This window comes from Panthera tigris, chromosome D1 (assembly GCF_018350195.1).
Source record: "Panthera tigris isolate Pti1 chromosome D1, P.tigris_Pti1_mat1.1, whole genome shotgun sequence".
Classification (NCBI taxonomy): Eukaryota; Metazoa; Chordata; class Mammalia; order Carnivora; family Felidae; genus Panthera; species Panthera tigris.
Genome location: NC_056669.1, coordinates 65,527,585 through 65,630,473, shown reverse-complemented (window position 1 = coordinate 65,630,473; position 102,889 = coordinate 65,527,585). Strand labels below are relative to the sequence as shown.

General features: G+C 37.5%; 1 protein-coding gene and 1 non-coding gene across 2 annotated transcripts; both read right to left on the bottom strand.

The window, feature by feature from the left end:
* Positions 1-7,625: 7,625 nt before the first annotated feature.
* On the bottom strand, positions 7,626-53,897 carry IPO7 (importin 7). Its single transcript, XM_007083200.3, has 25 exons — positions 53,661-53,897; positions 43,255-43,336; positions 39,479-39,632; positions 37,853-38,011; positions 33,917-34,073; positions 32,320-32,409; positions 29,489-29,583; positions 29,021-29,105; positions 26,451-26,585; positions 25,689-25,788; positions 24,150-24,226; positions 23,879-23,995; positions 21,559-21,648; positions 20,979-21,144; positions 20,665-20,825; positions 18,749-18,877; positions 17,012-17,078; positions 16,807-16,932; positions 16,281-16,378; positions 14,478-14,573; positions 13,597-13,817; positions 13,301-13,506; positions 11,935-12,141; positions 10,512-10,628; positions 7,626-9,642 (listed from the first exon to the last, which is right to left on the bottom strand). Exons 1-25 carry the CDS (start codon positions 53,742-53,744, stop codon positions 9,545-9,547), a joined length of 3,117 nt encoding a protein of 1,038 aa, XP_007083262.1. The 5' UTR covers positions 53,745-53,897; the 3' UTR covers positions 7,626-9,544.
* On the bottom strand, positions 21,227-21,410 carry LOC122231603. The gene has a single exon (XR_006208860.1). It is a non-coding gene; the product is annotated as a small nucleolar RNA SNORA23 (small nucleolar RNA).
* Positions 53,898-102,889: the final 48,992 nt, after the last annotated feature.

The window sequence follows — 102,889 nt, the reverse complement described above, 5'->3', positions numbered from 1 at the left end:
GCCTAGCGACTGCCGAGTGTCGCCCCGTTGGGAGGGAGGTTGTGGGGAGGGCTAGTACAGAATAAGACGCCTGACCGCTCCCTGGGGGCTCTCGGTGCCAGTTGAGGCCTTTGGTTTCGGGCGACGGCTTTGTTTTCCAAGAGCTGCTGTGTGCCGGTCCCTGGCTGCTAGGCCTGCCTGCGCTTCTCAAGTCGCCGGGGCATCATCATTCGGTGGGAGAGTGGGCCTCCTGCCCTTGCCGAAACTGCGAGGGAGCTCGGCAACGAACGGGGCGGTAGTCCTAGACTCTGCTGGGAGACCCTTCGGATGCTTTTGCGCTTTCATGTTGTTTACGTTAAAAATCTTAAGTCTGTATTGGTGTCGCTACCCTCGTTTTTTACTTTCCCTTTTGTATGTGTTGCTAATTAAAGGAAAGTTGAAAGGGTGGGAAAAACATTGACTTGGGCTCCCCCAAACCGTTAAGAATGAATACAAATTAGTTGTGAAGTTTAGGTCATAGTTTTTTGTAGCTCTCAACCCAGACTTTTTCTAAACTATTGGAAATACTAGTGTTTTCAGGAGTATTCAGTGTTTATTTGCTTTGACAAAGCTGTGTAAAGATGAGATGGTGTGAAGACTCAAGATGTGTTAAACCGAGCATTATAGGTGTAGAATGAGGGGGTTACTAAGAGAATAAAGTGGCTGATGGATTTAACACTTTTGTGACCTGCTTAGAAAAACTGGAGAGAGCTGTATGGTGTTTCATTTAGTGTCTTGGATTTCAAATGGTGATTATGGCTAAAGGATTAAAGCAAAAGGATGTTAGAGTGTTAGAGGTAGCTAGCCTGTGGAGTCTAGTTTGAGACATTAACGTTACATTCTTTTTGGCGGGGTGTGGAGGCCGACTCACCGGCCCGCCGGGTTACCTAACCAAGGCACAGTTGCATAATCGGTGCCCAAACTCCATTAGAAGGTAAATAGGACTTTGAATTTATTTTGGATACGTATTGCTTAGGAATTTAAAGTAGTTACTATTTTTTACGCCCTTGTAAAGATGAAAAATGTGACACAAAACTAGATTAGGTTACTTGAAGCTGGAGGAATAGGCTTACAAAACAAATTTGTGCCCAATGGATACATTCCCTTTGTCACAGAGATGGAGAGTTTGGATGAAAAACAAGATGTTTTAATTAATCTTTCAGTACCTTCCGGATGTTATACTTGTATAAACAGAAGTGTCATTAAAAGAATCTGTACTTTTATGCAGTTTAGCCAGTTATACTACTGAGTCCCTTGCCTTCAGTCTACTCATTAAAACACAGTATAATACAGAATCTCAAAAATAATTTAAAAATCACCCTGTAGTTAGTTGTAGATTGCAATTATAGGATATCTTTATATCCCCAGAACCTTCTGAGTGGTTGAAAAATTGGTGGTGGTGGATAGGGTGCTATAATTCTAACCTGATTGAGAGAAAAAACCTTAATTCTGATTTTGTCACAGGTAATGATACTTGGTGTTAATAGTATTTACCAGTGACTGTAGAACAGAGTTGAAGTACATGTGGTATTGAACGCCATTCATAATGTTCAGATTTTCCCCAATCACCTGTCTTCTATCTTACTACATCTCAAATTAATGGCTTAAAAATATTTCACTTCCACTCAGTGCTATTTCAAGCTCTTAGATAAAGCTGGACCATTTCCCCAATTTCCTAAATAGGCTTGACGTTTCCAGCCTCCTTTAAAAACTTCCCATCATGTTTTTTAAAACATTCCTTTCAGTACTCAAAACTTTCTGGAGAACTGGTTGATTTTCTCATATCAAGCCCCATGTTGGACTGCACCCTGGGTGTGAAGCATGCTTAAAAAAAGAAAGAAAACGGGCGCCTGGGGGCTCAAGTCAGTCAAGAGTCGACTTCGGCCCAGGTCATGGCCTTGCGGTTCCTGGGATCGAGCCCCAGGTCAGACCCTATGCAGACAGCTGGGAGCCTAGAGCCTGCTTCGGGTTCTTTGTCTCCCTCTCTCTATGCCCCTCCCCTCCTCTGGCTCTGTGTCTTTCTCAAAAATAAACATTTTTTTTTTTAAATTAAAAAGAACAAAGAAATGATTTCTGGGAGAAATTGTTATAGCTCACTTTACTAAATTCTGTAATAAATTTGAATTTTTTTATCATGAATTTGTAGATTTTATTTTCAACACTAACAAATTTAAAACCAAACTAGTTTCTTGCTCTCCTCTGGGAGTTGTGGCTGTAGATGTGTCCTAGTCTCAGAATTTGTTAACTCATTGGTAAGGTAAAACCACTTATTTCACAGTGTAATTAGGAGGATATATGTAGAAGTATAGATATGATACAACTGGTAATGTTTTGTTAGTGGCTAATTGCACAATTTCCCTTATTTTAAGCTCATCTCTAATGCCAATATGAATGCATTTTTTTTTTCTTTTTACCAACTCTATTGTTGGATCAATTTGTCAACCTTTTTTGAAAAGATCACCCAATTAATGAGCTTCAGGGTTTACCAATTGTTAATGTGTGTTGTTTACTTTAGTGACAAACTAAAGGGAAAATAACACCCTCAGTTTACAAAATATAAATCTTCTGAAGCCCCTTAAGATTCCAAGTGTCCTTCTGAAACTATCTCCATGACATTCTATCATTTTGGCTTCTAATTATATTTACCTAAATCTGAAGTACAACATTACAGAAAAAAAGAAAACCAATTAATATACATAGTAGATAGTGAGCAGTCGAAGAATGCAACCAGTGGTTTTAACATGATTTTATTTTTCTGGGAAAACATTCTCTTGAGACAAGGTGGGATTTTTTTTAAGTGAAGTTCATGTCTCCAAATAAGCAGTATGATTGATACACCATTTTACAGAAAAACACTAAGTGCTGTAACTTTTTTGAGAAAAAAAGTTTGGCTCAGTCTTAAATTCTTAATACTATATATTACATCAGAAGATAAAACAGAGCTACACCATTTATGGAAAACTACAGGTAGTAGGGCTGCTGTTAGGGTGATGAGATTTAAAATATGAACGGGGCACTTGGCTGGCTCAGTTGGTGGAATGTGTGACTCTTGATCTTGGAATCCTGGATTTGAGCTCTATCTTAGGCCTACAGTTACTTAATAAAAATTAAAAAATAAAGAATGAACTAGTAACAAAGTATGAGAGTACAATCCCTAAGATTGACTCCAATCTCTAGACTATTTACAACTGAATAACCGTGAGTAAAACTGTTTTTACTTTAGGAACATTTCATGCTTTTTAGAGAACTTTACCCAAATTTGATTTAAGAAAACTGAAAATTGAGGGGCGCCTGGGTGGCTAAGTCAGTTAAGCATCAGATTCGATTTCAGTTCAGGTCAGGATCGCACAGTTGGTGAATCCAGTCCCGCACTGACAACATGGAGCCAGCTTGGGATTCTCTCTCCCTGCTCCCGCCACCCCCCCACCTCTGCCCTGATCACTCTAAAAGTAAATAAACTTAAAAAATAATATATTTTGAAAAAAAAAAAAATGGAAATAGGGGTATTCATATAAAACTCACCATTTTGAACTATACTTGAGTAGTTTTTAGCATATTCACAAGACATGCAACCTAAAATATTTTCATCAGGGTACCTGGCTGGCTCAGTTGGACTCTTGATCTCAGGGTCGTGAGTGTGAGCCCCACATGGGTATAGAGTTACTTAAATAAATAAAACCTAAAGAAAAAATAAAACATTGTCATCTTCAACAGAAGAAAACCTTCATCATCCATTAGCAGTCTTCATTACCTTTCCCACTCCCACAACCACTAATTTGTCTCTGGATTTGACAATTCTAGACATTTCATATAAATGGAACATTTTGACTTGACTTCTTTCACTGTTTCAAGGCTCATCCACATTGTAGCATGTTAACAGTACTTACTTTTTACTGTTAATATCCGACTGGTGTGACTATACATTTTGTTTATCCATCAATTAATGGTTATTTGGGTTTTCACCTTTTGGCTATAATGCTATGAACAATCATGTCCATGTTTTTGTGCAAACGTGTTTCATTTCTTGTGGGTATGTACATCTAGGAGCATTTCTGTGTCCCACTATTTTCAGTCTTCTGAGGAACTGCCAAACTTTTCTACAACAGGTAAGCATTCTCAGCAATTTGAGTGTGCCAGTTTCTCTACATCCTCTTCAAACTTGTAATTGTTCACCTTCTCGATGATAGACATGCTAATCGGTGTGAAATATCTCCTTGTGATTTCCCTAGTGGCCAGTGACATTCAGCATCTTTTCCTGATACAGGTCATTTCTTTGAAGAATTTTTTTTTTTTTTTTTTAAATAAGCTCTGTGCCTAACATGGGGCTTGAACTCCTGAGCCCAAGATCAAGAATCGCATCTTCTACCAACTGAGTCAGCCAGGCAACCCAGGATTCCCATTTTTTCAATTGGGGTTTTTTTGTTGTTGAGTTGTAAAGATCTTCTGGGTTGTCTTTTCACTTTGAAGCAGTTTAAAATTTTGATGAAGTTCAAGTCACCTATTTTAACCTTTTGTTGCTTGTGCTTTGGTGTTAGATCCAAGAAACCGTTGCCTAATTCAAAGTCACAAAGATTAATGCATTTTTTCCTAAAAGTTTAAAAGTTTGAGTGAGGTCTTATATGTAAATCTTTTAACCACATTTATGTACGGTGTGAGGGTACATACCCAGCTGTCTCAGAATCACTTGAAAAGATTATTTTCATATTGAATGGTCTTGGCACCCTTGTCAAAAATCAGTTGACCATAAACTTAGTTTTATTTCTGTATTCTCAACTTTATTCCATCAGTCAGCATAAAATGTCTATTCTTACACCAGTACCACTGTCATGATTGAGTCCCTTGCATTTCCATACAATTTTACAATTATTTTGTCAATTCCTGTAAAAAAAAAAAAAAGTAGCTGGGATTTTTTAGGGATTACACAGAATCTGTAGATCTTGGGAGTGTTGCCATCATGATACTTTCAACTCATGAATATGGGATGTCTTTCCACTTAGGTCTTTTTCCAACAGCGTTTATAGACTTTATGTTCAGCTTTGCTAAATTTTTGATGCTATTATAAATGCAATTTTATTTTCATTGCTATTGTATAGGAATATAAGGGTTTTTTTTGAATATTAATCTTGTGTCTTGCAACTGTGATTAAGCCCTTAGCTCTTTTCTATATGTGGATTCCTATAAGCTTTCTATAAGATCATGTCATCTGCAAAGTTTCACTTCTTCCATTCCAATCTGAAAGGCTTTTATTTCTTCTTCTTGCCGAATTGCCCTGGCTACACAATCTCAGGTAAAATGTTGAACAGAATTGGCAACAGGTTACTTGCTTGTCTGGTTCTCGATTGTAGTTTTTATCCTTTCATCATTAGGTCCTTTAATTAGCTTTTTAAAAAAGGTTTTTGAGGGGCACCTAGGTGGCTCAGTAGCTTAAGCATCTGACTTCGGCTCAGTCATGATCTCATGGTTCATGAATTCAAGCCCCACATTGGGCTCTGTGCTGACCGCTCAGAGACTGAAGCCTGCTTTGGATTCTGTGTCTCCCTCTCTCTGCTCCTCCCCTGCTTGCACCCTCTCTCTAAAAAAAAAAAAATAAAGAAAGAAAAATAAAGAAAAAAAAGTTTTGGTAATGCCCTTTTTTCAGGTTGAGGAGTTCCCTTGTATTTCTAGCTTTAGTTCATTAAACGATTTTTTTAATCTTTTATTTTTAAATGTTTATTTATTTTTGAGAGAGCAAGCATAAGTAGGGGAAGGACAGAGAGAGAGGCACAGAATCTGAAGCAGGCTCCAGGCTCTGAACTGTCAACTCAAACTCAGAGCCCAATGCAGGGCTTGAACAACCATGAAACATGAGATTATGACCTGAGCAGAAGTTGGATACTTAACCAATTGAGCCACCCAGGTGCCCCAAAAAACTCTTAAAGAGCACCTGGATAGTGGCTCACTTGATTGTCTGATTCTTGATTTTGACTCAGGTCATGATCTTACAATTAAGAGACTGAGCCCCATGTTGGACTCTGCACTGTGGTGGAGACTACTTAAGATTCTCTCTCCCTCTCCCTCTGCCCTGCTTGCGTGCGCACATGCTCTCTCCCTCTCCCTCTGCCCTGCTTGCGTGCCCTGCTTGCGTGCGCACATGCTCTCTCCCTCTCCCTCTGCCCTGCTTGCGTGCGCACATGCACTCCCTCTCAAAAAGAAAAAAAAAATCTTTTAAGACTCAGATAGGAAGCATTTAAATATAGGATTCAAATATTGAGTGTAACTGACAAATTTCAATCTATACACAAAAGCAAAATCTAGACGTATATATGATCACCTATGCTTTAAAAAAACCGAGAATGGGAGGATTACTTCACAAAGAAGTTACTTAAAAGATACTTTCCCCTTACATACTGATAAAATCCCGGATTTCTAGCTGGGTATCTAGTTTCCCTTTGTAAGAACCACATGCACCAAAGTGCAATTCCAAGAGTGGCCAACCTCATCAAGGGTAAAATCTAGATTTAGGCATGCTAATAAAGATTCACAGATAATCTTCACCAGAACTTAAAAGTATACAGAACAAAACTGACATTTTTATAATGGATAGGTTTTAATGTAATTTTAGGTCATTCATTTTACAAACATTTATGGAATGCCTACTATGCTTAAGGCATTGTGTTAGATCTTCCCAAAGATGTGGTTTAGTCCTATTAATACAGTTCTTAATGACCTTTTCTTCATGCTTGCTTCAGGGCCTACATCTGGGGCTGAATAAAGGCATATAGTCATAGGGTTGTGGTCTGGCCACCCCTGCTCTACACTCTGGTCTTTTCCAGAGGTGAGCACAGCAATCACTATCTTGATAAAGTGTGTAGCTTAGTAATCACCATTTATACCTGGAGAGAAACAGATTAACTTTTTTAAACAATGATAAATGAATACATTTTTTAAAAATAGATGGTTTAAGTTTACCCAAAAGTGAAGTTTCTATGCTTTCGTTGAAAGCCGTTAAACAAAACAAAAATTGAAACCTAAACCAAATCATAATTAACTTCTAGAAATTAAAAAGTTTAAGTTATAGGTTAGCGAAACTGTGGAAAAGGCTGTATGTTGAATAAATAGTATCTACATGCAACCAATTACAAGTCTGTAAATACTCTTGAAGTTATCCAAAGTTCTACAACCTTGTCCAGAAGCACTGACAAATACCAAGGTGCATAATCTGTAAAAAAAAAAAAAAAACAAAAAAAAACCACCTATAATTTGATGTTAAATTTAAGGAAATACTGTGAATAACTGAGATATATATATTTGATACATTAGAAACTAACGCTGGAGTACTAGTTAATATTCATGTAATTTAATTTTAAAGTCTTTACTTTCAATTAAAATCTGTAAATGGAGATTAGATTGTATGACAGAGGAGACAATAAAAATTCTCAAAGACATAACAATACGTTTTCTTGGAATAAAAGCTCAGCAAATGAGAATTTTCATACTGTGCATGGGAATAACTAAAACCTTTATTAGATATGGTTTTCCAATAACAATGTGAAAATTGGAATTATCAATTCAAAGAGCATTGAAGTCTGAAATTTAAAAAAGTAGACTAGATATTAAGGGATAAAAGGTAAAGGAAGACGAAAATGTTTAATACTATTCAATATATCCCCTCTGTACACAATGTTGCATATATACAACTACTCCATTTTAATTTTATTGATTTTTATATAATAGTGAAATCCCCTTAAGCAACCTAGGGTATACAGATGGTGTCCAACTTGGGGGAAAAAAGTAGAAACACACTTGATTAACAGTTTTCACCCACACATTTTAGACAGACAATTTTTTTCTTTTTTGCCAAGATTTTCATAGTAAATTCATAAATATAGGAAATACTTTCACTCCTTCAGTGTTAAAATAGAAAACCACACAGTGCCAACAGTAGTGGCTTAATTATTGGCATACAAGAAAAGCACAACACCAATGGGTTTTCTTCATTACGCATTTTAAATATCAATATGTGCATTTGTTTCATTTTTACAATTATAAATTTCCTAGTCTGTTATAGACAACAGCATTTAATAGTTTTGAATCCATTGAGATGTTGCTTTCAATTTGAAATATTGTGTGTATACACGTATATAAAAAAATAACCCAATGTATGACTCATCTGACAGATGTTCAAGATCAATAAAGGCTTATTTTTGAACATGCAGTTAGGAGAGAGGGAAGCAAGCCAACCTCTCCATTGTCTTTGTTGCTGGCTTGTTTTTGCAGTGGTATCAATAGTGGTTTTTGGAGGGAACCGTGTGCCTTCAGCCTATCTATCTAAGATCAGATACCACAATCAACAAGAGGGGTAGGAGAGATAAGGAGAGGAGGATATGGACAGGTATTAAATGTTAAATTTTAGAAGTGTGCATTTTGCACTGTTTCCAGATACAGGATAAAAACAGGCCAATAAGGAAAAAGTTTTATAATTAGGAAAAAACTGCCATCAAATCAAGACATAATAGCCGAATTAAGTTCTTTTAATAGATTGCATATATAGATGTTTAACCATACTCTTTTATCAACTCTTTAAGAGTAGAACTTTACCAATTTACATGCTTCAAATATCACCTTTCTTATTTGATACAGTAAGGTCTTGTATCCAAGTATCCACTTGTACACTGAGAGCTTTAAGAAAAAACAGGACACAGAGGGAGTTGCCATTTTTTAGCAGCAATGAAATATCACTAACCCCTTTTAACATACCGAATTCAAGTCACTATCAGAGGTGAGTGCACCACAAAGTCACCAGGTACAAAATTGCTAGTTCATTTTTAAATTAATAACTTGAAATTACCCCTGCCCCCCACCCCATTACATCCCTTCTTTTTATAAACAGCAAACATTTTGCTATTTTATACATAGGCTAGCAGGCTTGTTTCAATATGAAAGTGCTAATTCATTTACAGATTTGTTTTAATCAGTTATGTAGTGCTACAATAAATGTTCAATAATCTACATAGGAACAATCTTTGATGAATGAAAATGATGAAGATTGAATAAGGCTATCGATTACCTTATCTTATTTACATATAAAGAATAGATACCCAATGGTGAGGAAGAGACAGAAATCGGACAAATACTCATAGGTATAAAAATTACATCTACCTTTGAGCTTATACTGTAAATGAGACATTTTAAATAGTCCTGTAGCCCATGCCTATTTTTTCCTCAGAAAAAGAAAAGCTGCCTTCATGACATCCCCTCGTTTCAGATTTCCACAGTGTCACTTGAACTTTCAGTCAGAATCTTACTTTCTTCAAAAAATAAAGAAAATACAGCCCCCAAATTACCTCCCTCTCCCTCCCCCCTGCTGAAATCCCTCTGGTTTCTTTTTCAGTGCCAAGTTGCATGATCAGGTCCCACCTCCTGGGTTTTTTTGTCCATCTATTGATCAATTAGTTTAGAGTAGATAACATGAACCAGTTCTGGAACCGCTACTAGGAGGAACACAAGCTCTTCACTACAATCACACAGCAGGAAACAAAGTGATAATTCAATTCATCCCTGGTGCCGGGCCTCCAAAATTGAAAGAACTTGGCACAACTGGAGCACTGAATTTGTATCCTCCATGCTTCTCAATCATTTTGGATTCTAAAAAAACAAGTACGTGGAAGTTTAATAGAGTATTTGATCTTCTTACTACTTTGAAGAAGAGAAGAAATTGACAGACATTAACAAAACCTTATTAACCCACTAGTATTAGCTAGGAAGTTCCAAAGTTGTCCTCTTCCCCCTTCTCTTACATAGAAATAAAAGAGGGGTACATTATATGGAGAAGATAAACTCTACTGTTGTATGCTATAGACATTAGCCAACTTTCACTTTCTGATGTTAAAAAAAATTTTTTAATAAACCTTTTTGAGTCAAATACTAAATCAGGATTTAGTCTTCAAAGGGAGTAACAGCCAATGAATCTAGTGTTGGCAAATCCAAATATAAAATACCTTAATAAGAAGCTATGCTTTCTCTATAAGGAGGATACTTCTTTTTATATTAAACTAGTTTGACTAATGGTATTAAAACCTACAGAAAATTGTTAGGCTATATATTATCTAAAATGTCCTTTTCTAAAATGCATACTGAAATGTTTAAAGATGCTAAGATGTGATGATGTCTGGGATTTCCTTTAATATATTTCTAAGAAAATGCATAGTTGTCATAACCTAAAAACTTGTTTACACTTTTAATAGAACTTTCTACTATCAAGCCATCACCGTAAGCTTAAGCAACTTTATCAAAGCTATTGTATACTGAAAGTAGTCTCCGATTACACTTAAAATCAGTGCACTATGGGTAAAAACAATTCATTTCTTTATTCCTTCACATTTCCTTCCTTCAGAATTCCTATCACCTGCAACAATTGTAGCTTTTATATAATTTTAAATCATTTAATATAAAGATTTTAAAGCTCTATCAAGTCATTAATTGCATTAAAGAGGGGTTGTGGTCAATTGACATACCATGGGCTGCTCTTCTTTGATCAGCCAGAGTTGCTATATCCTGTAACTGTTTTCTTTGCTCTTCATTAAGACCATGAGTCAAAGCCTGATACCACACAGGATTACGATTTTGTATAGCTATCAAAAAGAAAACAAGGGGAAAAAGGGATATTATGAGAGACCTGGTAGTTCCTTTCTATTCTGTTCCTTCTACTTTACCTCCAATACTGACATTCTGATCTACTTTATATTTTCCCAATAATAAGTGAAGTTACTTTATTTGTGATAGGGAGGAAAAATTCTGGTTTGGCTTATGCCTCAAAAAAATCTAATCATTCTCATAATTTATATCTCTAAGCAAATAAAGAATCAGAACTGAAACCAGGTCTTATATAATTAAGTAATAGAGTAGGGAAACTTTACAAGTACCTCAACCATTTAAAAGATTCAGAGTTAGGGGTGCCTGGGGGCTCAGTCAGCTGAGTGTCTGACTTCAGCTCAGGTCATGATCTCACAGTTTGTGGGTTTGAGCACTACATTGGGCTCTGTGCTATCAGCTCAGAGCTTGGAGCCTGCTTCAGATTCTGTGTCTACTTCTCTCTCTGCTCTTCCCCTACTCATGCTCTGTCTCTCTCAAAAATAAATGAACATTAAAAAATAATAATAATAAAATAAAAGATTCAGAGTTAAAAGCAACTTGAAAATGATCAACTTGAAAAGCTATTGTGTTTCTGTAACCTTGTATCAAAAATGCTTTGTCATGGGATTGGAAGAGTAATGCCTTGGTTATCAGAAAATTTATTCTACATCAAAGTTCTCATATAGAACTGACAGTCAACATAGTCGTTAACTGTGGAGAAAAGGGTGTTTCAAATATAGTGCCAATTTGAATTTCTTAAGCTGGATGGAACACTGATGTTTTATTTTGTTGAAGTCCAAGTAAAAGATGGTAAAGCCACATACAATGTGCTACAGGAAAAAAGAAAAGGGATTCTAAGACCACTAATGTTAAAAATGGTCAAATTCTCCAAAGTTCATTATGGTTTTGGCCAGGAAAAAAAAGATACACAAATACACAAACACACAACAAACAGATGTAAGAGTGGATACCTCTGGAAAATGCTGAAAGGCTAGGAATCAGAAGTGGGAAAGAGGAACTGTCATTGTATAAACTTTGAACTACACCATTTTCTTATAATGTGCATGTTTCAGCGTGACAATCTAAATAAAAGTAAAATAATAAAATGAGGCAATACTCTGAAACTCTATGGTAACAGGAGAAGTGACTTTGTATACTTTAGCTACCAATCCCTAAATCATATTCTAGTTTGGGTTTGATATACCTAAATCCCTTCTTTAAGTGAAAGACACAAACAAGAACAGATGGATTCAGGAAAATGGATCATATAGACCTAGCTGAGTTACATATAACAAGTTGACTTACTTTGAAATATAGCTTTAAATATCTGATACTCATCAACAGGGTTATCTTCATCATCAATGATTGTGGAATAGCCTTCCAGCGCAGTCTCCTCAGCATCATCCTCTTCCCAGTCTTCATCATCTCCATCTTCCCCTGCTTGCTTAGCCAAAATCTCCAAATATTCTTGCCCATCTTCATCAATATCATCTTCATCACTCCCCAGTTCCTCTACCACAGAGTCATAAATAGGTGCGTTTGTTAACAGTATTCTGTTACTCAACAAAGTGACAGTGACCACAGTCAATAAATTACAAATCACAATTGAATAAATTCAAGTTTCAGGAAGTAGCGTTTAAATACTCAGCAACAGGGGCACTTGGTTAGGTGTCCAACTGTTGATTTTGGCTCATGATCTCATGGTTTGTGAGACCAAGCCCTGTGTCAGGCTCTGTGCTGACAGTGCAGAACCTGCTTGAGATTCTCTCTCTCTGCCCTTTCCCTGCTCACATGCACGCTCTCTCAAAATAATGAAACAAATTATATATATATGTATATATATAAAATCAGCAATAGAATAAAAAATTTCTTTTAAATTTTATTTATTTATTTTTAATGTTTATTTATTTTTGAGACAGAGCATGAATGGGAGAGGGACAGAGAGAGAGGGAGACACAGAATCGGAAGCAGGCTCCAGGCTCTGAGCTGTCAGCAGAGCCCGACGTGGGGCTCAAACTCACGGACCGTGAGATCATGACCTGAGCCGAAGTCGGACGCTTAACCGACTGAGCCACCCAGGCGCCCCTAGAATAAAAAGTTTCTCATAGAAATCCCAAGAAACCCAACCACAATTCTTAATACTAGAGGTCTGAAAAAGGATTACATAATATGAGATTCAGCACTTATTGTTCTCTGGAACTTATGGTATATACCAAACCAAATGCCAATAAAAAAATTACAGTTTATGTTATATCCATAGAGTAGCTTTTGGGAGTTTGTTTTTGTTTTTTTTTTTAAACCATTACCCAACTTTCTATCAATTTATACTCTTATAGTCTAGTGTTCTACAGATGAAATGTATTAGCCAACATCTAATTGACTTAATTTTATAGCGTAGGTATACTTAGGTGTTAGCGCTAACAGACGATAGATGTTTGCCCACACTAAAAACCATAAATGCCTAGAACTGCTTTACATGTTGGAGATCTATCCAAAGTTCCTGCCTTCATACACCTTACTCTATTTGGAAGATAAGGCAGTCTTTCTATGAATGAATGAACATGAAAGCATTAGGCTATGATCCATATTTCTTTAGGAGACGGGCTAAAAAACAAGTCCAATGATATTTCGAAGTTGGTAAGTCTGGCTTCCTCCACCACAAATTCCTTACCGGTTTCATCATCATCTTCAGCTTCATCATCATCATCACTGTCATTTTCGTGTTCTGCATGGCAAGCATATGCTCTTTTTAATCCATTAAATAAAAGGATAAAAGCTGGCAAAATCTGTCCAGAAACCTGATTTAAAACTTGTGGTATTTGTTCCATATCAATAAGAGCACACAGGCCCAGAACACACATCTTTCTGTCGTGAAGCCTAAAAAATAAATAAAATATTTTCTTTTTTTTTAATAAGCAGAGTTTCTCACCAAGTTAAATAAACAAAGATCCAATGTATGTCACTTACCCCAAGAAACAATCAACATCATTAAGCCACTGTGTAATAAAATGATTTGTAACTGGTTCAACATTATTAGGGAAACGAAGATTTTCTAAGGTGTTCAGAAGGAGATGTGGATTATAATACAAAGCTGCAATGGCAACTTGCAGGCACATTGTCCGAAGTTCACTTGTCTTCACCTCTCTTGTCAGTCTCTCTAAAGCTGCTTCCACAAATAAGGGAATGCACTATAAAGAGCAAAATATTCCAAAACTGTTAATAGTAATCTAACCATCCTACCCATATTAACTTGTTGCCTCAACCAACTTCTTTTTATCCCCATTGGATGACCCAATAGTTTGTATTGTTGAGGGATTCACTGAGAAATCTAACTTTAGAGAAGACAAATCTTCACTGAGCCTCACCACAATAGCCAGGTGGATTCACAATATTCTTACTAATAACCTTATTGTAGTAATCACTCCACAATATATATGTATCAATTCATCATATTACACACCTTAAACTTATATGACATTATATTTGAATTATATCAATAGAGCTGGAAAAAAAACTCCTACTGAAACTGACCATGGAAATTTAACAACTAAATCTTTCTTACTGCGAAGTAATAATGTGGCAAACAATACTCCCACAGCATACTATAAAAAAAAAAATCTCACTCTGCATGATAACAAGTAGCCATAAAACTTGTCATATTTTCAGACATACTAAACATACGATCATTATATATTAACTTTAAGCCAACAATTAAAAAAATGTTATCTATAGTGTCATAATAAATAACATATAAAATATACAAAAAATACCCCAAAAGAAAAAAACTGGAGGGAAAGATTCTCTCTCTGAAGCCTCAAATAGGAAACATTAATCATTGCCTCACTGACCTGGTCAATGCCACGCCCTTTGCACTGTAGAATGATGACCTCTAACAATTTTGCTGCATGACACTCTGCATCTTCTCCTGCAACTCCTGTAAGAACCTGATCAATACAGAATATAAAACTGCAATGAGTCATCATGAAACCTTTAAATCAAGGAATTTCTCTGTCCCCTGTCTAGTCTCTGGAGTTTTTCTTAAGATATTCTAATTCATATATATGATTGCAATATTTATTACACAGACTATAATCTAAAACAACAGTGAGGATTTGGGAATTACTGGTTGGTCTTATTTTAGCACTCTTACCTCCTGGTCTAATCAAATCACTTCCCCTATAGTGTCATTCTGGATTATTGCATGTTGAAAACTACTATCTTCTCATACAACCCTGGTAGCTAAAGCACCATACCTTTCTTAAGGATATCTGGCTCTTATGTAAAGTGAAAATAAAAAAAGAAAGAAATAATAAATTTTAAGAAGCTAACATTGCTAGGAAAGCCTCTCACAAAATAAAAAATAGTGTCATTGAAGTGAGAGAGAAGAAAAGGCAGCCTGTTGATGGCAAATGCTGTGCCCAGACAAGAAATTTTTGGACTTGTGCTAGTTAGCGTTAGAGGACTCGAAGTGTTAAGGATAACTTCTGGAAAAGGCAAATAAATGGTATGGATATCAATATTCCCAGAGTAGTAACATAAACTGTGTAACTGGCAATAAATAATAATATACCAGATAATGATTTTGTGATGAAATGTTCAAAAAGAAAAGGATCAACGAGACGAGCCCATCTAAAAAATGCCATAGAACAAAATCATTTTTTTAAATGCTTGGTATTAAACACCCTGCTGCCTCTCAACACTGATAGAACTGCAAATGCTACTCAATTATATTGACTGATACTGAAGGACCCCAATTCAAAGATTTTATTCCCTACCTTCTGTTTAAGAAAAACATTATATAAAACTAACTAACTAACTGGGGTGCCTGGGTGGCTCAGTCCATTAAATGTCCAACTTCTGATTTTGGCTCAGGCCGTGATCTCACCGTTTGTGGGTTCAAGCCCTGAATCGGGTTCTGTGCTTGGGATTCTCTCTCTCTCTCTCTCTCTCTCTCTCTCTGCTCCTCCCCAACTCATGCTCTCTCTCTCTCAAAAATTAATAAACATAAAAAAAAAGTTACATTCACCATACACTTACTTGTGATTTTCCAAGAAATGGCACAGTACTATTTGACTTTCATTTTAAATAAATCCTTGACTTTTGCTTTGGATTCTGTGTCTCCCTCTCTCTCTGCCCTTCCCCTGCCCACACTGTCTCTCTCTCTCTCACTCAAAAATAAACAAACATTATAAAAAAAAAAATCCTTGGCTTTTACAATCTTGCTATTTACTAAATAACTTCCGTATAGTCTCCATAAACCTGTAACCTCCAAGAATTTTCTTTATAATAAACACTTCTAACTATTCCTGATCGTTTCAAGTATCTCACAAATCAGTTGATTCTTTCCTTCTTTTGAATCAAAGCCTAGCAAAGAACTAGGCTAAGGTAAGTAAGTTCCAGGCACTCTAAAATTCAAAAAAATTTGTAACTCCACTTAAATGTCAGGGCAGACAGAAGACAAACACTTGTCAAAGCCATTACTGTGGCATCTAGAACCCAGTCTTTTTTAATTTATAGCTTTTAAAGCCCTTATTCTGTCAGACTCATATATTTGCCATAATGTATCATGTACCTTCATTCTTCACAATTTCATACTTTTTGTAGTACCAGCCTGATGAAATATATCCTTACATTTACTAAAAATGACCTACCTTTTTACACATACTATATATCATTTCAAGATACTTGGTATCCGACAGAAGTGTGTCTGTATCAACTGTTATGTAATTATGAAGCAGAGGCATCATATCTGTATTAATAAAAAGCATAAAAACATTAAAAATGAATTAAACCAAAAAATTAATAAAATTTAAATATCTTTACTAATATAAATGCTTTGTTTCTGAAAAAATCTCCTTAGAAAAAGAAAGCAAATATGAGACTGTCTGGTCCCTTATAGTTGGTCTGTATTATACAAAGATGATTATTACACAAAAAAGACTAATAGGGGGCAGGAAGGTGAGAATATGTGTTAAAGAAAACAAACCTAAAAGGATAACTAAATCAAATATAAAATGGGTATCAATGTTATTGTCCTTGAGCATTAACTGCTATTGATAACATCTAAACAATGGAGCACTTATAATATTCAAAAGCATATGTTTAAGTTATATACTAAAAATGAATCAAATTGGGGGAAATCCTCAGTATTTCTACTGAGTTACTGACTTGACTTACCTGTAAAGTAATCAAACCCATCTTGCTGAAAAACCTCAAACACCAAAGGTAGTAGCTGCCACATTTGTGGAGATACTTGTTGACAAGTCAAACTATGTGCTAAAGAGAAGATCTCCTCATAGAATTCTAAAAGAGAGTATGGAGTCATTAGGACAACGCTTGCTGATGTAAAAAAGCAGCAAATTTTAAACACAGAGGTATATACCTAAGACATGCTGTTGTAAAACAGTTCCAATGACCTGTAAGCAGATGCCCTCAAGCTGCTGGGTTATCTGAAAGAGGAGAAAACAAATTGTATGTAACTGTCCCACACCACTGAATAAATTATTAAATAACATAAATGTAATTCACTGCTTATTGAAATATATAGTATTTTAAGAAATCATTTTAAATCTTTGCTTTGAAGTGACTCATAAAATTGTGGGTCAATAAGGAATTTAAATTTAATGAAATACCATTATGATGAAACAAACAAAAGCAATAATGTGTAGTTTACCTAAAAAGGAAAACATAATATCCTAGGAAAATGTAAATAATTATGAAAATAAAGGAGCCACATCATTTTGCAAATAGATTACAGACCTTTTTGTGTTTATATATAGATTATCACAGTCCAGACATCACTGTCAGTGGCTTACAGCAAAATTATCTGAAAGAAGGCATTATTTCTACCACTCCAATGCTTAAGTCACCTCTATTTATGTAATTACAGTAGATATAGTGAACCATGCCCCAAGCCATTTAAGAAAGACTGAAAATACAAATTGCTCTTTAATTGTCATTATGGTCCTCAATCAGATCCCAAATCCCTGGAAGGCATCAGAATGTTTAAAAAGTGGGGAGACGAGACAATAAAATTTACTAATTGGGTATAGAACCAGGACATCCATTTCAAATACATATACTTACAACATTTTCAACTCTTCAAATATATAGTGAAAACTGATTTGTTAACCATAAGGCAGCTACAGAATTCCTCATGGCTTCTACCTATTTCCAATTACAATATAGAATATATATAGCTTACAAAAAATTTCATATTGCAAAAGGCAATTCACAGATAACCTGAAAACATGATTTATGCATATAAATATCTGCACTGGAATTCTAAACACTAAATTCAGGACACTGGTTATTTCTAAGGGAAAGAAGTAGGGAAATAAGATTGGGAAGTGGTACCCCAAGGGCCTCAATTACATCTATCTGAAACTGCTTTTCTTATTAGAAATAAGGTTTAAAGGATATCCTACGAAATTTTAAAATCTAATATACTTAGGTGGTGGTTAAAGGGTATTATTGGTTTTGTTTTTCTCTTTCTTTATCCTTTATGTTTTAAATTATTTCATTTTTATTTTTTTTTTAATGGTTATTTAATTTGAGGGGCATGCCTGGGTGGCTCAGACAGTTAAATATTCGACTCTTGATTTCGGTTCAGGTCATGATCTCACAGTTCATGGGTTTGATGCCCACATTGGGCTCTGCACTGACAGTGCGGAGCCTTTTTGGGATCTTCTCTCTACCTCCCCCATTTGCTCTCTCAAAAATAAATAAATAAACTTTAAAAATATATGAAGTTTATTTGAGAGAGTACGCATGTGAGCAGGGCAGGGACAAAGAGTCAAGAGTCAGGAGCTGGGACGCTTAACTGACTGAGCCACTCAGGTGCCCCAAATTATTTCATTAGAAAAAAATTCATGATTACAATTCTCTTTCTAAAAGACAACTATAAAAGAAGAAAACTAGAAAGATGATGGTAATGGTAGCACAACAATGTGTGCTTAAAACCACTGAACTATATACTTAAAAATGGCTAAGATGGTAAATTTTATGTTATGTGTAGTATATCATAATTAAGAAACAAAAGCAGTAGTACAGTTGAAGAATGGCTCTAAATTCCCTAAAACCTGAATCAAAACCTTGTAACACTGGATCATTTTCTTACCTCTTTATGATCTTCAACTACACTAAGAAGTGTGTCAATGGTATTCAGGATTCCCATTGCAGTAACTGCTTTGTCATCACTTCCTTCTTCATCTGGCCCAGTCTGAATTACCTGATTAAATGTCATTGCCTAGGTTCAAAAGAAAATAACTTAGGCTTACCATTAAAGCAGTATAAACACATTTTGGTCTAAAACTTCATTTTTAAAATGTTCTCACTGGGACAGAAAAACCAATCAATATCACCAAACTGGTTAATAATAATTAAGAGCCTGGCTCTACAATCAAACAATATGGCTCTGCGATTTAGTAGGTGACCTTAAAGTTACTTGACCCGTTAGTCCTAACATCTCATTTGAGAAATTTATGATAGAGAACTGTGAGGATTAAAAGAGGCAAGGCATAGAAAGTGCTTAATATTATGAGTATTTTTATTAATTTTACTGGCTAACATTCAACAATGCCCAGATATAGGTATATTAATCAAAGTTTTTTGTTATAAAATTCAATCATTTTCAAAGAAACTTCTGAGAAGTAAAGGGTGGAGTCATAGCTAATAATGCACAGGGTGCCTACGGGACACAGTCTGTTGAATGTCTGACTTTTCTTTTTATTAATGTTTATTTACTTTTGAAAGAGAGAGAGAGAGAGAGCATGCGCGCACCATGCACATGTGCATGGGAGGGGCAGAGAGAGAGGGAGACAGAATCCCAAGCAGGCTCCATGTTGTCAGCACAGAGCCTGACCCAGGGCTTGAACCCACGAACCATGAGATTATGACCTGAGCTGAAATCAAGAGTTGGACACCTAATCAACTGAGCCACCCAGGCACCCCGAGTGTCTGACTCTTGATTTCTTTTCGGCTGTGTCATGAGTCCAGGGTAGTGGGATTGAGTCCACGCTCAACGTGTAGCCTGCTTGGCATTGTCTCTCTCCCTCTGCCCCTCTCCCCCACTCACACTCTCAATCTCCAAAATATTTTTAAAAGGGGGGAGGGGTGTGCCTGGGTAGTTCAGTTAGTTGAGTGTCCAACTCTTGGTTTTGGCTCAGGTCATGTCACAGCTCTGTGGGTTCAAGCTCCATGGTATTCAAGTACTGCACTGCCAGTGCAGAGCCTGCTGGAGATTCTCTCTCTCCCTCTCTCTAACTCATGCTATCTCTCTCTCAAAATACATGCACTTGAAAAAAAAAAAAAAAAAAAGAAAGGGGGCGCCTGGGTGGCTCAGTCGGTTAAGCGTCCGACTTCAGCTCAGGTCACGATCTCACAGTCCGTGAGTTCGAGCCCCGCGTCGGGCTCTGGGCTGATGGCTCAGAGCCTGGAGCCTGCTTCCGATTCTGTGTCTCCCTCTCTCTCTGCCCCACCCCCATTCAAGCTCTGTCTCTTTCTGTCTCAAAAATAAATAAACGTTAAAAAAAAGAAGAAAGAAAGAAAAATACCCCCCCCCCGCCCCCCACCCCAGTGTGTTTTAGAGGTGTACACTTGAAGGGTGAATCCCAGATCTACCGTTCTAGCTTTGGCAAGTTACTTAACCTTTTCATAGTTCACACTTCCTCTCAGTTAGGAATATTCCTGGGGCGCCTGGGTGGATCAGTTGGTTAAGAACAGATTCTTGATCTCAGCTCAGGTCATGATCTCATGGTTCATGGGTTCGAGCCCCACGTCGGGTTCTGCACTGACACCGCAGAGCCTGCTTGGGATTCTCTCTCCTTCTCTCTCTGTCCCTACCCTGCTTGCAGTCTCTTTCTCTCTCACAATAAACTTAAAAAAAAAAAAAAGGAATATTCTTCACATAGGACTGTGAAAGTACTAAATGAGCCTAAATATACGTCAGAGGCTTAGAACACTACCTGATACACAGTACACTCTGAAAATATTTGTTGTAAGTAATGAATAAGTGATTGGTTCAAAAAAACATACCAAATGCTGTGTCATTTCTACTGCAATAGGAGTAACTTCTTCACTATACTCGCAGATCATTTTCTGAATTACGTTGGTAAGATCATCATTTTCTGTTTCTCTTATAATATGAAGAAGAGCCTGCATTACAGGTCTGATGAATGGCGTGATGTATTCTTTAGCTGTGAGAAAAAAAAATTGGAAACAAAACTCCTTAAAACCTTATATATATCAAAGAATAAACATAGGCACCTTCACAAGGTATCAAGTTCCTAAGATGCCTTGTACAATTATGTATAAAAACACTATATTATTTTTGAGATAAAATCCTTTACCCTTTTCTTGATTGCTGATCAACACTTGAAGTGCAATGGCAGCTTCCACTTTCACAGGCATTTCCCTATCATCTATCAGACATCTTCGAGTCAGCTCTAAGGCCGTTTGCAGATTCTGGTCACTTTTGAACTTCACTTCACAAAAGTAGTGAAGGACCCAGCAAGCCTTTTTAAAAAAAATGCAATGAGTTACTATAGATATCCTATATTAAATTGCCACAAGCTACAGTACCTCTATTCCCAAAGTTTTGTGTGTGGGAATCTGGAGGCTGGCCAGTGGTAGAGATGTCCAAAGAGACAACACTAGACCAGTACTATGATCCCAACTTACTCTTTGGCTGCATGATGTTTGTGTGGATAGCAAGATCTGAATGCAAAACACAGGCAGACACTGCTATCAGACACAGATGAAAACTATGCACACATTATATCAGCCATTTAAATACTTACATGAAACAGGAGTCTAACATGAAATATGGCTTTTAAGGTGAGCATTAAAAAGTTTCCACATAAAAGTCCACATAAGCAGTTATTCATTACAAGACAAAAATGTATAAATTAATACAGTTTTAACACATACCCTCGCTCTCATATAGCCTAGTTCACTGCTGAAGAGAGGGAATACGTGATTCTGCAACATGTATTCCATCTGATCTTTGTAGATCTTTTTCTGTCAATATAAACAACAATTATTTTTGAAAGAATTCCAAATGTAATCATCTTAAATACCAAATAAATACACTAATGTTAAAAATCACTACTGATGTCAAACCATACACTTATTCTGATTCTTTGTACCTCAGTATCAATATCTAATTTTCTCATTCTCAAACGTAACCATCAAAAAACACAGAATACCTTTTCTTTCATCCTTTTACCTCATTTGCTTAGAAAACAATTACACCAAATCTTAACAGTAATTATGTTTGAAGGATGGAAGTGTGGTTAATTTTATTCCTTACCTTATAATAACTATCACAATGAAAAAAACCTCTCTGGAAAAGTTCTAAAGGAATATAACATACACTGAGAAAAGACCTTGCTTTCAAGGTAATCTGGATATCTAAAAAGGCTCTCATTAGTCTCAAAGTAGGGTCTTTTCTAAGTGGTAACAAGCTTTTAAGAGTTCCTGGAATTGCATATTACATCACATTAAAAACTAATAAACACTTCAAGAACTGAAGACTAAGACATGGGAACTAAATGCAATGTGGGATCCTGGACTGGTCATGGACCAGAAAAAAGGACATTAGAGGGAATTCTTGCAAAACATGAAAGGGGTCTGTAAGATTAGTGAATAGTATCCCAGCAACATTAATTTCCTGGTTGTGAGAATTGTGGATGGCTATCTAAGATGGTAGGTAACATTAGGGGAAGAGTAATGAGAACTATTTTTGCAATTTTTCTGTGAGTCTAAAATTACCTAAAAATAAAAAGAAAAATCTGAACTTGCCAAGATCACTCACTCAAGATTCCCAGCCTTCCATACAACAAATAACCATTGTCTTTAATTTATAAACTAACAGAAGGATGGATAGACAGATATAGAAAAGCTGAAAAATACACAAAATATACCTACAAATGGTGACATGGAACAAGGTTCCTGGGAGTTGGATGATTCTGTGACTAAATATTTACTTGAAATTTGTTATCATTTATTAGCTTTTAAGCAAAAACAAATTTCAAATTTATGAAGCCAGACACAATGTGTACAATTAAGCTGAGGTTCTTAAACATAAATCTAACCCAGGGTCATTATTTACTAGAAAATTTATGTCACAAAAAGCATGATGTTCCTAAGTTGCAAATGGATACATTCATGTTTATAAATTTCCTTAAAAGATAAGTTTTTCAAAGAGAAAACCCCACTATTTTACAATTACCTTGCAATATGAAAATAACTCCTACAAAAAGAAGTATCTTCAGCATAAGCAGCAAAAGAAAATATTAACTGGACATAATTTCAAAATCATATTAAAACTTGTACTTCAAAGGGCATCAAGTAAAATGATAACCCACAAAATGGCAGAAATACCTGCAAATCATTATAAAAACCATCTAGTATTTAGAATATACAAAGAACTCTTAATAATTCAACAATGAAAAGACAATCCAGTTAAAAGTAGGTAAAGAATTTGAAAATATCTCCAAAGAAGATAAACAATAGCCAATAAGTACATCAAAAATGATTCTCAATGTTGTTAGTCATCAGGGAAATGGAAATCAAAACCACAATGAAATATCATTTGACACCAACTAGGATGGCTATAATAAAAAGGATTGCTAAGAATCAGTGAGGACATAGAAACTGGAACCCTCATACACGGCTGATAAAAATATAAAATGATACACCACTTCAGAAAACAGTCTGGCACTTTCTCAAAACATGACAGCAATTTGAATCCTAGGTATGTATTACCCAAGAGAAGTAAAAATATTACATGCACACAAAAACGTGTATATAAATGATCACAGCTTCAAATGGAAACAATACAAATGTCCATCCATCGATGAATGGATAAATACAATGTGGTATATCAATACAATAGAACATTATTTGGCAACAAAAAGGAATGAAGTACTGACACGGGCCACAATATGAACTTTGAAAATATTGTGCTAACTGAAAAAGCCCTACTCCTAATGGAGCACATTCCCTTTACATGAAACGTCCAAAATAGGTAAACCTGTACAGAAGACAAAAAGTAGATTAGGGGTAGCCTAGGGCTGAAAGCTCTGGAAAAAAATGGAATGTGACTGCTAACACTTTTGGGGATGATGGTTATACAACTCTGTGAATAAAACCCACTGAATTATACACTCTAATGGGTGAGCATTATGGTATGTGAATTGTATCTCAATAAAACTGTTAATAAATCACTTGCACACAAAAGAAATACCTTGAGAAGTATTTCAGCTAAAGATCCAATCATATGCAGGGCTCCATCTTTTTTTCGAGGATCAGCATTCGGTTCTGTAAGAATCTGATAGCAAAATCCCATTGTCTTTTGCAGTACCTAGATTAAAAAAGAAAAGTAATACTTAAGTGATTTCCAAACAATCCTTAACAAAAACAAAAAGACAAAATGACTTACATGGCTAACATTAAAAGCTGAGCACACACCTGAACAAATTTTAAATATTAAAGCAAAAGTTACCTAAACAACCTACCTCTTTCCTCTTGCTACAAGCTGTGAACAAAAGTGTTTGGGCAGCGGTAGTAGGAGAAATGAAGTCTTCAAACACATCTAAAGAATAAATTTAAAATTAATACGAAACCCAGTAATTTCAATTTCTTCAACAAACATTTTCACAAAATTTACAAATGATGCTCTGTAAAAAAGACCTTAAAAGTTGTCAGATGGGTATTCTGATAAGTTTATTCTAAATGCTAACTTTTAAGTCCCTTGAAGTTTGCTACAACAGTACCTTTGCAGAAATAAGCACTGCCTTTCAAATCGCTCTCATTTTGTATCTCCTTTATCTCCAAGATGAGGGTGGCGAACTATGGCCCTGGACCAAATCCAGGCCATCAACTGTCTTTCTACCGCCCATAAGATAAGAATTGTTTTTCATATTCTTAAATGGTTGAAAATCAATAAAAATAAGATTTTGTGATATAAGTAAATAAAAAAGTTGTCTAAATCTACATGCAAGGTATGAAAATGAACCCAGATTCCTACATAATTTTGCAACAGCTTAATTTCATGTCTTTTCTGTACAAATTAAAATGTTAATCCATCAATTTCTCCTAGTGATTATTTTCTTTAATACAAAACACTACAAATGTGAGAATTTCCACAATATGGTCACAAAAGAATAATCTGCAAATACAAAAGATTTTGGTAGGAAGAACTAATACTCAACATGAGCCAAATTACAATTCCTTAGTTCCATGCAGAGACTCCATGTGATACAGCTTCCAATATGCATCTTCTCAATTCCCACACATATGATGACTGACATGAGATCCAAAAGTATAGTTTAGACACTTAGTATTAAGGTGTAATCTTGAATTTGCAACAATTCTGGCATATGCCAGAAACACATCCACAAACTGTAACTCAGTAACACTACTATATTTGTGTCTGTTAAAAATGCAGATCATAGGGGTGCCTGGGTGGCTCAAGTGGTTAGTTGTCTGACTTTGCTTCAGGTCATGATCTCAGTTCTCACAGTTTGTGAATTTGAGCCCGGCGTCGGGCTCTGTGCTGACAGCGCAGAGCCTGGAGCCTGCTTTGGATTCTGTCTCCCTCTCTCTCTGTCCCTTCCCTGCTCATGCTGTCTCTTTCCTCTCTCTCAAAAATAAACAAACATGAAAAAAAAAGGGGGGGGGGGCGCTTGGGTGGCTCAGTCAGTTGGGTGGCCAACTTCGGCTCAGGTCATGATCTCATGGTTCATGGGTTCAAGCCCTGCTTGGGCTCTGTGCTGACAGCTCGGAGCCTGGAGCCTGTTTCAGAATCTGTGACTTCCCCTCTCTCTCTGTCCCCTTCCCAGCTCACGCTCTGTCTCTCATAAAATAAATAAAGGTTAAAATAAATAAATAAATAAATAAAGACAATCATGCCATAACTAATGAATAGACCCCAAAAAGTGGGGGTCTATAAAGATTTTTCAGTACCATACCAAAGGTGAGGCCTTAAAACTCCCCTAGGTTTATTATACAAACTTAGTTACTGACATTTTATTTCTAAGAAAGTGAAAATTTACCAAACTTCATGCGTATATATTCATAAGGATCTTCTTGCCAAAGTTCCTCATCAGCATCTGTATAGCACATCAAGGGAAAAATAACATCTTGGATAATGCCCTGCGATTTAAAAGTTAAGAAAAGTAACCTTAAGTCAGTCTTCAAATTTAAACCTGGAATTTTAAGTGCTAAAGCAAAACCAACCCTATAATATGTATTTTAAGCTTAATATCAAACTTTAGTAATGATTCTCAGATCAACTATTACCCTTTGTGAAACAAGTAATTATAAAATAAGACTTATGTGTATATAGGTAGCAATTAATATTCTGAGAAAAATACAATATGAAATTTTAGTCCATCAAATCCTATCGTTGTAATAAAGCAAATACATTACTCATAGAAATAGTATATAAGCTAATTATCCCCAAAACTAATCTGGTGAAGCAGTCCTTTGCTTACTCCAAATTATATAATTAAAATGTTATAATCTTAAGCCAACCAAAAGAATTTAAAGGCAAGTTAAAAAAAAAAAAAAAAAAAGAATTTAAGGGCAAGCTTTAAAATAATAGTTTTAAATTAAAATTTAAAAAAATTCTGAATATTAAAAAAGTACCTTTTAAAAGTTTATGTCAAGGTATGGTCTCATTCCTACTATACTCTCAAAACAATTAAAAGAACTAGACTAACATAAGTCAACAAAATATGCATTTTTCAACATTTATGATAATTGTTATTTCCATTATATTTTCCAGAAAAACATTTCAGATAGAAAATTATTACTTGTATATGAGGCTTCAGATTCTTCCAGGTGAGGGCATGTGAAACTCCTTGGTTAATATAATTTAATGTCTGCTGTAAAACTCGAGGAGCCATATATTGCTTCTCCTTGTACTGATATAATACCTTTAATAAAACCTTTGAAAAAAATTTTTGAGCAAAAACCAAAAGTTAAATACAAATTTTAACCACTTCTAAGCCAGCCAAAACACCTGACACACATATCTTAATACCCAAATCATCATTATAAAATAACCATATTTTTAAAAAGAATTTTTAAAATTATATATTAGAGAACCATATTTAATCCCAAGGTATTCCTATAAACAAACTGAAATAGTACTATTTCAAAGGGCTAGTTTCTAATTAAGTATAGTAAGAGAAAATCATAGGTTACTTACTGAACATATCACAATCTTTTGTGACAGCCCAATATTATTAGTTACCTCCCTGAAAAACCTTGCCCAAACCATGTCTGCCATGAGTTCTAATTCTAATTGATATTGTCAAGATTTGGCCCACAGACCTCTCACAGGTCTATGAGGTCAAAACTATTTTCATAACAATGCTAAGACTTTATTTGCCCTTTTTACTGTGTGACATCTACATCGATGGTACAAAAGCAATGGTGGCAAAACTTCTGGTGCCTAACATGAATAAAGCAGTGGCAGGCACCAAAGTGTACAAGCAGCTGTCATACTCTTTATGGCCATATTAAACGCAGAACAACCTCTCCTTAAGAACACTCTTAATGAATCAGAAATATAAATATTATTAAATGAGGAGTATATGTGTAGCACTTTTGCTACATACCAAAGTACAGGGGTTGGAAGAAAACATGAAATAAGTAATAGCTTTTCCCATCAAACACCACCATATACTTGAAAGAAAACCTGACAAATTGTGGTTATTTAGACTTGTGTATCTTTCCTCAAAAATGAACAGAAAGTGCCTTTTCCCTTCAAGGAAAATAACCAAAAATACATTCCTGGTGCTAAAATCTAAGCTTTCAAACAAAAATTAGAATTCTCAAAATCTTACACCTAAACACTTAGATCTACTTAGTCAGCTTTCCAATATTTAAAGATATTTCTAATAACATCAGTGGTGACATTAGTTACTGTAATTTTTTATTTTTCTTTAATGTTTATTTATTTATTTTGAGAGAAACCGTGTCAGTGGGGGAGGGGCAGAATGAGGGGGAGAGAGAGCCCAAGCAGGCTCTGAGCTGTCAGTGCAGAGCCGGACAAGGGGCTCAATCTCAGGAACCGTGAGATCGTGACCTGAGCGAAAATCAAGAGTCAGACGCCTAAGCAACTGGGCCATCCAGGAGTCCCTGTAATTGCTTTTTAATATGAATAATGCAATGTATTAACATTTGGAAAATATTCATTAACTCAATTTTCCAAATGACCGTATGTTACAAAATCATGTATGGATAAAAGATCCATTTAGAGTGCAATATAGGGGTGGGAGAGAGAGGAGGGTGGGTGATGGGTATTGAAGAGGGCATCTTTTGGGATGAGCACTGGGTGTTCTATGGAAACCAATTTGACAATTTCATATATTAAAAAATAAAGTGCAATATAGATCAACAGGTGTTAATGTAACAGAATATAAAATATTTGTTCTTACAAACTCTATACTGCAATTAACCTTTAAGAAACTACCACTTGGGACACCTGGCTGGCTCAGTCTATAGAACATGTAACTCTTGATCTTGGACTCGTGAGTTCAAGCCCCAGGTTGGGTGTAGAGTTTACTTAAAAAGAGAGAGAGAGAGAGAGAGAGAGAGAGAGAGAGAGAGAAAGAGAGAAACTACCACTATCAAATTTTGATGTGGTTATCAAAGAATTTCCACAACTATGTGAAAGTCTATTAAAACATTCTTTCCAGGGTGCCTGGGTGGCTCAGTTGGTTAAACGTCTGACTCTGACTTCAGCTCAGGTCGTGATCTCACGGTTTTTAAGTTCAAGCCCTGCACTGACAGTGCTGAGCCTGTTTAGGATTCATTCTCTCTCTCTCTCTCCCCTGTTCATACTCTCTCTCAAAAATAAATACATAAACTTTAAAAAAAAAAAAAAAAAAAAAAGCCTTTCCTTTTCCAACTTATCTCTGAGTCCATGCACAGTTATTTATGTCCACCAAAACAAAAGACTGATTACATAGGTAGATGAGTATATAGCTGTCTTTTCTTAAGCCAGACATTAAAAATATTAGTAAAAATGTTTAACAATGCCATTTCTTTTTGCTAAAAACTTTTCATTTGGGGAACAGTTATTAAAAAAAAAAAAACATGTATTGTGTGTTAATATATAAGAAGTTTATTATTTTTAAATGAATTAACTCTTAAATTTTAATTTCTAATATGATAAATACCACTAGGTATAACTCACATAAATAGACGTTTGTTGAGGTTCTCAAAAAGTTAAAGAGAATAATAAACACCTAAGACCAAAAATGACAACTGCTACAGAGTTCATGCAGCTTTGGATACCAATGAACTATGAAAAGCAAGACAGAAATTAACCTAATAATGCCATGTTTCAACTTAGAAAAATTCTTAGACTTACCTGCTGGACACCAACTGCAAATGCCTTCAGAAATACTTCAGCAAATTCATTATACTCCTTGGAAACATTGCCAGGGCTTCCATATCTAAAAAAACATTATTAAAACACCCACTGTTTCTTTCTTTTTTTTTTTTTTGAATGTTTGAGAGGGAGGGAGAGAGAGCATGTGCGCATGCAGGGGTAGGCGGAAAAAGGGAGAGAGAATCCCAAGCAGGTTCCCTGCTGTCAGCATGGAGCCCAAAGCAGGGCTTGATCCCACCAACTGTGAGCGGTGAGATAGAGATCCCATCAACTGTGATCAGGGCTTGATCCCACCAACTGAGCTGAAATCAAGAATCAGATGCTAAACTGACTGAGCCACCCAGGTGCCCCCACACTGTTTCTCTATATTGCTTTATATATCAACACTTATAAAACCAAGTGCTTGAAAAAATAAACTTAAATCATCATATACTGAGAGAAACTTACCTTTCAAAAAGCCTTGCTAAGATATGTAAAGCCCACTTCTTACATTTCCACCATGGTAACTCAGGTCTATCATCTTCTTCAACTTGAAGTGTTTCCTTTAAAGAGATATTTATTTAAAAATAAATAAATAACGAGATAGTTTTTTTTTTAAATGAGTCTTTTTTTTTTTTCTGGTTTATTTATTTATTTTGAGAGAATGAGAGAGCGGCAGAGAGAGAAATGGAGAAAGGGAGAATCGCAAGCAGGTTGCATGATGTCAGAACGGGCCTGGGGTGGGGCTCTAACTCACAAACCATAATATCATGACTTGAACTGAAATCAAGAGTCGGACACTTAACTGACTGAGCCACCCATGTGCCCCTCAATTTTCAGTTTTCTTAAGTCAAATTTGGGTAAAGTTCTCTAAAAGGTAACATGAAATGTTTCTATAGTAAGAACAGTGTTACTCATGGTTATTCAGTTGTAAATAGTCTAGAGATTGGAGGTAGTCTTAGAGACTGTATTTACTCAAGAAAAATGAAAATTTGTGATTATACGATTTCTGTAAGAACATTCATAGCAGCTTCATTTGTACTACTAAAATCCTGAAACCACCAGATGTCCATCAACTTGGGAATGAATACATAATTGTAGTATATCTACAAAACAAAATATTACTTGGTAATAAAAAAGAACAAACTACTACAATACAACATGAATATATAAGAAACAAACTATTACCACACAACATGAATACATACCATAAATACATTATGCAAAAGAAGGTAAATACAAATAATTACTTTTATTAAGTTCTAGAACAGGCAAAACTAATCTATGGTGCCATAAATAAGAATGGTAATGGTAGGAATGACTAAAGCTAACTACCAGCAAATATTTTAGGCAATTACATGGATACATATAACTGCTAACTCACTGGGATATTTATTTATAGTATGTGCATATTTATAAATTACACCCAAAAAGTACAGAGTATATAAATGAAAATTTTAAAATTATATTTTGTGGGGCTCCTGGGTGGCTCAGTGGGTTGAGCAACTGACTCTTGGATTTCAGCTTAGGTCTTGATCCCAGGGTTGTGGGATCAAGCACCATGTCGGACTCCACGCTCAGTGTGGAGCCTGCTTAAGATTCATTCTCTTTCTCTCTCCCCCTCTCATGCTTTCTAAAATCAAAATGAAAAATTAAATAAAAAAATAAAAATTATAGGGGTGCCTGGGTGGCTCAAGGGGTTAAGCATCTAACTCATTTAGGCTCAGATTATGATCTCATGGTTTGTGAGACTGAGCCCTGCTTCAGGCTCTGCACTGATAGCGTGAAGCCTGCTTGGGATTCTCTCTCTCTCCCTCAATCTCTCTGCCCATGCTCTCTCAAAATAAATAAACAAAATTATATGTTGTACCTATTAAATGTGTACAGTTTCCTGCAGAGTGGGAGAAATGTCCTATTTATTTCTTCTACACGTTTTTTTTTTCTTTAAGATAAAAATTTAAGCGATAAACCACAGAACACGAGGTTGGTCTCACTTATGCCACTAATAAAATTATTTTAGATAAATTACATAACCCTTCTAGGTCTCTACTTAAAATAAATCCAGAGGGGCGCCTGGGTGGCTCAGTCGGTTAAGTGTGCTACTTCGGCTCAGGTCACGATCTCACAGTTGAGTTCGAGCCCCGCATCGGGCTCAGTGCTGACAGCTCAGAGCCTAGAGTCTGCTTCGGATTCTGTGTCTCCCTCTCTCTCTGCCCCTCTTCCATTCATGCGTGCGCGCTCTCTCTCTCTCTCTCTCTCTCAAAAATAAACATTAAAAAAAATTTTTTTAAATAAATTCAGAGGGAGTTTTTGAGGATTAAATAAGGTATGTAAGAACACTTAAAACATTTTATGTATTTGGGATCTATGAATTCCCCTACCTCTCTAGAGAACTAGATTATAAAGAAATACAGCTGTTATTTTTAAAATTGTGATTAAATTAAAAACACAGCTGGACAATTCTTTCTGTACTAAAAATCACTGAATCGTATACTTTGAAAAGGTGAATTTTACGGCATGTGGGCTTTATAAAGTTGTTATTTAAAAAAACAAGTAATGTAACTAACTACAAAGTTTTACTAATTTGCCAAATTCTTCCCCTGGTTCATAAGTGTCTGATAAATTAGTAGGTTAAAATCTAACAATGAGTGTCTTTTAAAATTATACATAGTTAACATATAACATTGTATTAACTTAACATGTGTAACACAATGATTTGATATATGCATATATTGTGAAATGATTACCATCGTAAATTTAAGAAGGTAGTCAAAAAATATAAACTGTCAATTATAAGATAAAGAAGTCCTAGATATGTAATGTTCAGCATACTGACTATAGTTAACAATACTGTACTGTATACTTGAAGGTTGCTAAGAGAGTAGATCTTTAAAATTCTTAAAAGAAAAGAATTTTGTAACTATGTGAGGTGATGAAGAGCGTGCAACTCTTGATCTTAAAGTCGTGAGTCTGACCCCCACCTCTGGGTGTAGAATTTAGTTAAATAAAATAAAACCTAAATAAGATTTTTAATATTAATAAATAAAAACTGAAAAGAAACAGAAGAATAAAGATAAAGAGATATATATACGTACCTAAATAATAATATATGAAATAACCCTTTATAATTTTTTACTTAGTATATGCACATATGTAAACAAAGTGGTCTCTCCATCTAGAATAATTTGTATTATGAATTTATATAAACTCTTAAAAAATTTACAGGAAAGATCAGTTAAAATTTTCAAAAGATACTTAAGTATTTTAGTAATGTTAAGAACACAAGGAGACTTACTTACATTAGGTACATCTCTGTTCACTACAGTCTTTAAAATTTCTATCCATTCTGTCAGGTTCTGTTGGTTTATCAGTTCCAGTGGTAGTGTATACTGAATGAAAATCAAGAATCAATTATTTAAAAATCCTTACAAAAGAAAATCTCACTTCCTTTAATTCTTCACAAAACCTACAAAAAGTATTTCATTTAATCCATAATTCCTGTTTTTAGTACCCAACCAAATTTCTCATTTGGCTGATCTGGTCAGTTATCTACAGTGGAGAGTTGTGGCAATGACAGTAGGCATCCTTGTCATCCAAATTACTGGGAGTATGTTTTATTTTCACCACAGGAGTGACATTATGGACTTCTAGTGAATGTCTTTTATCAAGTGAAGAAAATCTCTATTCCAGGACTCTTAAGAGTTGTTTTAAGTAGGAATGCTTATTAAGTTTGATCAAATGCTTTATCTGATATTCTTAAACATGATTACAGGTCTTTTTTTTTTTTCATGTAATATGAGTTAATCACAAAAACTGATCTGTTGATCCACTCTGTTCCTTGGATAAATCCTCTTAATGGGCTCATAAAATCAATATCCTATTTAGAATTTTAGGATATCTATCTATTTTCACAAGTGAGACAGGGCTATATTCTGATACCAGGGTATGCTGGTGTCAAAAAAATTAGTTGGGGAGGTAACTATTTTGTCCTATGCCCTAGAACAATTTATAAAAATAACAATCTAAAAAAGTTATAATCTTACCAACTAGAAAACAAACGAAAACAGTATAGATAGTATATATCCGAATCACTTCAAGTGCCCTTTGCTTAAGACTGGGAGATAAGAGATTGTCTAAATCTATTAAATCTACAGATTTAGCAAAGAAATGCAAAATCCAACCAAACAATAGAGTCGGTTACAATCTTTGGGGAAGTACAGTTCTATTTAAATTATATTTTAAAAGTTAAGCAAGGGCATGGATTGAACCAAAGGTCCTAGTAGATGAGATGAATCCTTCTTTGGCTACATGGCACAAAAAGAACCAGACTTTTAATACTGATCAAAAATGGTTTCATATAAATAATTACATCCCACTGAGAATATACATACAATCACTTTCTTAGTGGATATCTTTTATCGCAGACTTAGAATATGTAAAAATGATGAAGCCCATTAAGTAAATCAAAAGTACTAGCATTTTTGTGTTAAGCTTAGGAATAGGTTTTGTAATTACTTGGACAATCTAGGTACATTTGGCATATCAGGTTCATGCTAGATATAAACTGTAATTTCAGTAATTGATTTTCAAACTTTGTGAATGCTTAAGGTGAAAGGCATAAAAAATTTTTACTGATTTTGTAAATAGTGTTAGATGGTTTAAGGGAGCTTAAGATTGACCAGTTATAATTTAAGATCTATTAGAGTTGTTTGTGTATTTAGGGAAGTGTGCTTGGTAAGACTTTTAATGTACTTATAATTTTGGCGATTTATATTTGACTAGCAAAAGATCTACTTGATCCAGATTTTCACATGAAATTAAGACATGGAAATTCTTTATCTTTTAATGTAGCAAAGACAGACTTATTACATATAAAAACGGTTTTATAAAAATTACCTGAACAAGAGCATAGAAGATCTTGAAAATTTGTTTCTGGATAAGGACAGACTGATCAGACTGATCAGAAAGAAGCTGGATAAAACGGTCCTTTAGAACTGGCAGAAAATGCTGCATTGCTGCTACCAGTGGACTCCGTTCCTCTGGTTTCTTGTACCTTTGGGTAGGAATACAAACTAATTCTGTAAGAATTTATTTAACAATTTTATTTATATGTATGAGTTACAAAATTAAACTGCTTGTTTGTTCACATAAATATATAAACAAATACTTCCTAAGCAACTTTAGATTCCTAGAAAGAAAAAGAAAAACCAACTACGGAACCAAATCACAAGCAAAAGCAACTTAAGAAAACCCTGAAATAATAATAAAATATTTAAAATTTTCTGAACATTCATTATGAAGCCGATAATCTTCAAAGCTCCATTAGCATCCTTACTTCCATGGTTTGAGGAAACTGGGGCACAAAGAAGTATCCTTCCCTGTATACTCATCGAGGTATAAACCTCATCAGTCAAGATCAAAGGTCTGTCCTCTTAACCATGTCACTATGCAATCTCTATTTGTGAATACTGATACAAATGAGGAGCTACAATGACTTGACTTTTAAATATTAGCAGCTGACATAAAATCAATTGTATATTACCATCCTTGTTATTTACATACCAAGACCATTAAGGCAGAAATGGCATCTATAAAGCAGAAAATATTCTACTTCTAAAAGTACTATAAACAGGAAGGTCTTTTGTAACCTATCTGGCAACAAAACCTGACCTCAACAGGCTATTTATGACCTTCACTTATCCCATCTAGAGTGGATATTCACACATTTCATAGCAGATATAATAATGTGTTTGAAAAAAACAAGAATGTGTTTGACTACTGAGTGATGGTTCAATTTCAAAAGGAGTGTTTAACATGTATTATGTGAACCTTGCTACCTTTCTAAAATCCAAAAAATCTTGAATTTGGAATCACATTTGTTCAAGGATGTGGGTAAAGAATTGCTGACCTAAGTGAGAAATTTCCGCATAGAGATTTCTCGGCATTTTAACAGTATTATTTAAAAAGGTCTGTTGGTGGGGCGCCTGGGTGGCTCAGTCGGTTAAGCATCTGACTTCGGCTCAGGTCATGATCTCACGGTCTGTGAGTTCGAGCCCCACGTCGGGCTCTGTGCTGACAGCTCAGAGCCTGGAGCCTGTTTCAGATTCTGTGTCTCCCTCTCTCTCTGCCCCTCCCCTGTTCACGCTCTGTCTCTCTCTGTCTCAAAAATAAATAAACGTTAAAAAAAAAAAAAATTAAAAAAATAAAAAGGTCTGTTGGTTTTTTAAAAAATTAAACTATACTTCAACTTAAAAAAATTGTCAAATATGCTTCAATGAAAAAAATTTTAAATAACTTAATGGATTAGAAATATAGGAAAGACACCCCAGCTTCATTAAGGAATAGGAAGAAAAGCTCTGCAAAATACAGACTAGTTGTTAAGTCATTATTCTAAAAGACACAATTTATCTTTTCAGATTAATCTAACCCACTTTAAATTGGTGTTCCCTACCAGACTCCAGTTTTATCTACTGGTAGCCTTCCTGAAGGAAGAAAATGTATTTAGGAATTGAATAGTTGAGCACATTTTTAAAAGGTAAAGGTAAAAAAGCCAGATTCTTTTTCCCTACTGGATGAAATTAGAACCAAAGTAAATTGCTCACAATAAAAAAACACCAAGACAAATGTTCTCACTAATAACAACAGAGACTATTAAACAATAAACTGACATTATTTTAAGTACTATTTTAATGTGCTAAGAAATTACATGTAGCATACATTTTAAAACATTATCTGCACAGTTGAGTCAAAAAAACCACAAGTTTATGAAAGGAAGCCATTTGCACTCTCCAATCTGATTATATAAACTACAGTAATTATAGAAAATATTTCCTTTAAAAAAAATATTTCCTTTTAACAATAAAGGTAGAACTATATTAGGTGCTTCTCTCCACTTATCCAACCCAGATGATCACTCACATTAAAAGGGTTTGACTACCCATTTCATATTACACATTCTTCTTTCCTACCTCCCTCTCTATATCAAGGAGAGGACTAGAAGTTAGATGGTATTAGTTGCTAATCTAAACTAACTGGTATGTGAAAATAATTATGATAGGAAACAAATCACTACCCCGTAAGACCTGAAAAGTTCCTGAAAGCATGAAAATATGACACTAATAAAAGCGGACTACCACAAGGCTACAATGTGACAATCTGGTGAGCCAGGCTCACCAGAAATCCTAAGTACTAGTCCATCACTTTTCTCTTAAAAAACAAACAAAAAAAATCTTCAATGGTATATCAGCATCTAAAAGAATCACATCCAAATTCTCCATCATGGCATTCAAAACTCTCTTTAACATGGTCCCAATTACCAGACCAAAATTATCCCCCACCTCTCAACAGAAATTATCCATACCATTTAGTGGTCTCCTCACTACCCACTAAAGACAGTATCTCATTTCCACCTCTGTACCTTTCTTTGTTCATACTACTCCGTATGGTGTGACATGCTTTCCTCTTCAAATGCTCCTTCTGTGCTCCTTCAACTGACAAGCATTTCCTGAGGATCTATGCTCCTGAAGACCACCACAACTTCCAATTTCTCCATGAATTTTCTTACAACTGCTTCAGTCCACACAGATCCCTTGTGAACACCTTGTGCTCCACAATCAACACTGGCGGAAAATGAACTAGAATTCCAATACTGTAGCAGCCTCCTATGTCTCCCATTAAAAAAAAATCCCTGTCACACTCTCTCCTGCTAAGATTATAGGACAGGAGAGACTTGAACCTCCTCAATGACAATAGCAGATTATTGTTATTCTCTCTCATTTTAATCACTCACTTACCAGAACTACAACAACTGGCACTCTGACAGAGGTTGGAGCAACAGCTGGAACATTCCTTAGCAGGAAGATGGGTAGCTGGTGGGAACACAAGAAAACACCAGTACCAATGCTGTAAATGGTATACTTCTCTCCTGCTCAGAAGAAAAGCAGCAGTTCATCAGCTACTTTGAGCTGGGACCCAAAAAGGGTATTTATATTGGAGGCTAACTACAAGCCCCAGAATTAGAGGGCTCACAATGGCATCTGTGTAGCTGTTAGGACTGGAAATAAAGCCACCATCATGGTGTTAAGTGTTCCTCATGCCTTCCTCATAATTTTCTAGTATCAAAACTTTTAAGTGCCTACAAATTTCATTACTTTCACTATACACTTGGAGATAATCCCTTCAACATTTGGCTTACCACCTTTAGTGCTATGCCTCAACTTCCAAGGTTATGTATTTTTTCTCATCCCTAAATCCAAATCTAAAATGATCCCTTAACCTAAAATGTGTCTTACTGATACTACTTACTTATATGAACTATAATTTGTTCAAATATGCAAACACTGAAACAGGATCCCTCAAAATACAATGATTAAAAATGATCATATGAAATTTCAACATATCTTTCTTAAAGGATCTTATCAAGACCCCAAATTAAGATAAAAAATTCACAGAAAGGCAGAAGTTAAATAAAGAGCTCTAATGCTCAAAGTACTCTGCTACCCTTCACATTTTAAAAAAGCTCATGTTTAGTTTAGGCCTTTAATCAGCACAAATTGATGAGCCCATATTGAGGAATTAAAGATAACTCAGTTTTTGAATAGGGAAACATAGCAAGAAAAAAGGGCACAAGGAGTTTCTTAGTTGAATCAACAGAAGCAATTGTAGAATTAAAATAAGAATGCTATTTCAAAAAGAAAATACTGAATTAAAATCAACATATAATTCACTAATATTTATATACCAAATGTAATTTTAGATGTTCAAACAGACTACCTTAAAATTTCCATGCTTTTCCTACTTCTCAAATCTCTGAAGGAATTGAGAGACACTTACTCATAATTTTTCACAAGCTGATAAAGGCAAAGAAGAATTCCTAGCCAACAAGCACTGTTATCAGACTGAAGATAAAAGCCAATTTTGTCCACAATGGCAGTCCAGCGGCTTGGATAATCGTGTTTGATGATATGGTGAATGCATGTAGTAAGCTGTACCCTGAAAGTCAAAAATAAACAATAAAGAGGAAGAAATGCTACCTAGATAAAATTCTGCTCCAAGAAAATTGCTGTTTAGACAAAAGTAAGCCACTGAGCAAAATCTACCTGTTCCTACTGATTTAAAAGAAACCCAACAAATGTTACAAGGTGATTTGGGGGCCCCTGGGTGGTTCAGTTGGTTAAGCGTCTGACTTCAGTCCAGGTCATGATCTTGTGGTTTGTGGGTTTAAGCTCCACATCAGGCTCTGTGCTAATAGCTCAGAGCCTGAAGCCTGCTTTGGATTCTGTGGCTCCCCCTCTCTCTGCCCCCTCCCTTGTTTTCTCCCCTGCCTCTGTCTCAAAAATAAAAAAAATTTTTTTTTAACTAAAAAAAAATTTTTTTAATGTCTATTTACCTTTGACACAGAGAGAGACAGAGTGCAAGCAGGGAAGGGGTAGAGACAGAGGGAGACACAGAATCCAAAGCAGGCTCCAGGCTCCGAGCTGTCAGTACAGAGCCAGACGCGGGGCTCAAACTCACGAGCTGCAAGATCATGACCTGAGCCAAAAGCCGGCTGCCCAACCGACCAAGCCACCCAGGAGCCCCCTCAAAAACAATTTTTTAATACAGGTGATTTTATTTTTTTATTTTTCACCCCTATCATCAACTGACGAGTTTCATTTAGAACATAGTTATTCTCATTAAAAATTCTGCAGAATCATATAAAAATAAGAGCTTTTAAATATCAAGACTATAAAATATGGGGCACCTGGGTTGCTCAGTCAGTTAAGCATTCGACTCTTGGTTTCAGCTTGGGTCATGATCTGGCGGTTTCGTGAGTTTGAGCTCCACATTGGGCTCTATGCTGGCAGCATGGAGCCGGCTTGGTATTTTTCTCTCCCCATCTCTCTGCCCCTCCCTCACTTACATGTCTCTGTCTCTCTCAAAATAAACTTAAAAAATTAAAAAAAAAAACCAACAACCAAGACTATAAAATATAACATATATGACAGCATTCTAAAGTTTTCTTTTACCTGTGTCCACCTGATCACACTATGTTTCACAAGTTTTACAGGAAGTTTAAAACCTTTAGGTTTTATAAGTGTAAAAATCACAGTAAGAAAATTAAATAAAAAGAAATTTGCCTGTAACAGCATTTGTTAAGTTTACTGCTATAAAAATGACAGGTTTTTAGGGGCACCTGGGTGGCTCAGTCAGTTAAGCACCTAACTCTTGATTTCAGCTTAGGTCATGATCTTATAGTTATGTGAGATCAAGCCCGAAGCAGGGGCTTGAGATTCTCTATCTCCCCCTCTGCCCCTCTTCCCTGCTTGTGCTCTCTCGCTCGCTCTCTCTCTCTCTCTAAAATAAAAAATTAAAAAAATTTAAAAAAAGACAGGTTTTTATGTTCTGGAAAGACCCCCTCCCAAACTCCACAAATTATATACCTGCAACAATGGGTAAGTTTTAAAAATATACATATACCTGATGAGCTCAGGAGAGTGGATAATAGCTTCTACAATATTTTCTCGAATACAATGTCGATCTTCTTCTGGAATAGTATACGGAGATATATCTCCTGGTGCTGTTTCCCGATCAGGCCAATACTGTGTTATCATATTTTTCAAATAGATAACACCTAAAATGTAGATAAATTTGACAACAGTATTTACTGTGAAAGCATTGTGAATACCTCTATAAGTGTCCACACCTCAATTTATTTCTTTCGGACCAACCACTATCAGTAAAGCTATCCTTTTTTAAAAACAAAATACTGCCTTCTATTATTTTAAAAGTTGATAATCAAAATACAAGTTTAATTCTTAGCTACTGTTATGATCCATAAAGTTATTATTAAGCATATAGCCTTAGAGAACTCTGCAAATAAACACACTGTACAAACAAAACTGCTAAAGACTTTTTACATCACATTTATTCCTAATATTTTTTATCCTGTTTTCTGTCGGAAAGCTATTTAATTTCACCTTATCAATTTTCTAAACGAAGCCTCTAAAGATAAAACCACATACACAAACCAATATAGCTTCTACAATTAGTAACACTACTATAGACTGAATGTTTGTGGCCCCCCTCAAGTTTATGTCAAAATCCTAACCCCCTAAATGACAGCATTAGGGGTGAGGCCTTTTGTAGGTATGTGACAGCATTAGGGGTGAGACCTTTTGTAGGTGATTAATGCCATTAAAAGAGAAACCCTAGAGGTTCTTCCCCTTCCACCATGTGAGGTTCTAAGAACCAGAAAGTGGGTTCTCATCAGACACCAAATCTGCTGGCTTCTTGATCTTAAGACTATTCAGCTTCTAGAATTGTGAGGAATAAACTTCTGTCATGCAGTCTATGGTATTCTGTTACAGCAGCCCAAACTGACTAAGATGTACAAAGGCTGTTATTTTTATCATAGAAAAATTATAGTATAAAAATCTCTAGTCTACAAATTTAAGCATTTCATTAATATGCAATTGTACTACTTCAAATTCATTTTATTTTATGGGAGAATTTGCTATGTTCAAAAATTACAGATTACCTATTTTGCGTTACCGATCACACTGCTATCTTGAACATTGCTAGTTAACATGAACTAGATTGCTAACAGTGCTTTTAATCCAGTCCTCCCCTTCCCATGAGAGAACCTTCAATCACAAATGCATAAGATGTACAGGAAAGGGAAATTATTCAAAATTAATCAATTACTAAATTCTAAAAAATACCAGCTCTTCTCTGATTAGTAATTAACACTTACCTGGAGTTTTACACCTATTTGAATAAGGATAACTAATACATCTATGATTTTTACATTCTACTTTGTTTATCTTGGGAGTTAAAATAATATCCCACCTTAAAAGTATTGCAAAAGAGATTAAGACTACACATTAAAATACCCTTCAACAAGTTTTAAGACAAACTACATCTACAGTAAAGAACACTGACTCAGGGAGCCTGGGTGATTCAGTCAGTTATGCATCTGACTCTGGATTTTGGTTGTGATCTCAAGATCATGAGACTGAGCCCCAGTTAGGGCTCCATGCTGAGTGTGGAGCCTGCTTGGGATCCTCTCTCCCTCTCTCTCAGCCTCTCCCCCACTCAAAAACATAAAAATAATAAATAATTTAAAAAAAAAACATGGACTCAGTATATGTAACATATTTAAGATTACTACTATTTCCAGAATTTTTATTCTTCCAAAACAGAACAAAGATTAAAATTAAGACTTGATACACTCCTATGTCCTCTGCATAGAGCCTCTGAGTATTTATTTCTATCATCTAGCAGCTGCTATCACCATATGCCCTATACTAAAGAGTAGCATTCAATTTTTTTTTTTAAGTTTATTTATTTTGAGAGAGAAGGAGAACGTGCACATGGAGAAGGAGCAGAGAGAGAGAGAATTCCAAGCAGGCTCTGTACAGTCAGTGTGTAGCCCAACATGGGACTCGAACTCAAGGACCATGACATCATGACCTGAGCCAAAATCAAGAGTTGGATGCTTAAGTGACTGAACCACCCAGGTGCCCCAGGATCATTCAATTATTATAAGAATGCAACTTTTAAAGTAGTTATTGTATTTTAAAATTTTTACTAATTCCACAGTTTAGCTGCTTCTGGTTTTGTACATACTAAACAACTTTCTAGCACAATTTAATTTTGTTAATGCACATAATCATGTCTCAAAATATTAAGGTCCCTAAATGCCACTTACAACATCTTAAGTAAAAATTTCATATTTTAAAGTCAAAGATTCTTATTTAAAAGAATAACCAAATGGGAAAATGCCAACTTCACTGGTAAAAGAGAAAGGACAGTTAAAATAAAGATTTATATCTGACCAGGGTCCAGTGAAATCACTATATTTTATAAACATAAAAAATATTCTATTATTGTGCTACTTGTATACCAATATTGTAAAAAATAATAAACTTATAGGCATTCATTTATTTTTTAATTACTTTTGGTGTATCAGGCAGTATTTTAGGTACTGGGAATACAATTGTTAATGAAACAAATCTAAGATTAAATGCTAACAATTGAGAAATGGTTCACTGCCTATGGCACATTATGGTAAATTATGTAGCCACTGAAATATAAGTTTTAAAACTAACACTATGTGAAGAAAAGGGAAATGATTACTATACATTAAATGAAGCAAAAAAAAATTTAACGAAATTGATGTAGGGAAAAAGAACAGCAAGAAATAATACCAGAATATAACTGGTTTTCCTAGAATGGTGCAATTATTAGTATTTTATATTTCCTATAACAAAATTAATACATCTGCAAATAAATTTAGTAACAGGACCCTAAAGATGGGAATTCCATTATTTTGCATACTAACAGCTAATATCAGAAGTAGTGTACCACATTTTCATACACTATTTGGTACTGAGAGAATTGCTCAATATCTTGTTGAAACTGGAACTAAGAAATACAGTAGTCCCCCCCACTTCTGCAGTTTCACTTTCTGTGGTTTCAGTTATCCGCGGTCACCCACAGTCAGGAAGCAGATGAGATGATCTTTTCTGACGTATTACCAGAAGGCCAACAGTAGCCTAGCATCATGTCAAAATGCCTACATCATCTACCACACCACATCTCATTGCACAGGCACTTTATCTTCTCACACCATCACAAGGGTAAGTACAGGAAAAGAAGGTATTTTGAGAGAGACCACATTCACATACCTCTTATTACAGTATATTGTTATAATTGCTCTAATTTTTATTAGTTACTGTAACTAATCTCTTACTCGCCTAATGTACAAATTAAACTTTATCAATAAGCATGTATGTATAAAAATAAATGTAGTATATATAGCATTTGGTACTATACACAGTTTTAGGCAATTACTGAGAGTCTTAAAATGTATCCAGCATGGATAAGTGAGGGCTACTGTAGTATTTTTTTAAATGATTTAAACAATAAAGGCAAAAATTAAAGGAACAACTGATAAACAAAGAGGTTTGTATCTTAGAAGCATCCACTGGGCAAATAAACAGGGAATGAACAATCTTTTAATAAACCTTATCAATTTCTCTTTTTAGCTTCTCTTTTAATTCAAGGAAATATCACATTTTTTTCTGCCACCAAATATCGAGGCACTAGCTGTTTGTAGTAAACACAAGAGGGCAAACCGAGTTTCAGGGAAGAAAATCAATGAAGGGCCATCCCAACATACCTCTGCTATTCAACTATGAACCTTTTAAATAAATGACTTACATAAACCCAAGAAAATAATTTAAACTTGCCTGCCTGTCTCACAGGTAAATCCAGTTGTTCCGACATAGTAATCTGAAGCAGTGTTGAAACAAAATTCAGAGACTTGTGTGCCTACAAACAAAAAAACAGGTTTTAAATTTCTGCAAATAAATATTCTCAGTACTTTATTCCACTGTTTGGCACAAAAGGCTACCCACCTGGAAGTTGGTCCCAGCCTTATTTCCCATCACTCACCAACTATGAACTAAAAGAAAAATTTAATAACCTAACTCCTAAAATATTTTGGATGTTTGTATTTGCCTTCCCGTTTATCCCAACTAGCATTCTTAACCTACACTGGCACCAACAGCTCAAAAACCATATCCTCGGTAATGTCTATTTCCCCAATTCAGTAATAATTTCTCAGTAGAGATGTTCTACTAAGTGGCTACACACAAACGAAGTCAGTAAAAATTAACAGCCTGGAAAGTGGTTTACAAGAGGCTAATAATGTTTTATTTCTGAATATGGCTATTTTACATAGTGTGTTCAGTTTGTGAAAATTAATCAACTGTACCTTTATGACTATTCTGTATGCATGTTACATTTAAATACAAAGTTAAAAATCAATAGCTTTGAACATATGATAAAAGTAGTATACAAACTATAGGATTATTTAATACACTTATATGAAATTCCAGTGCAACATACACAGAAAATAATGAAATATATCCAAAATGCTACTATAGTTGTATCTTGGGTGGTAGGATTATAAAGAAGCTATTCTTCACACATTTTCTATTTTCCAGTTTATACTATGGACCCTGGTCACTTTCATTAACAGTACTAAAAAGTTAAAGACTCCTAAAGTTGTCATATTTGTTTCTGGTTTTCTAAAAAAGAACTGGGGGAACCTGGACGGCTCAGTCGTTTAAGTGTCCGATTCTTGATTGCAGCTCAGGTCATGATCCTAGTGTCGTGGGATCTGGCTCCATGCCTTGCATGGAGCCTACTTAAGATTTTCTCTTTCCCTCTGCCCTTCACCCACGCACCCACTCTCCCTTTCTCTCTCTCTCTCTCTCTCTCTCTCTCTCTCTCTCTCTCTCTCTCTCAAAAAAGCCAAAACAACAAAAAAGGCAAGACTACCTTTACCTGAACATTAACAGCAGCATTATTTATAATGCCCTCAAGTGGAAACAACCCATGTCTACCAACTGATGAATAGACAAGCAAAATGTGGCTTATCCATACATAATGATTAAATATTTGGTAGTAAAAAAAATGAAGTACTGATACATGCTACAACATATGTGAACCTTAAAAATATATTGTGTGAAAGATGCCAATACTCCAGGACTGGGAGTTGGCAGGGGGCAGAGAGGGAGATGGAGAGTGACTGCTAACAGGCACAGAGTTTCTTTTTGGGGTGATGAACATGTTCTAAAGTTTGTGGTGATGGTTGCATAATTCTGAATATACTAAAAACAACTGAATTGGATACTTTAAGTGGTTGAATTCAAGTTATAAAAAAACTGAACTATGAAAATAAGTGCTTATTTTATTACTTTAAGTTACTTTGCCTTCAGAAACACAAGCACATATCTCAAAAGTGCAAGTGAGGAAAAAAAGTGTTCCTTTCAGACAACTGAGCTAGACCACGTGGTAAGAAAAAAAAGGATGTTTCTGACAGCAGAAACAGCACAAGCAAACTCAACCTGGGACATTTATATTTATATACCTGCCCCGCACAAATTTCCATCCAGCTGAAATCCCTAATGCCTTGTATCCTCCCAAAGAAGGTAACAAATAGACATAAAGTAATACTAAATATCAGACATGACATTCTCAAGAAAATCCAGAGCAAAAGTAGATTAGCAATTACCTAGACCTGGGATACAAGATTAAACTGGAAGGAGGGAGTTTACTGAGAAAACAAAAATATTCCAAAACTAGATTGTGGTGACAGTTGTACAACTTGCTAAATCTACTAAAAATAAAAATCAATGAGTTTCACCTAAAACAGTTGTATTTTATGGCATGTAAATTATACCTCAATAAAGTTTAAAAATGAAGGAAAAAAAGACCATGGATTGGTACAACTGTAAAACAGAGATCAAATAAAGATACATTTTAACTGTTCAAACAGGAAAACCTCCTTTTAATCACTAGCCTCATTCTTCATCACAAAAACCTTTTAAAATCTCAGTAATTGGGGTACATGGGTGGTTCAATTGGTTAAGCATTTGACTTCAGCTCAGATCACAATCTCACAGTTTGTTGAGTTTGAGCCCCAAATTGCGCACTGAGCTGATATCGAGCCAGCCTGGAATTCTCCCTCCCCCCTCTTGGGTATGCGTGTGCACGCTCTCTCTCTCTCTCTCTCTCTCTCAAAATAAACTTAAAAAAAATAATAAAATCTGAGTAATTATGTTATCACTCTCAACAGTTTGGCAAACATTGATATGGGCCTCAAGATGCTACAATAAATCTTTTAGAGTGTGAGTTAGAGATGCTGACACTAATTATAGGCCCTTCTTCAAGCTTCTCGTTTCCAGCAGAGAACCAGAAGAACTGAAGCAACGAATGGGTCATCATACATCATTAGGTAGAGCTACAACGGCTAATACTAAAGTTTAAAAGCTGCTAACCACAACACAAAATTACCTTTCAAGACAACTTCTTACCTTCTCATTGTCATCAACCCAGACAATTCAACATTCACCCTTAAACCCATTTCATCAAAATTTTTCAAAAGCCACAACCTGAATTCCATTTCCTTTAACTCCACTACACCTATTGGTACTTACAATGTGTCAGACACTACAGAGATAAAAGATCACTATAAGGTAGGTTGGGGTATTAATTCTATTTCGACGTAAAATTTTGAGTTAGGTCCAAAAGGACTTACCATATAGATGAGATTGGGGTGGGATTTTTAAAAAGAAAAGAAGTATGGGTTATATTCAAGAGATTATTAGGAGAATGAAAGACAATAATGAAAGACGAAAATGAATAAATTGTGACATCAAGATCTAGTTAAGTGTGAACTTTTTTTGAAATTTTTATACAACCAGATAAGGAAGATAATAAGGTCTTGAAGCAGTATCAAGGATTTAATTGTAGGATAAATGAATATAAAACATCACAGGTGGAAAGCTATTATTATAACAGGTAATAATAGGCCTGAAAAACTTCTACTCTAGGGGCAGCTTCCCCCACCTCCCTAAGTAAGTCTAACTTTACAAAAGGAAAAAATGATTACACCTACCCACATAAACAAATTTCGCCAGACCCTTTAACCTACAATCTTATCCCCACCCCCTTACTAGCTTTCTACTCACTAACTCTGTATTCAGAAAATTGTTTTCTGTAAGGTTACCAATATTTTAAAAGCTTTTTCCATCAAAAAAGTCTAAATTTTGCTTTAACCTCCCTCATTTAAAAATAACAACCCTTTCTTTTTCTAATAGCTTTTTACTTAATACATAAGTAATTCGTGTTGACTCGTAGAAAAACTAATCATTGAAGTAAAAAGGAAACGAAATTACCCACAACCAACCTTCTTACTTAAAACTCCTTTTCTTGGCTTCCTCCTTTTATATACAATTCTCCAGTCTCCTTTTTTTCTGTTTCTCAAAGTTCCAAAAATAGGAATGGCCAAAAGTGAAGCCCTCCAGTCCACCCTACACCTCCAGATGACACTCCCTCCCTCTCAATTCACCAAGAAAAGTCTCCTTTCCATTGTTGCTTTCTCTCCTAACCTTCAATTCCACATTCCCTATTGCCTGCTACACATTTTCCCTCTGATATTTACCAGCTCCTCAAACCCAACTTAAAATTTAAGCCATGTTTTCTCCAATATCAGTTTCCCCTCTAGACCTACATTTTCCAATGTAATTACCTAATGTCAATATCTTTTAAAGCTAACTCTTTAAGAGGTAACTTTTTATTATTTCTCTCCAGTGGAATGCAATCTGAAAGACCTTCAATTAGCTACTGTACTTAACACTATTTATAAGGAAAAAGATGCGCATAAGGGCACTGTGACATCAGAATACATAATGAATACAGCCAGATAATTTCAAGAGCAAAGGGATTTCTAACTTTTCTGTTTTACTAGAGAATGACAAATATCCCGATTTTATCTACCTGAAATATTAGGCATAGTGAGGTTACATCATCATAGTGATAGAATCAGGACCAGCCTGAGGCTCTTCACTAAGTCTTCCAGCCTTTCATTAAATAGCGGTACTACATAAATGCTTTCCCACTAAGGAGTTTTAAAAAACTTAATTATAAAGGACTTAGTAACCAAAAGAAAAAAAAACCCACTTTAAATCAAATATCATTAATGTGCCACTGATAGAAGCAAACAATAAGTAAAATAATATATGCATCCACTCTATCTGAAAAAGAAATTTTTCTTATAAACATTAATATGGCAATATCTTTCTTTCAGATCTTTAACAGGCTGTGTCACTGAATAACTTCCTATCTAACAGCCAAAGTATCCAGACTTTCCCTCTCCCAAATTCAGAAGAGTATCTACTTAGAGATATTCCTAATTAAGGAATTTTACCTGCTCAGGGTACAGACAATTCTGTCTTCCAAAAACACATATTTTATTCTCATAAGTATTTTGCTGAATTTCTAGACATGCCAAATTGTCCTATAAACATGCCATCATTTTGCACTTTTCCAGATCTAAGATTTTCATTAATTGAACATTTCAAAAGTCCTTTAATTAAACAATCAAATTCACCATTTATAAATAAAAATTTATCACTTACACTAGTAATTGTAATCATCTGTGAAAACCCTAGAAGTGACTCAGGTAGTTTATGTATTTAAAAGATAAACACAAAATATCAAGAAACATATCAAAGCTAAGTCCACTTACTTTTTCACATAACGAATGTGAGAAACAGCATGTCTATCACATGACCATCTTATAGCACATTAAGCTTAGGAATTGAAGGTTTAAAATGCTCCTAGGTAAGCTTTCTAATTCTACTTATGGCAGTTTTTCTTGCTGCAAGTGTAAGAGGGGAAGGGATACTGATACTTAGATTCTATCTGCCTTAACCAAAGTCAGATTTAAAAGTATCTTTATCCAAAACTTACACATAGCTCTACTGTAAGTCCAACCACATGTGTTATGAGGGCCGTGTTGACTATGAAACTCCAGAAAGGTAGGAATCAATAATCTTTCCATCTACTTAACTCAGTACCTACCACAAAGACATTTGCTATTAAATACACCAGACTGGAAGCTGTCATCCTAAATAAACGTTTCAAAAAAATTTTCCTGACATTACATTTAAAACTTAAGTTCAAATGTAAACTTCATGAGAGTGAGGACTTTGTCTTATGTATGGTATCAGACCTCCAGCATTAAAGATAGGATTTGCCACATGATAGTCACTCAAATTTTTTTTAAGTTTATTTATTTTGAGAGAAAGCATGAGGGGGAGGCCAGAGAGCAGGAGAAAGAGAATCCCAAACAGGCTCAGCACTGGCAACACAGAGCCCCAATGTGGGGCTGGAACTCATAACCTGAGCCAAAGTCTAACACAACCAACTGAGCCACCCAGGTGCCCCTCAAATATTTTTACAGTTTATTTATTTTGACAGAGAGAGAGAGAGAGAGCACGCGCGCAAGTGACAGACGGACAGACAGCAGGAGAGGTGTAGAGAGAGAGATTCCTGAGCAGGCTCCACCCTGTCAGTGCAGAGCCCAAGGAAGGCTGGATCCCACAACCATGCGATCATGACCTAACCTGAAACGAAAAATCGGATGCTTAACCGACTAAGCCACTCAGGTGGCCCTCTTCCAAATATTTTAAAAATAACAGAAGCAATTATTTGTTGAACGTCTATGCTCAGCTAATACTCTGAAGATTTAAAAAAAAAAAAATCTTCATCTACAGATTTTATTCTCATTGGAGATTAAGTTCAAAGTCAATGCACTTTTAGAGTAGAAAAGACAGCAACCATCTAGTTCAAATAAAATTAAAATAGTTAAAATTTAAGAATATATACAACTAGGTATTAAAAAGGTGAGTTTTGAGTTTACAAAGTACCACAGAAGGTCAGAGTAGGAAAAGATGGCATTTAAGATGGTATTGATGAGATTTGTGAACAGGAAAACTTTCATTTTTAGGTTATAAGAGCTTAATAGGAGGAATGAGTAGCATGAGCAAAGGTTTGTATGGAAAGGTTTCCACTGAACAACACTGGCAGCTAAAGCAGGAAGAACTGCAGAGACTGTTGTCTATTATAATAATCTGCCAAAAACCTTCACAGATGTCTTAACTTTATCTTATAAAGGAAGAAACAAGTTTTTCTGAGTGAGAGCAAGAGTAGGAAGTAGGAGTCTCTGGAAACATAACAAATAATTAATGTTGAATGAACAAATACCAAATGTCACATATTTTAATTTCCTAAAATTTTTTAGAACTGTACTTCTAGATCTATAGAAGTCAAAGTATATAATTTACATGTCAAATGAGTTTCCTGTACACAAATCTACTTTAAAGATTAAAAGACATTTCTGGCTATTATTCAAGTTCTTATTTCTCCATGCATACAACAAAATATTTACTGAGAGCCCACTGAGTGTCAGGCACTGTGCTTATAATTGTGCCAATTTTTATGATACAATAATGCTATCTACTAACAATCTCAGTGTCCAAATAAGTACTTGTATTCTTTCTCCATTTTCCACTAAAATATGAAACTACTATAGTTAGACTGAGAAAAGAAATAAAATGTATAGTGCGGTAGAGTGGTTAATCAATTGGCACTGATGCAGTGGTTCAAATAACCTGGAGAGAACTTAGCAGGTTCCAAGCACTTTGCTGAATTTTTTACATGCATCAACTCACATGACACAGTGATATACACACTATTACTACTTTTATTTTGTACATAAGGAAAATGATGCTTAGAAGTTAAATAACTTTCCTAAGATCCTCCAATTAGTGCAGAATGCTTCATCGTTAAAAAAAAAAAAAAAATCAAATAACTAAGGAGGTTTTCAATTATATTTCCAAGAATGCTTGTACTTTTTAATGGTTTCCTCCAGTCTTTGAGGCAAAGTTTGTTACATGAAGAAATTTCAAATTGAGACATGATAATGTAGTCCAAAATTATAACAGCAATAAAAAAAAAAAAAAGGATCAAAATTCATGCCATGCTACAGTGTAAATCAGTGGTGAATACTAAAATGTGTCTTGAAAATATCTGCCAAAAAAACAGTCTCCTTACTGTCGTCTCCAGCAGTCTCATGGAAATTTCTTAATTTTATCTATATGAAATATAAAAAACATATAAATACTCTAAAAATTCTCTAATGAGAGATGGTATAACAGCTAAAGTCTTACTGTTTGTTATCTGTCATAATAAAGTCAGTAAAGCCTAACACTAACAAATCAAAGAATTGCAGTGACAAAAGACAAAAATTCCTCACCTCATTAAACTTGAAAATTATACTGACGAGAATAAGTAAAATATGTATGACAAACGAGTGTTACAGAGAAAAATAAACTAAGGGAGGTATAGTGTGTCTGGGGTGTCATAGCCAGGGGAACTCCTTAGTGATATGGAGACAGTTGAACAATGATAGAGGGAAGTAAGGAAACAAGCATAAGAGATAACTGAGTAAAAGAGGTTCCACACAGATGAAACAGTTAAGTGTAATCACTGCGAGGCAAGAGCACTTTGTTTTTGTTTTATCTGCACTATTAATACTTTGATAACATTTACAATTTTTACAGTTCGTGATTACTTCGCTTAGCTGAAAAGATTCACTCAAATGTCAATCTTTTTCTTTTAACGAAAATGAACCAAAATATAACTTGCTGAAAAAAAACAAAAACCAGTATGGAATGATTGCTTCATCCTGTCTTATCCAAAATCAAGAAGAGCCTGATGGAAATAAAATGTTACTTCCTCATTCTTGCTACAGTCAAGCTTCTTCAAGACTTATCTGGAATCTATTTCCTAAATTAAGGTTCTGCCACAAAAAAAGTCAAAGCAAGAAAGTATTAAAATGGGAACACTTCATTAAAGTGGAATGAAGACTAGAGATGAGAATATTCTAATTAAAAGAAAAGTTACCTTAGGAAATTTACTAAAATTGAGGTGTGATAATTGAAAGAAATTTGCAAAATGTGAACAGCTAACAATTACAGAAATACAGGCTAGGCACCAAATTTTCTTTCACAGAAAAGCAGTGTTCACTACTCCAAAGTATTCCAAAACTCTAACAGAAGCTTAACAGTTAAGTAAAAAATGCTATGAATACTATTTTGATTATTCATCTTCCAAAAATCAGATTGTGAAATATTTATCCTAGGTCTCAATTACAAAATGTCATCATATATAACCAGACATTTAATAACTGCTTGAAGAATGAATGAATTTCAAATTTTTCTATTAGGGAATCAACTTTTTTTTTCAAATAGTAATTTTTAAAATTAATAATTACACACAGCATGTTTTGGCAGGATAATAAAGTCATAGTAGAAATCACTGTGACTGAACTTTTAGAGTGCCTAAACTTACACATGTATTAATACTTCATAAACAAAATGTTAATCTTAACCTGTGTCTATCACAAAAATAAATCAAAATAAAAAGTGATCCATAACTACCTCCATAGTTTCATAATGGTTCAATATGGGAATTTGTTTCAGTGCATTATTTTATATCCAAAAGAAATCTAAGCTCCTCCCAAGGTGACTTTGAGCCTAAAAATTTGAGCACTGGGGCATGACTGGCTCAGTGGGTGAAGTACGGGACTCTTGATCTCAGGGTTGTGGGTTGAAGGACCACCTTGAGTGGAGAGAATACTTAAAAACATCTTTAAAAAAAAAACAAAAACTTGAGCATCACTCTTGGTATGATCTAATGATGGTCTCATTTATATACATAAGAGTTAACTTTTTTAGGGGTGCCTGGGTGGCTCAGTCAGTTAAGCAACCAACTATTGATTTCTGCTCAGGTCATGATCTCACCATATGTGTGGCTCCCTCTGTGCTGGCTCCCTCTTTCTCTGCCCTTCCCCTGCTCACATGCTCTCTCTCTCTCTCTCTCAAAATAAATAAACATTAAAAAAAAAAAGATTTAACTTTTTTATTTTGAAATAATTTTACACTTAATTTGTCTAAACTCTGTGGGTGGTCTTCTTAAAACACAAGTTCCTTGAGGGCAGAGATCTCTGACATAGCATTGTACACTGATGCTGTCCTGTTAGGAATGCTCCTGTGGCTTCTGCAAAGTCAATAATAAGTAATGTTTTTAAATGAGTTACTTACCAGTTAAGAGAAGCATAAAATAACTGAATTTCTACTTTAAAAAGGGACTTCTTTTTCCGTTTAAAAATAAATGTACACTGAACTTCACTAAAGCTTGCACTCAGTAGTATACCAAAAGCCAATTATTAACTGGCATAGGAATTACAGGGGTCCTTTTAAGAAGCCTTTAAAATACTCACTAAAATATAAAAACTTGCATTGATTTAGAAATAATGAAACTTAAGGTAGTACAATAGTATGCCCACATATTAAAGCTGTTTTCCAAAGGGTGGTCCCTCGAAAATACGGAGGAAAAAAGGAACCAGTCATGAGCGAGTTGATATGGAGCTTGGCACATTTCAAGGCACTCGGCCTTACATTGTCTCACTTGACCGTCACAGCAACCCTGTGGCCTGATGTTATGAATGGGAGATACTCAGCATTAAAAGGTTAAGCGACTTGCCCAAGGTCAGTCAAGAAAATTAGTGGTTCAGCTCTACCTAGAAGGGTGCACTTCACCTGACTTTCTACTACATTGTCCTGCCTCCCCGACTGAGGCATTATTAGAGTAAAAGAGCAGTGAATCAGACTGGTATCCAGCACTACCCTCGCCCTGCCAAAGAGGCGGGGGCTTGCCTCTGAAAGCTTTCCCTAACAGCTCAGTCGCAGAGAAGAAAGTTGTGCCGATCACCGATCAGCCCACTTAAGTGACAGGATGACAGGCGCAGCCCCCAAAGGACCAGCTTCTGCATTCCCAGGAGCCCCTCCAAACCCGACGCCAGCGAGACTGCTCCCGGAAACGTCTGAAAAACCTTTCAGCGAGTTTCGCCCCCTCCTGGGCGCGAGGAACGAGCTGGGTATGAGCCAGAGGGCGGCCGGCCACCCGAGCCAGCCATGTGTCCAGCCCGTCACGCCCGCCTCGCCTCAGCCGGCTCCTCATGCCTTGACCGCAGCCAGAGGCCCAGCTCAGGATCCGACGCAAAGGCTGCCTTAGCCGCCGCCACCACCGCAGCAGTCTGAGGCGCCCCGACGCGGCACTCGCAGTTAGGTTCCCGCCCCACCCCTCCAGTTGGGCCCCTCAGCGACGCCGTCCGCGCTTCTGGCCAGGCCCGGAGGGCTCGGCCTGCCACAGTCCACCGCCCGCCCGGCGTCCTTACTTCATTGAGCTGGCGCTCCGCGGCCTCACGCAGGGCTGGGTCCATGGTGCCCCGCAGGGCCTCGATAATGGTGTTGGGGTCCATCGCAGCGCGGACTCGGTCAAACCCGGAGCTCGGGTGCTACTGGGCCAGGAATAGCGCCGCTCACTGCGCACATGGACCTGCCGCGCTCCGCAGCGGCAACCGGCGCGAAAGGAAAGAGAAGCGCCAAGGCCCCGGATAGAACCTCTTCGCCTCGGCGTGGAGGCGGGAGATGCTCCAGCCACTTCCTGTCGGCGCGCCCGCGGGGCACCTTGGGAGACGTAGTCCGCGTGAGCTTTCCACATCCCACGTGGCCCTGAACTGTTGCTCCTACAGGCAACTCTTGCTTTTCAAAAAGGGAAAATGTTCAAACTCCACAGTAAAAAAAATTAAAACAAACCCAAGGATTTCCCATAATAATATGCCTCTGGTGATTGTGAGGTGAATCTAACGCAATGTATGATGCAATCCATTGCTAGTAGCTTTGTAATTGAAGGTAATCTTTTGAAAAGCAGTTTGAGATGTGTTTCTAGATGCCATAAAAGTATTCATAATCTTTGCCCCAACTATTCCCATTAATGAGACTTTATCTTAAGGAAATAACACAAAAGATTAAATCTGATTTATGTGTAAAAGATATTATAACATTACATATTTATGATTACCAAATATTAAAAATATGGTTTTTATTGAGCATCCAAATTTTGGTAGGAACTTTCTATAAATCAACTGTAAATGCAGAATAAGAGCATAATCCCTATTGGAACACTACCTTCTTTAAAACAGTTAAAGCAACATTTTCAGAAAAGTTAAATAACATGCCCAAGGTCACTTAGGTAGTAAGAAGTTCACCCAGGATTTCAAACCTAGGATGTTTCTGTTTTAAAAGATTTTATTCTCTTTACTGAATCACTCTGCCTTTCAAGAGAAATGTCGAGTGATATAGGAATTGTTAAGCAAAGTAAAAGAATTCAGTCAGTTAAATATTTCACAGGCATTAAAAATTACAAATATCATATACTTTGGGGCACCTGGGTGGCTCAGTTGGTTAAGCGGTCCACTTTGGCTTACAGTTGGTGGATTCCTGCATCAGGGTCTGTGCTGACAGCTCAGAGTCTGGAGCCTGCTTGGGGTTCTGTGTCTCCGACTCTCTCTCTGTCCCTCTCCTGCTCACAGTCTGTCTCTCTCTTTCTCAAAAATAAATAAACGTTGAAAACAAAAATTAAAAAAATATATGTATGTGTATATATATATATATATATATATATATACATAATATACCTTGTAACAACACAGAAACAGTTATGTGAGGATATGGCTTTGTAACATGGACAAAGACTTGGGAAATAAAGCTGGCAAATGAAGTTAATTTATTTTCTAGGATGGTGATATTTTGAGTAATTTCCTTTCATAACTGTCTCGATTATAATAAAGTTATGTAAACATATATCCTTAAAATGAATCATAAAGTTTAAATGCAACTTGTTAAAAAATCACTTATTGTTTTCAGTTTGCAAAAAAAGGAGAAAAGGGGGCACAAAAGTCTTTCCCTGGAATAGTGGACTTTGCAATATTAATATCCCTTGTATGCCAACCACTGTGCCTGGAAGTGTGGTTTACATAATTATCCCTAATTTACAAATGAAGAATCAAGGCTCACATAAGCTACTTAAATTGTGAAAGGTCATAAAATTTCCATAATATAACCTGTTGTTAGCTCCATCAGTGTACTGATACAACCTGTTTGAGAATTTCTTCTCCCTGGGGCATCTGGATGGCTCAGTTGGAAGAGCATGTGACTCTTGATCTTGGGGTCGTGTGTTCAAGCCCCACATTGGGTCTACATCTTAACATTACTTAAAAATAAAAATAAACCAAAAAAGAAAAAAAGAAAAGGTTTCCTCTCCCTACCCATTCCTCGATAGTGAGGGCCTTGAAGATAAGGATTATATTTTATTCACTTTTGTATCTTTACCTCCTACCATGAAGCTTGAATGTCTATTAAGAGTTCAATAAATGTTTTAGTTAATAAATGAAAAAGAATAAATGAACTAGTAATGACTTGTGGTGGCTCAGCCAGAATCTAAACCTCAATTTTCATGATTCCAAAGCCAGTCTTTTTTGCACTACTACATATCTATTTTAGATTCCAGAATTGACTTATCCATCATGAAATCGTGACAACTACAGCATAGCACAATGCATGTAAAAGACCTGACACATAAAAAGTGATCCAAAAATATCAATTCCTTTCCCCGAAACTGAAAGGGAGAAGTGGTGATGAAAAATATGGTTTCTAAGCTATAGTACTGGGAATTGGGAGCCAGCAAGGTTTGCAGATCCAAAGCTGGAGTGGGGCCTGTGTCTCATTCCAATTCACAGTGTATGTGCTGCCCAAGTGAGCACTAGGCAGTGTCTCATGCTTCAGAGAGAATAGAGCTCATAGGGTACTAGATACCATCTGGGGAACCAGAGTTCCTTTATTCACACAAGGAGCTTTGTTCCAGGACACTTCAGAAGCTTAGCTGGCAGTGTGATTAGCACACCCAACTTATTGTAGGTTTGTTTGTTTGTTTGTTTGTTTGTTTTTGTCCAGCTGTTGACACAAAGAATTTGACTCAATAAGACTGGAAATTTAGATGTGAGGTCCTCCAGGGCAGGGACCATGTCTATCTCTCCATGACAAATGCAGAAGTGAGCATGTGCTCAATAAATAAATGTGTGAAGATTAAAGAAAAAGTGCTATGTTAGGCCAGTATAAGCATAAATAGATAACCTTACCTCACTGCTCAATCCCAATTCCCAGAGCCACTATAGCGAATATAGATATGTGTGACTTCTTGGGCAAGATTAGTCTAAGGAAATCAGAAAAGTAGAAAATGCAAAGTTCTGAGCTGGTTTTGAACTGGAATGGAATTGGACAAAAATAGAGGTAAGGAACAATATAAGAGGTGATTTGGTTATCTGAGCTTATAAACGATGGTTCTGTTGTTCACACAGAAAAACAAAACAAAACAACCCATGTCTTCCTGCAGGTATGAAAGAAAAAGAGGGTTCAGGAAATGACCATTCAGCTGTACCATAAGGAAATAAAAGAATGAATTTTCCCTGTACAAGCCTCCATTAGAGGCTTTCATGGATGAACACTTGTGATAAGGTTTTGATGATAAATACCAAGCGCCCAAAGTTATCTTAAGGCCTAGACTGATCTGTCTGAGGTGACTGGATTTTGTCAAGACATCCCATAATTACTGAAACTTCACATCCTATACATCCTATGTTAGCCCCATTTCAGATATCAAAAATATTTTAGACAAAATTTTTCATGAAATTTTGTTTTTTCACTAATAGTAATCATTATACTTATAACTGAGTGGAATTCATTTTTACACCTTGGTAAGATTTTTGTTCTAAACAATTCAAAATGTAGGCGTTTAGGGTGGTTGGCTGGCTCAGTGGTTGAGCATGTAACTCTTGATCTTGGAGTTGTGAGTTCAAGCCCCATATTGGGGGTGGAGTTCACTTTAAAAATAAGTAAGTAAAATAAGCTTTTCTGTGACTTATCCTTTCCCAGGTGTCTTCTCACTCCTGGGACCACAATGGGAAAAAAAATGTAGGGGGCTAAAAAAAGACCTAGAAGCTAAAAAAAGAGTGATTATGTTCTGAGGCACTGTGCTGCCTTGGGTAAAACGTTTATCTCACTGGTCCTCATTTTTTATTTCCACCTGGGAAATGAATAAATAATCTTGCCTGGGCTCCCAAAATTATTCTGAGAATCAAATGAGTCTGGGAAGTACTTTGTAATTATAAAGCTCAGAACAAAAGTAAATTGTTATTGGCATTAAGGAAAGGGCTGAGGAGAAAGTCAAGTAAGAGGGTAAGGAAGGAGAGTTAAAGAAAGCGAAGAAATGAGGACTTTCTGCAGAGCATCCTTCACAGCAGCTATAATGCTGAATGTTCAGCAACTTGGTATGTATGTGTCTAAAGGTTAGTATGTGCAAGACAAGGTAAAGACCATGTTGTACTGAAATTGTCACATGAAGACCATTTCTTTATTGTATTTCTTTTAAGTACACTGACCTACACGAAATTGAAGTTTGTGCCCTAAACCATAAAAAAATTTTTAAAGATCAACTTCATCAAGGTATAATTTACATAAAATTCAATGAGTTTTCATACAGTTATACACTTATTTCACAGTACCACAGTCTACATATAGATTATCTCCATCAGTGCTTCCCAGTTAATCCTTAAATGTTCAGCTCTGTGCCATATACACCCACTGATGTGCTTTCTATCACTATCAATTAGATTTGCCTTTCCTACAATTTTATATACATGGAATCATTCAGTAAGTAGTTTTTGTGTCTGGCTTTTTTCACCCACTATAGTGTTTCTAAGATTATTTACATAATGTTGAGGTTATCAGTAGTTCCCTCCATGTTGCTAAATGGCAGTCTGTTGCCTGCATATACAACAATTATCCATATATCTATTGGTGGATATTTGGGTCATTTATAGTTTTTTGCTGTTGTGAATTAAGCTGATATGTACATTTGTGTACAAGTCTGAGTGTGGATATATGTTTTCATTCTTCTGGTAAATAGGAAAGAGTGGAATGGCTGATTTGTTTTAAAGATTTTTTTTTTTTTTAAGTAATCTCTATACCCAACATAGGGCTCGAACTTACAACCCTGAGATCAAGAGTCACACGCTTTACCAACTGACAGCTAGGCATCCCTGGAATGGATGATTTGTATTCTAAGTGTATATGTAACTTTATAAGAAACTGCCAAATCATTTCTCAAATTGGTTGTACAATTTTACATTTCCACAAGCAATTTATGAACATTCCATTGTTCCATATCTCTACCAACAGTTTGAATTCTCAGTCTTTTTACATATATATATATATATATATATATATATATATATATTTTAGTGTTTATTTATTTATTTTGAGAGAGGGAACACAAGTGGGGGAGGGGCAGTGAGAGAGAGGGAGAGAAAGAATCCCAAGCAGGCTCCGCACTGTCAGCGCAGAGCCCGATGTGGGGCTCGAGCCCATGAACTGTGAGATCATGACCTGAGCCAAAATCAAGAGTTGGATGGCTTAACCAACTGAGCCACCCAGGCGCCCCTGAATTCTCAGTCTTTTTAAGTGTATATAGTAGAGTGAATGTGTAGTGGTTATGTCATTTTGTATGTCACAATGCACTATATGCATTTCTCTGATGACTAATAACATTGAGTATCTCTTCATGTGCTATTAACCATTTGGATCATCTTTTGAAGTGTCTGTTTTGCCCATTTTTTAAATTGGGTTGTTGTCTTACTGCTATTGAGTTCTAAGATACTCTGGGTACAATTTCGTCAGATTTCTATATTGTGAATATTTTCTTTTAGTCTGTGTCTTTTCATTTTTTTAACTTATCTTTCAAAAAGCAGTTTCCTGTTTTGATAAAGTCCAATTTATATATTGATTCTTCTATAATTATGCCTTTTGTATTCTGTATAAGAAATCTTTCCCACCTCAAGATTGTTAAGATTTTCTCCTATGTTTTCTTCTAGAAATCTTGCAGTTTTAGCATTAATGTTTTGAACTGTGGTTCAGTTTGAGGTGTCTGTGTGTGTCTGTGTGTGCAGTGTAAAGTAAGGGTTGAAGTTATTTGTTTCTGCACGTGGATATCCAGTTAGTTAGTATAGCTTAATTTGTTAAAAAGTTTGTACTTGACCACTGAATTACCTTGGCCCTTTTTTGAAAATCAATTGACCAAATATGTGTAGATCTATGTTTGAATTCTCTGCTCTGTTCCATCGATCTATTTATCTATCTTTATGCCCGTATCACAATGTCTTCATTAATGTAGCTTTCTAAAAGTCTTAAAGTCAAGCAGTGTAAATCTTCTAACTTTGTTACTCTTTTTCAGAATCGGTTAGACTATTCTGGGTTATTTGCATTTCGAAATACATTTGGAAAATTCAGCTTGCTAATTTTCAATTTTAAAAAGTCTGTTGAGATTTTGATAGATACTGCATTTAATCTCCACATCAGGGGTGCCTGGCTGGCTCAGTCAGTGGAGCACGTGACTCTTGATCTTGGGACTGTGGGTTAGAGCCCCATGTTAAGTGTGTAGATTATTTTTAAAAAATATTAAAACAGGGGCGCCTGGGTGGCTCAGTTGGTTGAGTGTCCGACTTCAGCTCAGGTCACGATCTCACGGTCCGTGAGTTCGAGCCCCGCATCGGGCTCTGGGCTGATGGCCCAGAGCCTGGAGCCTGCTTCCAATTCTGTGTCTCCCTCTCTCTCTGCTCCTCCCCCATTCATGCTCTGTCTCTCTCTGTCTCAAAAATAAATAAACGTTAAAAAAAAAAATTTAAAAAAAAATCTTAAAACAAAATATACAGGGGTGTCTTGTTGGCTCGGTCAGTGGAGCATGCAACTCTCAATCCCAAGGTCGTGAGTTCATGCCCCATGTTGGGCATAGACCTACTTAAAAAAAAAAAAAACAAAAACACTACACATCAACTTGGGTAAAATTAACATCTTAACAATATTGAATGTTTTGATCCTTGAACACAGTATATATCTCCACTTATTTGAATATTTAAAAATTTTTTCTCAGCTGTATTTTTAGTTTTCAGTACACAGATTTCACACATATTTTCTTAACTGTATCCCTATATTTCATGTTATAGTCAATGATATTTTAAAATATCTTTCCAACTGTTTTTGCTTATATCTAGAAATACAATTGATTTTCATATTTGACATTGTATCCTATAGCCCTGCTAAGCTAACTTATTGATTTTAATAGTTTCTTTTCTAAATTCCTTAGAATTGTGCATATAATAAGGTATCCTGCATATAAAAATGGTTTTAGGGGCACCTGGGTGGCTCAGTCGGTTAAGTGTCCAACTTCAGCTCAGGTCATGATCTCAGGGTTCGTGAGTTCAAGCCCCCCGTCAGGCTCTGTGCTGACAGCTTGGAGCCTGGAGCCTGCTTCAGATTCTGTGTCTCCCTCTCTCTCTGCCCCTCCCCTGCTCATGCTCTGTCTCTCTGTCTCAAAAATAAATAAAACATTTTAAAAAATTAAAAAAAATAAAAATAAAAATGGTTTTACTTTCTTCCCATTCTTTAGCCATAAGGTTTCCACAGATTCTGTCACATTGAAAAGATTCCCTTTAATTTCCAGTTTTCTTAGAGTCTTTAATATGAACAGGATGTTGAATTCTGTCAAATATTTTTCTAGAGCTATTGATACCATCATATGGATTTTCTTTATTCTTTTAATGTGGTGAATTATACTGATTGATTTTCACATGCTACATTCCTGGGTTAAACCTCACTTGGTCATAATGTGTTAACATTGGAAAAAACTTTATATATTGCTGGATTCCATTAGCTACTTTTTTTGAAGACGTTTGCATCTATCTGCATGAGGGATATTAGTCAGTAGATTTTTTGTTTTTTTGTTTTTTGGGGTTTTTTTCCTAAATGTCTTTACCTAGTTTTAGTATCAGGAGTATGTACTCCTTCCTCTTTTGTTTTCTGAAAGAATATGTGTAGAACTGACATTATTTTTTCCTTAAATATTTGGTAGAAATCAGCAGTGATACTATCTGAGCCCTGGAGTTTGCTTTTTGGAAAGATTTTAAATTATGTAATGTAAGTTTTAATAGATATAAGACTATTTAGATTTTGGGGAAAACACACTAAATGTTTATTCTGTTGTTATTATTTTTTTAGTTATTTCTTTAACATTCTTTTTTTGATGAACTTTTAAAAATTGAAGTATGAACTATTGGGGCCTCATCAATATAAAAAGCTTCTGCACAGCAAAGGAAATAATCAACAAAACTAAAAGGCAACCAACAGAATTGGAGAAGGTATTTGCAAATGACATATCAGATAAGGGGTTAGCATCCAAAATCTATGAAGAACTTATCAAACTCCACACCTAGAAAACAAATAATCCAGTGAAGAAATGAGCAAAAGACATGAACAGACACTTTTCCAAAGAAGACATTCAGTTGGCAAACAGACATGAAAAGATGCTCAATGTCACTCATCATCAGGGAAATACAAATCAAAACCACAATGAGATAGAGTCTCACACCTGTCAGAATGGCTAAAATTAACAACTCAGGAAACAACAGATGTTGGTGAGGATGCGGAGAAAGAGAAACCCTTTTGCACTGCTGGTGGGAATGCAAACTGAATCTGTTAGAGGAATTCTTGGGATGAGTAATTTATAGATAATTTTCATTTATTTTCAGTTAACTCTCTGGTTATTTTTCTTGTTGGCAGAGATTGTAAGAGATTAAGTCACATCTTATAGAGTACAGACACTGGACAACAGTATGGAGGTTCCTCAAAATCTTAAAAATAGAACTATCTTACAACCCAGCAACTACACTACTAGGTACTTACCCAAAGGATACAAAAATGCTGATTTGAAGGGGCACCTGCGCCCCAATGTTTATAACAGCACTATGGACAACAAATTGTGGAAAGAGCCCAAATGTTCATCGACTAATGAATGGATAAAGATGTGGTATATACATACAATGGAATATTACTCAGCAATCAAAAAAAGAAATCTTGCCATTTGCAACAATGTGGATGGAACTAGAGTGTATTATGCTAAGTGAAATAAGTCAGAGAAAGATAAATATCATGATTTCACTCATGTGGAATCTAAGAAACAAAACAGGTGAACATAGGGGAAGGAAAGGGAAAGTAAGATGAAAAGAGAGGGAGGCAAACCATAAGAGACCCTTAAATATATAGAAGAAACTGAGGGTTGCTGGAGGAGTGTTGAGTGGGGGGATGGGCTAAATGGGTGATGGGTATTAAGGAGGGCATTTGTTGGGATGAACACTGGGTATTACATGTAAGTGATGAATCACTAAATTCTACTCCTGAAATCATTATTACACTACATGTTAACTAACTTTGCTTAAAATAAAATTTTTAAAATTAAAATAAATAATAATAAATAAAAAAATAAAAATTGAAGCATGGGGCGCCTGGGTGGCTTGGCTGGTTAAGCATCAGACTTCAGTTCAGGTCACGATCTCACGGGTCATGAGTTCAAGCCCTGCATTGGGCTCTCTGCTGTCAGTGCAGAGCCTGCTTCAGTTCCTCTGTCTTCCTCTCACTCTGCCCCTCCTGCAACACACATTCTCTCTCTCTCTCTCAAAAATAAATAAGCATTTAAAAAATTAAAATTATCAAAATTGAAGTATAATTTACATATAATATTGTGTTAATTTTAGTTGTACAACATAGTGATTTAATAATTATATACATTCCTAAATGCTCACCATGATAAAGTGTAGTTACCATCTGTCACCCTACAGGGTTATTACAGTATTATTGACTATATTCCCCATGACTTCTTTATTTTATAAATGGAAGTTTGTATCTCTTTTTTAAAAATTTTTTTAATGTTTAGTTATTTTTTTGAGAGAGAGACAGAGTGTGAGAGTGGGGGAGAGGCAGAGAGTGAGGGAGCCAGAGTCCAAAGCAGCTCCAGGCTCCAGTTGTCAGGACAGAGCCAGATGTATGGCTCAAACTCATGAACCGTGAGTTCATGACCTGAGCCAAATTCGGATGCTTAACTGACTGAGTCAACCAGGTGCCCCTGGAAGTTTGTATCTCTTAATCCTCTTCACCTATTTAACTCATTTGCCCACCTCCACCCCTTTAGTAACCACTAGCTTGTTCTCAGTATTTATGAGACTGTTTCTGTTACATTTGTCTGTTTGCTTTGTTTTTAGATTCCACATATAAGTGAAATCACATGGTATTTTTCTTTCTCTTTCTGACTTATTTTACTTAACCTAATACCCCTTTCTCAATCTATGTTATCACAAATGGCAAGATTTCATTTTTTTAATGGCTGAGTAATATTCCATTATTTATATTGACAGAGAGAGGAGGAGATCTAAAATTTCCTAGCTTTGGAGTCCCTGGGTGGCTCAGTCAGTTGAGCATCCTTCAGCTCAGGTCATGATCTTGTGGTCTGTGAGTTTGAGCCCTGCGTCAGTCAGGCTCTGCACTGACAGCATGGAACCTACTCAGAATTCTTTGTCTCCCTCTCTCTCTACCCCTCCCCACCCATGATCTGTCTCTTTCTCTCTTTCTCTTTCTCTCTCTCTCTCTCTCTGTCTCTGTTAAAAATTTTTTTTTAATTTCCTAGCTTTGACATCACTTAATGCTTCAATGTTTTATTCTGTAAAATAGGAACAATAGTAGTTCTATCATTAGATTATTGTAAGATCATGTATACCAAACAAGCCATGCACAGGTACAGGAAACTCAACAAGTGATCATTTGAACAGACACCTCACCAAAGAAGATAAACAGATGGGAAATAAGTACATGAAAAGATGCTCAACATCATATGTCATTAAAGAATTGCAAATTAAAACAATGAGATACCAGGGCACCTGGGTGGCTCAGTCTGTTAAGCATCCAAGTCTTGATCTCAGCTCAGGTCATGATTTCATGTTTTGTGAGATCGAGCCCTGTGTCAGGCTCTGTGCTGACAGCATGGAACCTGTTTGGGATTCTCTCTCCCTCTCTCTGCCCCTCCCCAGTTTGCGCACACACTCTCTCTCTCTCTCTCTCTGAAAATAAAATAAATAAACTTAAAAAAGAAAAAAACAATGAGATATACCACTATACACCTATCAGAATGGCTAAAATAAAAAACACTGACAACATCAAGTGCTGGTGAGAATGTAAAGCAACAGAAACTATCTTTCATTGCTAGTGGGAATGCAAAATAGTACAGCCACATTGGAAGACAGTTTGGCAGTTTCTTACAAAACTAAACATATTCCTACCACACAATCCAGCAACTGCATTCCTTAGTATTTACCCAAATGAGCTGAAAACATATTACCATACAAAAATCTGTAAATGAATGTTTACTGTAGATTTATTCATAATTGCCAAGCTTGGAAGCAACTAAGATATTGTTCAATAGGTAAATGGATAAATAAACCATGTACATCCATGCAATGGTATATTACTCAGCAATGAAAAGTAATAAGCTATTAAACCACAAAAAGAGGAACTTTAAGTGTATGCTGCTAAGTGAAAGAAGCCAACATGAAAAGACTACACACTGTATGATCCTAACTATATGACATTCTGGAAAAGGCAAAACCATGGGATAAATGAAAAGATTAATGGTTGGCAGAGGCTCAAGGGGTGGAAAGAGAGAAGAACAGATGGATTACAAGGGATTTTTTCGGTAGTAAAACTATTTCACATGAAACTGTAATAGTGGGTCCATGTTCTTATATATTTGTCAAAACCCATAGAATGTACAACACAAAGAGTGAATCCTAATGTAGACCATAGACTTTAGTTAATAATATGTCAATACATGCTCATTAATTATAACAGATGTACCACACTAATGAGAGATACTAATGAAAGGAGAAACTACGTAGGGAGCAGTGAAGGGACAAATGGAACCCTTTGTACTTTCTGTTCACTGTTTCTATAAACCTAAAACTACCCTGAGAAAAATAAAGTCAATTCAAAAGTAAACAGTGGTAAAATGATAAAATTATATAAGTAGAGAACAAGTTGGTGGTTATCAAGGGTTAGAGATGGTAATGGAGAAGGGGGAAAAGAAGTTGTGTGACTGTAAAGGGGGTAGCACAATGGAGATGTGGTGATAAAATAGTTCTATATCTTTATTGCAGTGGTAGTTACACAAATCTATGCATGTGATAATATAACACAGAACTACACACATACATTACACCAATGTCAATTTCCTGATTTTACTATTGTGCTACTTAAGATGTAATGGCAGGGCGCCTGGGTGGCTCAGTCAGTTAAGCATCCAGCTTCACATCAGATCTCATGTTTCATGGGTTTGAGCCACAAATCGGGCTCTGTGCTGACAGCTCAGAGCCTGGAGCCTACTTCTGATTCTGTCTCCCTCTTTCTCTGCCCCTCCCCCACTCATGCTCCGTCTCTTTCTCTCTCTCTCTCAAAAATAAATAAAAATTTAAAAAAAAGATGTAATGGGGAAACTGGGCGAAGAGTACACAGGATTTCTCTGTACTCTTTTTTTTTAAATTAACAATATTATATTAGTTGCAGGTGTACAATATAGTGATTCAACAATTCTACACATTACTCAGTGCACATCATGATAAGTGTACTCTTAATCCACTTCACCTATTTCATCCATTCCCCCACCCACTTCCCCTCTGGTAACCACCAGTTTGTTCCCTAAATTTAAGAGTCTGTTTTTTTGTTTTTCTCTTTTCTTCTTGGTTCATTTGTTTTGTTTCTTAAATTCCACATATGAGTGAAATTTTATGGTATTTCTCTTTCTTTGACTTATTTTTCTTAGCATCATACCTTCTAGATCCATCCATGTAGTTGCAAATGGCAAGATTTCAACTCTTCTTCATGGCTGAGTACTATTCCATTGAATTATATAGATACATATACAGATGATGTAGATATGGATATAGATATCCATCTTCTTTATCCATCTTCTTTAACCATTCATCTATATGGACATTTGGGTTGCTTCCGTATCTTGGCTATTGTAAATAATGCTGCAATAAACACAGAGGTTTATTGCACAGAGGTGCATATATTTTTTAGAATTAGTGATTTCATATTCTTTGAGTAAATAGTAGTAGAATTACTGGATCTTATGATAATTCTATTTTTTTAAGTTTATTTTTATTTATTTTGAACGAGACAGAGGGAGCATGCATGTGCACACACACATGGCAGCAGGGGAGAGACAGAGAGAGAGAGAGAAAGAAAGAGAGAAAATCGTAACCATGTTACATGCTGTTAGCGTGGAGTCCAACTCGGGGCTATCTCACAGACTGTGAGATCATGACCTGGGCCAAAATCAAGAATTGGATGTTTAACCAACTGAGCCACCCAGATGCCCTGGTAATCCTATCTTTAATTTTTTGAAGAATCTCAATATTATTTTCCACAGTTTCTCTGGACTATCTTTGCAATCTCTTTTGAATCTGTAATTGCACAATAAAAAAGTTTTTAAAAAATTTTTTAAAACATTTATTCATTTTTTGATAGAGACAGAGTGGGAGTGGGGGAGGGGCAGAGAGAGAGGGAGACACAGAATCCCAAGCAAGCTCCAGGCTTTGAACTGACAGCACAGAGCCTGACACAGGGCTCCAACTCATGGACCGGGAGATCATGACCTGAGCTGAAGTAGGACGCCCAACCGACTGAGCCACCCAGGCGCCCCTAATAAAAAAAGTTTTTAAAAATAGATAGCATAACCAAGAGAAATCTAAGTAGATATAAATGTTAAATGCCACTTAGTATCCTAAGTGGGGTCCTAGAAGGAAAAATGGACTCTAGGAAAAAATAAGACATCTGAATAAAATATGGCCTTTAGTTAGTAATAATATACCAGTAGTGGTTCATTAATTGTAACAAATGTACTATACTAATATAAATGTTAATAATAGGGGAAACTGGGTCTGGGGTATAGGGGAGTTTCTATACTATCTTTGCAATGATTCTGCAAATCTAAAGTTCTTCTAAAATAAAATTGTTATTTAAAAATAACAAATAAATAGTGGCAAGCTAATAAGATACATAAATCTAAATCTAAGTAGGACTTATATCCAGAGTAATAAAGAATTCCTACAAATCAGTTTTTTTTAAAAAAGACAGACAACTCAATTTAAAAATGCACAAAAAATTGAATAGACATCTCAATAAAGAGAAAAACAAAATTGACAAGAAACGTAAAAAGATGTTCAACGTTATTAGTCATCTAAGAAATGCAAATTACAACCATTAGGTAGCATTACTCACCAAAGAACCTCTAAAATTTAAGGACTGACAATTCAAAGGGTTGATTAAGATGTGGAACAAATAGAACTCTCATGCTTTTCAGGTGGAGTATAATTTGGTACAATCACTGGAAAAATGTTTGCCAGTGACTACTAAAACTAAGCATACAAGGGTATGCCTGGCTGGCTCAGTCAGTACAGCATGTGACTCTTGATCTTGGGGTTGTGAGTTTGAATGCCATGTTGGGTATGAAAGAATACTTAAAAATAAAACCTTTAAATAAATAAATAAAATTAAGCGTACATATGACTCCGGATATACATCATAAAGAAATTAATGTTTGTGTCCATCAAAAGACCAGCATGAGAATACTGATGGCAGTTTTCTTTGTAATTGCTCAAAACTGGAAATGATCCAAATATCCATTAATAGAATGGATAAATAAATTAATACAATAGAATGCTACACCGCAATGAAAAAGGACAAACTATTGATATACACACAACATGGATGAATCTCCGTGACAATGTTGAATGAAAAAAGTCACACAAAAGACAGTACATATTGTATGATTCCACTTATATTAAATTCAAAGACCTGCAAAACTAATCAATGGTTGTAGAAGTCAGAATAGAAGCTACCCCTGGAAGAGATACTAACAGAGAGAGGGCACAAGAAAACTTCTGGAATGTTTTCTATTTGTGTAGATAGTGGTTATAACTGTTATATACACACATGCAAAAATTACCTAACCCTTCATTCTTAAGTGAATCTCAATTTGTATACTCCATTATGTATGTTATATCTCAATAAAATTTTTAAAAGAAACAATCAATAGCATTTGCCTATGTCAACCATAACCAATTAGAAAAGATAACAGAAAATAAGATATGATTCACTATAACACCATATTGATTTCTGTAAAACCATAGTAATTAAAAACATGCATCAACATCACTGGCTCAGAAACAGATAAATAGGAAAATGGGACAGAACCAAAGCTATAGACTGGATCCTTATATAAATGGGGATTTCATAAATGACAAAGTTGACACCCCAAAGTAATAGGGAGGTACAGGTTGTAGAGTGGGTAGTTTTGGAAAAAATTGGTTCTTTATAAGTAAAGAAATAAAACTGGCTCCCTCACACTATGTACATAAGTGGATCCCAGATAGATCAAAGACGTCATTTTGAAAAGCACAATTCTAACTAATAGAAAAAGTGTAACAGATTTTTTTTTTTACTTAGAAAAAGGGAAAGGTTTTTGAAACCCAAAACCAAAAATGTGTCTACATGAAAGTAAGGACTTCTGTCTAATAAAAGATGACATAGACAAGGTCAATAGACAGATACCAGACTCTGTAAAGATATTTACCACATCTAAAACCCACAGAGGACTATTACTATGGGTTGTCACATACGTGTGGAGTTTTTGAAAATCAGTAGAAATAAAACCCGAAAGAAAAATAAGAAAATGTTATTAAAAGGCAATTCATGGAAAGGGAGGCTTGAGTTACAAAATGGGACATACAGAAATGATCAAGGTCACTAGTAATTAGTGAATCATAAAACAATGAAATACCATTTTTATTCTGTTAGAATAAAGATAAAGTTGTATGATACCAAGTATTTACAAGTATATGAGGAAATTGGCACTCTTGTGCACTGCTCATGAGAATATAAACTGGTTCAACTATTTTGGAAAATAATCTGTTAGTGCTTTGCAAAATCAAATTGTGCTTACATACTATAAGGCTGTACTCCCAGTCCTAAGGTTTATATTTCAGAACTTAGTCTTCATGGCTTTTTGTTGTTATAGGGGGAAGTAGGAGGCAACCCAGATATCTATCACTAGAGCACCGGAAAAGATAAAAGTAATAAATTCACACCATGGAACGCCATGCTGCAAGTAAAAGCAACAGTATCTATGTTCCTATCTATAGCCATAGGAACAGATCTTTGAAAACACACTGTTGTGTTGGAAAGGAAGCAACTCAACGAAATTTATAGCATAACGACATTGATGTAAATTACAAACCCATACACATGCCAATTCTGATCACAATGGAATAACTATAGGAATATCCCTCTCACTGTGAACAACTATAAAACTGTACCAAGTATGTGAGGTATTGATTTTTCGGCAAAGATAAAGAAAAAGAGAGTGTAGGACTGTGATCCCTGAGAGTAAGGAAACTTACAAAGTGAGTCCCATGATTGTCCATTTACCTGTCTAAGAATAATTCTTACCTATAGTTCACAGAACTGAGTTCTGATAGAACACAGGGATCCTGCCAACCTGAAAAGGCAGAGATCAGAGTTCAAGACAGGTGAAATTATTAGAATCTTTGGGATGAAATTTCATGGAGGAGAGAGCTTTATCGAGATGATCCCTGGAAGTCTGTGTAGTGGTCTCCCGTGAGAACACAGTTGCTGGTTGTACTGCACACACACACACAGTGAGACCATTGAAGTCTTGCCAGAGAGAAGCTCCTAGGAGCTTAAGAATGGAACAGAGATGCTAGAGATCAGGCAGTCTGGGTGTCCTTGGAGTTTTAGCCCTGAGAAAATGGAGAAATCTCGTCAACACCCCTGGACTTCAGCTGAAACACTAGAAAGGAAGTGCCTTAGGTGTAAAGACCATGTCTTAAAGAAAAATCTACACTGGATTCACCTTAACAAAATCTAGAAACAGGCCCTTAAAAATGTCTAATGTGCTTTTAGGAAATAGACATGGAAAAATTAGTAGTAAAGGGGTATCATGTCTGCAACTCAATCTCAACCTTTTTGAAAAATATGTGGAAAGAGAATGATAAAGCAAATGAGGTAAAATGTTAACATTTGGAGAATCAGGGTAAAGGATATACGGGAATTATTGGAGTCTTTCTGTAAAGTCTGAAATTCTTTCAACGTAAAGAGTTACAAAAGTAAAACATAATGAAAAAATATATCACATTGTCACTTAAAAATTTTTTTTTTAAATAACAGAAATTTATTCTCTCACAGTTCTGGAGGTGAGAAGTCCAAGATCAAGATATTAGCAGGGCGGTGTGCTTGGCCGGCTCGGTCAGGAGGAGCATGCAACTCTTTATCCCTGGTTGGGTGTAGAGATTACTTAAAGAAAAAAACGTCAACAGGGCTAGTTTTTCCCAAGGCTTCTCTCCTTGGCTTGGAGATGGTTGCCTTCTCACCATGTCCCCACATAGTATTTCCTCTGCATATCTGCTTCCCTGGCATCTCTTTTTGTATGTCCTAATCTCCTTTTCTTATAAGAACAACCACCAGTCAGATTGGATGAGGGCCCACCCTAATGACTTCATTTCAATTTTGCCTCTTTTAAGGCCCAATCTCCAAATATAGGCACATTCTGAGGTACTGATAGAGCTTCAACATGAACTCGGTGGGGGGACGCAACATAACATCTCTAATCATCTTATTTTTTCTAAATCCTCTTTGTTTTTTAAAATTTTATTTATTTTTTATTTTTTTAAGTAGGCTCCATGCTGTGCATGGAGCCCATGTTTTTTGAAACTTTTTTCAAAATAAAAATCAACTATGATTATGGATTTCTTTCTTTTTTTTTTTTTTTTTTTGGTGGCAGGGGGGTAGGGAAGAGTGCAAGTGGGGGAGGGGTGGGGTAGAGAGAGGGGACAGATGATCCGAAGCAGGATCTGCACTGACAGGCTGACAGCAGCAAGGCTGATGTGGAGCTCAAACTCACGAATTCAGAGATCATGACCTGAGCTGAAGTCAGATGCTCAACCAACTGAGCCACCCAGCTGCCCTGATTGTGGATTTCTAAATTTGTCCTTATAATTCTGTCAATAAGTTTTTTACATTACATATTTGGGGCTATGTTATTTCCTGGTGAACTGAAACTCTTTAAGTTTTATTTATTTAAGTAATCACTACACCCCACGTAGGACTTGAACTCACAATCCTGAGATCAAGAGTTGCATGGGTGGCTCAGTGAGTTAAGCATCAGATTTTGGCTCAGGGCAAGATCTCTCGGTTTGTGAGTTCAAGCCCCACATCAGGGTCTCTGCTGTCAGCACAGATCCCGCTTCGGATCCTCTGTCCCCCTCTGTCTTTTCCCCTCCCCCACTTGCACCCTCTCTCTGTCTCTCTCAAAATAAATAAGTAAACTTAGAAAAAAAAGTTGCATGCTCTTCCAACTGAGCCAGCCAGGCACCCTGAACTGAAACTTTTATTATTATGAAATAATTCTCTTTATCTCAGTAACTTTTCTCATTAAAGTATATTTTACTTGACATTTAAAAATTTATCCTCACACAAAATAATATTATATATTCTACAAGGATTACAAATATTGGGGTGCCTGGGTGGCTTAATTGGTTGAATGTCCAACTTTGGCTCAGGTCATGATCTCACGGTTCGTGAGTTCAAGCTCTGTGTCAGGCTCTGTGCTGACAGCCTGCTTCAGATTCTGTGTCTCCCTCTCTCTCTGACCCTCCCTCACTCACACTCTGTCTCTCCCTCTCTCTCAAAAATAAATAATAAATTTTTTTAAGGATTATAATTATTTAGGGATGCATATCAAACATATTAAAGTGCTTGCCTGTGGAAGGGAATGAGATGCTAATGTGAGAGATGAAAGGAGGAAAAGTAGAAGAGTCTCACATGGGCTGATGATGATATGCACTAAGAACTGAGATTATATATAATTAAGTCAACTTTTCACATCTGAGACCCAAAAATTAAAGAATGAAACAGAGAAAGAAAGCGAGGTAGGGGAGGTAGAAGGAAAAAATATTAAGCCTAGAAAGATGGAAGAACAAACTATAGCTCAAAATTGCTAATTTTTTTTAAGTTTATTTATTTATTTTGAGAGACAGAGGACATGTGCAAGCAGGGGAGAGGCAGAGAGAGGGAGGGAGAGAGAGAATCCCAAGTAGGCTCCATGTTGTCAATGTAGAGCCCGATGCGGGGCTCCATCCCATGACTGTGAGATCACTACCTGAGCCAGAATCAAGAGTCAGATGCTTAACCAAATGAACCACTCAACGCCCCCCCAAGATTATTAATTTTTAAGGTGTTCAGGAGGACTTTTCAGATGACTGTATGTCATGGTTTCTGAACTTAGAGGATGAGAAAGAGATGCTTCTGCAAATGGAGTTAAGACAAAGAATGTTTCAGGACATAGAGTAATGAGAGCACAGAACACGCTGGAGAGGAAAGGGGAGGACAATAATGAGAGTTGAGTTCAGAAAGGTCAGTTAGTGTGAAAACGTTAAAGTATTATATCAAACTTTGTGCTATAGATAAAAATACTTGTTAAGACACTACTGTGGAGGTGCCTGGGTGGCTCAATCAGTTGAGCAAATGACTCTTGATCTCAGCTCAGATCTTGATCTAGGGTTCAGGTCCCTCATTGGTCTCCATGCTGGGTGTGGAGCCTACTTAAAAAAAAAAAAAAAGACAGTACTGTGGAGTGGTTTAAAAGCTCAGACTTAAATAAAAAAGACTTGGAATTTAATTTGAACTGTCCCATATGGCAGGGATATGATGGGGGGCAAGTTATTTAATCTCAAGGAGACTCAGTTTCTCATCATGAACATTTAAATAATAATGATATTTCTCTCAGTGAGTTGTGAAAAATGAGTAAATGCACATGAAGCTCATGAAGCTCTAAATACTGCACCTGGCATATAGTAAATGACATGATAGTTATTATTATTGCTATTATTTTGTCATCACCATCATTGTCATCATCATGATTATTATTTAAACCAGAGAATTACCTATATTTTAGAAAGGGCATTCTGGTAGTACTATGAGAGCTGACTTGGAAGGAGTGAGACCAAAAGCAGGTTAACCAGATAAAAGTGAGCTGCAGTCGATAGTAAGGATCTAAGTGTTGCCAGAGAGCAATATTTCAGGAAGTAAAGTTCATGGGTATTTTATATACCTCTTATGCACCACTTCAAATCCTTATAGTTACCGCTGTACTGACCAATTCCGTGCAGTTTTCATCTATCTTCACATCAGGATGCAACTTGACAACACTTCATTTTAAGCCTGCAATTTACCTCTCACTTTCTGCCCTAGGACTTCTCTATTTCCCATCTCGGGCTCCTCGGGGCACCTGCTTGGGTATTTGTACATGTGTAAAACTCAAGTGCCCAGGCGGGTTTAAGCCTTGTGGGGCAACCCTTACCCAAAGAAAACAGGAATGGGCAAATGTTTCCTCTCTCTTCCCTAAGGTGGACGGTCCTGAGATACATTTCAAATAATTCCTTGGATGTCCTCATGGGATCTAGCACCCAGTTATCCAGAACAGTGGCTAACTCCATAGCCCATCTTTGTCTTGACTTTTACCTCTTTTCTTGTTATATTTTCATATATTTACCTATTGTTATATATTTATATATATAAAGGTTGTCTTTTACTTCTGCCCTCTAGAATCACACTATAAAATAAACACATAAGCCTTTGTCTCAGGGTCTGCTATCCTGGCAACCCAGGCTAAGAGCATTGCTATACAAAATAGTCTTAAAAAGCAGACCCTAAGGGGGTTCCTGGGTGGCTCAGTGGGTTCACTGTCTGATTTCGGCTCTGGTCATAACCTCATGTTCAAGAGCTAGAGTCCTGAGCTGGGCTCTGCACTAACAGCATGGAGCCTGCTTGGGATTCTCTCTCTGCCCTTTCCCTGCTCGTGCGTGCACACACACACACTCTCTCTCTCAAAATAAACTTAAAAAAAAAAAAGAGAGAGAGAGAGAGCAGACCCTCAGGAAAGAATTGTATCACCTAATGAGGACTTCATTGCTGTTGATAACAAGTTTAGTTAGAGGGCTTAGATGACCTCTGACCTGCCCAGGAATCACATTTACTAAGAATCTCACCTGTGGTTGATTGGGATGTGGTGCTGGTGAAAGGGAAGTATTGGTTATGTATACAATGGCTGTGGCACTTGAAGAGCATAGGACAATGATAGCTCTGAGATTATGGTTGGAGTTCACTTTTATTAGCACTGGAAAAGTGGAATTAAAAAGGAAAAGGACAGGGACGCCTGGGTGGCTCAGTTGGTTAAGTGTCCAGCTTTGGCTCAGGTCATGATCTCATGGTTCGTGAGTTTTAGCCATGCATCAGGCTTTGCGCTAACAGCATTCTGGAGCCTGGAGCCCACTTCGGATTCTCCCTCTCTCTCTCTCTGTCCTTCCCTCCTCATACTCTGTCTCTCTCTCTCTCTCTCAAAAACAAATAAACATTTAAAAAATCAAAATAAAAAAAGGGAAAAGGACAAACTCCTCTAAGCCAATCAACCACTCTATGCTATGAAAGTGAAGGCTTCTATGACAGCATTTCAGGAGACCCTCAATGCCTGTAAAAAGCTGTAGCCTGTGCTGAAAATCAGGCCTGTATTATGATCATCAGAGTACTATTGCTTCAAAGCCTCAACAGATCTATTACATCAAAGTCAGTCCCTGATAGAAAGTGGAACTCTGAGATCTAGGATAAAGATAATTAGATGGGTAAGCATGAGAATTTTGAGCCCCTGGATTCTCTTAAATCCTCCAAGCTAGTAGAAGCAGAAAGGAAGAAGCCTAGCTAGGAGAGGTCCCTCCCTTCACCTGAGGATCCTGCTAAGATCTAAGCTGAGGCAGATGTCTCATAAGATGACCCCTTCCTTCTTAAGATCTAAGTCTGTCCCCCTTCACTGCTCCAGGCTCATACTAAACTAGAGTTTAGTTTTTTATAGTTCAGAAGCTAAAAATGGTTTTTACATTTTTAAAGAGATTATACAAAAGAATATGCAACAGAAATTGTATGTTGTCTACAAAGTGTAAAATATTTACTACCTGACCCTTTAAGTAGTTGTTTGAGAAACAGTTTCCAATGTGTAACTGGGACCCAGTAGAGCCCAACTGCTTTTCCATGGGACATGAGTGACAATGCAATCAGAGTTCCCAATCACATGCTGCATGTTACAAGATCTGCTATGCCATAAGGTCAAGCATTCCGGGGCATCTGGTTAGCTTACTTGGTAGAGCCTGCGATTCTTGATCTCAGGGTTGTGAGTTTGAGCCCCACGTTGGATGTGAACAAATCAGGAGACTATAGATGCTGGAGAGGATGTGGAGAAATGGGAACCCTCTTGCACTGTTGGTGGGAATGCAAACTGGTGCAGCCACTCTGGAAAACAGTGTGGAGGTTCCTCAAAAAATTAAAAATAGATCTACCCTATGACCCAGCAATAGCACTGCTAGGAATTTACCCAAGGGATACAGGAGTGCTGATGCAGAGGGGCACTTGTACCCCAATGTTTATAGCAGCACTTTTAACAATAGCCAAATTATGGAAAGAGCCTAAATGTCGATCAACTGATGAATGGATAAAGAAATTATGGTTTATATACACAACAGATTACTACTTGGCAATGAGAAAGAATGAAATATGGCCTTTTGTAAGAACGTGGATGGAACTGGAGACTGTTATGCTAAGTGAAATAAGTCATACAGAGAAAGACAGATACCATATGTTTTCACTTTTATGTGGATCCTGAGAAACTTAACAGAAGACCATGGGGGAGGGGAAGGAAAAAAAAAAGGTAGAGAGGGAGGGAGGCAAACCATAAGAGACTCTTAAAAACTAAGAATAAACTGAGGGTTGATGGGGGTGGGAGGGAAGGGAGGGTGGGTGATGGGCATTGAGGAGGGCACCTGTTGGGATGAGAACTGGGTGTTGTATGGAAACCAATTTAACAATAAATTTCATATTAAAAAAATAAAATATTTATTTTTATTTTTTAAATTTTTATTTAATTTCTTTTTTTAATTTGCATCCAAGTTAGTTAGCATATAGTACAACAATAATTTCAGGAGTAGATTCCTTAATGCCCCTTACCCATTTTGCCCATCCCCCTCCCACAACTCCTCTAGTAACCCTTGTTTGTTTTCCGTATTAAAGAGTCTCTTATGTTTTGTCCCCCTCCCTGTTTTTTATTATTTTTGCTTCCCTTCCCTTATGTTCGTCTGTTTTGTACCTTAAAGTCCTCATATGAGTGAAATCATACGATATTTATCTTTCTCTGACTAATTTTGCTTAACATAATACCCTCTAGTTCCATCCATGTAGTTGCAAATGGCAAGACTTCATTCTTTTTGATTGCTGAGTAATACTCCATTGTGTGTGTGTGTGTGTGTGTGTGTGTGTGTGTGTGTGTGTGTATGTGTGTGTATATATATATATATATATATATATATATCTCCCACACCTTCTTTTTCCATTCATCCACTGATGGACATCTTTCCACACTTTGGCTATTGTTGATAGTGCTGCTATAAACATGGGGGTGCATGTGCCCCTTCGAAACCGCATACCTGTATCCCTTGGATAAATACCTAGTAGTGCAATTGCTGGGTCATAGGATAATTCTATAAAATAAAATATTTTAAAAAATAAGCTCAAGTATTCCATTGTACAATAGAAATGCTAGATTTGGGATTGGGTCTAAGCAGGATGAGAAGGCATGAGCAAATTATAATTAACAAGTGACCTAAATTCCTGTGTCACTTACCTCTGTAGTACTATAAAGCCTCTCTTTCAATTCACTTCAATGATGGGGGCAGGAAACTTAGGCCTGGTTCACAGAAAGATCAGCTACTATGTTGGTCCTAATAAAAAATGGACTATGCTAAACCACAACTCTACTCAGGTGCAGTCCTAAAGAACCCCTTGGTGGTGAAGGAAAAGTGTCCGAGCAGGTAGAGTTGAGAACAGTATACTTGTTCATCACTGTATATGGAGGGATAAGTGGCCTGAGATATGGATATATATGGATTCTAGTGGTGAATGTTTTATCTGGTTAATAAGGGTCCTGGAAGAAGAAAAATTGGGCGATGGGACAAAGAGAACTGGGGAAAGGTAAATGGGTGGAATTAAAGAAATATGCACAAAGTGTGTAGATCTTTGTGCCTCATTATGATGCCCACCAGAGACTAAACATTACAAAAATGCGCTCAGAAACCAGGTAGGCAGGATGTCTTGTCCTATGGATGCCAGCCAGACTCTCCTTGGCCATGCCAGTGCTTAAACAACAGGCCTCTTAAGGGAGTGGCCAAAATAGCAGGGATGGAGACTATACAGCAGAAGAGACTAATGCAGAGCACTCAATATCACTCCATCCCTTGAGGAAACCAGCCAGACACTTGGTAGCAGACTGATTCCATAAGATCCCTTCCACCCTGGAGGGGCAGCAATTAGTTCTTACTGAGATTGACAACTAGTCGAGAAATGGAGTACTGATATGAACATAAAACTGATGCTGCCGAGGGCGCCTGAATGGCTCAGTCAGTTAAGGGTCTGACTCTTGATCTCAGGTTTGTGAGTTCAAGCCCCACATTGGACTCTGCACTGGGTGTGAAGCCGACTTTAAAAAAGAAAAGAAAAGAAAAGAAAACAAAACAACCTGATGCTGCCTACTGTGTAGTAAGTAATAAATTCCTTTGCCTCTGGCCTAGGAGTCTCAGATCTTCTGTCAGCATCCCTATAACTGTGGCTTGTAAATAGAGCTCTTGACATATACCTATACAACCTGTCTGTGTGGCTGGGCCTCACCTCATGCCTGAACCCAGGCCTCTCACTTCCTACCCTAGGGCTTCTGTAATGCCATCTTACAGTATGCCCACAGAAACATGCTTGGCTCTTATGCATGTGCAACCTGGAAGCACAGGGAAGTTAACAGTCTGTGAGGCAATCCTTGACCAATGAGGAAGGAGAGTTGATTCTTCTCTTTTTTCTCTTGGTCAGATGGTCCTGAGATGCATTTCATAAACCTCACAGTCCCACAAGCCAGTCTTCCATAGTAGGAGACAACCAAAAGCCTTTCTTTGTATTGGCTCTTTCCCCTTCCTAGTTTTAGTCCTCACTCCTGCTCTCTGGAATTATACTTCCAAATAAATTACCGGCATTATGTCTCAGGTTCTACTTTGGGGGAAACTCAGACTATCACAATGGAACTTCAGATGTAGTAGCAAGACAACTTAAAGGTTTGTGTGTTGTTTTTTTTTTAAGTTTATTTATTTTGAGAGAGAGAGAGTGTGTGAGTGTGTGTGTGCGAGCTGGAGAGGGGCAGAGTGAGAGAGAGAGAATCCCAAGCAGGCTCCCCACTGTCAGCACCAATCCCGACTCAGGGCTCAAACCCACAAACTGTGAGATCATGACCTGAGCTGAAGTCGAGTCTGACACTTAACCAACTGAGCCACCCAGGAACCCCAAGACAACTTAAAGTTTTTAAGCCTGAGTGACTTAGAGGGTGCTCAGCATTGCAGTAGGAAGAACATGTTTGTTACTGAAAACATTAATTTGAAATATTGGGTATATCTTTTTGATGCCCAGGGCACAGGATGTGATGCTTACCGGGTATCAAGTAAAAGATAGATCTTCCTTTCAGCTGACATATATTAAAAATCCGCTATGTGCAAACCAGTTTTGGTTCAATGCCATGTTCTTGAGGATAGTTGACACCATGAAACAGGGAGAAGATAAGCAATATATCAGTAGAAGGAGCAGTAAATAATGAAGCATCTACTCTGTGCATGTTTAGCTCTGCTGCAAAGGAAACATATAATAGTCTTTGTATTTACTTCAAGGTGCTCATAATCTAATAGAGATGATGTTCTTATATAATACAGAGTTGGGCGTGATATTTAAAAAAAAAGACTTACTTATTTACTTATTTAAGTAATCTCTACACCCAACATGGGGCTCAAACAACCCCAAGATCAAGAGTTGCATGCTCCTCTGAGCCAGCCAGATGCCCCGGGAGTGAAAAATATTCTTAAAAGCGGCAGAAATGGGGGCTCTGAGGAGAGAGGGGGTCTTTACTTGCAGCTGAGATATTAGGGATAGGTGGCTGGAGGAGGTGGCATCTGACCTGGACTCTGGATACAGAGCGCTGAAAGCTGCAATAACAAGACTGAGGGCAGAACAATGCAAGCAGAGGAGACGACAAAGACACAGAAATAGGAGAGCATGCTTTACGACAATGTGGTAGTTAGGATCTTTGATTGCAAAGATCACATTACTTTAAGTGATAAAGATTTCTTCCAACACTATGTGGGAAAATAAAGAAGACAGGAATGTCACTCATGCAGGACTGAGGCCTCACGAAAGATTGAATTCCATCTGGAAACTAGAGGTTATACCAGATCCAAGGCAGCTCAAGGGATCAGGTATTTTATCTGGATTCCTGTCTATGGTCTGTCACTATATGGGGATTTTCTCACTGTATCTACTACCATTTAACTTCTCATTTTGTTTCTACATACTCAAGACAGTCTATTCTTCATTCTGCTGTGTCCTAACTTCTAGTTACACCTGTTTCTCTGTATGCCTTTCATCTTCTGACCCTGCTATTAACCACTTTACTGTCTGGGTCTCAAATTCAATCTTTGCAAGAGAAAATTTTATTGATCTAGTTAATTATTATCAGTCGTATTGAGCAACTCCCTTGGGCAATTGGACAGGCTATGAACAGAATGGTCAATTAGATGTGTCAAAGGTGACAGGGTCCTGTGGTATAGAACAAGGTGACCTCACAGCTGTGGGAGTAGAAGTCACCGCTCAAAAACTAGGCATATTAAGTAAAGCAGCTTGGCCTGATCTTAGATATAACAAAGAGGAATAAACCTGGGACAAGATAATGATGGCCATAAGTGCCAGGATAAGTCACTTAGATTTATTTGACTAGGCCATTAGTTCCCAACCCTCTCAGATCCCTTTTTGTAATGCTCTCTCTACTATTCCTAAATGGGGTACATACATACTATAGTCTAACTACACATACACACATTTTTAAGAAAATCAACAATGTTCTGTTTTACCAGCCCTCTCTAAAGAAACAAAAACAAAACAAAAAGGAAAGTTATTTATAATAAAATAATATGTACTTCAAAATGTAATTGCTCGTGCATGGCTATACCAGAAGTCATAAAGCAGTAGTCAGATGCTTACAACTATACATAGCAAAACTATAAATGTTACAGTTGCAATTTGAACTGATATAAGCTGGTTGTGTTGGTGACTCAGATGCCATCAACAACACTGCAATCAGCAATGCAGCTTTTTAAAACAGTATCATCAACCCCTAGCACAGGGTCCAGTTAAATTTGTGTTTTTTGAGATGATAAAAAATCTGAAAGCAGAAGATACACATTAAAGATTTTAAAAAGACAAGTGTCTGATTCAGAACAAACTTCAGGAAAATTTAAGACTCCTAAAAGACTATAAGCTCCAAGCTCTGGGCTGTTTTCATCTTTGGTTCAACTCCTACTCCTACCCCAGTGCGTATAAGTAGTACTCACTCAATATGTGATTTTGAATTGAATTGATTTGAATCAAATAATTTCTCCAGCAAAGTACCCACAGGGCCCTTTGGCATCACATTATCTTAGGGCAGAGCTCCAGAAAGACCGTATTAGTGGAAGTGACTCCCTCACCACAGCTATTTCCCATGTGCAGGACCCTGGAGTCTGAAGCAGAATTTCTAGGTCCAGGTCTATTGAAAACAAAACAAAACAAAACAAAACAAAACAAAACAAAACAAAACAAAACAAAAAACTATATTCTATTAGGTCATCTTAAGATTCACTAGCAACAAACCCAAGGACCCACAATAACAGAAGTCTTTAACAAAAATCCATTATATGTAGCTGGCACATGTGTTCCAAATTTTGGTTGATTATTTAAAAAAAAAATCTTCAGGGGCGCCTGGGTGGCTCAGTTGGTTAAGCATCCGACTTTGGCTCAGGTCATGATCTTGCGGTTCGTGAGTTCAAGCCCCGAGTCGGGCTCTGTGCTGACAGCTCAGAGCCTGGAGCCTGTTTCAGATTCTGTGTCTCCCTCTCTCGCTCTGACCCTCCCCCGTTCATGTTCTGTCTCTCTCTGTCTCAAAAATAAATAAAAACATTAAAAAAAAACTAAAAAAAAATCTTTAGTACATAGCATAGTGTCTAGCTCATAATAGCCACTTAACAAATATGTGTTGAATAGATGAATAACAACAGTTGAAAAAGTGCCTAAGAAGGAGAAATGAAAAAGGCAAATTCTAGTGTGTATCACACCAGAACCAGATCTAGGACTCAGATTAGTTTTGAAGAACTGTTCAGCTTACTGACTCAGGCCACACATTCAAAACAAAACAAGAAATAAGTAGTATATTTGCATACTTACAATGTAGTACTGGAGAGTTTAAGATGAAAAGTAGCAGCTTCTTGATCTCCTTCTCCCTGCCCCCCCCCCTTCACTCCCACTGTCTCCAATAGGTCCCAGTTTCTAAATATAAACTTTGTTCCAAAGATCTTGTGATATTATCTCTTTTCAATTTTATCCATTATCTCTAACAACTAAATCACTGAGTTGATAGAAAAGGTTTACACATTTGAGTGATTTTTAAATCGGGGAGGGGGAGAGTTTGTGAGAAAATACTTCTATTATTTCAGCCTTGGTAGCCATGGTAGATGTGCCTGTCACTGCTCAATACACAGCTATTGTTATCTTTAATAGCAGACAATATTTATAACACTTCTGAACTACTATGTGCAGGCATCATTCTTAGCACTGTACAAATGTTATCTCATCTAGGTCTCATAACAGTATATGATGTGTTATTATCCCCATTTTTCAAATGAGAAAATGGAGACTGAGATAGGTGAAATAATTTGTTCCAAGTCACACAGAAGACTGTTAACAGTGGCACTTCAACATAAAGGGCTTGATGAAAATCTGAAAATGTCTCAGACACAACTCTGAATTCCACTTCTGTCACACTCCTGCAAAGGTCTAGCCTTTTCAAATGTATACCTTAAAGCCTTAAAGAAAGGCTGTGATTATCCAAGTGGGATAAAATATTAAAAGAATATTTGGGGAAATTATGGCAGCTCTTAAAAAGAAAATAAGCTTTCCTATAGTGCAATGGTCCACAGCCACTTTTCCACATTAGATTCCACCATTTTGCCCAGTGAGGTTTCCTGATGGAGGACAAACATGGACAATCGGAAACAAGAAAAGAGCAATTCCAGTCAATAATCTACAAGCACACCACAGGAGGATTACTTAGTAGTTTATGCATAATGCAGTTATTTAAAATAATGATCCCGAAGATCTGTGAGACATGGGCAAATGTTTATATAACATTACCTTAAGACAGTAAAATAGAAGATGATACCTCTGATGCAGCTATATAAAAAACTTATTGTGAACAAAAATGTAAGGGGAGAAGCAAAAGTAATTGTGGTTTCTAGTTTCAGGGACTATGTAATTGGGTACGATTCCCTCCCCCCTCCCCCCCCCCCCCCCCGGGATTTTTATAGTATCTTTTTTGACTAAAAAAAGAAAACTTGAATAAAAACAGCAAAATATAAAAAAATGGGCTTCTGGCCTCAGTAGCGTAGTAGTGGGGAGAAACTGGAGAAAGATCTATGAATCAAGTTTATCAGGGACCTCTAGAAAGTCCCTGTGAAATGTTCCCATCCTGGGAGAACTTTATTTTCTGTAAACCTTTATTGCAAGGTTTATCCTCTCTTGAGATTCCGGATTTTTCGCTTTTGCATTAAAAAATAATTGTGTGTGTGTGTGTGTGTATGTGTGTGTGTGTGTGTGTGTCTGTGTTGTTTTAATTATTATTTATTGCATTTTGGAACTGAGGCAGACAAATCATTTTTGGTCCCGGGCAAGTCCCTTTTGATCTTCAAAATCTGCCCCGTCTTAGACCCAAAGCTTGTCTCCTTTCACAAGGTCAGTAGCTTCCACCGAAACGTGCGTACAGGATCCGCTGCTTGGGACCATCTCAAGACTTCAAATTTCAGTCTCGGCTTCCAGCGTGTGGGCGCGATCGCCGAAGCCCTGCGCCCAACCGCGTCTCCGCGGGGCCGTGCGGATAGCTGGCCGGGATCCGAGCGCAGCCCCGGCGCCCTGGAGCTGCGGCGCGCGGCCCCCGCGGGCGTGCCCGCTCTGACTCAGCTCTTCCGGCCTCCGCCAGCCGCCGTCCGCTTCCCTGCGTGTGCCGACGCCGGGCGTCACGGCTCACCAGTGCGGGAGCCGCCGGCCGCCGGGCCCTGTCTTCGCGCGCTGCGTTTCTGCCCTGCGGTGACTCAGCCGCTTCCGCCCCGGGCCGCGCGCTGAGCCGCCGCCGCCGCCGCCGCCGCCCCCGCCCCCGCGACGCGCCTTCTTCCGCCCTTAGGTGCGGGCTTTCAAGGTCCTGACGGCTCGTTTAAGCGTCCCTGTGCGGTGCTTGGGCCCTGCAAGGTCCTTCTCCGTAAGTAGAGGAGTTGAGGCCTCAGCTCAGGAATATTCCTCAGCCCGCAGTGCAGAGAGTGGGTAATCTTGACCCGGGCAATTGAGGTCTAGGTCTTCAGAGCCTGACGACCTATATTGGAAGTTCAGCACTGCCACTTGCATGGCGTGTGGCCCCCAGAGAGTCACTTCATCTAGCCAAGTCTCACTTCGCACGTGGGCGAAATGGGGGTGAGTCCATACCCACCTTAGCGGTGTTGGCACTTCTAGCAAATCTGGGGAACTCAGCGAATCCCAGTTTTTGTTATTTTTCTTTTGAAATACCTTGTAGATGTAGTTCTTCCTCTCCATGCCACCGCAGCCATCTTGCATTTCTTACATCTCAGTGCTGGGTCACTGCAGGGACTTCCTAACTGGTTTTGCCACATTCCCATCCAACTCACACAATGACCTGGTACATTGTTACACAGCACACTATAGTCTTCAAGACCCGCTTAAGAAAATGTAACACTTTTCCTATTGTCCTTTCCTTAGTATTTAAAGCATAAAGCCTGGCTCATTCACAACCCCCATGCCTCCCATAAATATTTTATGCTTAGTCTTCATCCTACATTGTGGTACATAGATTCTTGTCCTGCAGAAGCTGGGGGCAGGGAAGATAAACACATAAGCACATACTTGTAATACTGGGTAATAAGTGCTCCCATCTAAGTATGAGCAGGACAGGGAGCAACTACAGAGGGGAAAGAGGAAAGGTTTCACTGAGGAAGGGGGTGGGAGTGGGGTTGGCTTGACAGATGAGCAGTGTACCAGCACTCTGATAGTGTATCCAGCAGTACCTTGGTTGGTACACAGCCTGGAGGTTGTATTGTGCTCTGGACTGTTACTGTTGTGGAATGCTTGCAACACTGAGCCCCTTTTCTTGATTTTTTTCAGGTCTAGAAGTACTATAGGAAATAAAATTTGGGTTGAGAAATGAACATCGCAGGGGCACCTGCGTGGCTCAGTACATTAAGCATTGGACTCTTGATTTTGGTTCAGGTCATAATCCCAGGGTCATGGGATCAAGCCTGACATGGGGGCTCTGCACTGAGCATGGGGCCTGCTTGGGATTCTGTCTGTCTGTCTGTCTGTCTGTCTCTCTCTCTCTCCCCCTCCCTCCCTGCCCTTTTCCCCTGCTCTCTCACACACACACTCTCTCTCTATATAAAAAAATTTAGAATGCTATGGTGTGTGTTGGGTGTCTGGGTGGCTCTGTTGGTTAAGCATTAAATTAGGCCCAGGTCATGATCTCACAGTTCGTGAGTCCAAACCCCTGCGTGGGGTTTGTGCTGACAGTGCAGAGCCTGTTTGGGATTCTCTCTCTCCCTCTCTCTCTGCCCTTCCTCTGCGCCCTCTCTCTCTCTCTCAAAATAAATAAATAAAAACCTAAACAAAAAGAATGCTATGGTGTGTATCTCTGGGAATTAGGATTATAGAATTAAGGTTGTGTCAGTTGGGTTCTTTACGAAGCAAATGCTGAGCTGGAGTTAGTGAAAAAGTTTGTTGGGGAGCTACACCAATGAAAAGAAAGGGGAGGAAGTAGAATTGGGCAGATGTGATATAAAATCTTTCCCAGCCCAGCAGGGAAATTTGGAGCAAAGACTGCCAACTGGAGGTGTCCTATGATGGGCAGAAATAAACAGGCCTTTGTACCACCACCTTCCACAGTCATTGGTTGGGGCCACTCTGAGAACAGACTGACCTTGGCTGGATAGCTGAGGATGACCAAAAAGTTAACAGCTGAATTTTGTCACTGCCTGCAGCTGGACATTACCTTTTCTTTTTTTAAGTTTATTTATTTATTTTGAGAGAGAGAGAGAGTGCACACACAAGCAGGGGAGGAGCAGAGAAAAGGAGAGACAGAATTCCAAGCAGGCTCCATGCTATTGCCATCAACACAGAGCCTAATGTGGGTCTCGACCCCATGAACCATGAGATTGTGACCTGAGCTGAGATCAAGAATTAGACACTTAACCTACTGAGCTACCAGGTGCTCCAGTAAGTCCTTTCTTGAGGGGAAATCTGACCAGTGCATCTCTCTAACTGCAATGAAGGGTGATTTTTTTTTTTTTAAACCTATTTTTAGACATTTTTCTGTGATCTCCTAATTTTGGCCCAAATATGCCATGTTTTTATAATGCAAATTTGAAAATTGTAAATAGACTCCAAATAAATAAATATTCAAAAGGGATCTCCTTAGGTAAAATACATGTGTTTTTAAAGCATTGATGATTTTTTTTTTTTTTTTTTTTTTTTTTTTTTTTGGTCAGAGGTCATTACTATCCCTTTCTGGTTTGCAGGCTATGTTCCAAGTAGGTAAGGTTGCCAGAGCTGAGTTCTAGTATCTCATCTGCGTGATAAGAAAATCTTATCTCACCAAAATTGTGAAAATATTATTATTCCTCTTGATTGATTAGTTCTTTCATTTATTCAACAAATATTTGTTAAGTCTCTACCTGTTAAACTACTATACTAGGCACTTTGCTCAATGTAAAAATTAATGAGATGTTGATCATGCACTTACAAAGCTTATAGTTTAGTAGATGAAATAAGTCATGCCCTTAATATGTTAAAAATGTACATACCCTTGGAGTTGCAGTTCTGCAAGATGAAGAGTTCTGGAGATCAGTTGCACAACCATGTGAAGGCACTTAACACTACTGAACTTTATACTTAAAAATGGTTAAGATGGTAAGTTTTATGTCAAATATATTTAAAATTATTTTTAAAATATTTTATTTTATTTTTATTTTTGAGAGAGAGAGAAGGAGAGAGCAAGTGGGGGAGGGGGAGAGAGAGGGGGATAGAGGATCCAAAGCAGGCTCTGCGCTGACAGCAGTGAGCCCGATGTGAGGCTCAAACTCACGAATCGCGAGATCAGATGACCTGAAGCAAAGTTGGACGCTCAACTGACTGAGCCACCCAAGTGCCCCCTAAAAAAAAATTTAAATGTACATACCCTATGGCTTAGTAATAATACTTCGAGGTATATATTCCAAAGAAACTCTCACCCATGTGTACAAAGAAACAAGTATGAGGATGTTCTCTGCTCCATTGTTTATAAAAGCAGAAAGATGGAAGCAGCCTAAATTTTTATCAAAGAGTAATGGGTAGTAGTGCCTGGATGACTCAGTCAGTTAAGTGTCCAACTCTAAGTTTCAGCTCAGGTCATGATCTCATGGTTCAGATGGTTCGTGAGTTTGGGCCCTTCATTGGGCTCTTTGCTGACAGTTCGGAGCCTTCTTGGGATTCTCTCTTTCTCCCTCTCTCTGCCCCTCCTCCACTTGCACTATCTCGGTCTCTCTCAAAATAAATAAACTTAAAAAAACAAAGAGTAATAGGTAAATAAATTTATATTCATAAATCAACCTGAAATAGTCTCAAAAAAACTTTGGGTGATAAAAACAAGATGCAAAATGACACATTCATCATGATACCATTAATGTAAATTTGAGGACACAACATCATAATCCATTGGTGATGGATACATATATGCATGCAGATAAAATTATAGAGACTAGAATGGAAGGATTCACACAAAACTCATGTTAGCAATTGCCACTGGACATTGAGGGGAGAAATGGGACTAAGTGGGAGAGTGTGTGGTTAAAAGAAACAATTTTATCTGTAATATTTCACTTCTATTAGAAATATGGAAGCAAATATGAAGCTTAAAAACTGGTGATTATAGGGGCGCCTTGGTGGCTCAATCGGTTGAGGGTCTGACTCTTGATTGCAGCTCAGATCATGATCTTGCAGTTGATGGGTTCAAGCACCGAGACAGGCTTCACGCTAGAGGTGCGGAGCCTGCTTGGAGTTCTCTCTCTCCCTCTCTCTCTATCCCTCCACCACTCATGCACATGCGCAAGTGTTAGTTCAGTAGTATTAAATGCATTCACATTGTTGTGCAACAAATCTCCAGCATTTTTCATCCTGCAAAACTGAAACTCTAAGGGTATGTACATTTTTAACATGTTAAATAAATAAACGGATAATAAATATGTTTAAAAAATTGGCAATTCTCGGTGGTGAGGTTATAACAACTTTTATTACACTGTCTTGTACTTGTAAAATGTATTACCAAATTTTAAATTAAAAAAAAATGTTTATTTTTGAGAGAAAGTGCAGGGGAGGGGCAGAGAGGGGAGGGACAGAGAGAGGAGGGGACAGAGAATCTGAAGCAGGCTCTGTGCTGACAGCAGAGAACCCAACACAGGGCTCAAACTACAAGCTGTGAAGTCATGACCTGAGCCAAAGTCGATGCTTAACTGGCTGAGCCACCCAGGTGCCCCAAATTAAAAATTTTTTATTTAAAAAAAATAAACAACTACAAGTTTTTTTGTTTGTTTTAAAGTAAATGATGCATACATAAACAGAGATACAGGTAAAGTTCTGTGGGAGCTCAAAAAAGACATTATCAAAGGCAGAATAGGAGAAAGAGGAGATCAGAACATGTGAACTGAGCCTTCAAGGATGGAGAAGTTGGAAATAGATGAGTAGGGGACCGTGGAGTGGTATTCCAGCCAGGAGGAGTGGCACAAAAGAGGCATGGAGACAGGAAAGCAAGGGACTCTTGAGTAGTCAGATTGGCTAGACCAGAAGATACCTGGAAACATGTAGCAGGAAGTGAGGTCTAAAAGGTGGTTTCAGCCTCATCCAAAAGGACCCTTCTATGGGAAACCAAAGAATTTCAGTCTATTCTGTAGGGAGTGGCTTGTGACTTATCATTAAGGGTTTTGAAGTTGGCATGACAGGATCAGAGCAGGAAGATTAATCTGATAGTGAAATATAAAATAGTTAGAAATAGAGAAGGACCAGGGGTGCCTGGGTAGCTCAGTCGGTTGAGTGTCCGACTTCGGCTCAGGTCATGATCTCACAGCTTGTGAGTTGGAGCCCCGCATCGGGCTCTGTGCTGACAGCTTGGAGCCTGGAGCCTGCTTCGGATTCTGTGTCTTCCTCTCTCTCTGCCCCTAACCCACTTGTATTCTGTCTCTGTCTCTCTCAAAAATAAATAAACATTAAAAAAAAAAAGAAAAGAAAAGAAATAGAGAAGAACCAGAGGCAGAAAGAGCAGCTAGGAGGAAATGATTGTACGAATCCAAGGGAGAGATGAATGCAGGCCGTCTCTTCTCCTTCCCCCTTTTTTTCACAGCTTTACTGATCCTGGTGCCCTTTTGACCACACACAATATTCTCTGAAAAAGCATGTCTGCCTCTGGGCAGATGTTTCCCAACCATTTTTCATGTCCCCACATGCAGTTGAGAGTTATAACATGCTCTCCTTAGTTACAGCGGTTCATTGAGGCAGGGTTTCTAGGGACAGCTGGTAGAAATGTGCAGTTTGGAAGAGGATTCAAGTGATTTGCTGATCAGTCAGAACTTTCATCCTGTATAAACGCTGTCCAAAAATGTTCAAAGGTTCCCATCGCCTGGGTCTATTGAAAGATTCTAAGTCCCTGAGGACAGGATAGAAGCTGCACCCCTCAGCACACCCCACCCCTGAATTGGCAGCAGTTAACTCCTCCAGCTTTAGCTTCCTGTTCTATGTGGATTCTATACTTCAGCCATGTTGCTATGCCTTGTAATCCTGCAGGTAGAGCCATTTTCTCACTCCTGCCTCTTAAAAAAAACATTTTTTTAAAGTTTATTTATTTTGAGAGTTAGTGAGCAAGAGAGGGGCAGAGAGAGAGGGAGAGAGAGAATCCAAAGCAGACTCTGAGCTGTCAGCACAGAGCCTGATGTGGGGCTCAAATCCATGAACTGTGAGACCATGACCTGAGCCAAAATCAAGAGTCAGATGCTTAACTGACTCATCCATCCAGGTTCCCCCGCCTTTTGTTTCGTTTTTAACTGGAATGCTCTTTCTCCCAATCTCTGCTTACCAAAACTTTTGTTCTTTCAAGGGCCCAGATTCAACTTCTTCCATGAAGCCTTTTTTTGATCACCCCAGAAAGGAATTATCTCCTTCCTTTGAGTTATGGAGGCTTCTGCCAATCACAAGACAGCTTACACTGCCTCTCTGTCTTTAACATTGTGTTTCTTTCTTTAGTTAAAATTTGAATCTCTGGTGGTAGTGATCAAGTTTTTTTGCTTTTTTTTTCCTCTAATTTTTTTGTTTTTTTAAGTGGGTTCCACACCCAATTTGGGCCTTGAACTCATGAGCCTGAGCTCAAGAGATGATCTATGGACTGAGCCAGCCAGGTGCCCCTTGTTTTTATTTTTTAAATCCCTTAGCCCAAAGTCCTTGCAGCTCAAGATGTTATGTTGTTTTTTTTTTTAATTTTTTTTTTAGGTTTTATTTATTTATTTATTTTGAGAGAGAGAGCATAAGTGGAGGAGGCACAGAGGTAGAGGGAGAGAAAGAATCCCAAGCAGGCTCCACACCAGCAGCACAGAGCCTAGTGTAGGGCTCACACCCATGAACTGTAAGATCATGACCTGAGCTAAAACCAAGAGTGGTCACTTAACTGACTGAGCTACCCAGGCGCCCCAAGATGTTTTGTAATTAAAATAAGCACCATTTATTGAAAACCTTTTAGTGCCAGGCACCATATACATTATATCTGTTTCTCATAATAACCCTAGGATGTAGGTAATATTATTCCCATTTTACAAAAGGAGAAACAGAGGCTCAGAGATATTAATTAACATGCCCCATATAGGCAGCTAGAAAATAGAAGATTTAAGATTGAACAGGGATCTGATAGGCTCTGAACCTTGTGTTGTTTTCATTGTATTATGCTGCTATTCTTATGTAATAGTTGAATGAATGAAAGAATACATTTTTGGGGCACCAGGGTGACTCAGTTGGTTAAGTGTCTGACCCTTGATTTCAGCTCAGGTAATGATCTCATGGTTATGAGATTGAACCCTGCATCAGACCCTGTGCTGACAGCATGGAGCCTGCTTGAGATTCTCTCTCTCCTTCTCTCTATGCCCCTCCCCCACTCTTTCTCTCTCACTCTCTCAAAAGAAATAAATAAACATTTAAAAAAAAGAAGGGGGACCTGGGTGGCTCAGTCGGTTGAGCATCCGACTTCAGCTCAGGTCATGATCTCATAGTTTGTGGGTTCAAGCCCTGAATCAGGCTCTGTGCTGACAGCTTGCTCAGAGCCAGCAGCCTGCTTCAGAGTCTGTGTCTCCTTCTCTCTCTCTGCCCCTCCTCCACTCATGCTCTGTCTCTCTCTGTCTCTCAAAAATAAATAAATGCTAAAAATAAATAAATAAAAATAAATAAATTTTTTTTTTAATTTAAAAAAGAATACATTTTTGAGCATTTTTTTTCAACTTGCTTTTCTTCACTATATTTTCAGCCTAAAGGTTTAATCAGCTGGTCAAACAGAAGGAAATACCAGTCAGTCTTGTCAGCTGTATTAATTTAATTTAATTTAATTTAATTTAATTTAATTTAATTTTATTTTATTTTATTTTATTTTAAGTAGGCTCCACACCCAGTGTGGGACTTGAACTTGCAACACTGAGATCAAGAGTTGCACACTATCCTGACTGAGCCAGACAGCCCCAACTGTATTAATTTTAAAGTAATAGAAATCCAAGTCCTACTGACTTACACACTAAAAGTAAATATGTTGTCTGATAAACCAAGGAGTCTATTGATGGATTGCTGGCTTTAGAATTGGATCAATGTTGTAACCAATTTGCTTCTCTCTTTCAGGTTTGCTTTCCTTTGAGTTGACTTCATTCTCAGGCAGGCTTTCCCTATGTGGGAAAAAAGATGGCCACCAGCAGCTCCAGGTTACATTCTACCAATTTAGTAACCCTAGCAGAAAGCATCTCTATCATTCTCAGGTAAGACTGTCATTGGTCCAGCTTGGGTCACGTGGACATTTCTGAAACACTCATTGTGTCTGAGGTGTGTTGTGTTGCTCTGGTTGGCCAGGACTAATGCTGGAGTTTGGGTCAGCCCAACCAGAATTTTATGGATTGAGAATGGGGATGGAAAAGTCATGATATCAGACCAGAAGGGATGATGGGCAGGTAAAATGGATGTCCATCACACACACATCCATTGAACTAGTGGGACTCAACAGTCTCTGATACAGGTTGCCTATGCCTGAATAGACACTATGGGTGATTCTCTGATCTATCCTCAAAGGGCTCACTACACAGGGCTGTGCTTTTCCTAGTTTGGTCTCAAGGGTTGCACTGTTCTGCAGACCAGTTATATAACAAAGCATTCTGTTCAAGGGAAATGGCTCATGCCTGGCTTGAGTTCTGTGGTGGCCTGGGCCAGCTGAGTGAAAGAGACAGGTATCTAATACCACAAGGGGACACAGTGTCAGCTGCAGAAGCACTGAGCAGGCCAAATTCGCCATTGGGAGGGCATACTGACAGATAGCAAGCTGTAACATAGGCCAGCAGTTGGTATCTGAAGCCGAACAGAAAATGATGTGTTGTCTTACTGAGAAGAATTCTGAGATAGTAGATACTCAGGATTTCAGACAAATAGATAAGTCTGGTCAGCTGGTAGTAGGACCCCAGTCACTGGACTAAAGTTCGGGGACATTCCAGTCCCAAGGAGTGGATAATTGAAAGGAACAGTCAGGCATGCCCCAGTTGCAGGGTTATCAGGATTGGATGTAAGGCACTAGGACTGGGTCTGGAGTCCAAGGCAGGGCTGAGTCTTAATGAAACTGAAGGTCATCTATCTGATAGAACTTGGGTATAAGTTCAGACTAGCAACCCTAGCTAGAGTGAGGGACTAAAGTGCCATAAATTCCTCCTTCTGTGTGGGATCTAATGACCAGATCAAGCCTGAGCCTACAGGTGCTATTGATGGCCTCAGCTAAGGGGAAGGAGGGAGACAGAAGATGGCCCCACCACAAGGTCTAACAAATTACAAAATATAAAAGGCATGTGTTCTCTCATTGGAATGCATAACTTAGTAAAAAATTAAATTGAAAAATTTCAGCTGGAATGTATTAAGAAACAAAGAACTGGGAAAGAAATAGATGCACTTCTAATTGGATGTTAAACGAGATATCCCTATTTCCTTAGTTCAGAGCTTAGAATAATAGGTTACAAGTGCCCCCGTGTTGCAAGGAGATGTGTCAGATCATTTAAGCGTGACTTGCTCAGGGGGTAGCCCCCTAATTGGTTCTAAAACCTGTAGACTGTCACCCACTTTTGTCCTGAGAAAAGAAAATTAAGGAGAAGAGGGTTTTTTTTAAGTTTATTTATTTATTTTGAGAATGAGAGTGTGCAGGCAGGAGAGGGGCAGAGAGAGAGGGACGGAGAGAGAGAGAATCCTAAGCAGGCTCAGAGCTGTCAACGCAGAGCCTGAGGTGGGGCTTTAACTCACAAACCGTGAGATCATGACCTGAGACAAAACCAAGAGTTGGACGCTTAAATGACTGAGCCACTCTTGCACCCTAGGAGAAGAGGCTTAAAAAGCAAGGATTTCTTTGAAGACAACTTTCAGAGTGCTGTGTTTGTCTCACTTTCTAGTCAAGGGAAGGGAAAGAGTGGGGATCTGCCAGGAAAGGAGACTGACTGACATCTCATGGCCATGTGTGCTGAGTGGAAGAAATGCCCCCGAGGTAGCTGGGAGGTAGAGCAGAGTGTATGGAGATAGAGTTTTTGGGACAATCTGACCTGAGTGTCCAGAGTTGTGAGGTAGAGGGACTGATGTTTTATCTCAGTCCTGAGGGCTGGCTAGGTCAGAGGCTGGAGGACCAAAGACTGTAAGTTAAAGGGATTGGAAGGGAGAGTTGACAGAGTGAGTTTGAAAGGCAGTAGTAAGAAAGAATAAATTAAGAAAGAATAAAATTGTTCTTTCCTTTGTATAAAAGGGAAGACTGAGTTTTCTTTTTAGCTGTGCCACAAATTAGCTGGGCGAGTGTGGAAAACCCCTTGATCTTTCTGGGTCTCAGCTTTCTTTTCTATAAAAAGAAAAATTGGATTAGAGTGTCTTTTTTTTTAATTAAAAAAATTTTTTTTTAATTTTTAGAGAGAGAAAGTGAGTGGGGAGAGGGGCAGAGGGAGAGAGAATCTCAAGCAGGCTCCATGCTCAGCGTGGAGCCTGATGCAGGGCTCGATCCCATGACCCTGGGATCATGACCTGAACCAAAATCAAGAGTAGGACACTCAACCCAGTAAGCACCCCTGGACTGGACTGTCCTCGAGTTACCTTCCATGACTTTCTAATTCCATGGGTGTATTCGGCTGAACTCTATGGTGACTCCTGGACTAGAGCAGATTATTATAGTATATATACATTCTATTACACTAGATGCTAGAAATTCGGGTCTCAAGGGTACAGCATTATCCCCTTCCCTACCCCCCTTTTCTCTTAACAAGTATTTAAAAGATGAACTAACTTAAAAACTTCATAGGAAAAAGTCACCCATAATACCACCAACCTGACATATAACTAATTGTATTTTGGTACTTTCCTTTCCAGATCTTGACCACTTACACATGTATTTTCTCTGGGTGCAATCACTACCACACACTTTTTGTGTTCTTATAGCACACCAGTTCAATAATAAACTGTGCATGACCAAGAGGAAAAAGCTTAGAGTGCTTCCAATTATTGCACAATAAGAGTAGGCAAGGAACAAGCTGGCCTTTGATAATACAGTCTTTTGGGGCACAGGACTACTCTGCTGTAGCCTCTCTTTCTTCTTAAGTCCCCTTCCCCCCATCCCCACCCTCACTTCCTGATCCTTTAGCAACAACAGGAACTCAAGAGGCCCAGTAGGGCTAAGCCACAGCAGCCTGTGATCTACATGACATTCATTCTGAGGTTGTTTCTGGGTTAGAAATACCAGATGATCCATTTAGCAGACATCACGACAGCCACCAGAGAGTTATGTCAAGCCCCGAAAACCACAGAGAAAACTAGTATCAAGGGGGATAGAGAGATGTACTGGTGATTCTACTGTTGTTACGGTAGGAATGAGGAGATGTTTGCAGATGATCAGTAGGGTGATGACACTCCACCCACTTCAGTGCCAACACTTCTGCCTCCATCCCTATGACTTCAGTCTTAATCACAGGAGCACAACTGAGTCCAGCGCCATCAAAGTCAAGTTTTTGGAGCAGCCTTTGTACTTCCTCACCTACACAGAGAAGGAGATGGCTCAGTTTAAACCTTGAGATGCTGTGTCTTATAACAGTCTGGTATTATGGAAACTTAAAGAACAGAGCTAGAGGTAAAGGGCAATGGGGCTACAGAAGCAGGTAGGTAGGACTGGTTCATGGAGTCCCTGGGGCTTGCAGGGGCAGAGGAGTCTCAGACAATTTGAAGCAGGGATGTGACATGCTCAAATTTGTGTTTTAAAAAGATCACTCTGGTAAAAGTGTGGGTAATTACTTGAAAATGGCAAGACTGGAGGCAGAGACCTGAGGTTATCATAATTCTGTTAAGACATTAAAATTTGTAGAAAAAACATAGGATTTCATCATTAGAAGAGAAAAAGGACAAAATGTGCAAGATGCTAGAGAGAATACCATCCCCTTGGAGAATTCCACAGCTGAAATATCTTCTATGTGGGTTGCCTTCTTATTTGGCATTGAACATGCTAAAGAAATATGAGTTCATATTATATTCTGATTACAAAAACAATTGATACTCATTGTAAACATTTCAAACATTTCAGAAATATTTCATTTAGGAAGTAAAAGTCCTGCACAATCCACCCCTTACCCCTCACCCCGAGGTAACAGCTGTTGCTAGTAAAATACCTTTCTCACAGTGGGAAATCCTGCTCTTACCAAAGGACTTGAAATGCCTTACAACCAGATCTCAAAAGGCAATGCAATGCTCAGATTCCCCAAAGAGTAAATGATGAAAGAGTATTCAGAGAAGGAAAGCTATACAGAAATAACTGGGTGAAAAAGATTAAATGCTAAAGGAGGTAATTCCCAATTATATCTCCTGCTCAAGGGTTCACTTGCCTGAAGCTATCTAGGGTACTTGGCTAAGTGGGTGGCTAGTGTTCACTTCAGTGGAATAAATAAGCTGTAAAAGTTTACCTTCATTCTTGTTAACTGTTGATATGTTGCAATTTACTTTTGGAAAGAAAAAGTGTATTCCTGAGGCTAAAAAGGGTTTTCTATTCCTAGCAGGTGTGTTGACCTGGTAGATAACAATAGAAAATAATTAAGATCACAAGAATCTACCCCCAAAACCAAGAGTACACTGTATATGCTATATGTTAGCCAACCTGACAATAAATTATATTTTTTAAAAAAGGAAAATAATTCAGGATCTTTGTGCCCATGTGTACTTGTCAGATTGGGATATTAACACCTCCTGACTCCCTAGACAGGTAATGAAGCAATTGGGTGATTTCTTCTTGGTCACTTGCTTTTGAAATTACAGGGGAAAAATCTAGATTTGAGGCCTTTTTAAGAAAGGAATTGTCCATTCTAGACAATTCTTGGAGAATTTCTTTAGAAAGAAAGCCTTTCTTGGAACCCATCCTGAGGTTTAACAATTTTTACCATCAGGAATCCTGAACTTTTTCAGGGCACCTGGCTGCCTCAGTTAGTTGAACCTCCAACTCTTGATTTTGGTTCAGGACATGATCCGAGGGTCATGGGATCGAGCCCTCAGTTGGGCTCTGTGCTGAGCATAGAGCCTTAAGATTCTCTCTGTCTTTCCCTCTGTCCCCTTTCCCTAACTCATGTGTGCTCTCTCTCTCTAAAATAAATAAATAAGTAAAAGTAAATAAATAAAGTAATTAATTAATTAAATAAATAAAATAAAAATAGAAAGAAAGAAAGAAAGAAAGAAAGAAAGAAAGAAAAGAAAAATTCTGAACTCTTTCCATTGCTATAACAGAAACTTAATTCAGACAATCTTCTGTGAAAAAAGGAAGGTTACTGTTTCATTCCTCTAACACTTGACAAAGGTAGAGTTGGTTTCAGGTATACAAACTTCTTTGGGAATTATAATTAGATTCGAGAAATTCTACTTCAGTAACTGCATGATGCTTGAGTGGAGGAGGCACATTCTTAGAAGTTGTGGAATGGTCATGTTTGGCCATATGCATGGTCAAAACATTGAGAGCTAGTCTTTGATGGCAGAGGATGCCAAAACAGCTGTGCAGAAAGAAATAGAAAGATGGTAAGGGGATGATGCTTTGCTGAAATACCTTTTCTTTGCACTAGTTTGATGTGAATTTCTCTTACTTGCAACCCAAAGAATCATGACTGCTATGGATTGAATATTTGTGTCCCCTCAAATTTCATATGTTGAAGACTTTAATCCCCAATATGATGGTATTTGGAGGGGGGAGGCCTTTGAGAGATGATTAGATTTAAATGAGGTGATTGGGTGGAGCCCCCATGATGGGTTAATGCCCTTCTAAGCATTGGAAGAGATACTAGAACTCTCTTTCTCTGCCAGATGAAGAAGGAAACAAGAAGGCAGCTGTCTGCAAGTCAGGAAGAAAATCCTCACCAGGAGCCAAATCAGCGGGCACCTTGGTCTTGGACTTCCCAGCTTCCAAAACCGTGAGAAATAAACATCTGTTGTTTAAGCCACCTAGTCTAGGTATTTTGTTATGGTAACCTGAGCTGACTAGGACAATGACTAAGAAAACTACTAGAGAAAATTAGTAATAGCCTTTGTTGTATACTCTCTAAAAGATGTAGAGAAAACATCTATGCTTTGAGAGGGAAACCTCTCAAAGGTCATCAATTTCTAGTTGCCAAACCCAATGATTCTCATTCAATTTCCATTCTTCTTTGCCATGTTGACTGTCCTTGCCTTCTTTTTGTTTTTTTAAGTTTGTTTATTTATTTATTTTGAGATAGAGGGAGCACAAGCAGGGGAGGGGCAGAGAGAGGGAGAGAGAGAATCCCAAGCGAGCTCCACGCCATCAGTGCTGAGCCCAACTCAGGGCTCAATTTCACTGACCAAAAGATCATGACCTGAGCCAAAATCAAGAGTCAGTTGCTTAACTGAGTCACCCAGGTGCCCCATCTGTCCTTGCCTTCTTGAATCTCTTCTACTTTGGCCTCTGTGACTCCCCCCATCCATGGATTCTCCTTTTACTTTTCTGACAGCTCTCTCTCTGTATCCTTCAGTCTCTTCTTTTCTCCACTTGCCCTATACAGGAGATCTCTGAGATTTGTTCTTGGACATCCTATCCTCTTGCTCTACCCACTTCGCTGAATAATTTTATTTACCCCCACAATTTTCTGTCTCACTCATAGGCTGTTCCTATGTATCATTTCCTCATTTATTATTCATAGCCTTAAAGTTTGCTGAGCTTTAGGTCCTGATTTTTACTGTCCTGGTGAATACCTCCACCTGCATAAGATGCAAAGACTATAAATATGTCCCAAACTGAACTTCTCCTTACCCTAATCTAGTCTCAAAACACTTTTTTAGTTACCAGTACCTCTAATACTGGCAATCCACACTCTCTGCCAGGCTCTAGCTCAGTTTTATAGGCTTCCTTCACCAACACCGCTTCTCCTCTACCCCATTCCATTCTCACTTTCTTGTCTAAATCCTGCCTTGTCCAATATTCATTTTCCTCCTTTTGCTTTGTTGACTACTGCTTTCCAAGAACATGTCATACATTTTTATGCTTCCATGAGTTGCTTATGGTTTCCTTCTCCTTGGAACGCTGTTTCCCCACTGTTACCTATCTAAATCCTACTCATCTTTCAAAATCCAACTCAAATGCTAATTCTTCTATGGAGCCCCCTGACACACCTTGTCAAAACCAAGCATTCACCTCTTTGGGCTCCCACAGAACCACCAGAACAAGTACTATAATCCTTTTGGAGTTATTGTGAGTTATGTATTTTCTTTTCTCTCCTGGTAGAGTGTGATTTTTCTTGAGGGAAGGAAGCATCATAACAGTGCACTGCACAATTCAGATGCTCAATAACATTTGTCAAATTGAATCAGAGAAGAAAATAACTGAAAAAAATGAAGATATCTTTAATAAGAGGCAATGTTGCTTAAGAAAGACATTAATACTTTGGAGGACTATTCTCTTATATAAAGTCTTTGCTGTTAAAAAAATTGTGACGGGGCACCTGGCTGTGTCAATCGGTAGAGCATGTGACTCTTGATCTTACGGTCATGAGTTTAAGTCCCATATTGGTTGTAGAGCTTCCTTAACAAATAACAGTAGAGTGAGAGACAGGCAGTAGCACACAGGGCAGATGCCTTCTTAACTCTTCTTAGCAGGTGATTTTCATTTGGCCTTTGCCCTGCAACCCAAGTGGGCCTTCCCTTTAAAATGTTTTGTTTGAATAAGCTGAGATTTCTTAAAATTCATATCTTGAGAGATTTTATTGTTTAAGCAGAAGAGAAAACTCTCAACTCACACATTATCATATTATATGGTTTTGATATGTGGTGGGCTCCACATATATTAGTAATTGGCTTATGACGAAATCTAAACCTATCAGGACAGAAGAAGCAGTAGAACATATTAAGTGAAAACTTGGCTCTGGAGCAGGACTGCCAGAGCCTGAATTAGGCAAATTAACTTCTCTGTGCCTCAGTTCCCTCTTGCGTCCAGTGGAGATTGTAATGGACCTACTTCACAAGGTTATTATGAAGATTAGACAGGTTGATGTATGCAAAGTTCTTGAACAGGCTAGGCACATGGTAAGCATTCAGTAATTATTCTGTGTTATTATTATTTTCAATTACCACTTTCAACTGGGATGGCAAATCCCTGTCTCCTGTACCTTAATGACACCCCTGGAAGATTCTATGACTTGACTACTACAATTCAGTTCAATCTGGTTTCAAACATCAGTCTCATGATTGGTTCCAAGTTCTCTGCCTCACCCTATACAAGCTAGACTTACTGGCAGGAGGACACTGTTTGACTTTTTCAATCATCCTCCTGTTGTAGTGACCTAGAGGGTGCCTGGAGGGTGGGTGGCGTTGGATCATGTTCTGGGGCACTGGGTCGCCTTCCCAGTTCTTGGGACTGGGTCAGGAAGAGAGATGAGACAGTCAGAGCTCTCCTTATATAGCTAGCTTCCTCTTGTTAGGAATGCATCCCTGAAACTCACTGCTGTGGTTCTGTTTTGTTCTGCTCCTGCTGTGGCCTCTGATGAAATGGTAGCCTCCACTGGATGGGTGCACACTGTTTAGTTTTACCCTAGGTACCTCTTTAGCGTTAGATTACTGAAGCACAGTTGATGCTGGAGAGGAGACTGGAAACGGTGCTTGATTTTGTTGTTTTATTGTTCTGACAAGAGGGACAGCTTACAATTAGAACACTCTTATTTCCCACGATGCCTGCTGAATAAGCCTCCAGGGAGGATGTATAATAAAGCTCAGTGTGGCTAAAGCAGATCACAGACCAGAAGCCCAGATGCTACTCAAAGGGTTTCTGGATCTCAAGTACCTTTATATTTTTATTTTAAAGCTTTTTTAAATGTTTATTTGACACAGAAAGAGAGAGAGAAAGAAAGAGAGAGAGAGTGAAAGGGGGAGGGGCAGAGAGAGAGAGGGGGACAGAGGATCCAAAGTCTGATCCTGGGCTCGAATTCATGAACCAGGAGACAATGACCTGAGCTGAAGTTGGATGCTCAACTGACTGAGCCATCCAGTTGCCCCACGGATCAATTACTTTAAAGAGAGTGATAACCCAAAAATATCATTTATTGAATATCTACTAAAGCTAGGTACTTATGCCTAAAGCTAGGTATACATTATCTATTGTATATGATAAGGATTACTAGTTCTATTTTAAAGATGATGAAAGTGAAGGTAAGAGGAATGAAATCAATTGCCATTATTTTTGAGGGCCTTGCTCCTTACATAAAAATTTCCACACTGATCCAAAAAGATTTCAGAGAGGAGAGGTGTTTGAGTGGCTCAGTCAGTTAAGCCTCTGACTCTTGATTTCAGCTCAGTTCTTGATCTCACTTGTTCATGAGAGGGTTTGTGAGATGGAGCCCTGAGTTGGGGTCTGCACTTACTGTGGAGCCTGCTTGGGATTCTCTCTCCCTCTCCCTCTGCCCCTCTCCACTCACAGACTCAGTCTCTCTATCTCTAAAAAAAAAAAAAAAAAAAAAAAAAAAAAAAAAAAAAAAGATTTCAGAGAGGCAATATTACCAAAGTCATATTTTGGACATTTAGGATAAAGCTGTGATTGCTAATGTTAATTTTTTTAATGACGCAAATATACATCTTTACTTGGTATTAATTCATCACAAGTATAAAGGCCATAAAATATCTTAATTTTTACCATTCTTATAGTATTTTCCCCCAGTATTTATTTATTTATTTATTTATTTATTTATTTATATTTAAAACTCCAGTATAATAAACATACAGTGTTATATTAGTTTCAGGTGTACAATATAGTGATTCAACAATTCTATACATTACTCAGTCCTCATCACAAAAGGTATGCTCTTAGTCCCCTTCACCTATATTGCACATCCCCCTATATTGCCTATCCCCACCTCTCCTCTGGTAACCATTAGTTTGTTCTCTATAGTTCAGAGTCTGTTTCTTGGCTCGTCTCTCTCTCTCTTTTTTTTCCCCTTTGCGCATTTGTTTTGTTTCTTAAATTCCACATATGAGTAAAACCCTATGGTATTTGTCTTTCTCTGACCAACTCATTTCACTTAACATTACACTCTCTAGCTCCATCTGATGCGGTTTTGAAGTGGTGGTGGAGTCTGGAGCCTATGGCCAAGAAAAAATTCTTGAGACATCTTTGGAGCAAAAGGTGATTTTATTAAAGCATGGACAGGACCCGTGGGCAGGAAGAGCTACACTGGGATTGTGAAGAGGGACTGGTTATATATATACCTTGGAGTTGGAAGAGGTAAAGGCCAAAGGGAGATTTCCACAAGGACTTTGATATGCTAAAGATGACTCATAAGATACTGGAGGCCTAGCTATTGTCAAGCTAAGGTTGTTTTTCCCTCTAGCCAATCATTAACATTAAGATAGTTGGGAGTTTCTGGAGAAATGGTATATTCCTCCTGCCTCAAGTATTAGCCGATGGGCTGCAGGTTATAAAGGAATTTAATTGTATCTACCATTTCCGTCTTGTCTTTGTTCCTCACATCACTATGGAAGGGATGGTGATGATAGGGCTCCAGGAAGCGGAGTCTATGGGTTTCTAGAGACTAGGCTATTGATAAGATTGCCTTTTTTTCTGGTGATTTACAAGGACATTTATAAACTGATGGAGACAAGAATATCACACATACCCCACCTGAGGGAGGAGGGTTTTGCGGGGTGTCAGCTTGATTTATGGTCCCTCATCACATTTACATCATTGAAAATGGCAAGATTTCATTCCTTTTTTATGCTAAGTAATATTCTAATATATATATATATATATATATATATATATATATATATATATATTACTTCTTTATTCATCTAAAGATGGACATTTGGGATGCTTCCATATCTTGGCTATTGTATAATGCTGCTATAAACAAAAGGGGTACATATGTCTTTTTTTTTTTTAATTTACATCCAAATTAGTTAGCATATAGTGCAACAATGATTTCAGGAGTAGATGCCTTAGTGCCCCTTACCCATTTAGCCCATTCCCCGCCCTTGCACAACCCCTCCAGTAACCCTCAGTTTGTTCTCCATATTTATGTTTTTGTATTCTCTGGGTAACTACCCAGTAAGTGGAATGACTGGATCATATGGTAATTCCATTTAATTTTTTGAGGAACCTTCATATTGTTTTCCACAGTGGCTGCACCAGTTTGCATTCCCACCAATAGTGCACAAGGGTTCTTTTTTCTTCACACTCTCACCAACACTTGTTGGTTCATATCCATCTTTATAGTCTTTTCACCACAGAGAACTAAAGAAAAGGATGATCTTATTGATACTAGTTCAATTGCCCCCCCCCCTTTTTTTCTTTTCTGGTGGGCACTTTTTTTATCCTATTTTTTTTTAATTTTTTTTAACGTTTTTTTATTTATTTTTGAGACAGGCAGAGACAGAGCATGAACAGGGAGGGTCAGAGACACAGAATCTGAGACAGGCTCCAGGCTCTGAGCTGTCAGCACAGAGCCCGACGCGGGGCTCGAACTCACGGACCGCGAGATCATGACCTGAGCGGAAGTCGGCCGCC

Bases quoted from the DNA above. Each gene is read 5' to 3' on its own strand.
- IPO7 (XM_007083200.3), bottom strand. From the start codon at position 53,744: ATGGACCCCAACACCATTATCGAGGCCCTGCGGGGCACCATGGACCCA. The intron at 17,079-18,748 runs GTAAGAAAATGA...CTCCTCTTTCAG, and splicing joins TAGTTGAAGATCATAAAGAG to ATAACCCAGCAGCTTGAGGG. The intron at 13,507-13,596 runs GTAAGTGACATA...TTTATTTTTTAG, and splicing joins GATGTTGATTGTTTCTTGGG to GCTTCACGACAGAAAGATGT.